Raw genomic sequence first — 138,112 nt, 5'->3', positions numbered from 1 at the left:
CAGTCACACTCGTGGAATCGCTTGCTATCCATTCTGAAGCGCTACCCAGTGGATTCCAGCAGGAAAATGATCATGGACTTCCAGTGATTTCTCACTTAACTGCAGAGGAGTTAACAAATAAACAAAGAGCCGACTCAGATCTCGGAGCAGTTATCGAACACTTGGAGTCCGGAGACAAGCCTTCCCCTTCATTACGACAAGAACTCCCCGACCTAGGGCTGTGGCTTCGAGAGTGGAAGCGATTGGAGCTTAGGGAAGGAGTGCTATATAGAACACGACAAGAACATGGAAAGATCACACACCAGTTAGCACTGCCAACTGAACTGAGAGCCACTGTGTTAAGAAGTTTGCATGATGACATAGGCCACCTAGGCATAGAGCGGACTCTCGACCTTGTGAGGTCACGATTCTATTGGCCTAGGATGTCCACTGATGTAGAGCAGAAGATCAAGACATGTGAACGGTGTGTGCGCCGAAAGACCGCACCTGAGAGAGCAGCCCCCCTAGTAAATATCAGGACCAGTAGACCTTTGGAATTAAGGCGTTGGAAGCACGGTGCGGTGGGCGCTGCAGCACCCCCTGGTGGCAAGAGATGTAAAAAAAGAAAAAAAAAAATCTTTTACAGTGCACCTGAACGCAACATGCAAAATACCCACTGAATAAGTGTCCAAATGTTCATGTAATTCTGGCCAATACTCCACTTCTGTTATAACATTTCAGTCTGGAAGATATAATCTTTATGACTACCTTAAAAGGCTAAATGAATAGCTTAGAAAATGAATAGCACCGGGGGCCCATGGTACTATTAATCCGGCCCTGGATATATCGGAGGAATAGCAGGTAGGCTATCACTGTCCCTGAGTCCTGAGGGTAAATTGAGTAATGCTGCAGAGAAGAGGAGAAGACACTGAATAATGACATCACAACAGTATAATCCTAATGTTAATTTAAAATTTAATATTCCTCTAAATATGGCTAAAAGTCCAAAAAGGGTGGGAGAGAGAATGAGGATTCCAACACATCAGTGGGAGCAAGTGGTGACATGGAGGTGAGTGAGAAAAGGTGACTGAATAATGACACAACAGTCTAATCCTAATATTAATATTCCTCTAATCTGGCGACAAAGTGGCCAAATTCTTAGCCGTCCCCCCCAATGTTGAATCGGTGGCAGCACCCCCTACCTAAAGGTACTTCCAACGCCCCTGGGTCTGCATGGATTTTCTCTCGGTGGAGCCCGACCGGAGTAACACCAAAGACATACTGGTGCTTACAGACCATTTCACAAAGTACTCAGTTGCCATTCCAACTCGAAATCAAAAGGCACAGACAGTGGCAAAGTGTTTATGGGAAAACTTCCTGGTGCACTATGGATTCCCTGAAAAGCTCCTGAGTGACCAGGGCCCGGATTTTGAATCGCGCATCATTAAAGAGTTATGTCTGATCGCTGGCATTCACAAGGTGAGGACCACACCGTATCACCCGAGGGGAAACCCGGTGGAGAGGTTTAATCGGACCCTCCTCCAGATGCTGGGCACTCTCGAGAACAAAGATAAGTCTCATTGGCGGGACTTTGTCAAGCCTCTAGTGCATGCATATAACTGCACACGGAATGATGTGACTGGGTTCAGCCCATATGAACTCATGTTTGGCAGGCAACCTTGGTTGCCAGTCGACTTGGCATTCAGTCTACCTGTCAGCAGTCCACCGAAGTCACACTCCCAATATGTGCATGATCTAAAAAACCGCCTAGAGGAAAGCTACAGAGTCGCCACCGAAAATGCCTCCAAGACAGCAGACCGCAACAAGCTCCGTTTTGACAAACGAGTCGTTGATTCCACCCTTGAGTCAGGTGACCGCGTTCTTGTGAGGAACGTTCGGATCAGAGGCAAACACAAATTGGCCGATAAATGGGAGCCTGACATCTTTGTGGTGGTCAAACGTGCTGGTAACCTCCCTGTATACACCGTCCGCTCGGAGGGAAAAGATGGTCCACTTCGGACGCTACATCGTGATCTCTTACTGCCCTGCGGATTCCTGCCTGTTGCAGAATTGGAAGAACTCCCAAAGCAAAATGTGAACAGACCTAGAACAAGAAGGCAGTCAAGACTCAATGTCACTGATGAGACTGAGATACCAGAAGATCATTCCGATTCGGAGGATCAAGATTACTACTACTACTCACCTGGACAAGCATACCCACCTGGACGAACATCGAACCACAACTTACCTGAAACAAGAGTCCCGACCCGGTCAGAAGAACCAGTACCTGCAAGGGAAAGACAGCTGATCAGGGAGACCAACCAACACATGGTGCATCCTGCTGCTGTCAACCCTGCAGAAGAAGAGGAATACCTCATTACAAGACAACTGGAGACAGAACAGAGGGATTCGTCTAAAATGACAGAAGAGAGAGAGCCTGTAGAGCTCACCTCATCCGGAGTTGAGAACCCTCTAACTCAGAGAGATAACACCTCGACAGAGCTCAATCCAAACGCTCCAGCTTGGAAAGAAAACTCGACAGCAGTTGAACAAGGAGCTGTGATGTTACCGGAACCAGGAGAGTCAGATTCCTCTAACACAAGGAGAGTATCATTTGAAGAATCCCTGGAAATCCCCTCTGACATCCCAAGCACAGAGAATGCAACGGTACCTGTTCAACCGAGCATGGTGGAAAGAGAACCTAGACGGAGAGACAGACCCAATATCCTGGATGAAAGTCCCTCAGACACAAGGATGGAAAGGAGCCCTGAGTGCACAGACGCTGGAAATCCTGATGGAAGAGCTCCCCCAACATGCACTCAAGAGAGCGAGAGTCTGTCATGGAAAATTATTGATCAAGTCTGTATTGATTGATTGATTATTAATTATGACAATTCTAAGATGTATTTTGTGAACTGTGTTTTTCATCAATGCAGAAGATTGCTGTTCTGTGAGAACATGTATCTTGTTTTGGGAAGTGTCTAGACTAGAGAACATGTGAGTTCCTGTGGGAACCTGTGTCTTGTTGTGGCTCTAGACTGGATTTGTTATGTATTCTGGTGAACATCAGATTAACTATGGACGTCATGGAGAAGTACTGAGTTGGAGGGAGGTGCAATGAACTGCCCTCCACGGTGAGGGGCGGGCATCGATAGTTTCAGTATATGATGTGATGTAAACAATAATTCGGGGCTCTTGTATCGTCAAATGTAGATGAGAGGAGACCTCCGTGCACGGAGAGATGATTGTGGAAATAAAAAAACCTCCTATGAACATTTAAAACGGATATCTAATTATTGATGAATCAGCAGAGCATTGCAGTGGATTTTTCCTCCACAACTTGGGGGCTCGTCTACGGGATCTCACGACTGGGATGCGGACCTCTGGCATGTCGACTGGTGATAACCTCCTGTCAAAGTTGGACCTGAAAGCTCGCTTAATTTGCAGAGAGCAGGAGTCGACATGCGGAGGAATGTAGCCCAGCGCTGTGATCTGCGGAACCTGGTGAGGCAAATACACACTGAATGCAATGTTGATTGATCAGTTTTATGTCAAATTGAGTAGCTGTGAAATTTAGAATAATGTTATACAATTGGTTCTAAAAATAGACAATTGTAACTACTGGTAAAAGGTACAGGTCTGGGGGATTGTGTAGTGGAGAACGGATGTAACTTCTGCCTGGGCAATTCATTGCCTTTGAGGGGAGTGCGGGGTCCTGGGGATGCTCGCGTGAGATAATATTAAATAAAACTCACTATCGCCGTTTCGAATATACTCACTGCCGAGAGGGTGAGGCGATGCGTTACTAGAGCTTACTAGAGTCGACTCGTTTTGGGCAAGATTTAGAGAAAAAAATCGGCCTGTTTGTCGACGGGCAAACAGTAAGACGCGGGTTGAAAGGTACACTTGGCGTCGACGTAAGTTGAAAGGTATACTTAGCGTCTAAAAACTGCAGTATAAAGTGGAAAAAAGACATACCCAGACCTGAGCGTTGCGGAAAAAAAAAGAAAAAGAAAAAAAAAGGGGAGAGTGTGGGTGAAACTGAGCAGTGAGGCTCATTGAGAGTGTGGGTGAAACTGAGCAGTGAGGCTCATTGAGAGTGTGGGTGAAACTGAGCAGTGAGGCTCATTGAGAGTGTGGGTGAAACTGAGCAGTGAGGCTCATTGAGAGTGTGGGTGAAACTGAGCAGTGAGGCTCATTGAGAGTGTGGGTGAAACTGAGCAGTGAGGCTCATTGAGAGTGTGGGTGAAACTGAGCAGTGAGGCTCATTGAGGAAGAAAAATGGGAAAATGAATGGGAAATGACTGAGAAATTTCTCTGAGCAGTGAGGCTCATTGAGGAAGGAAAAATGAGAAAAATGAATGAAAAATGAATGGGAAAGAATGAAAAAATGAATGAAAAATGAATGGGAAAGAATGAAAAAATGAATGAAAAATGAATGGGAAAGAATGAAAAATGAATGGGAAATGGTTTTGGGCTTAAACAGGGGTTAAACGTTCAAATTGAACTTTTTATTTTGGGGCTTAAACGTTCACATGTGTGTAGATAAGCCGGCCGGCAGGGGACAAACAGGGTTGTTTATTTTGTAATGTGGATCCACAGTGTGTTTTATTTTAATCCATACCTGCCTACAAAAGAGGGATTGGTTGTTATTTTGTTTTTATTGGTAATATCATAAGGTATTGGTTTTGATTTCGCACACACAAACAAAACTACAGTTGTTTAGAGAAAGCTCACGAGGAGCTATGGGTTTGTATAAATATGGGTTTGTGTAAATACACACCAGGAAAGCACATTTGTCTCAAGCAGACCTACACGCCACATTTAGAGGGAAATATAGACTGTATAAAAGTTATGGTCTAAGTGGTTTTGAACAAAACCACAGAGAAAAAAAAAAACACATTTATGCCACATTTAGAGGGAAATATAGACTGTATAAAAGTTATGGCCTATTTGGTTTTGAAAAACCACAGAAAACAAGAGCAACACATTTTTTATAAGGGGGAAAAGAAAGTATGTCTGCCAGAAGCAATACATACATACCATACATACACTTTTATTTATCATGTGAGGAGTTTAATCTTTCGCTAGTGTCTCTTAATGTGTCTTAAAAAGGTCTCAACCTGGAAATTGACCCGTGCCTCACCACCATCATGTAGCAGACTGAGAGTCAGCGCCAGGCTCAACTACACTGAGGACCACCAGCAGTCCAGGCTCAAGCGCAGACCATCAACACGCCGGGCAGGCTTCAGCCAGGGAACCGACGGCAGCAACATCTGCAGCCACTACAGCTCTGAACACCGCAGCTAGCGGCCAGCAGTGGGAGAGATTTATCTCTCCCTCCCGTGTAAGTGTTTTACCACACCGGTGTAAACGGGCTGTAGAAATGCAACAGGAGTGGTTTGCTTGCTGTAATAAGAATATATGACTGCCGTGGAGTATTCGATTCATAGGCTTGGCCCGGAGGTTGACGCCACCTGGACAGTTTAACAGCAGAGAGGACTCAAGCGAGGCGAAGCAAGACGGAGCGGAGAGGGTGTGAGGCGCTGGTCAATCACAGGCGAGAGACTGACACGGCCGGAGACGCAAGCCAGTTGAGGGTGGAGGAGTTCACAGCAGAATTTTCTCCAAAGACACCAATTATGAGCAGATAAGTAATGACACACATGAACATTTGCATGTTACAGCTGTTTGAGAAACCATTGTTTTAGCAAGAGAATCACACACTGCACACATTATGTATATGCAATGCACACAGAGCAAAAGTACTTTTTTGCAATATTACAATACTGTTGGATAGAAGTTATGTTTTTTTTAGGAAAAGGGATTATTTAGCCTGGAAAACCCTTATTGCCAAGCGAAAAGGTAAAAGTTTGTGAACACACTGAGATTTCTCTCCCCCCCCCCCCCCCCCCGCTTCTCGGCCTGAAGCCTTGAAGATAACCACAGTGCATAGCGCACACACATTTCCCAAGAGGACTGAGAGAGGCAGAGACAAGTTAAAGGGTGTCTCTCTCTAAAAAATAAGTATATAGAAAAACTGCTAAATTAATTGACACATGCGTTATATAACGCATCTGTCAAAGGGGGTAAGCAGCTTTTGTTTTTGTGTCTGTTTTTTGTTTTGTTTTTAAGTTTTTGTTGTTGTTGTGTATGTGTTTGTGTGCCTGTGTGACTGAGACAATCAGATGGACAAGCAGATTGGACAATCACCATGGGACAATCGGATCTCCAATGCCAGATGCTGAGATCCAGCCTCCCACATTCTCCGCCAGCGCAATTAGCTTAGTCTCTGCATACACACACACACATGCGAAAGTTTGAGGACAGACCGGATGAATGGCGAAGGACAGACAGCGTGGTGCACTCGGGCGAGTGCATCCTTCGTGACGGTTTCCCCCTGGCGAGTAAGATGCTGAGAGTCGTACTTGGTGTGGTTTGTGTAAAAACTGTGATCATGTGTATTAAAAAGCGTTTTGGAACCACAGGAGACAGGGGAAGTGTGAACACAGTGTGAATGAGTAAGGCTTGGAACGGTGAAAGGTGTGTGATTGTTGAAGGGAATGTTAATGTACACCAGTTAGACAGGAAATAATGGACTCCAGTGTGACGAGAGAGCGGAGATGAGGACAAAGACTTGAGACATGACTTGGACTTGTAAGATGACTTGTGAGCTGATAGGTTGCGGGTTTGTTTCCCGGCTTTTGAGCAGAGTACATGCCAAAGTCGACTTGGGATGTATGTCTGCCGGATGCTTGGAAGGGAACCCAAAACAAAGAGGTTAATCTGACTCTGTAGGTTGTGTAAATTGTGTATTAAGCAGGGTTGGGGGTAATTAATCAAATTGTGTGTTAAATGAATATAAACATATTCTAAAGTACCAAGTAGGGCTTAATTTGAATGTTTTTATATGAAATGTGAATAGCGGCTTGCTGATATGAGTGGATGGTGGAGGACGAAGTGGGAGGCGGGCCAAAACGATTTAGTGGAGGGGCCGCCTCTGACTTCGACTACCAGGATCCAACATCAGTGAACAGGAGCCAATTATCAGAAATGTGTAAACTGTGTGTTTTTAAGAAGAAAAAAAATTATGCCAAAAGTGTGGAGCAATAAAAAGGCCATTGACCTCTGACACACTTTGTTTATGATATGAAATCTTGGGTAAATAATCATGCTTGATTTGATATTAGCATAACTAAGAGTTTGATTTGAGCAAATGATACATTGTAACATAAGTATGTATTAAGTATTAAGTAAGTAACCGAAATGAAGGACTTATTAATTGTGATTGTGAACACATAGGGAAATTTTAATCTATATAGATGTGTGAGATGATACATTTTTTTCTAATAAGTTAAGGATAATAGTTATGTTAGTTTTCTTTGACTGTGTTTGAACTTATAGTTTCTTATCAATAATTTATTTTTAATATTGATAATAATGATTTATTCTTATCAAAAGTGTGGAATTGTCATGGAAAATTATTGATCAAGTCTGTATTGATTGATTGATTATTAATTATGACAATTCTAAGATGTATTTTGTGAACTGTGTTTTTCATCAATGCAGAAGATTGCTGTTCTGTGAGAACATGTATCTTGTTTTGGGAAGTGTCTAGAGAACATGTGAGTTCCTGTGGGAACCTGTGTCTTGTTGTGGCTCTAGACTGGATTTGTTATGTATTCTGGTGAACATCAGATTAACTATGGACGTCATGGAGAAGTATTGAGTTGGAGGGAGGTGCAATGAACTGCCCTCCACGGTGAGGGGCGGGCATCGATAGTTTCAGTATATGATGTGATGTAAACAATAATTTGGGGCTCTTGTATCGTCAAATGTAGATGAGAGGAGACCTCCGTGCACGGAGAGATGATTGTGGAAATAAAAAAACCTCCTATGAACATTTAAAACGGATATCTAATTATTGATGAATCAGCAGAGCATTGCAGTGGATTTTTCCTCCACAAGTCCAACCACCATCAGACGCTCTCAGAGACACAGAGAACCACCTGACAGATTACAGTACACTCATTTAGGACACCCCTTACTATGTATCGCTCAGTCTTTTTTCCAAGGCCTGAATGTAGCTTTTGCCGACGCACTACAGAGCCATAGTTATGCTGATGACCCTAACACAACTACTAAAGCAGTGATTAATCACTCATGTGGGTGTCACGGGACGTACACACCTTTAAGGGGGGAGAGTGTAACCCATGTTACTAGACCTTAACTATGAGACTGAACTATAGTAATCATAAACAGTGAATTATTCTTCCTAAATTAGTATTTTCCAATAAGGAAATAAAATTGTTAATTTCAAACTAAATAATCCACTATGATATAAATATAAAGATTTCTAATACTGAAATGTCTCCATCATTTCAGCTGGGGATGTGTTTGTTTTGAAGTGTTTGTGAAGAAACAGGTGACATTGGGAATAAAATAGCTCCGAAAATGATTCTGTGAGATAGACTCGCGAGACTTTACACTCCGACCAATGAGAACTTCGTTTATTGACTGCATTCCGGAAATTCCAGGCATTGCGGAACTGTCAGCCGGAAACGTGGTGTGAAATTCCTTTTCCCTGCAAACGAGATGAGAGACAGACGTACCTGAACGCTGTGTGAATTACTCTTAAGTAACCTGATTCTCCTGGGATACCAGACGGTGGATTTTGCTGGAGAAGCCAATCCGTTTGTTACTAACGTTCGGTTTTGAGCTTCAAGCTGCCGAAATCCGTGTGTTGCTGTATATTGCGGTACCCGCTATCGCGTGTTTTGAAGTTGGAGGAAAACGTAAGTTTCCACTTGACCCACATTTTATTGCAGTCATCGTGTTGCGCATCGACTGTGGTGTAAAAATTAGATATTAAAACTGCTATCTGCTCTATTCCCATGTCACCTGTTTACTACAAAGTGGATGGAAATCCGCGGTGTGTGAGCTGTGCTGTTTTTCCGCAAAATAGCAGAGTTACACCAGGCGTCCCTTCTGGTGAGTGCATTTTATTTTGCGAGTGAATTAGTTGAATCCGACCAATGCAGATTGTTAGATGGGTAAAAGCAATCAGATTTCGTGTGTAAGCCCATGCCAAAACGGTTCATGAGTTACAATTGATTTGTTTAGAATGGCGTGTGCAAATCACTTGCTGTAATTTGACACCCTGCCTGTGTGCTATGCAGCGCGATGGAAATTGAAGGAGGAGGGTCGGAGTAACTAATTCATACAGTGATGTTTATCCAAGAAAATACATTTGATTCTTTTATTTCATTTACATGTATAGTAGCCATGATAATTATTAGTCATCTGTGGTTAAGTTACTGAAGTTGAGAGACACAATGAAAAGAGTCGCATTAATATTGTTAAATTGCAATAGTGAATGAATGAGTAATTTTGTTTTGGCCTTTCAGGCCGGGTCTTTTTGTCTCCCTGTTGTTCTACGTTGGATATGTAACTGTCTTCACTGGAGTGGATTTATTCTGCTGTTACCCTGTGCCACAGTAGTGGTTGCAGAGTGCCGTGGTCGTGGCGAGCCAGGCTAACTTGACAATCCTGAACGAACTGAACTGTTGCTTTCAATTGGAGATCTGGTAGGACTGGTCTGTACCAGAACACTGGGATTTAGTCCACGGACTGAGTAGTTAATTCTCCATTGGACGGAAAGAACAAAAAGGGAACTCATTCATCACTTGTTATTTTGTAAAGCTCAAGTTGTTTTTCTGCCAATTGATGCACCTTAAGAGGTATTTAATTTCATGTTTTGTATTTTTTGCACTTAAGGGTGGTTAAGGTTGTTTAAAAAATTACTATAAAACAAATGGTTTATCTCAGGTCAAAACCCGATACCTCGACTCCAGTTTAAAAGCTAAAATAGATTAAAAGTCATTAAAAACAGTCTCTAAAATAGGTTTAAAATATAATTCATAAATACGTGACCAAAAGCAATTGTTTCCATCATCAAGTTTGTGTGACTACACTACAAAAAGTGATTTCGTTAAAAAAAATCGAATTACTGCACTGTAAAAAGAGTAAAAACAGGATTTACACTGTAAAAAGGTTAAAAACACGAGTTACACTGTAAAAAGTGAAAAACAAGAACTATAAAAAGGTAAAAAAAACCAAGAAATACACTGTAAAGAAAGAGACAATACCCTGTATATGATTTATGTTTTATTGTACTTTGATACAAGTTTTTCTATTAATAACTTTTATACTTACCTGTTGGTCTGTGCGTCTTCTTTGATCTTGCTGCTCAATGCTTACTAATAACACTCCTGTCTCCCGTGAACCGAACCTAAATTCTGATGCGCTGGTCCAATTGGTTGCTGATTCTAGAGGTAAAGAGAAGTCTCTGTGCCACTCAGTGTCTATTCTCAGTTAGAGCTGAGCCCCGGGTTACACATAGGATATATACAGTATACATATAATCATACTTAGGATAGGATATACAGTATACATATAATCATACTTAGGAAAGGATATATACTAGAGATGGGAATATATATATTTTTTTTAATCTAGATTAATCTAGATTAATCCTGGTCATTAATCTAGATTAATCTAGATTAAAATGGGTCATTTGAAGTCTGTCGAAGCCATTCAAAATATGTGTGTGCAACATAAATAATGACTAGAAGTAAGTCCTTGTGAACAGGTTTCTGTTTATTCGGTTGTTCACGCCCCCCCACAGCAGCCAGGGGAGACAGACATAAATGTCCGCGCTTACATACCTGTTCAATTCTAAAGTGATAATCATCATGGCCTGCTCAATATAAGTGGACCCTGCTACCAGACAACTTTGAGAATAATAATATATATAATAATAATAATAATACAGTGGAGCTGCTCAGTGGCCAGCAGATCAGACTGCGGTTGTACTGGACAGCTTCCAGGTATGAATGTGTGTGAATGTGAACAGGGCGCTCCTAAAAAAGAGAGCATTGCTCTCAGTGAGACTCCCCCTGTATAAATAAAGGTAAAAAAAAAAAAAAAAAAAAAAAAAAGATTAAATAGATTAACGGCGATAATTTTTTTATCGCGCGTTAAGAGTCTTGCGTTAACGCAGCCGTTAATGGCGTTAACTATCCCATCTCTAATATATACAGTATGCTCATACTTATATACAGTATATACGAGGACCCCCAGCCCCTCGTAAACGAGATGCTGCATTTCAAAGGGATTAACCTCCGACAAATGAATAACATTTCAATATATATACATGCTAGATCAGAGGTTTTCAAAGTGGGAGGCCTCCAAACCGTTTCAGGGGAGGCTCAGTGAATAGAAGTGAAAAATATGACATTAGTTATTACAAAAGTGATCAAATCACATGGAAGAAACAAATAAATGCTTTCAGACAGACCTTTTTATGTAGCCTGTTTGGTGTAGTCTGAAGTATGACAAAGGCTATTTCTAAATATAACGGGTTAGGCCTTGGCCACACTGATCCGTGGTGTCTGTCCGTGTGCGTTCATTTCTCTGTTCACTTCCATTCATTTTCAATGACAGCTGTCCGACTGTCTGTGGAGTACTCAGAAGCGTACGTATCCAGAAAATTTGCATATGATTTGATGGACAGAAAGTTGAAGAGGGATGAACTTTTTCTGGATGGACGTATCGGATGGTCGGATAGTCACTGTCCGTTTAGCCAATCAGAGTCGAGGTCTCGAGAGGAGGCGTTCCGAGATTTGTTTCAACTTTTCAAAGAAGATGGCGGCCGAGGCAGTGAAGGAGGCTATAATTAATGCTGTGTACAGTACACCATCCCGCTGTTGTACAACGTGATAGTCAGTGTCACTGTCTGATTTCACTATCTAATCTGGTCATTCGGTGGCATTTTATTGCCACATAAGTAACGTAGCGCACAGAGCTAACAGCTAGCTGACGCCAGCTTTCTTCTTCTCTCGGTTTATAGGCGGGTCGCTGAAACCTTCAAGGTGCTTACCGCCACTGATAGGAAAGGATTTTTCAGTGCCTGGTTCAACCTAGATAAAACTGCCCACTCCAATCAGAAGGTGTTGACATATGTTAATACCTTTCCAGCGTGTCCAATTATTCCAGATATATGAAAAATCAATACAACAAGCAATTCTGATATTTAGAACATTATTTTATATAGAGAATATTGCATAATGGTACAGAGCAGGTCAAGTGATATAAATTACCCCTCAGAGATCTCCGTGGTGGATTTCCAGTGGTCTTTCCTAACAGCTGATATGTAGCAGGTCAAGAAAGAGACATTTGAAAACCGACCAATTCTAATATTTTGCGTGGGCTTTTAAAGTGCATTTCCTTGGGGGCGTTGTCTTCTGGTATGGGCTGGTCTCTCCCCGAAGGTTCCTCCTCCATCTGTTGACATCCTTCACTGCTGGGCTGACATTGGTAGTTATACGATCTCTCCTTCTGTCACTCTTATGGTAGGCGTGTTTTCTCCTCCTCCGTGGTCCGCATCACGTGACCTGGCACTTCAGCATGCACTAACCCTTACTGAATACTGGTCACCTATTAACTTCCCTGTCTACCAAACAACTGTCAATACATTTGCTAATATTACCAGCTTGATATATTTTAATTCCTATTTTAACTCCTATAATTTGGGTCAGCTAATTTAGCTATTTTCTCTATTAAAATCCTATAGCACTTTATCTATGGTTACTTTAGACTAGATAATCTAATCTACATCCTGGATAAAACCAAATTCAACTATATTCAGTCTGAAGCTGGAACAATTTTCATACAGCTCAAACATACTGCCTCTTGGTCTGTAACCACCCTAATAAGGATGTAACCAGAGTAAGAGGGTATTCACTCTCTCTCGTAACGGGACAAGCCCCGTCTTTAATTGTCACAAGAACACCACAACACATGCATGCGGCCACAACACACTCATGCTGACGGTGGCCGGTGAAAAGTGTCCTCTGCATTTAACCCATCCAGGCATGTCCTTTCCTCCGGGGGGCAGGCCAGGAGCAGTGGTCGCTTCGCTCTGGTTCCTCACTCGAACCAGAGAAAACCTCACCCTCATTTTAACTAGGATGAGGAAACTCTTATCAATTAGCAATTGCCATTTATCAACTAATTTGACGACCACCTGCCAATTCAGTCGGCAGATGCAATTTTAATATGACTATGATTTTGACTATACATTTATTTTCCCAACCTAAAGTTGCAGTAGTAACAATAAGCTAATATTTATCTAAATATTATATACTATAGCTCCCTTATTGTGTACAAATAAGGCAAATTGAAGTTATTCAACACACAAAATACAACATCAGAAAACATTCCAATACTGTCCTAAACACATCTGAGATTCTTCTCACATGGGCTGTGTCCCATCCATTGGTATACACACCGGATAGCAGGCCCCATCTCCTTTGGGGGAAAGTTCAACACATTGTAAAAACATCACTCATTACTCCAAAATACACAGTGCTGTTCTTCCTCTCCATTTGTCCTACAGAGGAATGGCCTTCATATGGCAGATCTCAGTGACCTCTGCTCCAAAGTTAACTGACCATGGCCTGTACCGTCCGGTAAAGATAAAAACCTTTTCAACCCATCCAGGGTCGAACACACCATCCAGTCAGCCAAGGAGACCGTCTCACAGAGAACCTATGTAATGTTTTCCAGACCTGCAATAAACAGGGCTTAACATAAAAGCTTGGCAAATAGAGCATTGTTCAACTTCTCAGCTTAGCCCATTCGAACATTCACCCCCAAGGCCAGCATGTCCCCTGGCAGAGAGGAACTTTTCACTCCCCCCTGGTGACCTACAATGAAGAGAGTTCATTTCTCAATTTGAAATAAAGTTTCCTAACTTGCAGCTCTCCCAAGGCCCTAAATGTATTTCAGGAACAAAACATTTATAACATAATAAAAGATATATTTGAATTAGCAAACGATAACATCATCTGGGCCTCCATACTGAGGTATCCGCCTCTCCTGCTAAATCCAATCTGGACTTAATGAAGAAATGTTTGGTTATAAATTAGGAAAAATGGAGATCTTTACTGAATACCAGGGATCTGAGGAGAGAAATCCTATCACCACCTGCTGTACAAGTAGGTTACTTGTACATGCAACGGACATAAATCTATCCGTCTATCTGTTCTGTCCATTTTCTGACGGATCAGTGTGGCCAAGGCCTTAGAGTCTAAATATAACAGGTTAGAGTCTAAATATAACGGGTTAGAGTCTAAATATAACAGGTTAGAGTCTAAATATAACAGGTTAGAGTCTAAATATAAGAGGTTAGAGTCTAAATATAATGGGTTAGTCTAAATATAACAGGTTAGAGTCTAAATATAATGGGTTAGAGTCTAAATATAATGGGTTAGACTCTAAATACAACTAGAGTCTAAATACAACGGGTTAGAGTCTAAATATAACAGGTTAGAGTCTAAATATAACGGGTTAGAGTCTAAAAAGCCACTTGGCCCTTTTCTCTTTTGGCAGGACTATTCAAGTACAGTATTGCCAAACATGTTGAACACACTTTGAGTTGTCTAACTGAGCTGCTTTGCTGTGCTGTGCTTGTCTATCTGCTAAATATTCCTGCTGCAATTACTGGTGAGTTTTTTAGTTTTGTGGTTTTACTTTTACTTGCTTGTGGTTTTAAAAAATAGTGTTAGACTACTATCTGGCTATAGAGTGGGCCATCCAAACACAGCTGACTGTGATCAGGTGATCCATCCCAGCTTCTGTGAAACGATCGGCTGATCGGCTCATGCTCTATCTCAAACCCTCCACTTCCTAGCTCTCACAGAGACCTGGATCATTCCAGAAAACACTGCTACTCCTGCAGCTCTCTCTGCTGCTCCTTCTCGCACACCCCCAGACCCTCTGGCTGTGGCGGAGGCACTGGTCTCCTCATCTCTCCCAAATGGACCTACACTGTCACCTCTCTCTCTCATCTGTCTATCTCATCTTTTGAGTCCCATGCAGTTGCCGTATCCCTACCCATCAAACTCAACATTGTGGTAATCTACCGCCCGCCTGGTCCGCTAGGCGACTTTCTGGACGAGCTGGACACCCTTCTCTCCTTCTTTCCTGAGGATGGTACTCCACTCATCCTGCTGGGTGATTTCAACATCCAGCCAGTAACCTTACAATCTCTCCCTTTCCTTAACTTCTTCTCATCCTTTGACCTCTACCTCTCTCAATCTCCTCCTACTCACAAAGCAGGGAATGTGCTTGACCTGGTCTTCACAAGATCCTGCTCCACCTTTAACCTCACTGTGACTCCTCTTCCTGTATCTGACCACCACTTTATCACCTTCTCTCTTCCCATCCCCATCCCCTCCTCCCACCCATCACCCCCTCACTCTATCACCACCCGACGCAACCTAAAAACTCTCTCACCTGACTCCCTCTCTTCTACCATCCTCTCCTTGCTTCCCTCAGCCGAGCAGTTTGCTCTCCTGTCCACTGACGAGGCTTCCACCGCTCTTCTATCCTCTCTCCTCTGCTCTTGATTCTCTCTGCCCTCTCACCACTAAACCTGCCCGATCCTCTCCCCCTGCTCCCTGGCTAACTGAAACTCTGCGAACTCATCGAACAGAGCTTCGGGCAGCTGAGAGAAAATGGAGAAAATCACACCACCCTGAAGACCTCTCTTCCTACCATCTTATCCACTCCAACTTCACCTCTGCTGTCTCAAAAGCAAAAACCTCCTTCTTCATCTCTGAAATCCAGTCCTCTGCATCCAACCCCAGTAAACTGTTCTCCACCTTCTCTACGCTCCTCAACCCTCCCTCCCCCTCCCCCCCCCTCCTCCCTCTCTGCTGATGATTTTGTAACCTTCTTTACTAAAAAGGTGGATGACATCAGCTCCTCCTTCCATCCTCCAGCCACCCTCACTAACACTCCCGACTCCAATTCTGCTCCTCGGCCCTTGGTCCCTGGATTTCCTTCCTTCTGCCCCCTCTCTCCCGATGAGGTGCTTAAACTCATCAGCTCGAACCGAGCCACTTACTGCCCCCTCGATCCCATCCCTTCCTCTCTCCTCCAAACCATCTCACCTGACATATCTCCCTTCCTCACTACCTTCATAAACTCCTCTCTGTCCTCTGGTCTTGTTCCGCCTGCTCTAAAGACTGCAAGAGTCAAGCCTCTGCTTAAGAAACCCTCCCTTGACCCTACTGCTATTCAGAACTACGACCTGTCTCTCTTCTCTCATTCCTTTCCAAAACCCTCGAACGAGCAGCGTCCGAACAACTTTCTCTCTATCTCTCCCAGAATGACCTCTTGGACCCTCTGCAGTCCGGTTTCAAGGCTTCTCACTCCACTGAGACAGCTCTTCTTGCTGTCACAGAGGCCCTTCACACTGCTAAGGCCTCATCCCTCTCCTCTGTCCTTGTCCTCCTTGACCTGTCTGCTGCCTTCGATACAGTCAATCACCAAATCCTTCTTTCCACTCTGTCTGACCTCGGCATTTCAAGTTCTGCACTCTCCTGGTTTGCTTCCTTTTCTCTCGAACCGCTCATACCAGGTCTTATGGAGAGGGTCCGTCTCCAGATCCTGCCCTCTTACCACTGGTGTCCCCCAGGGCTCAGTCCTGGGCCCCTTACTTTTCCTTCTCTATATCAGATCTCTTGCCTATGTGATCTCTTCTCATGGCTTCTCTTATCACTGCTATGCTGATGACACCCAACTTTTCCTTTCCTTCCCCCCCTCCGACACTCAAATCGAGGCTCGCATCTCTGCATGTCTCAAGGACATTGGCGACTGGATGTCTGCCCACCACCTCAAGCTCAACCTTGGTAAGACAGAGCTACTCTTCCTCCCAGGGAAAGACTGTCCTCTCGCAGATCTCTCCATCTCCATCGACAACACCACTGTACTGCCCTCCCAAACAGCTAAGAACCTTGGGGTGATCCTCGACAACCAGCTGTCTTGCTCAGCCAACATAGCTGCGACAGCACGCTCCTGTAGGTTCTCCCTCTACAACATCCGCAAAATCCGTCCCTTCCTCACAAGAGAAGCGACTCAACTCCTGGTCCAGTCACTTATCATCCCTTGCCTGGACTACTGCAACGTGCTCCTGGCTGGCCTACCTGCCACCGACATACGACCGCTTCAGCTCATTCAGAACGCTGCAGCCCATCTGGTATTCAACCAACCCAAATTCTCTCATGTCACTCCCCTCTTCCGGGACCTCCACTGGCTTCCCATCTCAGCTCGCATCAAATTCAAGACACTGGTACTGGCCTACAGGGCAGTACACCAGTCAGCTCCCCTGTACCTGCAATCGATGGTCAGGTTCCAAACCTCTCACCGCTCCCTTCGCTCCTCCACCAGTGCAGGGCGCCTCGCTCCTCCTTCGCTACGGGCGGTCAAAAGTCGCTCATCCCGATCTCGACTCTTCTCGTCCCTGGCACCCCAATGGTGGAACGAGCTGCCACCTTCGGTCAGGACTGCTGAATCAGTGCCGATCTTTCGGAAAAGACTAAAGACTCACCTTTTCAGGCTCCATCTGGGCCCTTCTTGATCTAACTTCTTTCTCTCTCTTTCTATTAAAAAAAAAAAAAAATCCTAAACTAAACTCGTACCACTGTTCCTTCAGGATTTGTAGTTGTCATAGACTGTGCTCCATAGTTGATTGCTCTATTGCTGACAAAAAGTGTGTTATTGTAAGTCGCTTTGGATAAAAGCGTCTGCCAAATGACGAAATGTAATGTAATGTAATGTAATGTTGTTCAAGGTTTTAAAATCTCAGTAGCCAATAGAGGCTATTAGCCAAACTGCTAAATGCCATTATTAAAATGAATAAACAACACCCGTTTGATACTCCCTGGAGTGCACATTAAAAAAACATTATTGAGGTGAGTTATCTGAAAATGATCAGGTGAATATGATATGTATATAAACAACAGTGACACCATGACCGTGGTTTACATGTGAGGCAGGAGTGATGGCAGGTCTGGTGAGAGAGTGAGTTCCTCCACCATAGGCTACGTGTTATTAATATTTAACTCATTGAGTGCCAGCCACTTTTGGAGAACGGACGCTCCCAGTGCCAGAGTTTCAGAGCGTTTTCAGTGATTTCTCGAGGCCCACAGAATATTGTGTGATATTACTATGTAAACACCGAACACGCACAAAGAACGATGAGCCTCTATTGTATCAGCAGCAAAAAAAAGTTTATTGATATAATTTTCCGTTCTTTAGTTATCAGCCGGAGAAGATAGGTCAAAAACAGCAAATACATGCGTTTCCATCTAGAAGCTGAGATATTGAGCCTTTTGTGAAATATAGCATTTCAAGCAAATCACTGACTCTGAAACTAATATTTTCTGACCTGAAACATCTGAACAGTAATTTCCTTCAATATAACAGCACCCCCACCCCCCCTCTACTGCAAACTCCTCCTCCGTGGGTGTGTCTCTGGTGGCTCGGCTCGCTCTGAGTGCTGCTTGTGTCAGACGAGTCTCTGCTGCCTGGATGGCGGCCGCTCGTCGGGGCAGTCTGGATCGGGCTCGCTCGTTTCTGGGGTTTCGGTTGTGAGCTGGGATGAAGCTGCGTCCGATTCTGGGCTTTCTGGGCTTTCTGCTGCCCTGCGTGCCCCACCCCCCTCCTCCTCCTCCGTGGGAGTGTCTCTGGGGCTCTGCTGCGTTTGCTCTCGCTCTGCGTTTGCTCTGTCTGCACTGAAAAGTGCGCTGCATCCCCCCGCTTTTTCACAGCGTGTCGCCGGCTCCCAGCTGAGAATAATGTAACTTTTCAGAAAGACGCTGGTGTCGGCAACTAAATCATATGGAGGGGCTATTGCAGCGGAGACGGAGGGGCTCAATTGTGGCAGCAGATTGACTGCTGTTCACAGGCACAGCTAACGTTATGCTTCATGCATATCGATGCGATTTCCGTTTCCCATGACTTCTTCTCTCTTTTTTCCTCGCCTTTCTCTAATCTGGAGAGCACTGTCGCCACCTAATGGGTCGGTAAAATAGGTTATACACATTCAACATGCCCCAAAATTTTACAGGAGATGGATCTGGCTTTGATCCACGTCCCACCGTCAAAAAACGCAATTGACGACTTTAGTCGTCATTGGCACTGAACGTTACTTTTTCAATTGACGACTTTAGTCGTCATTGGCACTCAATGAGTTATTAATGAACACAGGTTAGGGTATGATCAGGATAGGTGACTGACAAGGTGAGCAGGTAACCACCAGGGGTCAGGCTGGCCAATGAAAGAAGAGGCGGGGACAGGTATTGAGTTTCACCTGTGTGGCAGCCTATTAGGCTACTGAACGATTTGGTGTGATGTGGAGAAGAAACAAAAATAAACAAAAATCAGCTCACATTCATGATAGATTCAAATATTAAATCAAATAAGAATATTATAAAGCAGGTCATCAAACAACTCAGATTCATATACTTCCATAGACATACTTAATAACTATTTTGAGCATAACCATAATAAATTAAATAAACTTCACTCAAAACTTTCCACTTCAACGGAGTTGCACTGGACTCACGTTGTATCTTTGGAGTGGAGTTTGATTAGTACAGTGAGATCGGGATGTGGCTGTTTGGTTAGACTGATCATCTAATCAGCAGCAGTGGGTTGCACCAGCTGTGTGTAAGTTGAAACGTAAGCTAGTTTGAACGTAGCAGTTAGTGTAACAATAGGATTGTTAGTTCCTAGTGCATGTTGTTCGGGGGAACAATAACAGTGGGACACCAGTCGGATACTGATGAGTACAGCAGCTAGGCTAGACTAGAGCAAACGTTATGTTTATGTTATATATATGTCTGTTACAATAAACGCTTTAAAGTAAGCAAGAGTCAATGCTTTAACCGTAGGGTCATTGATACAAGACGGACCAGAATGAAACATGGTGGCAGCGGAGTAGTTAAGAAGAACCGTTGTTAAAAGACGAGTGCTGCTAGTTAGCTAGCTGTAGCTGTGAATAGGCAAGACTGCGCTAACGTTACGTGCGTGAAGAAAATACGTCGGGATGGAAGGATTAAAGCCTCCGGCGATATTAGTGTTGAATTCAAGCAACAACATGGCGAGGACATGGAAGAGCTGGAAGGAAGAATTCACTCTTTACACTGACCTGACCATGCCAGCAGATACAGAGGAAACAACAAAAGTCAAGCTCTTCTACTACGTGATAGGAGAGAGTGGAAGAGAGTTGATGCACACTCTGGCGGGAGACAGCGCGTTGGCAAGGAGGACAGTGAATTCTATGATGAAACTCTTAGATGACCACTGTAATCCGAAAGTGGAGAGGTACCGTTTCTTTGTGCGGGAACAAGGAACAGATGAGAGTGTTGACAAGTATGTCACGGACTTGAAGATGTTAGCCAATACGTGCAATTTTGTTAACATCAGAGACTCCTTAATAAGAGATCGGATTGTGTGCGGCACAAACAGCGCTGCAATGAGGGAGAGGTACTCAGAGAAGAGAATCTGACACTGGATAAATGCCTGAAAATATGTCGGGCTACAGAGCTGTCAAAGGAAAACAGCAGGACACTACAAGGGCAGTCAGTGGAGAAGGTTCACACACTGACACATGCCACAAGGGCCAAAGATAACGAGATCTGCTGTAAATTCTGTTGTAACACATGAGAGAAATAAAACCAAATGCCCAGCTTTTGGAAAAAAGTGCAAAAAGTGTGGAAAAGACAATCATTTTGCAGCAATGTGCAAAAGAAGAACAGATGACAGCAGGAAATATAGGCCAGTACATGTTGTCTCAGAACAGGAAAGTGAAACATATGAAGACATTATGACAATAACAGAAATGAATGGGGACAATGAAACAGTGAACCAGGTGGAAGAGAGCCACAGTCAGAGCCAGCAGCTCTTTGCAGGAATGATGATTGACAAAACGCTGGTTAACTTCCAGATAGACTGTGGAGCGTCATACAACATAATCCCCATACAACATCTGAACCCAGACACAAAACTAGAACATACAGAAAAGGTACTTGTGATGTATAACAAGACAAGGTTGTGTCCGCTGGGTAAATGTAAGATCAAAATAAGAAAGCCCAGAAACAGTCAATTGTATAGACTGGAGTTTCAAGTAGTGGACCAGGATGGCAGGATTCCTATACTAGGCAGGAAAGCCAGTGAAGCGATGAAGTTGATAAAAGTGCAGTATGAGAATATCCTGGCCATAGACAACATAGTGAGAACAGAACTGAATCCTGTGAAGGAAGGAAATGACAAGCACATGACGATGGAGAGCATCAAAAAAGAGTACAGGGACGTGTTCACCGGAGATGGATGTTTGGAGGGTGAATACGAGATAGAAATAAACAAAGAAATACCACCAGTGCAACCCGATCTCCAAAAAAATTGTAAAATAGCAACGTTTGTGGACAAACGTTGCTATTTTACAATTTCGGCTAAGAAATTGTAAAATGGTAATGTATGTGTCTACAGCGGTGGGCGTGGTTTGGGCGTGGTTTACGGAGATTTTCTGTTTGTAACCCCTCCCCCTACTCTAATCCTAACCCTAAAATCTCAGAACGTTACTATTTTACAATTTTCGAGCCGAAATTGTAAAATAGCAACGTTGGTCCAAAACGTTGGTATTATACAATTTTCTGTGAGACTGTGTTGACCAGTGAAGCTGCCAAAACGCAGAGTGCCAGTTGCTATGATGACACCTCTGAAAGAGAAACTCAAGGATCTAGAAAGAAGGGGGATCATAGCACAAGTGGAAAAGAGCACAGACTGGATAAGCAGCATGGTTTCAGTGACAAAACCGAATGGAAAGCCGAGGATCTGTATAGACCCAAAACCACTGAATGAGGCGCTTAAAAGGAGTCATTTTCCCCTCCCTACAATTGAGGACATTCTCCCAGAGCTGTCAAAGGCGAAGATATTCACCGTCTGTGATGTAAAGCATGGCTTCTGGCATGTCAAATTGGAGGAAGAGTCAAGCTACCTCACCACATTCGCCACCTCGTTTGGCCGGTTCCGTTGGCTGCGAATGCCGATGGGAATAAGCCCAGCACCGGAGGTCTTCCAAAGGAAGCTCATGCAAGTGCTAGAGGGCTTGCGGGGAATATACATAATAGCGGACGATGTGTTGGTCACGGGAGAGGGGGCGACGCAGGAAGAGGCGAGCAGGGACCATGACGAGAAGCTCAGGGGCTTCCTGAACAGGTGCAGAGAGCAAAACATCAAACTGAACGTGGACAAGATGAAGCTACGACAAGAGAAAGTGCCCTACATTGGTCACCTGCTGATGGCTGAGGGTCTGAGGATCGACCCGGGGAAAGTGTGGGCGATCAGGGAGATGCCGAGACCGACAGATGTTAAGGGAGTGCAGAGAATGGTGGGGATGGTGAACTATCTGTCAAAATTCTATGTTCACCTGTCAGATGATTGTGAGATCTTACGACAACTCACACACAAAGAGAACATTTGGGAATGGACAGACATACAAGAGCAAGCATTTCAGAGGCTGAAAGACAAGATAGCCGATACTCCAGTACTAAAGTACTACGACCAGGGGGATGAGTTGACGCTGTAATGTGATGCTTCAGAATCAGGACTGGTCACACAGGGGGGTAAACCAGTAGCATTTGGCAGCAGGGCGCTTACACCTACTGAGAGGGGCTACGCCCAAATAGAGAAAGAATGCTTAGCGATAGTGTATGGAATGGAAAAGTTTCACCAGTATACCTATGGCAGACAAGTAACAGTGCAATCTGACCATAAGCCGCTGGAGAATATTCACAAGAAGCCACTCCTTAGTGCACCAAAGAGACTGCAGAGGATGCTACTCCGGCTGCAGCATTATGACATCAGCATAGTCTACGTACCAGGCCGAGATATGTTACTGGCAGTCACTGAGTCGGGCATATTTGCCAGAGAGCACTAAAGGGGGCACAGAGGCAGAGATAGAGACTGTAAACATGATTAGCTATCTGCCTATCTCTACTGAGAGGCTACAGGCAATACAGTTAGCTACAAGAGAGGACACAAAATTACAGAGACTGAAAGAGTTGATCTTGACAGGGTGGCCACAGAATAAAAATGACATTCCGACAGACATTCAGCACTACCACTCATTCCAGGTAGAATTAAGTTAATGATATCTTCCTTCCTGGCGTTAATTTAGCGCTTTGCGCTTTTGAAAACCAGGCCTATTCAGTGCGCTGGTTGCGCGGAGCACTCCTGCCTCTCCTCTGTCCCCCTTCTCTCTGTGTCACTCTCTCTCTCTTGCTCATCAGTCTGACAGGCACAATACCACTGCTTGAAAAAAAGTTTGCCGGTTCTCTCTCTCTCAGAAAAAAGAAGTTGTTATACCGTACATAGTATAACAACATGACAGTTTTTTCTAACATGACAGTTTTTTCTAACATGACAGTTTTGAGCCCGTGACATTAACACTTTCAGTGCCACGGCCCTTGGGCAAAAGGTTGCTTGCTGTGCCACATAGGCCGCAATGCATTTTAAAACAGTCATATAATTTTTTTAATAATTACTATGTAAACACTGAACACGCACAAATAACGATGAGACTCTCTTCTATCACCTGCAAAAAAAAGTTTATTGATCCCATTTTCCGTTCTTTAGTTATGAGCCGGAGAAGATAGCTTGATTAGACCAAAAACATCCCTTTTTTTCTACGAGCTGAGATAACGACCCTTTTGTGAAAGGAAGCATTTCAAGCACATCATTGACTCATTGCTAATATTTTCTGATGTAATGCTGCAGCTGCCTGCGGGTCTGTTGTATGCTGTAGTGTCCTGCGTGCCCCACCTCCCCCCTCCTCCTCCCCCCCCCCGTTGTGGGAGGAGTAGCTCTCTGCTCTGCTCTGCTGTGAATGCGTTTGCTCTCTGCGTGTGCTCAGCAGTGAAAAGTCCGCTAGTCCAGCTTTTTTACACCCGCGTGTATGTCACCATGCTTCCAGTTGAGAACTCCACGGCTGATTATGCGAATGGATTGTTGCAGCAGACACGAGGTGCTCAATTGTGACAGCAGATTGGCTGCTGCAGGGGCACAGCTACGTTATGCTTCAATGAAGCAGCTGCATACGGACGGATGCGATGCGATTTCCTCTTCCCAAACGACTTCTTCTGTGTGTTTTACTCTATGGTTTTACTCCACTTTCTCTCATCTGGAGTGCGCTGTCGCCACCTAAGGGTTCTGTAAAATAGGTTAGACACATTCAATAGCTATCATATTGTAAGAGGCGATGTAAGAGGCATAGATCGACACCCCCCCGTCAAAAAAACAATTTCGAGTTACTGACGCCATTTGGCGTCGCTGGCACTCTACGGTAAATTTCTCTTGACGCCATATGGCGTCGCTGGCACTGAATGTGTTAAGAGGCTGTTGCATCATCCTACCTGTGCAGTGAAGGCGAGAGAAAACGAGATCATTCTGGCCAAACATTCACTGCCTGGCTTCCCTGCAACAGCCAGACATGTGAAATGTCCCAGCATGCATTGGGCTAATACATTTCGATAATAAATCGCATCCAAATTAGCCTAAATAGATAGAAAGGTACATAGAAATAGATCGAAAGTGGTAAGCACTATCGCCTCACAGCTCGAAGGTCGTGGGTTCGATTCCCACCTGGGACGAGGTGAACGCTGAAGGAATGCGTGCCCGTCCGCATGTCCTCGAGTGCCCACCGCCCAGGTGGGGTCGGCAAAAGGGCCTTTCTGTGTGGAGTTTGCATGTTCTCCCCGTGCCTCCCGGGGGTTTCCTTCATATAGGAACCCCCTTCACAAAAACATGCAATATCCTGGTTGCTAATGTGGTTCCTCCTCTGGTCGTTAAGGGCGCCTGTTCAGAGGGAGGGGAACTGGTTGGAATAGCGTGAACCTCCCACGTGCTATGTCCTACTGGTGAAGCTTCCTCTGTCAGGTGAAAAGAAGCGGCTGGCTGACTGCCCATGTCTCGGAGGAAGCATGGAGCCAGTCTCGGCTCTCCCCAGATCGGCAGAGGATGGAGTAGCAACCAGGATTGAGAAATCAAATGAGCACTAATGGGGGATAAAATGGGATTAAAAAATCGGGGGGGGGGGGATAAAAAAAAAAAAAAAAGATCGAAATAATGTGTAATGTTAGCACAACATGCAATTGTAGAACATTTCAATATTGGACAAAATAAAATCGCGAAATCCAAACACAACCCTATGTGAAACATATATGTCATCCTGGGCCTATATATATCCCTCGTAGATTTAACGTGATTTAGATAAGTGACAGCGTAACGCAGTTCTACTGCACCGAATTGGGCACTGGGCAGACAAGACATGCCATCTTGAAAACATTCCTGGATGAACGATGAAGACTTTTACGCATCAGAGTCGCCATGAAACCATGCGTAAAATCAATCTCTCTCTCTCTCTCTCTCTCATCGGGTCAACGCATGTAAAAGCAACTGCCAATTAACCAATAATTAAAGTTAAAAAAATGAGGAAAACTGAAGTGTAAGTATCTCCATAATTACAAAGATCATGAACATTGCTGAAAATGAATAACCATTAAAACGTGAAAGGACTTACATGGTTTCATGAAGGCACACAAATTAAGGGTAAGTCCACTTTAGGCTTCTTGCTGGACACAGTCAATTAATAACGTGCTCCCTATGCTGCTGCATGTAATGTCCATGGATCTGACATCATGATGGGAATGGGACAGGCTTTTGTAGAATTTAGAAGCAATTTATAAGAAACGTAACTGTTGTTTATGTTTACAATATGTTGGAGCCATGTTGGGAATATTTACGTTGAATAAGGAAACCTGTAAAAGAAAATATATTTTGAATTATATTTTTATTCAGATTGATGAAATATGTAAATAATGAGATTTACTTACCATTACGAATTACCTGGATTTAAATTGATATTGAAATGAATAGTTACCTGATATAGGCTACTTATGATGATGACTGGGGTGTGACGTGGGTGACGCTCCTCCCCTCTGTAGTACCTTAAGTTAATGAATGAAATGTGGGACAGGTGGGGTTAGACGGCGGAGAGCTACACTGCCCTGCAAAGCTAAAAGAAGGGAACTCAATTTTTGTCAAAAATGAGTTTTTGGCATTTTTGGAACAATGATGATCTGCTTTATCATGTGGAAAAATATCTTGAGTCAATTGTGTTGTTTTTTGGAGAAAATAGGGGGTCATATTTACAGTAACTTCCAAAAGCCGAAAAGCCAAGCAAGACTGAGGTAACATCAGTTACGGTTGTTTGGTTTGGTTTGACTGCACTCTGAATGCTCTCCCCTGCAACGCAAAAAGGGGGTAACTCACCACAAATGCTCAGGTTGAGTTGAGGTATGAGTTACATTACTGGGCAGGCCTAATGTCATGATTGTGACATCGGACCAATACCACCCCCACCCACACAGACACCCACACCACCCACATTAACTCCCAAGGTTGCCAGCTCATATGACATTAACCCCCTAACCCTTATACATTAACCCGCGAGGCACCTCATATGACATTAACCCCCGAGGTGCCAGCTCATACGACATTAACCCCCGAGGCGCCAGCTCATATGACATTAACCCCTGAGACGCCAACTCATATGACATTAACCCCCGAGGCGCCAGCTCATACGACATTAACCCCAGAGACGCCAACTCATATGACATTAACCCCCGAGGCGCCAGCTCATACGACATTAACCCCAGAGACGCCAACTCATATGACATTAACCCCCGAGGTGCCAGCTCATACGACATTAACCCCCGAGGCGCCAGCTCATACGACATTAAACCCCGAGGTGCCAGCTCATACCACATTAACCCCGATGCGCCAGCTCATACAAATTTAACCTCGTGGTGCCAGCTCGTACAACATTAACTGCTGAGGCGCCAGCTCATATGACATTAACCCCCGAGGCACCAGCTCATACCACATTAACCCCGAGGCACAGCGCATATGAAATTAACTCCGGAGGTGCCAGCTTATACGACATTAACCCCCGAGGCGCCAGCTCATACCACATTAACCTCAGAGGCACCGCTCATATGAAATTAACCCCGGAGGTACCATCTCATACAACATTAACCCCCGAGGCGTCGCTCATATGAAATTAACCCCAGAGGTACCAGCTCATACAACATTAACCCCCGAGGTGCCAGCTCATATGACATTAACCCCTGAGGTACCAGCTCATACAACATTAACCCCCGAGGTGCCGCTCATATGAAATTAACCCCAGATGTGCCAGCTCATATGACATCAACCCCCGAGGAGCCAGCTCATACGACATTAACCCCCGAGGCGCCAACACACAGACACACACAACGGGCCAACAAGAGTCCCACCAAACTAGGCTTGAAGGATGTGTAGCGGCCTGATAATCTAGTTATATTATATTTATAGGTATATTATATTAAAGGTCCCATACTGTGAAAATCGGTTTTGATTGGGTTTTGTGGTTTGTATAAACTTGGGGGTGTCTGTACAAGTCTGTAAAAGTATGAAATCACTTCCTACAGTCATTCATCTCCCTCCCCTGCCACAAGATGGAGCCACAGGAGAGGCGAATTAGAGTTCCAGAATTTGCAAGGATTTTGTACGTCACATGTCGCCAATCAATCAAAATTCACAGGGCCCGCCCAGAGCCCGCCCTCTCTCTCCCATGATTGTGACCTCAACCTAGCTTGTTGTGAACGTGACTGCCAGCCTACAGTCAAGGCTGCCAGCTCGCACTCACTGCTCCGGCGGCCATGTCGTCAAAAAAGAAGTGCATTCTACCCGGTTGTATTCAACCACCAAACTCATCACTGCACAGCTTTCCTCAAGAGAAATATCTTGTGGATAAATGGATGGATAAATTAGTACTGGAGAAAGGATCCATTCCAACGATACGGGACCCTTCCCACAGCATTGAGACGGTGAGTTTATTGACGCAATACTGTAATATAATTTCGTTTTTGCTAACAGCTGGCCATGACATCGTTATGTGTGCTTGTTTGTGTTTCTCCTCGTTGCAAGCAGTGAGGAGATAGTGCTGAAAATGGCTATTATATGTGCATGGCGTGCTCTAACTGTAATGCATCTCCAAAGCAAACACTTTGTGGTAGTCGCCTAACGTAAATTTGTCTGTAATATTGTTAAAATTGGGCCACTTGCAGGATTATTATGCCAGCTCTGGGAGTATGAAGGCAGCGCCAGCTGAGCTAACGTTCATTTAGCCACAGACCTACTGTAGTATAAACTGCTCTTCAATATAACTAACGCTAGCCGTTATGAATCTCTTCAATATAACTAGCTGATATTGAAATAACTAACGCTATAGTTTTGTAAACAGTTGTTGTCGCAACCATAAACATGATTCTCTGGAGGTCATGTCCTATTTTCCTTGAGACAGTTGGAGACATTTAGAATACATGGTAATTATTGAGCCAACTTTCCCCTTTTGTGTCTCTCTAGTAGGCTACAGTCTGACTTCCCCACCTACCAAGAGAGACCATCCAGGATCCTGCCGTCTGCTTAGCCGACTTTGAGTAGGCCTACGGTATGTTTACCAACACATTTTTATTGTACACACAAAACTTTGTAAATATGACAATTCAATAAATATAGAAATGTTATTATAAAATAATCTGTACATGAAAATCGCTAATTTGCTACATAATGATGTACACTCTTCTGTAATGGAACCGTTTCCCCCCCAGTCAGTCATGTCTCCTGAAGCATCATCAGCGTCGAAGAGTGCAGCACCCAGCACACACCTGCAACCGAGAAATCCTCCAGCTACCTAGCTGACAAAATATCTGTCTGTAGAAATTGAGAATAGAGTACACATACTGTTGGAGAAAAATATAAGTTCCATGCCATTTCCTAATCAATATTTCCTAATCAATAAGCTATAAGCTATAATTGCATACACATAATTAATGCTATAAACGATGACATGACATACACATTATGACATGACATCTGACATATAGATTCACCCATGACATCTCACAAATGCATATTTGCACTATGCAGAGACACATAACTAGCTTATCAAGCAGGAGATTTCTCCCCTTTGCTCTGGCCTTCAGAAACTCAGCATGACAATGGCCATGAGATAGGAACACTTGCTGATACAGACAGGCAGCGCTGTAGGCTCCAAGTCAAGTCATCACCCCCTCCTCTCTGCTTTTCCTCCTCCTCTTTGTGCTATAAACGATGACATGACATACACATTATGACATGACATCTGACATATAGATTCACCCATGACATCTCACAAATGCATATTTGCACTATGCAGAGACACATAACTAGCTTATCAAGCAGGAGATTTCTCCCCTTTGCTCTGGCCTTCAGAAACTCAGCATGACAATGGCCATGAGACAGGAACACTTGCTGATACAGACAGGCAGCGCTGTAGGCTCCAAGTCAAGTCATCACCCCCTCCCCTCCTCTCTGCCTTTTCCTCCTCCTCTTCTTTTTACAGTATAAAGCGTATGTCAAATTGTGACATCGCGGCTGAATTAAATATGCAATTATAGCTTATAGCTTATTGATTAGGAAATATTGATTAGGAAATGGCATGGAACTTATATTTTTCTCCAACACATACTGTCAAATATATTTCATATATTTTTGTAATACTTAGTCTCATATAATTTATGTGATTGATAGCCTACAGCACCACTTTACTGCTACAGTGGAACATTCCTGTGATTCTGCAGCATAGCATGGTCCTGCACAAGCATTTTATGTGTATTTTCTATAATAAAATAATTAGATTCTGTAAGAAGTCAGTGTTACTGTTTATCTACTTGGATGTGTAATAAAGTACAACACAATTACTTTGCTCAAATGTATTGTCATGTACAGTATCCATGCCATATTTGTCAAATCAATGCATGCACAGAATACACAACTGCTATACTGTAATAATTCCTAAGCTGTAAGGGTCCATAGTCTGATTTTGTTCATTGCATTCTGAAGTGAACATACACGCCAAGATGATCCTGAACAGGCTTGATTCTTCTGGCAAGTGGCAACCTAAAGGAATGAAAACGGGTAACTGTTATTGCATTTTGCAAGCTTCAGAACATTACAATGACATTTATGGGCAAATTAGATGTGAGTAACATTACTGTACAGACTACTGTAACATACAACAAACCATAAAGGTATCAACTCAAGAAGTAAGATGTTATACACGGGTGGAATGACACTGGCATGAATTAGAATTACAACAGTCATGTCCAAATTAATAGATGGCATAGGACACAATAAGCATTATTGTTTACATGTGTCATGTCAATATTTGTATCCCTTGATGAATCTTCACATCAATTGGATGCATTTGAACGTAAATGAACGTTATATGCGTATATATGGATTAGCCAGTCGGTAGCAGCACATCCACACAGCAGGCAAGCTAGGCGTTTATTGCTTATTAAAAAGGATCCCCATTATCTGCCGCCTAGACAACAGCTAGCGTTAGTCTTCCTGGGGTATAAATAGGCTATAGTGATAATATAATATAACGCTAGGGATAATAGCCATGACAGACAAGGAAATCTGTAGTTGTGAAGTCTGTAGCTTACTATGCTAACGTTAGCGACACAAGCCAAAGCTAAGATAAAAACACACTCCACTTACCGCACCGAAACGGGGTCCGCTCACTAACGTTGCCAACAACCCGCAATGCGAATGGGGTCTGCTCAACTGTTCCTTTTCACCATAAATCCGAATCTGTCAAACGGTCTCACTTTCTTTAGCTCAGTGCAGCTAGCTAAAGGCAGCATACAGGATGTCTTCTTCTTCTGTTTGGTTTTACGGCGGTTGGCATCCAGCATGTTGCATTACCGCCTCCTTCTGGACTAATCCATCCAATGTTCCCTACATCATTACAGTCTTGTTAACATAGGGTGACCAGACGTCCCCGATTTTCGGGGACAGTCCCCGATTTCGGTGCTCTGTCCCCGGCTGGAGCTGTCCCCGAAAATGTCCCCGATTTTGGCCACAAAGTCAAATAATAATACTGGCAAGAAACTCGATAACAGAGCATTTGCGGCACCACAAAAGCCTGTCATTGTGCACGTTGTGCAAAGTGCTGCCTGTGTGTGACAGAGTAGATCACAGAGTAGATGTCCTCCCTCTGCCCGTGCCGTAGTTTTCCCAGGACCCAGCCGCACGCAACTGAAGCCCCAGAGGTGGCGAACGAGAGGCGGAGTCTGCTTGCTTCTTTTGCTACCGTCCTTGTTTACCGGACCCCATTCAGCGGGTTATCCATCCCAGTTGTTTTGAATAGTTAAAAGTACAGTAAAACTATCTGGTAAGTAAGTGCAGTAACTAACTCAAAACGTTTTTGCAGAGAAGTCAGTAACGTTTTTATGTACACCAAACTCCATTGAAAAAAATGACAATTTTTAACATGATTGGCGATGGATCATTGTTATCTAGTCATTACACTAGTGTGTAATGACTGTGTGTACTGTTCCCTAAATTGGCCTTCAGCCATCAAAACTTTGATAACCCCTGGTTTAAATTAAACACAATAGGTCATATTTATCTCTAGATTACAATTTTAATCATTAAAATGGCCTTTTAGTATTAACATGATTTTTTTAATTATTTGTCAGCATTTAATATTAAATTAGCAGTTAATATGGTCATGTGGCCATTGAATACTTGAAACTGGTGAGCGACACCCTAAACTCAAGGAAAGTGTTTACTGAGGTAATAAATCACTACTGTAATGTTTTTGTTTTGTGTAAATAAATTATCCACCAGTTGGTGAGGTCAAAGAGAGAACTTGTCCTTCTCTTCCTGCCACTCTACACAATACACCAGTAGCCTATTTCCCATGAATTACCTAGGCTGTCTAATTTGTGGTAAATTGTGCCAGATAACTAACCATTGTAAACTGCTTCTTTTTCAATTGTTTCAAAATCACAAAGTTCTTCATAGATCTAGCCTCTTACTTTTGCTCTCAAAGTGCACCAGATTTATGCATTTTACTGTAAAATGTACACAATTTTCTAAAAGCCGGGGGGGCAGAGCCCCCCCTGGAGGCCCCTAGCGGACCAGAAAATGTCCCCGATTTTCATTTGAGAAATCTGGTCACCTTATGTTAACAGTCCAGTTCCTCTAAAAAAACGGACAACTATTTTCTTCCCCTCCACTACCCCCACACATCCCATTATACCCTTCACACTGGCCTCTATTCGTCCCAGTCTCTGCAGTCCAGTCTACAGCACAGCTGACCCTGAGTCAGTTGCTCTAGCCTCAGTCAGCGTTTGCTTTGAGTGGCAGATCAGGCGGCCAATCAGAGCGGGGCACCTCATCGGCCAATCAGCGGCGCCTCTGTGGCCAAACCTGCATATTTAATTAGCACAGAGCTAGAATGGGTAGAAATGCAATAAAAAAAAAAACTTGTCTCCAAATCCCAAACAGGATGCATGACCTTATTTTAAAGACCCCTGACAAATGTTTAAAACAGCAGAAAACTACACAATATGGGACCTTTAAGCATAATTGTGCCATGAACATGAGACTTCATGTCTATGTTATCATTATTATCATATACTGGTTTTATATAGTGATAAGCAACCAAGTGAAGGATCAAATTGAAGTTACTGTCTTTTTGCTTGGCATCACCCCTTATTATTTTGCAGACAATGCAAAGCCAGAGTAAGGTAACTTCCAAATAAGGGTCAAAGGTCAAGTTTGAGCAAAAAAAAATTTTTAGATAAATAACTACATTAAATAAAAAACAAATTATTAACACATTTCCAGTTTTCTTCCTACAATACATTTGGCTGGACAACAACAAAACTTTAAAGTCATTTTTCTCAGTTCCACACTCTGGCGAGTTACCCCCTTTTAGCTTTGCAGGGCAGTACAGTTTTCCGACCGCATCGCATCACTTATACGACAAAATATACTAGTTTGTCGATCCTGTGTTTGATATTATTTTGTTCATATGGAAAAGTAAACCGGAGTTTTGTTTATTAAATTTTATGTTTATAGTACAACTTCTCCGTGCGTGCTTTACAATGAATGTGTGTCGGCAACTCCTGCATCTAACCTGGTGACTAAATTGAATGGTGGATTAGTCAGATCATAGTCAGAAAACTCCACAAAGACGCAAAAAGCAATGACGGGCGAGCTGGTTTTCAAGAAAGACAAACGAGGAAAGGAGGATTCAAGCTTGATGTCCGTTTGAAGTGGATCCCCGGACGCGACCAGCTTTGTGAATGGAAACGGCGGTCGTGAGTAAACCAAGCCAAATAAAGGATTTATGAATGAATACGCTTGGGCTTTACTTACTGGATGGCGAAGTGAAGCGCTATTACGCGCTACAGTCCGCAACAGGGAAATATATGAATGGAAGCATGCCAACAGCGCATCTGATGATTTAAAGGATGTCTGCGTAAATAAATGCAACACAAAATAGCGGAGGATTATGGAGTAAAATTGATACTCATTAAACTGATGTCAAAGGAGATAATAGCAACTTGTGGATAGTGGATTAAAAAAGGGAAAAAAAGTGTCCAAGTCAAAATGACCAGCCCACCTAAGACTGCCGCTGAGGAAGAGGAACTCCTAAAATTCTGATTGCAACTCGCAAAGGGAAACTTGCAGGATGCACAAGGAAATTAAATGAGACAAAACCGTTGCTTGTGGATGGTGGAAATGTGGATCATGTTAACTCATTCATGGCCAAAGACGTCTTTGACGTGTTATCAGGAATAGCCCTCAGGGCCAATGACGTGTTTGACGTGTTTTTGTTTTTATTAGTGCAACGGGTAGTTCAAAGACTTCCCCAGCCTGTGACATGGTATCAGGTCCCTGCCCTCAAAGACAAAGCCGACAACACGTGAACAAACACATACCGCAGCTGTTGTTTTGAAATGAGCAGGAGGAAAAACAGAAAACAGAGAAACGCGCTTCCTTGTGCAGAGAGGAGAAACGCCATTGAAACGCCCCTCGGCGCGCTGCACGAGCTGGTCGGCTTTCTGCAGGGCAGCGGACATGGATCAGTTGTTCGCGGTCGTCAAACCCGTGACGAACATGATCGATCCGGTTCCAGCGCCTGGTCCCAAAGCCAAGCCGGACCCGTTCCTGTGTCGCAGCATTCGTCCCAGCCCGAACGAGAGGAGGAAAACGATGCAGAGGCAGAGGAGGCTAGACGCTGATCTCAGACCAGTTTGGTGTTCCCCGCCTATGCTAATTTGCGGGGCGATCAATAGTGTTCCCTGCGAAGGAGGTGCGATCCAGCAGCAGCTGTGGACAGAACTCTCTCTCTGTGTGTGTGTGTGTGTGTGTGTGTGTGTGTGTGTGTGTGTGTGTGTGTGTGTGTGTCTGTCTGTGTGTCTGTCTGTCTGTCTGTCTGTCTGTCTGTCTGTCTGTCTGTCTGTCTGTCTGTGTGTCTGTCTGCACACTCACTCACACTGAGTAAACTGTATTGTTGAATGTAAAAAAAGCACTTCATGTATATATATATATATATATATAATTTTTTTTTGTCATTTGTGTCATAACGAATAATATTTACATGTCTGATGTCAATACAGTTCAAAATAAAAGAATTGAGAGCGAGTTCTGCCTGAGATTGTGTCCTTTACAAAAATGGCCTTTTCTGCTGTTTCTTTTCTCAGAGAGACCTTTTTGGTGAAAACAGGGTGTATATAAATGGCTATAAGTAGAGTACAGAACATGCTAAAAGCTCACTTTTTTTTCCTGGTGAACCCAGAGACATACATCTTCATTTTGAGGTATTGCAAATCACTTTGGTGCTAATAGATCATTTACTGTGGGTCTTGAGAGATGACCAACAATTATGAAAATCTTTGGCCTGTGCTAAATATTGGCAGTCCTAAACTGGCCATGAATGAGTTAATGTCAATGTGGACGTGTTCAGCCAAGCTGTTGATGAACTCAATGATGTGCATCAACTGGTGCAACAGCTTTTATCAGAGGATGAAAAGGAGAAAGACCAGACTGAGTGGTATAAACCCAGAATGATGAATTTCACTATTTTTTTAATGCAAGTTGAAACTTGGAGAAATGAACAAATTGCACAGACAAAAGTCAGTCCACAGGACAGTATCTCTGTTGCAACAAAAGGCTCAAAATCATCAAAAGGCTCAAAATCATCATCAAAAGCCTCCTCTAAGGCCTCCTCTGCAGCCAAAATGGCAGCAGCTGAAAAGGCAGCTCTGGAGGCACGATCTGCTGCTTTAAAGGACATACATGCTTTAAGGCTGGAAGAAACTGCGATCAAATCAAAGATGGAAAAAGTGGAGTTGGAGGCACAAATAGCAGCAGCAGGTGCCAAAATGAAAATACTCCTAAGCAATGATGAGTCTGAGTCACAAGTGGATGCTATGAATGAATATTTTGATCAAGGAATTGTGGAATCACACAAAAGGTGGAATATACACTGGATTCTGACACTTCTCCTGTGGAATTCATTCAATTGACTCACTACCAAAGACCCCACTGCAGAGGGCAGTGGGACACATCCACAGTAGTTCTCAAGGGCCTGCAGTACCTAATACCCAACGACAGGGGCCAGTAGGACACATCAGCAGTAGCCTTCAAAGAGCCACAAGTGTATCTATTCCACAGTTGGAAGATCATGATGTCAGTAATGTATCGCACGAAGATTTCAGTGCTATGGTGCAAAAACAAAATGAAATTGCTGATCTTATGATAAGACAGCAAAATATCTCCCCATTACCGAAAAGAGAAGTCCCAGTGTTTGATGGGGATCCGCTATCTTATCAGTCTTTCATGCTCGCATTTAAATACTCAATTGAGGACAAGACAAGTAGCTGCCAGGATAGGCTCTACTTTCTTGAACAGTTCACAGCAGGTCTAGCCAGAGCTATAGTGAGCAGCTGTCTGTACATACAGTAAATGTGCAAAGAGGATATTCAGAAGCTATGCGACTGTTAAAGACACATTTTGGTGATGAGATGAAGATGGCAAATGCATCGCTGGATAAAGCAGTGAACTGGACAGCTGTTAAAGCAGATGAGGGGACATCACTCCATGCATATGCCTTATACCTGAGGGAATGTTGCAATGCTATGCAAGACTTGGAGTACATGGATGAACTGGATGTTACATCTACTTTAAGACTGATATTATCCAAGCTCCCATACAAGCTCAGAGAACGATGGCGGGCTACAGCATACGAGAAATTCCAAAAAACAAACACAAGGGCTCGATTCATACATCTGGTGGAATTTATGGAAGCACAGGCTAACATCCTGCTGCACCCTGTGTTTGGAGCCATTAAAGATAAAGATCCAACTACTCAACCTAAAAGGTTCATCTCAAAGATTAAAACATCTGACTTGAGAGCACCGAGAAGAGGCAGTAGCTTTGTTACCACCGTGGCAGCAGCTGAAGAATGCAGCACCAAACAACAAACACCTAAAGTGCAGCAACACACTAGCACACAGGTTGCTATTCAGGCCTCATGTAGCTTCTGTAAAGGCAAACATGCAATATGAGATTGCTTTCGATTTAAATCAGAGCCACATGAGAAAATGGTGGAACATCTGAAAAAGAATGGCCACTGCTTTGGATGCTTAAAGAAAGGTCACATGAGCAAAGAGTGCAAAAGAAAACTGGATTGCCAGACATGTCAGCGAAAGCATCCAACATTGCTGCACATTGATGGCAAAAGCTCAAAACAGGAGACTGCACAACACCTGACTCCCACAAATTCAAATGAAACCTCCATCAACGGTGCACTAGTCTCAGCAGATCAAGGAACAGGGGCCGGCAAGGACTGTGCACTAGCAATTTTGTCGGTTCAGGTCAAAGTCGCAGAAGGAAACAAGTGTATTACAACCTACGCTTTTCTGGATCCAGGAAGCTCAGTGACATTTTGCACTGAAAACCTCATGAATCAACTGAATGCAAAAGGACGCAGAACCCAAATTCTCCTGTGAACAATGGGACAAGAAGGACCTGTCAAGACCTATGCAAAGGACTTGAGGTAGGCAATCTAGAATAGATGGTGGTGGATATATTGACTTGCCTAAAGTATATACACAAGCCAAGATTCCCGTTTTCAAGGAAAGTCTACTCAACCAGTCTGATCTGAAAAAATGGCCTTATCTCAGTGGAATCCAACTGAAGGAGATCGATGCGGACATTGAAATCTTGATAGGAATGGACGTTCCTAAAGCCATGGAACCTTGGCAAATAATAAACAGTCAAGGAAATGGACCATACGCAGTCAAGACACGTCTAGGATGGCTGGTCAATGGCCCACTCAACTCTTGTTCTGCTATGGAGGAATCTGGAACAAAGTCAGTGTCAGTTAATCGCATCTCAATGGAAAATCTTAAGGATATGCTGATTAAGCAATATAACCAGGACTTCCCTGAAAGGGAGCATGAAGAGAAAAGGGAGATGTCATGTGAAGACAAGAAATGCATGGACCTGGCAACAAGTTCAGTTGTTTTCAAAAACGGACACTACAACTTGCCTTTGCCTTTTCGAGACAAAGATGTTGTCTTGCCAGACAACTATGCAATGGCAGTGCAACGCACAGTGAACCTTGCAAAGAAGTTCAAAAGAGATTCTGCTTATGATGCAATATGGAAAATGTACTGACTAAAGGTCATGCAGAAAAAGTGCCGCAAAAGCAGCTGCAAAAGTATGACGGCCATGTGTGGTATATACCTCATCACGGGGTTTACCACAAGCAGAAGAAAAAACTCAGAGTTGTCTTTGACTGTTCCTCGTCATACAAAGGCCAGTCTCTTAATACATAACTTCTCCAAGGTCCAGATTTGGCTAACCCGCTTCTAGGCGTGCTGCTTAGGTTCCGCAAGGAACAAACTGCAATAATGGCAGACATTGAAGCCATGTACTATCAAGTACAAGTACATGAAGATCACAGAGACTTTCTTAGATTCTTGTGGTGGCCAGAAGGGGATGTTACTAAGCCGCTGGAAGTGTACCGCATGACTGTTCATCTCTTTGGGGCGGTGTCATCTCCAAGTATCGCCAACTTTGCCTTACAGCAAACAGGAAATGACAACTCCGACAAATACGACATGAAGGTACTTGATACAATTAAGCATGGCTTCTATGTAGATGATTGTCTCAAGTCTGTGGCTTCCCCTAGGCAAGCGATCAAGCTCACAAAGGACCTTAGGGAAGCATGCGCCCTAGCAGGCTTTACCCTAACCAAATGGGTGAGCAATAGCCAGGAAGTACTTACAACTGTTCCTGAAAGTCACAGAGCCAAGCTAGTGCAACAACTTGATTTGGATAGAGAAAAGCCACCGCTGGAAAGGGTACTGGGTATCCAATGGAACATTTACAGAGACACTTTCACCTTCATAGTTTCTGTCAAAAACAGAGTTCCTACAAGACGAGCTATCCTTTCCATAGTCAGTTCCATATATGACCCTCTGGGTTTCCTTTCCCCCTTTATCCTCAAAGCCAAGCAGATCCTACAGAGGCTTTGCATCAGAAAGTGTGGATGGGATGACCTCATTCCAGAGGAACTATCAAAGCCCTGGCAAAGATGGATTACAGAGCTAGATCAACTCAGCAGATTTGAAGTGGAGAGATGCATAAAGCCTGAGAATTTTGGACTTGTAAGGACTGAAGTGAGCTGCATCACTTCTGTGATGCAAGTGAGTCAGGATTTGGAGCTGTAAGCTGAGACTCACAAATAACATGGGAAATGTTCAGGTTACCTTTGTGCAGGGTAATTCCACTAAAACAAATCACCATCCCAAGGCTTGAGCTTGCAGCTGCAACGCTTGCTGTGAAAGTGGACAGAATGTTACGAAAGGAGCTGCATATGGCATAACGATTCCACACGTACGTTGCAAATAGGATTGCAGTGATCCATAATCTGTCTCACGAAAATTAATGGAGGCATGTAAGTTCCAGGGACAATCCGGTGGATGACGCCTCACATGGATTGCATATAGAACCATTTCTGAATTCTACCAGGTGGTTGTATGGCCCTGACTTCCTGTCAAAAAAGAAAGCTGAATGGCCTGAAATCTTCGCCATATCCCTCCAAGTGACCCAGAGGTCAGAAAGGACATCACTGTAAATTACTTGAACATGGAGAACAGTGCAAGTTAGTTGAATACTACTCGTCATGGAAGAAGCTACAGAGAGCTGTTGGTTGGTGGCTGAAACTTAAAAAACTCATACTGCTTTGAAGTCAAAAGGCCAAGGTTTGTGTGACTCGCTCCTCCAAGCTTAAAGATGAGCAACAAGGCTTATCTGTTGAGGACTTGGATGAAGCAGAGAAGTCAATCATTCGCTATGAACAACAGCGCTACTTTGATTCAGAGCTCACTCTTCTGAGTAAAGGCAAACCAGTTAAAGCGGACAGCTCCATACACAAACTGGATCCAAGCATTGATGAAGGCATCCTAAGGATTGGAGGACGGCTAAGTAAAACAGCTATGCCAGTGACTTTAAAAAATCCAATTCTACTTCCCAGAGACTCGCATGTATCCAAATTGTTGCGTGATATCCATCAGCAGGTTGGGCACTCGGGACGAAACCACATGCTCTCCAAGCTGGGTCAGAAATTCTGGCTACCGTCTGCAAACAATATGAAAATCATCAAATCTTGTGTATTTTGCAGACGCATGCAAGCAAGAGTTGGGGAGCAAAAAATGGCTGACTTGCCAGAGGATCGTGTAACTCCAGATCGCCCACCTTTCTCTCATGTGGGCATAGATTATTTCGGACCCATGGACGTCAAAAGAGGCAGAGCAAACGTGAAACGATGGGGGGTAATATTTACCTGCCTCGTGAGTCAAGCAGTTCACCTAGAAGTGGCGAGCACTTTGGACAGTTGGGTTCAAGTTGGGGCATGATGAATATGGACTGGGGAGGGGGGTTCAAGTTGGGACATTATGAAATGCTAAAAAATAATGAATTTTATTTTTATTTTTTTGAACATTACTGAATGTAATGAATTGATTTCTGATATTTCTTGTTTATATTTTCATACGTATTCTGGCTCCATTTAATGTTATTGATATAACTATAATTGTTTTGCTATGGCGTCTCCAATTAGGGGCCGGTATGTTGGAGCCATGTTGGGAATATTTAAGTTGAATAAGGAAACCTGTAAAAGAAAATATAGTTTGAATTCTATTTTTATTCAGATTGATGAAATATGTAATTAATGAGATTTACTTACCATTACGACTTACCTGGATTTAAATTGATATTGAAATGAATAGTTACCTGATATACTTATGATGACTGGGGTGTGACGTGGGTGACGCTCCTCACCTCTGTAGTACCTTAAGTTAATGAATGAAATGTGGGGCAGGTGGGGTTAGACGGCGGAGAGCTACAGTTTTCCGACCGCATCGCATCACTTATACAACAAAATATACTAGTTTGTCGATCCTGTGTTTGATATTATTTTGTTCATATGGAAAAGTAAACCGGAGTTTTGTTTATTACATTTTATGTTTATAGTACAACTTCTCCGTGCGTGCTTTACAATGAATGTGTGTCGGCAACTCCTGCATCTAACCTGGTGACTAAATTGAATGGTGGATTAGTCATATCACAATAGCTCCTCATTTATATTAACCACTCCATTCCAGCTGTCATCTCTGTCACCCCACTGACAGATGGAAGACTGTATTGTCGCCATACAAGATTATTCACAGCCTGTCTGGATGGATTTGTGTTTGAGCACATGTGGTTTGTAAACGTCATTAGCAGAATGGCTTTGTGTATCGAGTCTTACTAAAAGAATAAGAACAATAAAGAAAGAGTAAGAATAATAAGTAAAATTATCAGAATAAAAATGAACATAGGGATATCTTGGTATAAATCAGAAACCAAGACTCTGTTTTATATGTTACAGTGCAGAAGGAGGCAGGATAATCAGATTTCACATCTCATTATTCATGCATTCATTCATTTGCATAAATTAATAATAACAAAAACACAGACATCTGATTCTGTGATGAACATGGGCTTCCTCTGTCAAACCTGATAGAAAAGCTCACATTACTTCCCTCTAACGTGTGTGTGTGTGTGTGTGTGTGTGTGTGTGTGTGTGGGTGTGGCCGTAGGGGAAAACAGGAGGACTTCCCCTCCGCTGACCCATATCCGCATGTATGGCGAGAGACCTGAATGTATGGTGGCCATGACACTGTAGTCCACACACACATTTTAACTAATTGATCTAATGTATGAGAGCTTTAACCATGGGCGGACTGGGATCATAATTCAGGCCCGGCATTAGATACCAAGCAGGCCCGTCCGATACGGGCAGACGTGCGTGGCGGCGACCGAAGGTCAACGGCGAAAAATTTGGACCGTTTGAAGCCCAATTTGGGCCGTTTGAAGCCCAATTTGGGTTGTTTGAAGCCAGATTTGGGCCGTTTGAAGCCAGATTCGGGTCGTTTGAAGCCAGATTTGGGCCGTTGGTAACACTTTACTTGGATAGTCCGTCTACAGATAGTCTACAGAGTATTAGTAACGTTTCAACAGCTTATTAGTTGACATTCAACAATTCATCAAATCAACTTCATCTGTAGATGTTTAACAGATGATCTATAGAGTATATATGACAATTCATGAACATAGTCTACAGAGTATTAGTAACATTTCAACAGCGTATTAGTTGACATTCAACAATTCATCAATTCAGCTTCATCTGTAGATGTGTAACAGATGATCTATAAAGTATTATGTCACACTTCATAGAGTACCGTAAATTCCGGACTATAAGCCGCACCTTTTTTCCCGTTTTTTGGCCTTTTTTGGCCCCTGCGGCTTATATAACGGTGCGGCTTATCTATGGATTAAAAAAAAAAAAAAAAAATCTCTTTTTTAGCACTCTTTCTAACTATAAATCCTATATAACTATAATAAGTTTGAATTTCCTCTCTTGCCCTCTTTTCACCACACTGTATGACACTGTATGACACTGTGTGCACTGTAAAAAACAACACAGGTGGTGTTGTGTTATGTTGTTTTGTTGAAATGTTAATAAATGGGAGCTTCCTCTACAATCCCCTCTGTGCATGAACCCTTACATATGGTAATTAAACATTAAAACACAAAAAAAAAAAAATACCATTAAAACACCCACGGCTTATAGTCCGGTGCGGCTTATATAAGAAAAAAATAGTCAACTTTGAAGGTGCGGCTTATACACCGGTGCGGCTTATAGTCCGGAATTTACGGTAGGCTATATGTGACAATTCATGAACATAGTCTACAGTAGGCCTATTAGTAACGTTTCAACAGCTTATTAGTTGACAGTCATCAATTCAGCTTCATCTGTAGATGTTTAACAGATGATCTATAGAGTATTTTGTGACACTTAATGAACATAGTCTACAGAGTATTAGTAACGTTTCAACAGCTTATTCGTTGAAATTCATCAATTCAGCTTCGTCTGTAGATGTTTAACAGATGATCTATAGAGTATATGTAACAATCCTGTTTCTTCTGTGTTGTAGATTCTTCTCCTCTGGGCATCGCCACACCTTCCTCACCTGCCTGGACATCTGCTGTACTGCTTGTCTGTCAGCCCGTCTGACTGCTCGGCCTGGATCACAAACACCGCATGGCTTCCAGCTCCCATCCATCTTATCATTTACATCCCCTTGACCACCATCGTTTTGCAAATAAACCTTTTACTCTATATTACTATATTACTCTATAGAGTAATAACAGTCCATGAACATATTCTCAGAATACATTAGTTGAACTTGAATCACTCACTGAACAAACCATGAGTGGAGTACGAGTATTGCCTTGTCCATGTAGTGCATTCATAAACCCGTTGCTCTTACCACAGAATTTCAACTACATCATGTAAACGTGAAGTTGACCATCACTTGCATAACCACTAACCATCTGTACATTTTCATTTGGACTATCCAAGTAAAGTGAAAACTAGTTGACAGTCTAGAAATTCACCTACATATATATGGAACTTGATTCTTGCATAACCACTAAACATCTGTACATTTTCATTTGGACTATCCAAGTAAAGTGAAAACTAGTTGACAGTCTACAGGCTATTTATACCCATGCTATTTATGAAAACGTTAACTGTACAGATGACGCAGAGTTACAAAGTTGTACAAAAAGTTTATTTCTCCACACACATACTGTAACTTAAAAAAGATGGACTGATGGATGGATTTAGTCAAAACAAAATGGTATGAGGCCAGCAATACATGCCTTAGGCTATTACACTTAATTATAACACTTAAGTCTTAATTTCACACACCTGCTTAAACAGTGAGGGGACACATCCTAATGATTAGCCTAGTCCCAGGTCATCACTATACTTTTTTGCTTTGGATGAACCGGGTCGTCCAACAGAACTCCCACAATGGCTGAAAGCCGCACCACACCACAGCACAGTGCAACAGTCAAGTAAGCCAGCAGCACGGTAGGGGGAAGGGGTGGGATTGGTGGACCTGAAGCATTACTTTGCCCTGCAAAGCTAAAAGGGGGTAACTCGCCAGAGTGTAGAACTGAGAAAAATGACTTTAAAGTTTTGTTGTTGTCCAGCCAAATGTATTGTAGGAAGAAAACTGGAAATGTGTTAATTATTTGTTTATTTAATGTAGTTATTTATCTACATAATTTTTTTTAGCTCAAACTTGACCTTTGACCCTTATTTGGAAGTTACCTTACTCTGGCTTTGCATTGTCTGCAAAATAATAAGGGGTGATACCAAGCAAAAAGACAGTAACTTCAATTTTATCCTTCACTTGGTTGCTTATCACTATATAAAACCACTATATATGATAATAATGATAACATAAGCTATTTTCACACATGAACTCCGGATCAGGTGAGGGTTGCCCCCCACTGAGCCTGCCCCGGATCATACGTGAAGTGTACCCTTTCACACATGAGGCATGTTGCTTTCACACATGAGTAGCACCTCCGCAGAGTTTGTAAAGTAGAGAGGGGGCGGGGGTGGGGGAATTTGGGCATGACCACACGAGTTGTGAAAACGAAAAATACATAATGGGCGTTAACTGCCTAACGTTCACGGCATATCATTGTTTGCGCATAACATTAGTAAGTAATTAATTAAACAACCCTACAACTCACGCCCAGATGCATCGATTTCCTCGAGTCGCAAGCACTACAAACAAAACAGGTCTTTGCTATGTTCAGTCCTAAAATGCATCCAACCTACTAGAATTATACAGAATACAGGAAGCTAGACGTTTTTACCTTCAAAATAAAATAAATGTTGTATTACTTAGTAACAAAAAATCAGAATGTCGACTCACTACGGGTTATTTAATTGCCATTATTGCGAAGGTTATACCCGGAAGTTTTCGTTTTATACTGCCTGACTTGACGCTACTTGGAATTTGCGGTTCTGCCATTGAATCTTCACAAACGCTGTGTACACGTTAAATCAAAGACATGAACGCAACCAGATCCAGATACCCTACCTAGCGATGTCCAATACTGGGAAGCGGGACGACTCTCGCGTCCAAAAATGCTTATTAAATGTGTGTGCTGTGCGAAGCAGACATGAAATCAGATCAGAGCCATGAGCCTTTCAATCCAGCAATCCGCAACATGTTGGCTGTCGCACACGGAGCAGGTTTGAGCTGGCATGTGATTTTTGCTCGCTCATTCACATCGACTATTTTTATAATAATAATCTATCACGATGTCTCTGTCCTCATGCACTCACGAGCTGACTACTTCACGGAGCTCTGGAGGGGGGGGGGGGGGGGCAATCCGCCCCTGTGTGTACCCTGAGCCCAAGACTTCCCTCCGGCTAGGAAGAGGCTCCGCGGGAGCGCGCATGAGCCACATGCACACATTCACACATGACAGCCACCCGCATGGCCTCTAGATAACTCCTGAATTCCAAACATGTGTGAAAGCAGCTATAGACATGAAGTCTCATTTTCATGGCACAATTACGCTTAATATAATATACGTATGAATATAATATAACTAGATTATCAGGCCGCTACACATCCTTCAAGCCTAGTTTGGTGGGACTCTTGTTGGCCCGTTGTGTGTCTGTGTATTGGCGCCTCGGGGGTTAATGTCATATGAGCTGGCTCCTCGGGGGTTGATGTCGTATGAGCTGGCACATCTGGGGTTAATTTTATATGAGCGGCACCTCGGGGGTTAATGTTGTATGAGCTGGTACCTCAGGGGTTAATGTCATATGAGCTGGCGCCTGGCGCCTCGGGGGTTAATGTTGTATGACCTGGTAGCTCAGTGGTTAATGTCATATGAGCTGGTGCCTCGGGGGTTAATGTCATATGAGCTGGCACCTCTGGGGTTAATTTCATATGTGGGGTTAATGTTGTATGACCTGGTACCTGGAGGGTTAATGTTGTGTGAGCTGGCACCTCTGGGGTTAATTTTATATGAGCGGCACCTCGGGGGTTAATGTTGTATGAACTGGTACCTCAGGGGTTAATGTCATATGAGCTGGCACCTTGGGGGTTAATTTCATATGTGCGGCGCCTCTGGGGTTAATGTTGTATGAGCTGGCACCTCTGGGGTTAATTTCATATGTGCGGCGCCTCTGGGGTTAATGTTGTATGAGCTGGTACCTGGAGGGTTAATGTTGTATGAGCTGGCACCTCTGGGGATAATGCCGTATGAGCTGGCACCTCTGGGGTTAATTTTATATGAGCGGCACCTCGGGGGTTAATGTTGTATGAATTGGTACCTCAGGGGTTAATGTCATATGAGCTGGCGCCTCGGTGGTTAATGTTGTATGAGCTGGCACCTCCGGGGTTAATTTCATATGAGCGGTGGCTCTGAGGTTAATGTGGTATGAGCTGGCGACTCGGGGGTTAATGTCGTATAAGCTGGCACCTCCAGGGTTAATTTCATATGCGCGGTGCCTCAGAAATGTGGTATGAGCTGGCGCATCGGGGGTTAATGTTGTACGAGCTGGAGCCTCGGGGGTAAATGTGGTATGAGCTGGTGCCTCGGGGGTTAATGTCATATGAGGTGCCTCGCGGGTTAATGTATAGACGCTTTTAATTTTACAACATAAACATTCAAAATTGCCCCTAGCTTACTTCCTGTTGCAATGTTTGCTAATGCAATAGCTGACAGGAAATAAGATAGGGTTCAAACTGTTCCCATAGCAACCCAATTCCGTGAAAACCATCTATAAGGGTTAGGGGGTTAATGCCGTATGAGCTGGCAACCTTGGGAGTTAATGTGGGTGTCTGTGTGGGTGGGGGTGGTATTGGTCCAATGTCACAATCATGACATTAGGCCTGCCCAGTAATGTAACTCATACCTCAACTCAACCTGAGCATTCTGGTGAGTTACCCCCTTTTTGCGTTGCAGGGCAAAGGATTCAGAGTGCAGTCAAACCAAACCAAACAACCGTAACTGATGTTACCTTAGTCTTGCTTGGCTTTTCTAGGGCTTTTGGAAGTTACTGTAAATATGACCGCCTATTTTCTCCAAAAAACAACACAATTGACTCAAAATATTTTTCCACATGATAAAGCAGATCTTCAATGTTCCAAAAATGACAAAAACTCATTTTTGACAAAAATTGAGTTACCCCCTTTTAGCTTTGCAGGGCAGTACTGACTTCCAACTTTGTCTTCGTAGAGAGCTGGTTTGAGCCCAGACGTGTCTAGATTTTAACCCCGTTTTAACAGTGTTTAAGCCAAACAACCTGGCTAAGGTTAGGCAAGTAAAACAACTTGGTTGGGTTTAGGCAACCATAACCCTTTAGTTGCCTAACCTTAACCAAGTTGTTTTGCTTGCCTAAACCCAACCAAGTTGTTTTACTTCCCTAACCTTATCCAGGAAATTTGACAGCCTTTTCAACTAGGAAACGATGTCGACCAGGCTCGCATTACCTTGCAGGCCAGCCAGTGGGCAGGGAGAAGGAAGGATCTGCATAGTCACGCCGAGGGAACTAGACAAATCATCAACATAGGGAATAAGAACACGTTGAAACTTGTCACCCTTAACAAAGCACATGAACAATCCAAATCCACATTGAACGACAATCCAAATAATAGCCAACTTAAATAAATAAATAAATAAAATAAAATAAAAAGCAGACACAAGATTGTGTGTGAAGTGTCACTCTATCGGGTGTAAAACGGCAGCAATTCTTTCTTCTTCTTCATTGCCATGGGAGTTCTGCTGGACGACCCGGTTCGTCCAAAGCAAAAAAGTATAGTGATGACCTGGGACTAGGCTAATCATTAGGATGTGTCCCCTCACTGTTTAAGCAGGTGTGTGAAATTAAGACTTAAGTGTTATAATTAAGTGTAATAGCCTAAGGCATGTATTGCTGGCCTCATACCATTTTGTTTTGACTAAATCCATCCATCAGTCCATCTTTTTTAAGTTACAGTATGTGTGTGGAGAAATAAACTTTTTGTACAACTTTGTAACTCTGCGTCATCTGTACAGTTAACGTTTTCATAAATAGCATGGGTATAAATAGCCTGTAGACTGTCAACTAGTTTTCACTTTACTTGGATAGTCCAAATGAAAATGTACAGATGTTTAGTGGTTATGCAAGAATCAACTTCCATATATATGTAGGTGAATTTCTAGACTGTCAACTAGTTTTCACTTTACTTGGATAGTCCAAATGAAAATGTACAGATGGTTAGTGGTTATGCAAGTGATGGTCAACGTAACGTTTACATGATGTAGTTGAAATTCTGTGGTAAGAGCAACGGGTTTATGAATGCACTACATGGACAAGGCAATACTCGTACTCCACTCATGGTTTGTTCAGTGAGTGATTCAAGTTCAACTAATGTACAGACATCTACAGACTTTTACCGCTAACTTGGACCCAAAGGGGGACACAGACATGAGGTGAGTGGAGATAAAAAGGTTTATTTGCAAAACGATGGTGGTCAAGGGGATGTAAATGATAAGATGGATGGGAGCTGGAAGCCATGCGGTGTTTGTGATCCAGGCCAAGCAGTCAGACGGGCTGACAGACAAGCAGTACAGCAGATGTCCAGGCAGGTGAGGAAGGGGTGGCGATGCCCAGAGGAGAAGAATCTACAACACAGAAGAAACAGGATTGTTACATATACTCTATAGATCATCTGTTAAACATCTACAGACAAAGCTGAATTGATTAATTTCAACGAATAAGCTGTTGAAACGTTACTAATACTCTGTAGACTATGTTCATGAAGTGTCACAAAATACTCTAGATCATCTGTTAAACATCTACAGATGAAGCTGAATTGATGAATTGTTGACTGTCAACTAATAAGCTGTTGAAACGTTACTAATAGGCCTACTCTGTAGACTATGTTCATGAATTGTCACATATAGCCTACTCTATGAAGTGTGACATAATACTCTATATATCATCTGTTACACATCTACAGATGAAGCTGAATTGATGAATTGTTGAATGTCAACTAATACGCTGTTGAAATGTTACTAATACTCTGTAGACTATGTTCATGAATTGTCATATATACTCTATAGATCAGGGGCACTCAATTAAAATCCAAAGAGGTCCAGTTAGAGAAAATTTCCTCAAGCAAAGGTCCGGAACATTGTAACGTAGCTTACGCTATGATTCAGTGCCATTGAACTCAATGATTGAAGTAGCCTAAACAATGTCTGTATGTAGTCAACAACTGACTGTTAAATCAAAATAAACATCAACAATGCTTATTTACAGTTTTCATATTTAGCTAACTGGATTAATTATACATAACTACGGTAGCCTACTATAATAAATAAATTCTCTTTTCTCATTTCAAGTAAAATAATGCATTTAAAAATAACATACAACAGAGTGCTTTGGAAAAATGTGCATCTTAAAATGAAGTGCTTAAATTTAAGAGAAATAAGTTTCCCCTTTCCCCATTTCACATTTAACACTCTCAGCCAACAAACAACCTTTTCTCTTGAGAGAAGTGAGCTCCCTATCTATCTATCTATCTATCTATCTATCTATCTATCTATCTATCTATCTATCTGTCTATCTATCTATCTGTCTGTCTATCTGTCTGTCTGTCTGTCTGTCTGTCTGTCTGTGTCTGTCTGTCTGTCTGTCTGTCTGTCTGTCGATCAACCTCGCATGCTGTTGCGTTGGGCAGTGAGTGTGCCCTGGTGTGTGTATGTGTGTTTGCTCATGTGTGGCGCTTCCATAGACCGGTCAGGATCGCACCGCACTTCACACGAGACATACTGGTTTTAATCTGCCCGTAAGAACAATGAATGGACATGTAAGAGTGGTTTCTTTTGAGCACACCATGTGAAATTACTATCTCAATATCTCTCGCCTCGCGTCGCCTCCCCTCCGTCCGTGTGTCAAGCAGCACCACTCGAAGCAACAGAGAGAAACGATTCGCTTATTTGATTGGCCGAGTAGCATCACGTGTGATGATTTACAGCGCGTGCATTGGTCTGTGAGCTTCCTGGCAGATAAACAGTAGTACCGTAAATACTATAAAAGCATGTGCCGGTTAAAATAGAAACGCTCCGTGAAAATGTAAGTTATCAATGATTTGTAGATTGTAGGGCTCGGTCCGGATAGGACGGTGTCTCGGTCCGGATGCGGACCGGAGTCCGGACTTTGAGGATCGCCGCTATAGATCATCTGTTAAACATCTACAGATGAAGTTGAATTGATCAATTGTTGAATGTCAACTAATAAGCTGTTGAAACGTTACTAATACTCTGTAGACTATCTGTAGACGGACTATCCAAGTAAAGTGTTACCGGGCCGTTTGAAGCCAGATTTGGGCTGTTTGAAGCCCAATTTGGGTCGTTTGAAGCCAGATTTGGGCCGTTTGAAGCCAGATTTGGGCTGTTTGAAGCCCAATCTGGGTCGTTTGAAGCCAGATTTAGTTAATATAATGCTAACGCGATGATACATGTTACCTATTTGTTCATTAATAGAAACATCAACATTGCCTAGATAACTGCAAGTATATTATGAAGAAGTAAAACCAAAAACATGCCTCTGTACAAACGCTTCACAGCAAACTTTATTTAAGGAAGAGTGATCAGTTCGTGCATACTGTGTTATTCTCCACAGGCTTAAGAACTACACGTCATAACAATAATAATAATAATAAACATTGACATATTATCAGTTTCATTAAACATCTTCCTGTTTAAGCAAGCCCCTAGACATGGTAGTGTGTTCTGGTCAAGCCCCAACCTTTGTTTCTGAAAAATTAGGCCAACAATGGTTTTAGTCTAACCCTAACCCTAACCCTATAGCCTATACAGTGTTGAGCAATGCAAAACTCAAGGCTCCAACACAAGAGTCCAGAAATGAATGAGTGACATCACGGTGGCTCTGTCCATATTTTCATGGTTCCGAGCTTCTGAGTCCAATTTTACAATGAGATGCACCCACTTTAACCCTGAAGTGTAATTATTACTTCAGACTAACTAATAAAGTAATAAAACCACTAGTAAACCAGTGGGCAGCGCCTGGCCTGCTGTTCAGTGAGTGGCCTGACTGCGGCCACACAAAAAAAGAAAAAAAATTGTGCAGGCCAGGCCAGGCCAGGCCAGGCCAGGCCAGGCCACCAGGCATTTGCCCGACGTGCCTGATTATGGAGTCCGCGCCTGGCTTTAACTGCTTTTATATTAACATTGAATGAAATAAAAGCCATGGGTCAAACAGCATTTTTTAGAAGTTGAAACACATAAAGATATGGTACATGGATATTTCCCTGATGATATAAAATTGTTCCATATAAAAAATATTTGGCTCAAATAGACCTTGGTTTGGTCTGAAAATAGATTTAACCGTCACAATTAGTTTCCTTGAGCTCTTCCACAAGAAACTTCTCCTCATTCTGAAGGTATTCGTAGAAGGCATGTTTGGCATAATTTGTTGTCAGTAAATCATAGAGTTCCCTCATCTGATCTTGACGGGTAGGTTTTAATCTGATAGTGTCGTAAGATTCTTGCTTGATAGCGCCCTTGTCCAGGAGGTGATCCAAGATTGGTGTGACCAGGATCCTTCTGTTGATCAGCTCTTTCCGGTATTTATTCACAAAGTCCACGCCTGAGAAGAAAGGGAGTGAAATATGATTGAGTTATAAGATCAAGCTGTAACACGCTTGCGTCTGCATTATTTTGAAGAATTACAATATGATCAAGGGGTTCTGTTGTAAAATGGAGGTTTGGAAATGGCATACACCACCAATGGTGGTACATTTCAATGTGTATTTATTTGCAGGTTTGTGTAGAAGTGTTCTGTGTACAAGGTGTGTGTGTGTGATATAAGTCCATACAAGTACAAGGTGCGTGTGTGTGTGTGTGTGTGTGTGTGTGTGTGTGTGTGTGTGTGTGTGTGTGTGTGTGTGTGTGTGCACGTGTGCGCGTGCGTGCGTGTGTGTTTGCGTACGCGTGCATGTGCATGTGTATGCGTGTACCAAATTAGAACAAACTAACCCATTTATCTGTTTGGGACTATACACACCAAATTAAAAAAAACTAACCCAATTATCTGTATGGTATGGGACTATACACACCAAATTAAAACAAACTAACCCATTTATCTGTATGGGACTATTCACAGCAAATTAAAAAAAACTAACCCAATTATCTGTATGGGACTATTCACACCAAATTAAAACAAACTAACCCATTTATCTGTATGGGACTATTCACAGCAAATTAAAACAAACTAACCCATTTATCTGTATGGGAGGACTATTGACACCAAATTAAAAGAAACTAACCTATTTATCTGTATGGGACTATTCACACCAAATTAAAACAAACTAACCTATTTATCTGTATGGGACTATACACACAAAATGAAAACAAACTAACCCATTTATCTGTATGGGACTATTCACACCAAATTAAAACAAACTAAACCATTTATCTGTCACACCAAATTTTGATTTGGTGTGAATAATTTAAATTTGTCTTTGCACAGACGTTTTGGACACCTTACCTTCTGACGTCCAAATTTTGATTTAATGTGAATAGTCCCATACAGGTAAATGGGTTAGTTTGTTTTATTTGCCGTGCAATTTATTTGTTTTGGTCTGAAAAGAGATGTATGAAAGCTTGTGTAACAGTCACAGGAATAGTGAGACAACTGATTTTCATTTCCTGTTACTTCGCCTACCTTCTGACGTCCAGGTTCTACCAGATGCTCCAGCCGGGGGTCCTGAGGCTGCAACACATGAAATGAAAAAGACATGATAAATGTCTATTTCTCAGACTGTGGAGAAACCATACTTCTGTGTTCCTCATGTAGTAAAATACATGATAGATGTATCTTTCTCAGACTGTAGAGATACCATACTTATGTGTTCCTCATGTAGTAAAATACATGATAAATGTCTATTTCTCAGACTGTAGACAAACCATACTTCTGTGTTCCTCATGTAGTAAAATACATGATAAATGTATCTTTCTCAGACTGTAGAGATACCATACTTATGTGTTCCTCATGTAGTAAAAGACATGATAAATGTATTGTTCTCAGACTGTAGAGATACCATACTTATGTGTTCCTCATGTAGTAAAAGACATGATAAATGTATTGTTCTCAGACTGTAGAGATACCATACTTCTGTGTTCCTCATGTAGTAAAAGACATGATAAATGTATCTTTCTCAGACTGTTACATACTATACTTCTGTGTTTCTCATGTAGTAAAAGACATGATAAATGTATCTTTCTCAGACTGTAGAGATACCATACTTCTGTGTTCCTCATGTAGTAAAAGACATGATAAATGTATCTTTCTCAGACTGTAGAGATACCATACTTATGTGTTCCTCATGTAGTAAAAGACATGATAAATGTATCTTTCTCAGACTGTAGAGATACCATACTTATGTGTTTCTCATGTAGTAAAAGGCATGATAAATGTATATTTCTCAGACTGTACACCAGGGGTGGCCAAACTTTTTTGGTTGTGGGCCACATACAGAAAAATATAAGGAGTCGCGGGCCAAACAATATTAAGCGCGGCAGTTTTCGCGGCAAAAAAAAATTGGACCAGAAAACCCTTGTGCTATCAAAACTTTTATTTTTTACCTAAATAAATATGACACATAGTTTATTGATGTGCTCACCTATCACAATGGGTATTTCTGTATGTTTTCTTTTCCTGTGCCAACAGGTTAAGACAGAGATAATTTAACATAACATTAGTATTAAACATTCATTTTTTTTATTTTTTTTATAGATAAATAGACCAGGTCAGGGTACTCAAGTATAACCCATTTTCAATGGTTTTAAATAAAAAAAACTAGGGGAATCAGTTTTTTTGTTTTTGTTTTTCCGTTTGTTTTTCATTGTTTTTTGGTTTTTATCGTTTTTTTGTTTTGGTTTCCCGCTTTAAACTTTAAAACAGAAAAACGTTTTTAGAAAAAAAAAAAAAAAAAAATATATATATATATATATATATATATATATATATATATATATATATATATATATTTAAGCAACATAGCATGAGAGCCAGTGTGTTGTGGCAAATATATCCCGCTGATATTTCATTAAAAATATATATATTATTATACAAAATCCCCCATCTCTTCTAACAAAATAAGGGAGGACCATCCTCCCTTGCCTCACTAGAAAAACCTCCTGTGTCAGACTGTAGACATACCATACTTCTGTGTTCCTCTGTATGGGACTATTCACATCAAATTAAAACAAACTAACCCATTTATCTGTATGGGACTATTCACACCAAATTAAAACAAACTAACCAATTTACCTATATGGGACTATTCACACCAAATTAAAACAACTAACCCATTTATCTGTATGGGAGGACTATTGACACCAAATTAAAACAAACTAACCTATTTATCTGTATGGGACTATTCACACCAAATTAAAACAAACTAACCTATTTATCTGTATGGGACTATACACACAAAATGAAAACAAACTAACCCATTTATCTGTATGGGACTATTCACACCAAATTAAAAAACTAAACCATTTATCTGTCACACCAAATTTTGATTTGGTGTGAATCATTTAAATTTGTCTTTGCACAGACGTTTTGGACAAATGCCCTTCTTGTGTGCATTTGTCCGTGGAAATTAAGCTAAATCAGTCACACACAGGTGACGGTTATCAGCAATCAGGTCAACACAGCAGCTCTAAAAAAAACACAACAGCCAACACAACTATAATAAATGATTAAAGCTGCATTCAGCGATGTTTTTGTGTTAAAATAGGTCTAACACAGTTATATATTCGCTTAGGAACCACTATTGTATGGTATCTGGTGTATGACATGATCACCAAAGAGCCTCTCATTCACTAGAATCAGCTCTGAAAGATTTTGGCGTCGTCGCCAAATTCTATCCAATCAGAAGGCAGAACTCCCAAAAGAGGCGGTCCTCTGTGCGCGTTCACATCATTGGAAGCTAGACGGAACAGAAACCAACAATGGCGGAAGCACTCCCAGGCACGGCTTCCACAGCTGGCAAGCGTAAAAAGACACAAGAAGAAAAGAAAGCAGATGCGAAGAAAAGGAAACAAGAGAAAGACAAGACCCGGATTTATATATTACATTACATTACGTCATTTGGCAGACGCTTTTATCCCAAGTGACTTACAATAACACATTCTTGTCAGCAATAGAGCAATCAACTATGGAGCACAGTCTATGACAACTACAACTTCTGAAGGAACAGTGGTACAAGTTTAGTTTAGGTTAGTAGTTGTTTTTTTGTTTTTTGTTTTTTTAAGAAAGAGAGAGAAAGAAGTTAGATCAAGAAGGGCCCAGATGGAGCCTGAAAAGGTGTGTCTTTAGTCTTTTCCGAAAGATCGGCAGTGATTCAGCTGTCCTGACCGAAGGTGGAAGCTCGTTCCACCATTGAGGTGCCAGGGATGAGAAGAGTCGAGATCGGAATGAGCGACTTTTGAGCCCCCATAGCGAAGGAGGGGCGAGGCGACCTGCACTGGTGGAGGAGCGAAGGGAGCGCTGAGAGGTTTGGAACCTGACCATAGATTGCAGGTACAGGGGAGCTGACTGGTGTACTGCCCTGTAGGCCAGTACCAGTGTCTTGAATTTGATGCGAGCCGAGATGGGAAGCCAGTGGAGGTCCTGGAAGAGGGAAGTGACATGAGAGAATTTGGGTTGGTTGAATACCAGACGGGCTGCAGCGTTCTGAATGAGCTGAAGCGGTCGCATGTCGGTGGCAGGTAGGCCGGCCAGGAGCACATTGCAGTAGTCCAGGTGAGAGATGATAAGTGACTGGACCAGGAGGTGAGTCGCTTCTCTTGTGAGAAAGGGACGGATTTTGCGGATGTTGTAGAGGGAGAACCTACAGGAGCGTGCTGTCGCAGCTATGTTGGCTGAGCAAGACAGCTGGTTGTCGAGGATCACCCCAAGGTTCTTAGCTGTTTGGGAGGGCAGTACAGTGGTGTTGTCAATGGAGATGGAGAGATCTGCGAGAGGGCAGTCTTTCCCTGGGAGGAAGAGTAGCTCTGTCTTACCAAGGTTGAGCTTGAGGTGGTGGGCAGACATCCAGTCGCCAATGTCTTTGAGGCATGCAGAGATGCGAGCCTCGATTTGAGTGTCGGAGGGGGGGAAGGAAAGGAAAAGCTGGGTGTCATCAGCATAGCAGTGATAAGAAAAGCCATGAGAAGAGATCACATAGGCAAGAGATCTGATATAGAGAAGGAAAAGTAAGCCCAGGACTGAGCCCTGGGGGACACCGGTGGTAAGAGGGCAGGATCTGGAGAGGGACCCTCTCCATAAGACATGGTATGAGCGGTTCGAGAGATAGGAAGCAAACCAGGAGAGCGCAGAACCTGAAATGCCGAGGTCAGACAGAGTGGAAAGAAGGATTTGGTGGTTGACTGTATCGAAGGCAGCAGATAGGTCAAGGAGGACAAGGACAGAGGAGAGGGATGAGGCATTAGCAGTGTGAAGGGCCTCTGTAACAGCAAGAAGAGCTGTCTCAGTGGAGTGAGAAGCCTTGAAACCGGACTGCAGACCAGGAGGTCATTCTGGGAGAGATAGAGAGAAAGTTGTTTGGACGCTGCTCGTTCCAGGGTTTTGGAAAGGAATGAGAGAAGAGAGACAGGTCTGTAGTTCTGAATAGCAGTAGGGTCAAGGGAGGGTTTCTTAAGCAGAGGCTTGACTCTTGCAGTCTTTAGAGCAGGCGGAACAAGACCAGAGGACAGAGAGGAGTTTATGAAGGTAGTGAGGGAGGGAGATATGTCAGGTGAGATGGTTTGGAGGAGAGAGGAAGGGATAGAATCGAAGGGGCAGTAAGTGGCTTGGTTCGAGCTGATGAGTTTAAGCACTTCATCGGGAGAGAGGGGAGAGAAGGAAGGAAATCCAGGGACAGGGGGCCGAGAAGCAGGATTGGAGTCGGGAGTGTTAGTGAGGGTGCCTGGAGGATGGAAGGAGGAGCTGATGTCATCCACCTTTTTAGTAAAGAAGGTTACAAAATCATCAGCAGAGAGGGAGGAGGGAGGGGGAGGGGAGGGAGGGTTGAGGAGCGTGGAGAAGGTGGAGAACAGTTTACTGGGGTCTTGATTTCAGAGATGAAGAAGGAGGTTTTTGCTTTGGAGACAGCAGAGGTGAAGTTGGAGTGGATAAGGTGGTAGGAAGAGAGATCTTCAGGGTGATGTGATTTTCTCCATTTTCTCTCAGCTGCCCGAAGCTCTGTTCGATAAGTTCGCAGAGATTCAGTCAGCCAAGGAGCAGGGGGAGAGGATCGGGCAGGCTTAGTGGTGAGTGGGCAGAGAGAATCAAGAGCGGAGGAGAGAGAGGATAGAAGAGTGGTGGAAGCCTCGTCAGTGGACAGGAGAGCAAACTGCTTGGCTGAGGGAAGCAAGGAGAGGACGGTAGAAGAGAGGGAGTTAGGTGAGAGAGTTTTTAGGTTGCGTCGGGTGGTGGTAGAGTGAGGGGGTGATGGGTGGGAGGAGGGGAGGGGGATGGGAAGAGAGAAGGTGATAAAGTGGTGGTCGGATACAGAAAGAGGAGTCGCAGTGAGGTTAGAGGTGGAGCAGGATCTGGTGAAGACCAGGTCAAGCACATTCCCTGCTTTGTGAGTAGGAGGAGATTGAGAGAGGTAGAGGTCAAAGGATGAGAAGAAGTTAAGGAAAGGCAGATATTGTAAGGTTACTGGCTAGATGTTGAAATCGCCCAGAAGGATGAGTGGAGTACCATCCTCAGGAAAGACGGAGAGAAGGGTGGCCAGCTTGTCCAGAAAGTCACCAAGCAGACCAGGCGGGCGGTAGATTACCACAATGTTGAGCTTGATGGGTAGGGATATGGCAACTACATGGGACTCAAAAGATGAGATAGACAGATGAGAGAGAGAGGTGACAGTGTAGGTCCATTTGGGAGAGATGAGGAGACCAGTGCCTCCGCCACGGCCAGAGGCTCTGGGGGTGTGCGAGAAGGAGTAAGCAGCAGAGAGAGCTGCAGGAGTAGCAGTGTTTTCCGGAATGATCCAGGTCTCTGTGAGAGCTAGAAAGTGGAGGGTTTGAGATAGAGCATGAGCCGAGATGGTCTCAGTTTTCTTAACAGCTGACTGACAGTTCCAGAGACCTCCGGCAATAGTAAAAGGACTAATTGTGCGCTTAGGGTAGGAAAGATTACCGGGGTTACTACACCTGAAGCTGCCATGTCTACGGCGTCTGTGGACTGATGTTACAACAGGGATGGGGAGAAAACACACAGTTAGGTAGATGAGTAGTTAGTACCCTCGAGTCTTCATACCCAGAGGCTTCGTGCCGCTTACAGCTGCCGCTGTAGACTGACTATGCTAAGACATACAGGATCTGCAGAGGGCCTAAGCCACTCCCACAGCAATCAGCTTCAATCACAAGTAGCTGGCCGCCTCAGGCCAGGTATCGGTTCAAACTTTACAGAATGAGCTAGCCTATAAACCTTATAGAATACACACTTCAAATTGACTATTTAAGGCCATGGACCATTGGAGAAATCTGAAGACAGCCAAGGGTTTCAAGTCCGACGCTGAAGTTGCATTCTTTCTTCTCGACATGCAAGTCTCGTTATGTTTTCTGCAGTAATGTTTGTTCTAATATGTGTTATGCAACAGTAAAATGTGAAATGGTAAAGTTACCGGTCATTGCGGGGAGACCAGTTATGACATATAACGTTTGCTTCATTTGCTATGTAACTAATGATAGTGTAATGGAGAAATGTGCTGCCTTGATGCACTGCGCGCTGCCGTGGTGAAGACGGGAGGGGAGGGGGGAGTTCCCGAACGAAACTTAACGAAAACAGCCGAATTGGGCACATCGCTGAATGCAGCTTTAAGTCTATAATTATTAAGTCTTAAGTCTCTTATGGATGAGCGTTCTATCATCTGCTGCATGTCATCCAGTCATGCTTATCCTGGGGAACGGTGGGACATGCCCTGGCCATCCTGGGAAAACACACACACTTATGATGATCAGTGATGTCACTTGAGCAAGTGTGCATTGTGACATCCCTGATGATGTCATCAGTGATGTCTTCAGTGTTGTGACATCAGTGATGTCTTCAGTGTTGTGACATCACTGATGACGTCATCAGTGCCCAGCCACGACTTAATTGTTGCGTAGCAGCTATAATTCTTATTATTCCGTAAAACTGTATGCACGTCAGAAACCATAAGGCCCACAGCAGCCAAACTTTGCACATAGTTTGGAAATGTCACCAACTACTCAGAAACAAAATTACACCAATCTACCAAATGTTGGTGATATAACAGCCCATTTCACATTTTTAGGCCTTGACGGGTCATTTGGCATTGTGACATCATCACAATCACCATCAATATCATTCGTCTATTTTTTAATGCTCCGTTGTAAAATAATTATGGCTGCAAGGTCCGGTTCAGAACGTGACTGATTGTTGCAGCTTGCGCAAACTCCGACGCTGGGGAAAAAAGTTGCTTGTCACAATAAATACACTCGTTTGACGACTTATTTGAGGGAATGTAATAATTGTATCTATCACATCCCCTATTTCTGTTGCTCTTTGAACAACTCTGGATATTTACCAACGAGATGTTTGCCAAGCTAGACGCGCTACGGGGGTTTAGTGTTCAAATCGCTAAACCGGAAGTCAAACTGGGAGATTGTTGCTCACTTCACGGAGATCTACGGGCTAAAGTATGTTGTGTCTGTGTCTGTGTCAGCAAGGTAACGGGGGGTGCTGGGAGGATTACACCGGAAGAAGCACCCATATTTCATGTAAGGCATCATGGCATCTAGAAATAAGGTGGATAGGGACGATGTTAATGTAATATAGGAGAACACAGTCCTCCTCGTAATACGTCAATGATGAGTTGAATGTGTGTTGCTTTGTTTTCATAATAGACACTTTCAATACGCCGCAGGAAATGTTGTGTGTGCAGGCGCTTGGCCCAGCAGGAGGCGCACAGGTCATAGTCGGGACACACGGTGCACTTGAAGCGTATCCCGACCACCGGCCCACTGCAGCCGTCGCACGTCACGTTGGGGTGCAGAGCAGGAGGTGGGGAGGGGGCAGAGGGGAGGCACCTCATGTTGGGGTGCAGAGCAGGAGGTGGGGAGGGGGCAGAGGGGAGGCACCTCATGTTGGGGTGCAGAGCAGGAGGTGGGGAGGGGTCAGGGGGGAGTGGAAACTGCTGCCGGTGCTCCTCCTTCTCTTTTCAGATAAAATCTTAGGGGCTGGAAACCATATTGTAATTGCTGTGTTTATTCTTTCTTTCTTATTCCTCCGTAAAAATGTATGCACGTCAGAAATCATAAGGCCCAAGGTAGACAAACTTTGCACATAGTCACCCACTACTCAGAAACAAAAAGTTACACCAATCTACCAAATGTCGACGATATAACAGCCCATTTCACGTTTTTAGGCCTACACAGGTCATTTTAGGGCATTGTGACTTTATCACCATCACCATCAATATCAACAAAGGACAACAAAGTACAACTAACTAACTCCCTATCCCCCCCTTGTACCTGCACCAGGTGATTTCTTCTCCTTCTTCTCTAGCCGTTCGAGAAGTAACTGAATCAACCTCTTGCTGTTCATCTCGGAGTGACTGCAGTCGGTGTCGTCATCATCTTTCACCGTGAAGTACACATCACTCTCCGTGTTTGTCCCAACTCTCTCCCAGTCCTTCCCATCTATCTCCGTGTAATAAAAAGTATAATAAAAGTATTATTGTGAAATTTTAATTAAGAGACAATGTAATACATCACAACGCAAGACTGGTTGAAACACCATACACAATAAGGAAAAATAAAGCAAGTCATTTCATGTATTTTTTTATTTTTAATTATGTTTATTTTAATTTCATTTAGATTTGGTTTCAAAATTTTAACATTAATTTCAATTAATGTGAATTAAATGTCATGTCGTTTTAATAAAAAAAGTATGTTTGCTAGTTTAGTTTTAGCCATGATCACACACACACATAGGCCTCTATCTTCCGACAGGCGCTATCCCCTAATAGCGCTTTGCACACTGTTTGCGCGTGCCTTAAGGCACAGAAGATAGCATTCCGCCTTGCGCCATCCGCCAGGTGTTCTGCCGAGTTTTGCTCCCCCGCTGAGCAGCAAAAAAAAGCATCCCCACCTCACGGGAGCTACTTGTAATGATTTATACAGAAATGTAACTGTTTAAAAGTGATATAATTGTCTAGTAGACGTGACCTCCCTGATTTCTAAGTTAAAACAGCACCGAAATATGTTGGGGATGCAATTCTCAGCGGGCATGCGGAAACGTTCACGGCACCTGTCGCAAAGGCAAATTAGAGCCATGGCAAAATCATCTGCGCCGCAAAATGCCTGCGCAAACGGGATTTGGGCGGTCTTAACTACCAGAATTATTCACAGGCGTGGCCAGGCAAGGCTGGGCATTACGTCAATCAAAACCAATCAGATTCCCGTCTTGCAATGGCTGTTTGCCCGAGGCAATGCGCGAGGCATGCAATATGCTGCCTGTAATTCTCTCCATGCGTAATAGAGTGTACTCACTCGTGCAAGGACAGAGGGAGCTTATTGACAGATCGTCTGTGGTGCCAATGACCCTTTGGGTTATGAAGGTAAATAGCCTATGTCCATTGTCCAACCAGTTTTCTCAATTCATTTCCCTCTTTGTGATGTGATAAAAGTTTCTCAGTGAGTTATAGTTGATTGCCTCACAGAATTATGTGCTAATACCCAATTTTAGCAGCATCATTTGATGTCTTGGCGTGGCAAGGCTGCCTGTGCGTATGACATATCCAAAAGGAATTCCACTTTCCACTGCGCAAATACCTCTCTGCACTGGGAGCGCAACGGTAATCTCCGTGCAGCACACCCCGCGTAAGAGGTCCTTTTCAAAGCTCTTAGCGCAAAGTAATTGCACGCTGCTGACGATAGCATAATGCCATCTATCACCACATTTTAGCGCTGAAACGCTTGCTTTGGCTTGTGGCAGCCAATGCCCAGTACAGTTATCACAGGCATGCGCTTGTGTCCGCCCCCAATTTGCATTGCGCACGGCGTTAAACGAGCGCAAACGCTAAATTAGCGCTTTTGGGAAGATTGAGGCCATAGACACATGCACACCCATGTGCATGCGCCAATAGGGCAGGCGAGGGCACGCAGCAGCTGAGCTGCGGGTGAGGCCGCGCAGCATTTTGGAATGACATTCTATTTCTATGTGTAGTTGTTTTTTTACTTCTCTACTTCTACTTCTAAGGGGGGCGGGTGAAGAAGGGGATAAAAACCACTCATGATAATGGAGACTGAATGATAATGAATTTTTGAATGGAATGACATCGATGGAAATTAAGAGCTGACCTGATGAAGGCTGAGGGGTGTGGATGGTAACCTGCTCTGTTTTCCTTTCTTCTTCTTCTTCTTCTTCTTCTTCTTCTTCTTCTTCTTCTTCTTCTTTTTCTTCTTCTTCTTCTCCTCCTCCTCCTCCTTCTCCCTGGTCCTGGAAAGAGGGAGAGAGACAAAGAAGAGAGTTGACAGAAATTGCACATGGACAATTCACATGGACATTATCCCACGGACACAGTACTATCCTTCCCCCATTCCCATTATAGCCTATGTCACTTTAAAGGACTTTTATTTTCCACTTTATTCACCATGTAGCCCCGCCCACACTTGACCCAGTTGTGTTATGACTTCCTGTTCAAAACACTATCTGTTTCCTATCAGTCGACTTCTCTTCCTCATTAATTCCATTCATGATGAGATTATCTGATCTGTCGTGGATTACTCTTTAAGACACTAACTAGCACCACCTGGGTGCAATTGCACCTGCACGCTGATTGGCTGGACTCGGCAATATAATCTACTCTCAGGTGCGGCGCCCTTGCTCTTCTGATTTCCAGCGAGCAGACATATGTTGTCGTGTGAGACTGAAGTAGACATGTGTAGGACAGAGAAGGAAAAAGCATAGCCATAGAGAGCTGGTTGCGAGTGGCCCCTCTCAGGGCGCATGCTTTCAGTGTTGTCCACACACTTACTTGACTGTTGTGTTGTTGTGACTGGAATTGGCCCACGGAGGAACGTTGCAGCAGCAAAAGCATGCTGAGGCAGGCGGCAGCGGGCAGCGAGTCTGTGGTCCGTGTGCTGTCCTGTAGTCCATAGACGAACTCGCCCAAGGCGGGGGAATATATAACCGGACCTCAGTCATGCTTAGTCATAAAATTGAAATGTATGTGTATATATAGACACAAGGAAAGCAAACTCGCCTACTAGCTTTCTCAAGGGGAAAGTAAACAGCGATAAAATGAGTCAAGCTAGACTGCGTTAGTTGTGACACTTCCTGAGAGAAGTTTCAGAATAAAAGAAGGGACATGTTAGGGTTGTTAAACCCAGGTTTTATGAGTGAGAACGAGAGCTCTCACTTGGTTCGAAACAAAGTAAAACCTCCATTTTTCTGTAGATTCTCCCTGTAAACAGTGTTGACATGATACAAGGGGGAAGCAGTGTTATCCTTGGGAATGGGAAGTGGATGAATATTGTAGAATCAGCAAACATTCACATAATGGTGCTACTAAGCAGTGATCCCTCCTTTTCAGATAAACTCTGGTAAAAGAGTGAAAACGAGACAAACTTTCCCTGAACAGCGTGCATACATATGTATGAATTAAATACAAAAATTACAATGAAACGAAAAGAGGTGGGCTGTAGCTCACCCAGATAAACATTATGCATGTGGTCAATCCCTGCATCAGACTCTGGCTTCAGAAATGTTCACATGATAAGATGTCAGGAGTGATGTATCTTAAAGATATTTGATGAAAGTGTGGGTAAAGTGTTTGTAAATGTTAAAGAAGGCATCAAAACATTCACACTGGGGTTTGTCTCTGTTGTTGAGTTCCCATGGGGGGCATTGTGTGTTAAACAGAGGTGTAGTGCTATTTGGACAAGTGGGGGGACGCACCTATTATGCGGAACACCCCCCTCCCCCGGCACAAGCACAGGTCCCCCCGCACGCACACACTACACTGACACACACAACTTAACTTATTGTGTCCTCTAGACACTGCAGAAGTAGCCCATGACAGAGTCAGTTATCACAAAAAGCTAAACAACTCTCAAGCATCACACAAGTTGCACAAGGCATAATTGATCATCATTTGGCACGGCGGCTGGCATTTTTAGTAAGTAACTTACCATTTTGTGGCGAATTCTGGCGATGCAAATTGCAATCTGGTGATTAACGGTAACTTTTGATTATATTATACGGCTCTGGGACCGGTGTGCTTCCGTGCGTAGCTGATTTGGCCCACCCATTTACTGTTAGGGACGATATGATTGGTCAATTTTACTGTGATGTGATCCTAAGGTGGAATGTTTCCTTCTTCCTTCAAGCCACGAGTTGATACCGTGTGAACCGTGTGAATCATTCAGCCCACCTTAAATATTAGTTAAGGTGGAATGTTTCCTTCCTCCTTCAAGCCACGAGATGCTGTGTGAATCATTCAGCCCACCTTGAATATAGACGAACGACAACTTTGTCCAGTTTCACTCGTTTTATTGGCTCCACATGCACACACACGTTGACACACAAAACACCGCTTGGAGAAGTATGGGAACGCCGTTCCCCCGCGTTCTACCGGCACTACACCTATGGTGTTAAATATGTGGCATGGTTCACGCACACATTTATAATAATAATAATACATATTATGTATATGTGTATAGATATTGGGGATGTGGAGAGAACAGGGAAAGGAGGGCTAGCTGACACAACAGTAGCAAATTGCAGTAGTAATAATAACACATTGAACAATCATATGATAGAGAAATATAGAAAATATAGGATAGAATGGGTGCCATGCTTTAGAATAGTGGGGGAGGAGAGATCAGGAAAGGGAGGAGGTGGGGAGGGTGCAGGGGAGGGAGAGCAGGGGGAATGTGAGAGAGGAGAGAGCAGGAAAGTGATGAGGTGGGGAGGGAATGGGAAATGTTGGGGAGGAGAGGAGGTGGGGAATGAGCAGGGGAAGGGGGAAAGAGGAGAGAGCAGGAGAAGGGAGGGGGGAGGGAGAGCGGGGGATGTGGGGGAGGAGAGAGCAGGGAATCGGAGGAGGTGGGGAGGAAATGGGAAATGTGCGGGAGGAGAGAACGGGGAAGGAGAGGTGTGGAAGGAGCAGGGGAAGGGGGAAAGAGAAAGAGAATGGGTGCCATGCTTTAGAATAGAATGGATGTGGTAATGTAATGTAAAAAGTAATGTATTAAACATTACACATTACTTTCAAAAAAGTAATGCCTTACTTTACTTGTTTACTCCCTGCATGGAGAAAGTAATGTGTTACACTACTTGTTACATTACTTTTGCGTTACTCCGTAACATCGCCTGAGATGCATTGTCACATAATTTGCCAGTTAACAATACAACATTAAACCCAGGCCCGGTTCTACGGGGGTGCAAAAGCATGCATTGCACCCTTATTTTAATTGTTTGCATGCTCAGTTGAAAAGAGTGGTTAAAAAAAAAAAAAAAAAAAAAATCACAAAAAAAAAAAAAAAAAAAAATCATAATCATAATCATAATAATATAAAACATTGGTAACGAACCATCAACCATATTCTATTTGCCAGTTTTCATTCGACAGTAATTAAATAAAATATCTGCTTTTGTTCACAAACTTCACTGTCACTGTCAAGTGCACGTGACCTTGCTGCACGTTCATTGCGTGTTTTCACGTCACGTCACGTCAAGATGGCACCCGCAGTCTTTGCAACCAGCAGCATGCTAGCTATTCGATCAAAGGGAATAAATGGATCATGGATATTCGGAGATGGTGTAAACCTTTGCAACCGAACACCACCAGTGCCTCCACAACTGCAGACACTAACGTTACCGATGGCGAGACTCCAGCCGAAAAAGCTAACTTAGCTGGGGCGCCTGCTACTCGCAGCCGTGCATCACTCCCACCTGATGAGCATCCGCCTTCACCCCCAGACCAGACGCCTGTCTCGTCCCAAACACCGCCACCACCCCTCGGAAGCCAGGCTCGTCAAGTAACGTTACCGGATGACCTAGGAAAAGAAGAACCACTGCAAGTACGTTTACACAAGTACCCAGCAAGTCTATTCAGTGGAGTAAAGCGTTCATTTTGCAGTTCATGGTTTAAGAACAGAGAATGGTTAGAATATTCCTGCAAAAAAGATGCCGTGTTTTGCTACGCATGTAGACATTTCGGATTTGGCCATAATAATAATGCAGATGCCTTCATCGCGAGTGGGTATAACAACTGGCGCCATGCTCTTGTCCGTGATAAAGGACTGGGAAGGCATGAAGCAAGCAAAGAACACATGACATCAGTGGCGTTGTGGAAGGAGAGGCTTCGGAGAGAAGAGGCTGGGACGGAGGTTTGTACACTTGTGAATGAAGACCAGCTTGAGAGAAACCGCACTTATGTGAGCGCTATTTTGGACATCATTCAATTTCTAGCTGTAAACCAGCTGCCTTTCCGCGGCTCTGTTGATGCGTTGGATACAAGAGGTGAGACAAGTAGTGGTCTTTTTTTAGCATTGATGGATTACACACTTAAAAAGGACAAGGACTTAAAGAATATTTTTGATACCATCCCCGCCAATGCCTCATACACATCAAATCATATACAAAATGAAATAATGGAACTTATGAGTAAAATCATAACTGAGGAAATTGTAAATGAAATAGGAGAAGATGGGTGGTACACATTAAAAGTAGACGGCACCAAAGACCCCACTGGATGTGAAAATATCTCAATAGTGCTTCGCTATGTGGATAAAAGCACCAACAGTGTGAAAGAGAGACTTGTTTCAATGGCAACTACTAAACAATGTGATGCCAGGTCTCTGACTCAACTCGTTTTGTCACAGTTGGAAGACATTGGATTGAATACACAGAAGATTCTAAGCCAGTGTTACGATGGGGCAAGTGTCATGTCAGGTGTACATGGAGGGATGCAGAAAATCGTACAGGAAGAACTACAGAGGGAAGTGCCTTATGTGCACTGTTTTAATCACCAGCTTCACCTGGTCATAGTGCATGCCATGTCATCTGAGAACACATTGGAGAACTTCTTCAGTGTGTGTAACTCTCTCTACAAGTTCTTCAGGAAACCTACAGTAGCTGCAGTCTACACAGGAGAGAAGTTGAAGCGACTGCTTGAGCAACGGTGGACTGGCCACCTGGCCACAGTGAAAGTGATCATGAAGTCCTGTGATGACATTGCCCACCTGCTTCATGAGATCGAACGCACACCGACCAGTGGAACAGATGTGCGAATTGAGGCCACCAGGCTTTTGAAGGCCATTAGCGAGCCCAGTTTCCACTTTATTGCCTGTATGACACATCAGATATTGAGTTTGCTGGAGCCCCCCAACAATTCACTCCAAGCAAAATCCACTGACCTCTACACTGGTGTCCAACTTGTCCAAAGTGCTCTTGCATGTGTGAAAGAACTTAGAAGTGACAGTAAGTTTGACACACTTTGGGAGAAATGCACAAAAGAGAGAGAGACGACAGAACCTTCCGCTGCCCCTCCACCGAAACGACGAAAAGAAAAGATGAGTCACTTGAGAGACTTTGTGGTGGATACACCAGTTGGTCACCGTCACCAAGATGTGGGAGAGAAGACAGAGTGCAAAAGGCTGTATTTCAGTACTCTGGATGCTGTAGTGGGAGAAATGACTGCTAGATTTAGTGAAAGAAATAGCCAACTAGTACAGGCCCTGTCTGCCCTACACCCAGAGAGTGAACATTTCATGGATGTAAACAAAGTGAGGCCACTGTTGGACTTGACAGGGACAGAGGTCAAAGAAGCGGAGTTTACTGTGGCACAGCGCTTTCTGCAGGATGAAATGGCCAAATCTGACACAAGCTGGACAACACAGGACATTTTGAAAACATACAGCAAGTCTCTGGCGGCTATGCCAACTGTCATAGAAACACTGAAGCTCAGCTTAACCTTTGGTGCATCAACTGCATCATGTGAAAATTCATTCTCAACATTGAAAAATGTGTTCAGTGAACACAGAAGGAGCATGTTGCATGGAAGAAAAGCCCATCTGATTCAGATTGCTGTTGAGAAGGACCTCGCCAAAAAGTTCACTGGAGAGTGGAAGGAGAAACTGCTGAGAAAATTCAACACATCTTCAAGGAGGCTGCAGCTCTACTGAATGAGGGTAAGAAACAGTTTTTTTATTATTATTTTATTGTATTAAGTGTTATATCCATTATTATTAGATGATTCTGTTTCCTATACAACCAGTAAGCTATATAGACCTAGATGTTGAATAATGCTATTAAAATTATACTGTACCACTAAGTGGGCCTATAGTTTATCTATTTAAAATCTAATCCCATTTTACTGTGCCCTGTGTTATTTATTATGGGCTTCATTTAACCTTTGCCATCTCTCTGTCCAATAAGGTTCTTCCGGGGCCCCCTGGTGGTGTCAGTGTGCCACTATCCTGGAAGCTTTTGCTGTGGTATGGCGATTTCTACAGGATGAAGTGGAGCAATTAGACATCAAATGGACAACACAGGACATTTTGAGAGACCCTGGCAGCTATGCCTTCTGTGACAGAAAGACTGAAGCTCAATGCATGTGGTTGGTTACAGGATGTATTCTATATAAAAAAACTAACTAAAGATGGATGGATACAAGTGACACTTAAAAAATAATCACATTTGGTCACAGATGACTATAGGGAAAGAACACACCACTTTTTCATACAGACACAGAGCTTTCTAGACAAGCACCTCTGTCTAGTTCTTCTGACACTTTATTTTGACTACAGTATTTACAGTAGAGATGTTCTGCCTGATGGTAAGGGAGTAATTAAAAAAAAATATTGACTAGCCCAGAAATGTAGCCTAGTAGAGTGTTTTGTTTAAGAAACATATTGGATGCTCCTCACTTGCTGTTTTATATTATTGTGAATGTGCTCAGTTGTCAAGGCAGCTGGCTTTCTCAGGTGATTAGTGTAGCTAAACTGTCAAGGGGCATGGAGAGATGTGGTTGGTTACAGGATGTATTCTATATAAAAAAAAAACTAACTAAAGATGAATGGATACAAGTGACACTTAAAAAACAATCACATTTGGTCACAGATGACTATAGGGAAAGAACACACTACTTTTTCATACAGACACAGAGCTTTCTAGACAAGCACCTCTGTGTAGTTCTTCTGACACTTTATTTTGACTACAGTACAAAAATGACCCACTTCTATATCATTGTGGCAGACTTACCTTTGTTAGAGCTTTTTATTTTCATTACATTGTTGTTCACATTATTAACCTGCATAGCCAGGCTTACTGTATAGTGTACAGACAGTCAGACACCACACTTTGTGAACTCAAGTCACAATATTTCCTGTGTCTTACAGTATTTACAGTAGAGATGTTCTGCCTGATGGTCAGGGAGTAATTTAAAAAAAATATTGAGTAGCCTAGTAGAGTGTTGTATGTTCTGAAAGATTTATGTTATAATATTATTTGCTAAAACACTTTACAGCATTTAAAGAGATTATTTGGTCTTACCAAAGGTACAATGAAATCTCCATGCTGCAGCTGCACACTTACTCTTCAAACTTGAATTATAATTGTTGTTTCTATTTGTTCTTTGGCACCTATATGTAAGGTTGAGATAATTCTATTATCATTATATGGTCCAAATATTTCAGTAAAGCACTTGAAACACTTGAAATATTCTTGCTTGGGTGGTATCATTCTACTTGAAATGATGGTAAAATGCAACGGGCCGGCCCGTTCGGCCGGCCGCCCGAACGGGCCCGGCCTTCGGCCGGGCATCTGCACCCCCTGCTATCTAGGATGCACCCTTAGTCATCTTGTTCTGGAACCGGCCCTGATTAAACCTTACATATATGCCGATATATTAGCACAAATCTCTATCGTAATAAGGTAGGTTTCAAAACTTTTCCTGTCTGATGGTGGCTGTCGATTCCCTGAGCGCAGTGGTAACTCTATTATTATCTTATTGCTCATTTGTTCCACTTGCTGCCGACTCCAAGAATGTCTCCGTTTAATGAAATCAACAAACTGACTGATGTAAGAGCAAAGACCTTCACATTCCCCCCTGGGGAAATAGAGAACATCCTCGTTCCCGGCGACATGATCACCAGAGCCCAGGCAACCGGGTTGAACACCAACAAATTGAAATTCAGCCTCCTTCACTCCTACAAGAAAGAAGCTCGCCTCGAGTCACACGCCAAGACCCTGAGCGAATACTACCGGGCCGGCAAGATCCCCAGAGGCCTGAGAGTACACCTGGAACCTACCATCGGGAGAGAGAACCGAGAATTCTGCCAAAGATGGTGCGAGATCCTCAACCATTGCTCAAAGGACTTGATGCTGCTCATCATTACGCACCCCAAAGATGAGCTGCCCACTGTGAAAAGCTCAATTGAAAAACAGGTTGATGAATCCAAGAACGCCTTCAACACAGCTGACTATGACAACCTCGTACAAGACCTCCAGACCCAGCTCGACAAATACAAGCAAGACCTGCTGGAGATGAAGCTCTCCAAGTTCAGGAGAGACACCACGGATTATAAGAACGAAAGGGTCTATCCGTGGCTCACGCGCGGACCGCGCCCCCGCCCCATGAGACACCAACCACCCAGCGACTGGTCGAACACCTCCGACAGCTAACTGTCTCAGGGCCAGGCGCCCCAGCAACGCGGTTTTTTTGGGAAGAAGAAGAAACCCAAACCAACCCAACCCCCCCCCCCCCCCCCCCCCCGAGCAGGTCCTCGCAGAGGCTACGGGAAAGAGCAGACGACCCGTGGCCAGCACCCGACGGGGCAAGAGGGGGAGGGGGAGGAAGAGGGAGGGGTTGGCACGCACGGTGGTGACACCACCACCTGACAACCTCATCTTCAACCTATCTTCCCATGTACTCACAGACACAGAAAAACAGATACTTTCCAAGGGACTGTCATTCATCCCAACACCTCTGACAGATTCCTTCACTGTGAAAAAAGAAATGTTCAGATTTTTTAGAAACATCAAACTTAAAGGTTTCTTTGCTAACTCTGAATCTAGTGTCCAATATTCAGATACGCTATTCCAGAATTGCATGTTCAAATAAATATTATTTCTATCTAACACTTTTTAGCCTGATTTAATTGTAAAACAGAGTGTAAAAAGTTATGCAAAGCCTTCTGGGAAATGTAACCTGTGGAAGAGGAAGTGGACAGAGCTCCCAGCATGCCCTGGGGTAGTGGTGTTTTTGTGTCAATTGTTTGTTTGTCAATGTGTTTTAGAGGTTAAAATGATTTCTTGTTCTATATGCATGATGTTAGTTATCTGCAAAGTTATGTGACTAATAGTGCAGTTTTGCATGCTAATACAAAGTTGAAATATTGGCACCATGAGTGATTCTGCTGTGCAGTTAAGTGACATGTCTGATGGGGCACAGGATCTGCTATTAAAACAGATCTTTTCTCTCTATACTTATCTTGCTAGTATGCAAGTAACGAGTTCAGTGTTTGATTAGTAACTGTAATGTGATTACTGAACTTAGCGACAGTAGTGCCTTACACTACTCGTTACCGACAAAAGTAATGTGATTATAGTAACGGGTTACTTTGTAACGCGTTACCCCCAACGCTGGTCCTGTCAGACAAATATGATTTTAGCCAGGATAGGGCAGCGCCCCGGAAACCTACGTAGTTAGCTAAGTGGTTTAGGAGGATGTTATGATCGTTCTTGTATCGAAGTCCGTGCTTGGATGAACTGATTAATGTCAGGTGTGACTGACTGCTGCAGTCACAACAACAGTGATCAGGCACACCTGACATTAATCAGTTCATCCAATAGTGTAGGAAAGGAAACCAAGGCCGTTTCTCAATACCAAGAATGTGTTCTTGTTCTTGTGTTCTTGGGGAGAACGTTCTTGCTAGTCGTTCTTGGAAGAATTAACTTGCTAGGTCACAAGCACACATGACGCTGTTGGCAGTTTGAGACGATGCGTTCTTGAGGGTATTGCGCAATACCAGTGCAGAGGCCGCCTGCAGTACTACACAAATAAAAAGCTCAGCTGATTTAGATGCAGCCAATTATGCACTGGAGCTTTTTGCCATTTTTCGCTATAAATGTCCGTAAAGTGGCACTTATTGAAACCTACTACCCTGCTTGTAGGCATCAGAAGTCATCAGAAATTAATTTAGTGATGAAAAAAAACTTTAAATTGTAAAAAACTTCCCGGAGCTTATGGCGTCTTCTCTGCTGCGTTCTGCCTCCACTTATGCTGAAATGAATGCTGGGATACGTGCCTTGCCAAGTTGACAGAAGTCACAAACCAGCACATCCTCGGTAAAGTGGGCATGTCAAGAACACATCCGTCAATTTTAAGCGTTCTTGGCGAAATGTGAACTTTGTATTGGAACAGTACTTGGGCTGCGACTGATGACGTTTCACAGGGACACAAGAATGCAAGAACACACAAGAACCCTTATTGAGAAACGGCCCAAGATGCCCTACTCATTTCAGGAAGTAGTGGAGTTGTGCAAGTAGTCTAGAGAGGAAGGGGAGATTTGAGATTGGTCTGAAATTGTTAAGAACCTCAGAATAAAGATTTGGCTTTTTAAGTAGAGGTTTAATTACAGCCGAATTGAAGGAGGCAGGGACAATGCCAGAGGAGAGAGAGCTATTGATAATGTTAAGTAAGTGGGGGCCTAATATTGGAAGAAGTTCCCTAATCAACTTTGCAGGGAGAGGGTCGAATAAACAGGTTGTAGATTTAGATGAAAGTACTATTTTAGAAAGCGCATAGAGAGATAGTCTCAAAATGCGAGAGTAATGGTACTCTCTTCTAAGGTTCTTACAAGAGGGCTAGGAGAGGGGTTAACACCGTTTGTGAGTACTAGAGACAGGCGCGGACTGGGTAATCGAGCGCTTCGGGCAGATGCCCGGTGGCGTGGCCTGGCATGGCCTGCAATTTTTCTTTTTTTTTCTTTTTTTGCAGGCCAGGCCACTCACTGAACAGCAGGCCAGTATAAGTGTTCTTAGTTGCGCAGATTGCAGGCAGGCAGGCTGCAGGCATAGCCTGACTCCGCCAGATGGGGGCGGCATTGTTCCACAAATTCACAATCCCACCTCCGTCTGGACCTGGCTCAAGATAGGAGTTTAAATCGGCCGCCACCCAGGCGAACCAATCAGCGTGAGCTACGGGCGGGCTTTAGGCGAGACCGGGTGTGACGCCACCGAGAGGCGCCTGTGCGTTTTTCTTTCTTTAACTATTCAACATGGCGGCGGCTACCGAGGCTAGCTCCAGTGAGCTAGTCAAACATTCTATTCAAAACAATAAGCTAACATAAACGTTTAACACTTGATCTTACAGTGAGTACGAAACCGTAACTGTATTGCTGTAACGTTATCAACTATGAACGTTAGTAAACAAGACATTGTTGTAGAATTTGGGGAGATAGCCTTCAGACCGTTGCTAGGCTGGGAGAACTTATTAGCAGCCATCAGCTAGCTGTAAGGCTATTGAAGCAGTTAGATTTTTTGTATTTGCATTTAACCTCAGACAAGCGAACACAGGACACTGCACTCTTCCTTAAATTAAGTTTGCTGTGAAGCTTTTGTACAGAGGCATGTTTTTGTTTTTTATGTCTTCATATTATACTTGCAGTTATCTAGGCAATGTTGAATTATATTAGTGAGCAAATAGGTAACATGTAACATCACGTTAGCATTATATTCACCAAATCTCGCTTCAAACGGCCCATATTTTTAATGTGTCCGCGTGTGTTGGCTTGGCCTGCATGGTATCTAATGCCCGGCCTGAATTATGGTCCCAGTCCGCCCCTGACTAGAGAGTTGCTAATTTCATCTCTAATACAGATAATTTTGCGGTTAAAGAAGTCAAGGAAGTCATTAGCTGTAATTGGAGAGTTTGTCTTGGGGGAGGGTTTGCGAGTAAGATTTGCGACCGTGTCAAATAGAAATTTTTGATTATTTTTATTAGTGTTAATAAGATCTGATAGGTAGGAGGCTCTAGCAGAGCATAAGTTTGTATTTCAATAGGCTATCACTCCAAGCTAGTCGATAGATTTCGAGCTTGGATGAGCGCCCTTTACGTTCTAGTTTTCTGCATGTCAGTTTTTGTGCGTGGCGAGGGTTTTTTAGGGCGGCGGATTTTAGTACGTAAAGGTGCGATAGAATCAAGCGAGGCGAGTAGGATTGAGTTAAATGTATTTGTGAATTCGTAACCCTCGTGTGGTCTTCGTCTTTTAGTCACACCGAGGGCGTTCGGGTCAATTTGACCCGGCTCATGTTCAACCATTCTAAAGTCGTTATAAACCCCAAAAATCCTACTAATCATAGTTTGTTCTTCATTTTAATAAAGAGCTACTCAAGTTTATTTATTATCTCCGCGAGGAGATTATGAGATTGTCGCTGTCAGTGCGTCTGTCTGTCTGTGCGTCTGTGCGTGCGTGTGTTCCTTGTGTGTTCCTCCCGGATCTCGAGAACCGTTGGTCGGATCTACTTCAAACTTTGGGAGTGTAAGGAGTACGTGATGGAGTACAGTGACCTGTTTTCGTGCAATTCGGTATAGCGCCACCTACTGGCAACACAGTGCGTGTGTTCCTTGTGTGTTCCTCCCGGATCTCCAGAACCGTTGGTCGGATCTACTTCAAACTTTAGGAGTGTACTAAGGAGTATGTGACGGAGAACAGTGACCTGTTTTCATGCAATTCGGCATAGCGCCACCTACTGGCAACACAACAAGTGGTTTATCTTGAGAACCCCTCGTCCGATCAACTTCAAACTCGGGGAGTGCGCTTAGGGAGACCCAACAGAGTGCAGGGAGCTGAATTCCAGGCAATTCGGTATAGCGCCACCTACTGGCAACAAATAAAACATCTTGCAATTCGCCTTAGCACCACCTACTTGCAACAAAAAATGCTTATCAACAACTCTTTCCCGGGGTTTCTCCGAGAAAATTCCACCCACACAGGTGCAAGAGAGTTGACCTGTAGCTAAAAATAGCAAAAAAGTATCAAAACATACTGTCAACTCTGAGTGAACTTTCATTGTGTGTGTGTGTGTGTGTGTGTGTGTGTGTGTGTGTGTGTGTGTGTGTGTGTGTGTGTGTGTGTGTGTGTGTGTGTGTGTGTGTGTCAGAATGCAATGTTTACTAGAAAATACCAATATGTCTAACATTTTCAAAGAAAGAAATTGTCTAAATTTCACTTCTGACCCCTTTCAGCCTCCACTTTCAATGGCCGGGTCAAATTGACCCGAAGACCATGGGTGTTATATGTTGATGCAGGGGGGGTAGCAAATGCATGAAATGTACAATTTTCATATCACATGTTTAGTACAGTAAATGAGCCAAGCAGAAGAAGTTTCATAGAGAAAAAAATATTTTAACATACTTTTCCTTGATGTTGAAATTCTAAAACGGGTCAGATTGACCCGAAGACCATGCGAGGATTTGCTCTGGGAGAGAGGAAAGCGGCCCCAATAACAAATCAGCGAGTTCAGTGGGAGTGGAACTATCGATACGCCGAGCGGTAATAGGTATCGGCTAGGTTTGACTGCCGGAGGGGCAGGTCAATTTTAAATTTAATTTGGTTTGTTCATGAACAAGCTGAGCAACGCCAAAGGTGTCAACTAAAGACAGAAAGGCTTTACAGAGTGGGTCAGTTTTACAATTTACATGAATATTGAAGTTGCAGATGATAAGGATATTATCCGTGCGGATTACGAGGTCAGAGAGAAAATTGGAAAATTCATCAAGAAAAGATGATAGGGCCCAGGTGGGCAGTAGAGCATAACTAGGTAGAAGGCTCTGAGGCCGGCTATATTAGAGGGTCTCATGGTAAGTATCTCACAGGATGAGAGCTTATACTTTTGATCCTGCAAAAGACTTAGATTTGAGTTATAAATTAGGCCGACGCCCCCACCATTTCTTGACATTCTGGCAATATGCGAATTGGTAAAGTTAGGGGGGGAGGCTTCAATGAGTGGAAAATCAATGTTCGGCTTTAGCCAGGTTTCGCATAATACCATAACGTCAATATTATGTTCAATGATTAAGTCATTGACCAGGAGGGTTTTATTAGTGATTGATCTAATATTAATAAATCCAAATTGAATATGTTTATCGTCCGTGATAATAGTTTGAGAGCATTCAACACCAAGAGTAGATTTAATCTCAATTAGGTTGGTGTTTAATGTTTTGAGGGGTGGGCGAGAGCGGCGTGAGGGGACGGATCGATGAAGAGAACCTGTGTTAATTTGAGATACAATACAATACGTGGTACAATACGGAGATGGAGCGGCAGTAGTAACAGTCGGGTTAATAACAATAAGGTTTGGGTTGGGGTTAGGATTTTGCAAAGCGTTTATGGGTCGGTTATTAGTAATAGTGTGGCGCGGACGGAGCAGTCTGTATTGGATAAACTAGGTAATTGAACTAGCAGACTCCATAACCGCACAAGAAGAACTAACAGGCTGTCTAACAGCCTGTGGCCCTGCATGTTGTGGGTGAAACTGTCAGTCCTGGATAGTAGTCTGGGTCTGCCTTAGGCAACTATCCAGGTTTTTTGATAGAGTGCTGGCGCCCAATGGGGTAGGGTGGATGCCATCCACCTTAAGCATGCCAGTCTTGCCTCTAAAGGAGGGCCAGTTATCTAAGAATAGGTAGCCCTTATCAGCACAGTGTTTGGCCAGCCAGTTGTTGAGCCAAAACAGCCTGCTAAAAATATCAGAGTTAAGTGTGACAGGGAGGGGACCAGAGACAATGAATCAATGCCGACTCATTTTGCTAGTGATGTATATTTTAATCATCATGTTAGAGGTCTTCGGGTATGCCCGACCCCCTGAATACCCGAGGTTCCGACCCGGACCCGGCCGGGTCTGGGTCCATTCAAAATAAGTGCCTCCGGGTCTGGGTCGGTTCCGGTAGCGATTGTCACGGGTCTCGGGGCTCTGACAGTGAAATGTCGGGTCCAATAAGACCCGAGTGGACCCGGCGATCAGCGCTGATCACGAGAGAAATGCATCAAAACAGCACACGTGAGGCTTGTTGTCACAAACTGCAAGTAAATCCATAGAGAAAATAACTAGCAAAGAGCGTTCCCATCTGCAATGAAAATTACCTCGTTTACATGAGGCGCATGTGACTACATGCGTACACATGCGCACACATGCGCCTCAGGCAAACGAGGAAGTGATTTTCGTTGCAGAGAGGTAACCCTCTTGCTGGCTCCTCTCGCTATGGATTTAATTGAAGATGACTGTTTCCCGTACTTTTGGATTATTATTCGATGATCGCATGGTGAGTACACAAGTCACAACATGTATGTGATTGTTTCTAGCGCTGTTGTGTGTGTTTTAGGGCGAAGGAACGGCGGTAGCATAGAGAGACTGCCACTGTACTATCTAACTAGTCTAGCGTTAGGCAGCATCAACCAGAGGAGAATGCTATAACGTTAGTTAATAAAGATGCACAAAGTTACATTTAATATACAACTTGTAGCAGTTAACAAGCAACTTTGACGTCGACACCACTAGTCTCTGCCTCTGTATTTCTCGGATCTGAACAGGGCCGGGTCTCAGATTTGTAATAATAGACGTTGCCCACTCCGGGTCCGGGTCCGACATTTATCGGTTCTGAACGGGGCCGGGTCTCAGATGTCTAATAATAGACGGGTCCATTACGGGTTCGGGCACAAATTCCCCGGGTCCATTAGGGTCCAGATCCGTGATTTTGGACCCGTGAAGATCTCTACATCATGTTATCATATTAATGTAGACATTTTGCCAAATCAATAGGTGATTATCGTGTTCCTTACAAAAAAGTGTGCATCTAGGACACATTCTTTCCTCTTGCCCTCTGGTAAAGTTACACAGAGGCCCTTTTCCCCCCACTCCCTCAGCCACGCTTCTCCTGTTAAGCCAGCAAGGAATGTTCTATATGGCATTGTTGATGTTAGAGAACCCATCTATTATAGCCAAACTGTAAGGGGGTCCGGTTCTCAAAATAGGATCAGGCTCGTGTCTCCCACTCCCACTTCCTGGATGACAACCTTTTGCTACGTCATACCAATAATAATCAGGGATAACCACATGTAACGACCTGTGACATACCCACACCCGTATAAAAAAGAGAAAAGATACAAAAAAAACATAGCATCACAAAATAAATTATTATCCATCACCTTTAATAATTACATTTAATTTCCGAGTTTACACCAAAAGATTTATTTTTATTTTAATCTTTACCGCTTCTAAACTCGTACCTATTTCCATTTTACACCAATATTTTACACATATATATACGGGTTATTTTCGGGTGATTCGAAGTTCGAAAATGATATTTCGTAACTTTTAAAACCAGGGGCGACATTACAGAAACTTCCTAAATTCCAAATCCTATCCTAAATGATTGGTAACCATGGTAATTAGAGTTAGGACTTGATTTAGGAAAACACCCATTACAGAACAACAGTTCCTAAGTCAATATTCTCATCCTAATTTAAAATGGGAAAAGCGTATTACAGAAGCGTCCCAACTCCCCAAAATCTTAAAAAAGCTCTCCTAACTTTAAGATGCCAGCTATGCTGTCCTAACTAATTTACGCTATTTTCAACTGGAACAACAGCCATCTTGCATCTTGTTATAATTTATAGCCTATTTATAGCCTACCTACCTACGTTATGGCTGCGCTGTTATTACATTTGCAAAAACAACAAAATGTCAACAGGCGCAATTTATTTGCCGAAAGGCTCATGCGGGACCCGAATGACGTTTTGCGTTTTGATGACAGAACGCTCGTTAATCGATACAGACTGCCGCGGGACATGATACTGCAGCTAGCCGAGGAGCTGAGACCTGTGTTGGAGAGACCGACTAGGCGACATGGGGGCTCTGCCGGTTGTAGTACAACTTACAAATGCATATCCAAAATATCTCAGCCTGCTATGTCACGTAATTTAACTGAGGTAGCAACAATTTCCAAGGGGGGAGGAACGGTTTCTGCTATTTTAGCCCATTCCCTCTCTTTCACCTCCCGCGAAAACTTTCCGAAAAGCACGTCTTTAACCTTTTCTACGGCGGTCACTAAGACCTCCAACTCATCTGCCTTGAAGTGTCCTTCGTTTTTGGTCCATTGCCCCACAATCTCAAAAATGTTCGACAACAACAACACACATCGTTCGCCTACTAGCTAATAGCAGGCTACTAGCGCTGGCTACTTCCCCCGCGAGTTGAGAAAGGAGGAGGTGTCTGTTGCTAGTGTTTGCTAGGGTAACAGGCATAAAAGTTGATAACCGATGCTGGATGAGTATTTAGGATTTCCTAACAAGACATAAGATAGGATTTAGCAAGATAAGATAGGATTCCTAAAGTTAGTTAGGATTTGCTTCTGTAATACGAAATCAGAAAAAACCCTATCTTAAACTAGTCCTATCCAGTTTCTGTAATGTGGCCCCAGGACTCCTTCTCCCATCCTAAATAAAGAAGAAGAGTCATACAATTCTCACTAGAGCAAGATCAAAGTAATTTTCCTTCTGTGAATCAGACATTTTGTAGCCTCTAGACAGGGCATCTGCAATTTTATTTTCCTTGTCAGAGATGTGTTTAACGTGGAGAGATTATACGGTTGCAGCACTAAACTCCACCGAAACACTCTCGCGTTAGCTGTGCGGAATCTCGCGAGAAATGCTAGAGGATTATGATCAGAGTAAACGAGAACAGTATCACTGCTAGCAACGTAGACTTCAAAGTGTTGGACAGCCAAGACCAACGCCAAGGCCTCCTTCTCGATAGTCGAGTATGCTTTCTGATGTTTCTTCAGCTTCTTTGAAAAATACGCTACTGGTTTTTCCTCTCCGTCTTCCTCCTGCAGCAACACTGCACCAACTCCTACCTCCGAAGCGTCAACAGGCAGCTTAAACGGCTGGGTGAAATCTGGAGCCTTAAGCTCCGGAGAACTAGCCAGGATCCCCTTCACCTGCTCCACCGCTTCCTGACACTCCGGCCCCCAAGTCCACCTCACCTTCTCGCTCAACAGGTTGGTCAGAGGCGCTGTTATATGGGCATACTTATTCACAAACCTGTTGTAAAATCCACACATTCCCAGGAAACGCCGCAGCTGAGACCTGGTCTGCGGGACAGGATATTCTAGAATAGTCTTCACTTTTGCCTCCCAAGGCAGCACCGAACCGCACCCAAACTGATACCCTAGGTAGGTAACCCTACCTCTCCCGAACTCACATTTCTTCAGATTAATCACCAGACCAGCACCTTCCAAGTGCTCAAACAGCTCGTTCACCTGCTGCACATGTTCCTCCCACGTCATACTATACGTCACCACGTCATCAATGTACGTCAGGGTGTTCTTCAATCCCCTTGTGACCGTATTCATAAGACGTTGGAACATCGCTGGAACATTTTCATCCCGAATGGCATCACTAGAAAACGATACAAACCATCATGCGTAGCAAAGGTGGAAATTTCGCTGAATCGTTTGGTTAATGGAACCTGAAAATAGCCTTTGAGAAGGTCTATTTTAGTCACAAACTTCGCCTACCCAACCTGGTCAATGCAATCGTCTAGCAACGGGATTGGATAAGCGTCAGCTTTCGTCACCTGATTAGGTTTACGGTAATCAACTGTAAGGAATTTAGATAGAAATATGGATTTTGATATCCCTATTGATTCAATAAGTTGATATCAAAAACCTCGGGGCACCACCACGTTGATAAGTACATTTTATATTACCACTGCCGTAGGTCACAGTGAAATCAGAATCAGTTCTAAGGAAGGAGATCTAATCGACTGATATTATTTTAACAAGCACTGACCACGTGTTTAACTTCAAAACACAATGCATTTATTTAATCCACCAAATAGTAAAATCACAGTATTATGCATAACACCTTGTTCGATTGAGAGGTAAGAAAGGAGGAGAAAGAAGCAGTCATAACAGTGATATATAAAAAAGATAAACACCCAGAGGAAGTGGGCTCTTATCGTCCAATTTCCCTGCTAAACCAAGATGGAAAGTTGTTTTCCAAAGTTCTGGCCAACAGAGTGAACCCCCTTTTAGATAAATTAATACATCCAGATCAGACTGGTTTTATACCAAATAGGCTTTTCAATATTATGTACTCTACTGATAGACCAAAAGAAGAGCTCGCTATTCTGGCACTCGACGCAGAAAAGGCATTTGACCAAGTTGAATGGCCCTATTTGTTTGAAGTTTTGAAAAGATTTAAATTCGGGCAAAAATTCATCTCAATGGTCAAGCTCCTCTATAACAATCCTTGTGCACAAATCCTCACAAATCAAATACTGTCCCCCCGTTTCAAGCTACATAGAGGTACAAGACAAGGTTGCCCTTTGTCTCCCTTGATCTTCGCCCTCGTAATCGAACCTCTTGCTGAGAGTATCCGCACAGATCCTCTAATTTATGGGTATGTATCAGAAAAATGTACAAGTAAAATATCATTATATGCTGATGATGTTCTATTGTATATTACTCAGCCTGAAGCCACTATTACAAAGATACTAGAGAAAATTAACACATTTGGGACTTTCTCTGGATATAGGATAAATTGGAATAAAAGCGAATTAATGCCCATATATATACAGGATGACTCTTGGTTACAGAACCTCCCTTTTAAAATATCTCCAGAGAAATTTACATATTTAGGAATTAAGATTACGAAACATCACAACTTGCTATTCAAGGCAAATTTTCCTCCATTATTGTCTAAATTACAGCTGAATATACAATTTTGGAGGACTCTTCCAATATCGCTACTGGGCAGAGTCAATGCCATCAAAATGGTCTTTTTACCCCAACTATTGTACTTATTTCAGAATATTCCAGTGTTCCTTGCCAAGTCATTCTTTAACTCATTCACCGCCAAAGACGTCTTTGACGTGTTATCAGAAATAGCCCTCCCCGCCAATGACGTGTTTGACGTGTTTTTGTTTTTATTACTGCATCGCTTAGTTCAAACACTTACCCAGCCTGTGACACAGACACAGGTCCCTAACCTCAAAGTCAAGCCGACAGCACGTTATCAAACACATACCGCAGCTGTTGTTTGAAACGAGAAAGAAGGAGGAAAGGAGGAAAAACAGAGAAACGCGCTTCCTTGTAGAGAGGAAAAAACGCCATTGAAACGTCCCTCGGCGCGCTGCACAGCTGCCTTGCTGCAGGGCGAACCTGGATTGCCTAGTCAAACCCGTGACGAACATGATCGATCCGGTTCCAGCAGCGCCTGGTCCCAAAGCCAAGCCGGACCCGTTCCTGTGTGTCGTGTCGCAGCATTCGTCCCAGCCCGAACGAGAGGAGGAAATCGAGCAGAGGCAGAGGAGGTTGATCCTCTGCGCTGATCTCAAACCAGTTAGGTGTTCCCCTCCTATGCTAATTTGCGGGGGGAGGAGGTGCGATACAGCAGCAGCTGTGGACAGAACTCTCTCTCTCTGTGTGTGTGTGTGTGTGTGTGTGTGTGTGTGTGTGTGTGTGTGTGTGTGTGCGTGTGCGTGTGTGTGTGTCTGTGTGTGTCTGTGTCTGTGTCTGTGTCTGTGTCTGTGTGTGTCTGTCTGTCTGTCTGTCTGTCTGTCTCTCTGTCTGTCTGTCTGTCTGCACACTCACTCACACTGAGCAAACTGTATTGTTGAATGTAAAAAAAGCACTTCATATATATATATATATATTTTTTTTTTGTCATTTGTGTCATAATGAATAATATTTACATGTCTGATGTCAATACAGTTCAAAATAAAAGAATTGAGAGTGAGTTCTGCCCGAGATTGTGTGCTGTACATAAATGCCATTTTCTGCAATTTCTTTTCTCAGAGAGACCTTTTTGGTGAAAACAGGGTGTATATAAATGGCTATAAGTAGAGTACAGAACATGCTAAAAGCTCACTTTTTTTTTCCTGGTGAACCCAGAGACGTACATCTTCATTTTGAGGTATTGCAAATCACTTTGGTGCTAATAGATAATTTACTGTGGGTCTTGAAAGATGACCAACAATTATGAAAATCTTTGGCCTGTGCTAAATATTGGCAGTCCTAAACTGGCCATGAATGAGTTAAACAATTAGATTCAATTATAAACCCATTTTTGTGGGACTTCAAAACACATAGAATTGGCAAGAGGCATCTCTGCAAATCTAAAAGAGAGGGGGGTCTAGCACTCCCAAATTTTATATCTTACTACTGGGCTCCAAACATTAGGATTATGACATACTGGCTAGATGACACAGCAACTCCACCAAGCTGGCTTCAGATGGAACAAGAGGCGTGTCGACCCTACACGATAGGGGCCATCCTTTTGTCTCCCTCCACTATTGAAAAGTCTTTATATAATAGCAATGTAGTGATTCATAGTACTCTGCGCATTTGGAAACAAATTAAAGCACACTTCAATCTAGCTCCCATATCTTATGCTCTACCTATTATTGGAAACCCTACTTTTCCACCATCTAATCTAGATGGCACTTTTAAACTCTGGAAGGGGGTAGGCATTCACACAATAGGAGACTTGTACATTGGAGACACATTTGCCTCCCTTGCACAAATACAGAGTAAATATAAATTACCAGGAAACAACCTCCTTAGATATCTGCAGATAAGAGACTATGTAAGGAAACACATACAAAACTTTGAGACCTTTAGAGGCTCTAGTCTCGATGTATGTCTTCGACTCCCGTCATGCTCAGTAAAAGCTATATCGTACATATATGACACTTTACAGTCTCTTAACCCAGTTGATTCCACTCATATAAAAACAAAGTGGGAGGAGGAAATGGGCACTGAGATCTCGGACAGTCTATGGGAGGAAGGTTTGGAGCACATCCATCAATGCTCTAATAATGAAAGACACCGTTTAATTCAATTTAAAATTTTGCACCGTCTTCATTACTCCAAGGAGAGATTACATAAAATATATCCTGAGATATCCCCGACATGTGACAGATGCCTCTCAGCAGACGATACACTGCTACATAGTTTTGTTGATTGTCCCAAAGTTCAGGCTTATTGGATCAAGGTTTTCAAATCATTATCTGAAATACTACAAATCCAGTTAGAACCAGGCCCATTTATTGTTATTCTAGGAGTGTCTGATGATACTATGAAATTGACCAATGCCCAGCAATGCTTCCTATCCTATAGTCTCATCACTGCAAGGAGATTGCTTCTCATGCACTGGAAAAAAAAGGAAGCCCCTACCACAAAGATGTGGCTTAACGACCTTACGAACACACTCCACTTAGAAAGAATAAGGTACACTCTTATGGACAAACTTCCATATTTTGATAAGGTGTGGTCGCCTCTAATTCAGTATCTTGCACTTGTAAAATAAAATTGGCACTTTTCTCTCAATATCAACAAAATTACCTTTTGACAATAGAATAGGGTGGGGTTAGAGAGTCAGGAATAGAACTGAGAAACTAAAGTTAATGGAGAGCTTTTTCTTTTCTTTTCTCTTTATTTTCTTCTTTTTCTTTAATGTTTTGTATCTGTATATATGTGTACATGTTCAAAGTAAAAAAAGAGCATTTCATGGTTGAACCTATATCTGTAAAAGTGGAATTGAATATACTGTATGTACATAGTATGTCATGTATATTGTCAAGCTCAAATAAAACATATGTGAAACAAAGAAAGGAGGAGAAAAGTGAAAGGAAGGGAATAATATAGCTGCTGATAAAAGGTACCAGCAGGTCAAAAGGATTCTCTAGAAAGCCTAGTTTGAACCTAAGCCTAACCTAATTAAATACATATTCTAATTCAATAGGTGAGTATTCTAAGTTACTCTATATCTTCACAGCACTCTCAAAATAAGCAGAAAGACGTGTGGTCACTTTGCCTGACGTGGGGAGGCTGAACAAGTCGGCTGACTTCTCTCTCTGGCCTGGTACGGCCTGGGTTGTCATGGCGACGACGGGCAGCGTGTCTGCTCTTGGACGGGCAGGGGAGGGGTCCCAGAGGCCGGCTGGTTGTTGCTTCAATTGTCTGATCATCTCGGTTAGAGGATTTCATCCCGTCGAAAAAGGGAATCGCCTCTGGTAATGGCGATTATAAAAAGGGATAATCAAAAATTGATTTAAGCTTCACCTATCAAAAATAAAGCAACAAAAGGTATCTAATCTCACTATATTTAGTTCGATGAGAGCCAGGCTTTCCTTGAAATCTGTTTCCACTCTTGGAAACTATATCGTCTTGAACTGAAAAGCCATCCTTAAGGGTCAGCATGCCTATTTGTGGGAAGACGGCCGGCTCAGTACAGCGGTCCTTCCTCGATAGGGCCACGTGACCCTCTTCGTTGGTGGCAGAATTATATGAGACAATCACCATTTGGTTTGGTGAAAGCTGCAATGGCCTTCAAAAAAGCATGGCGTCTTTTGATGCCTAAAAGTAGGGACTACATCTTGAATTCTTGAGTTCTAAAAAGTCCTTGTTGTGTCAAAGTTCTTCTTTCATCTGCCCAAGTCTGTTAGAGAGCAGCAAGCCACAGTTTTTACTTCCTCCTGTCAGGAGCAAGGGGCAGGGAATGCCCCTTGCAACATGGCCCTGCCTTTTATTGCATTCAGATAAGGGTTTAGTATAGTTCTATAACTCAACTAAACTATGTACTTCTTTTACAAGCTTATTTATATTTCTTGACATCACTCTTGGTGTGAGACAAAATATAGATGGAAAAGAGAAAGGTAAATAGACAGATAACTAGATAGATAGCTAGATATAGACATTGGTCTTTGGTATACCAGAGCCATGGCTGAGAGATTTATGGCCATGTTTTACAGGGACAAACATAAGACTTATCACATGCTTAAAACATCTCATCAAATGACTTCATGGCCATGACACTTTCATAATTACAACACACACATTATTCTGATTATTTTAAGACCAAACATGGATGATGTATCCTATATATATATATATATATTAAGGAATAAACCAAAATATTTCTAGGACAATATATCTTTACCGAATCTTGTATACGTGTACGTAACAAAACCATATCTTAATGTCACACACACATTAACACACTACACATTCCTACTTATTAACACATTCAGTGCCAGCGACGCCATATGGCGTCATTAGAAATTTACCGTACAGTGCCAGCGACGCCAAATGGCGTCATAACTCGATTTTTTTTTTTTGACGGGGGGGTGTCGATCTATGCCTCTTACATCGCCTCTTACAATATTCAGAGGTATTGAATGTGTCTAACCTATTTTACAGAACCCTTAGGTGGCGACAGCGCTCTCCAGATGAGAGAACGTGGAGTGAAACACACAGAAGAAGTCATTGGGGGGAAGGAAATCGCATCGCATCCGTCCATATGCAGCGGCTTCATTGAAGCAACGTTTAGCTGTGCCCCTGCAGCAGCCAATCTGCTATCACAATTGAGCACCTCGATGTCCGCTGCAACAGCCTCCGTGTCCGCTGCAACACATGATCAGCCGTGGATTTGTTATTATTCTCAACTCGAAGCATGGGAGCTGGTACACGCGGCTGTAAAAAAGCAGGATCTAGCTGACTTTTTCAGTGCTGAGCACAGGCAGAGAAAACGAGAAAACAGCAGAGCAGAGAGACACTCCTCCCACAACGGGGGGGGGGGGGGGGGGAGGAGGAGGGGGGGAGGTGGGCACGCAGAGCCAAGTACACAACACAGACCCAGACAGCAGGACAGGGTTGGCAAACGCAAGCCAGAATATCCGATGCCCACCAGCAGCAAAAGATCAGCAAGAAGCTGCAACCAGCAGCGCATGCAGGCGCCAGCGCTGCTGGTTTCAGCTAAAAATATTATTCTTCCAAACAAAATTCCCTTGCCTTCACTGTTTTATTGAAGGAAATTATTTTTGAGGTGTGACTACATCAGAAAATTAGCTTCAGAGTCAGTGATGTGCTTGAAATGTTTAATTTCACAAAAGGCTCATTATCTCAGCTCGTAGAAAAAAAGCTCTGTTTTTCGTTCGATCAAGCTATCTTCTCCGGCTCATAACTAAAGAACGGAAAATGGGATCAATAAACTTTTTTTTGCAGGTGATAGAAGAGAGTCTCATCGTTATTTGTGCGTGTTCAGTGTTTACATAGTAATTATTAAAGAAATTATATGACTGTTTTAAAATGCATTGCGGCCTATGTGGCACAGCAAGCAACCTTTTGCCCAAGGGCCGTGGCACTGAAAGTGTTAAGTACGTAATACTAATTAACTTGATTAAGTCTCACATCTTGAGAATAGTCAGTTCCTCTTAGCGCCATACAGCCCACTCCTGCTGCTCTTTGACAAAAAAAAATGTGAAGTGGTTTATAGCCTTTGACCCCCCACTTCCATTCGATGACCTTTGGTTTAAGGAGGAAGATGGGACCGTGTTGTACATTTACAAAGCATTATTAAACATACCCACGATTTATATAGATCAATGTGGGTTGCGATTCGGAGAATATTGATACCAAACACCCCATGAGTGGCACGTACGGTACACAAGTTCCTAAACTGTTTGCTTCCAGCCTCAGTGCATGCGCATGACTGTTTTGCTTCAAGAGTCCTGTCCGGGGTCCCGTCCGTGTGACCTGTGAACTAAATCTCCGCCAACCGGACAGGACGGACATTGACGAAACACACTCGTCGACAGTTCGAAATCACTCCTTTGGTATCTCCAGACAGGCTGGCGCCTTGGGCCCTTTTTGGCTCCCCCCAGATGCAGGGCGCAGCCAGAGGTCAGTTCCTGTGACCTCTGGAGAGGAGAGATCTGTACATTAAATATTCAATATTTAATGCACGTTACCAGATGATTTTCGCTACACAACGCAAAAACGATCCGCTTTCCCCTCCTGTGCCACGAGCACCACCGGTGAACTCCACGCTCCATCAGCCGGCTCTATCACGCCAATGTCCAGCATATAATCTACCTCCTCCTGTATCACTTTCTTTTTCCACGGGGGGTAACGATATGGATGCTGTTTGATGGGGTTTGTGGGACTCACCCACATCCACATCATGCCCCGCCAGAGGTGTTCTTCCTGGGACGTCCCTACACAGAGAAAGGTGTGAATCTATCAACTGCAAAACATTGTCTCGCTATTCTCCCGTGAGATGACCCAACCCGGCTTCCAGCTCCACTCGAGCTCGCGAGTTATACAGACGAGCACTAACGACCTCCGGTGGAGGCCCAGACAGCTCCAGACCCTCCCCGCCTGCATCATCGTCTGCCTCTATCCCTGCACAACCCACAAACGCCTCACGCTCCTCGTAGGCTTTCAACAGGTTAACGTGGCAAAGTCTCGTTTTTCTCTGTCTGTCGGGAGTACCCAGGCACCAGGGGGTCCCTCGACTCTGGGACTTCTAATCATACCAAGCTTTCATCTTAGCTTTAGGTCCAGCCATGTTACGTCCTGCTACTTCACACGCTAACTTCAGTCTCGTGCGGAAAGTCGACACATATTGCTCAGTCCCTCCAGGCTCTTTCCGTTCGAACATCATCTCCTTGAACATACTCAGCGGGCCCCTCACTTGATGACCAAAAATTAACTCAAAAGGGCTAAACCCCAAAGACTCAGATGGAGCCTCACGAACCGCAAACAAAAGAAAGGGGATGGCCTCATCCCACTCCTTTGGCTGTGCCGCCACAAACGTTCAAATCATGCCCTTTAAGGTACTGTGAAACCTCTCTATGGCTCCCTGCGACTGAGTATGGTAAGCTGAGGAATATTTGGTGGTAATATTCCACCCAGCCATCGCCTGTCTGAACAAACCTGATGTAAAGTTTGTCCCCCGATCCGACTGAATCTTATGTGGAATGCCAGCCCATGCAAGGACCTTTTGCAGATGCTCCACTATTACCTTTGCCCGTATACTCCTCAAAGGAATTGCCTCTGGGTACCGGGTGGCTGCATCTAAAATCATGAGCAAATATTCATTCCCCCGCTTGGACTTCGGCAGCGGCCCCACACAATCAATTATCAAGTGGGCAAACGGCTCTGTCTCCACCGCTAAAGGCTGCAATGGCGCAACAGGTGGGAGCCTCCCAGGCTTCCCCACCACCTGACAGGTTAAACATGCTCGACAATACTGCTTTACATCTTTCCATATACGAGGCCAGTAGAAGTGTCGCACAATCTTCTCTCTGGTTCTCTGTGCAGGCAGATGCCCACCGAGTGGCGAATCATGAGCCAGGCGCATTACCTCCTGTTGGTAACGTTCGGGCAACACCACCTGCTCTACTAAACCGCCCTCGACATCTGCCGGATATGCCGATGGCCTCCACTTCCTGAAGAGCATGCCATCCCTCATAAAATAACCGACTGCAACCTGCTCTGCCTCTCGAGCGCTAGTCGCCTCCGCAATCGCCTGACCCAGGGACGGATCCCTCTGCTGCTCCTCCACCACGGTCTGACGATTTAGGAGTACCGACTCAGGCCCAACCTGAACAGAGGGCTCTCCACTCACTTCAACCTCAACCCCCTCTTCACTCTACATTGCTCCCGTGTCTCTGAGTATAATTACTGGTGCCTCTGGGCCACCCCTAACATGGCACTCCTCTGTGTATGCCACTGTACCATGGGAGATGAACCCCTGTGGACAACTCAGTAGGATACTCACCCCATCCTGCCTCAGTGCCACTAACCCCACAGGCTTCCCACTCGGACATTGGTCCTTTTGTGTCCCAGCTTGTTACATCGGTAACACCAGATCTCACTGACATCCGCAGGACACCGTCTAAAAGACAGGAATGGGCCACCCGGCCTGGCCTGCGGAGGTCCCCTGGGAGGCCCAAATGGTTGGAAAGGACCACCGGGCCTGAACGGCGGGGGTCCTCTGCGAGGCCCACCACCCCCTCGCGGGGTGTATCAGGCGGCCTTCCTACCTGCAGCATGACATCCTGCGGCTCATCGAAGGGACGCTTTCTCCCTATGATCCCACCTGAGCGTCCGCCATGAGCCACCTCATAGCCGTCCGCCAGCTCTGCTGCACGCGGCGAACTCACCAGCTCTCGCTCATTGAGATAGATCTCCAGCTCCCAAGGGACACTAAGCTTAAACTGCTCCAAAAGTAACAAATCCCTCAGCGTCACGAAATCATTAGCCTTACACGCATTAATCCAGCGGTCAAACTGGATTTCCTGTTTACGCCATAAATCCAGATAGGACTCATCTCTGTGACGCTTTAACTCACGGAACTGGCGACGATACGCCTCCGGCACGCAACCGTATACCTCCAGCACAGCTTTCTTCAATTGTTCATAATTCAAGCCTGTGCGCATGTCAAGAGCAGCCACTGCTCTCTGAGCTTTGCCCTCTAGGACACTTTGCACTAACAGAGGCCACTTCTCTGACGGCCATTTTGATTCTGCTGCCACCACCTCAAACATCTCAAAGAATACATCTACCGCATTCTCATCAAATTTTGGCATCCCGCTCCGGGCTCGACCAATCTCGAACCTCCGTGAAACTTGTTCCACGTCCAACGCCTTTTACCATTCCAGTTCGGCTAGCTCCTTTTGTAGCTCACGGTCCTTCTCTGCTTCAACACGGTCCCTATCCTCTCTCTCCCTAGCTTCAATGCGGTCTTTCTCTAGCCTTTCCAAATGCAGCTGTCTATCCTTCTCTTCCCTTTCTTGCTGCAAGAGCCTCTCTTTTTCTCGCTCTGCCATTCTCTCTCTTTCTTTCTCTCTCGCTCTGCCCATTCTCTCTCTTCCTTCTTCAATTCTTTCTGCTCCTCCCAAATCTCCTTTAGCTCCAAATCTGCCATAATTGCAATCTTTGTCCTGCAACATCTGGACCATGCAGGCACCTACGCCAGTATCCCGTTTGTAGACTTCGGCTCGGCATTCAACACGATCTTACCACACATCTTAGAACGCCAGCTGTCCCTGCTGCGGGTGCCGGCCTCTACCCGCAGGTGGATCACGGATTTTCTAACCAACAGGTCACAGCGGGTGAAGCTAGGGAAATTCATCTCCCTTTTAAAGTTAATCAGCACTGGCTCCCCGCAGGGCTGCGTTCTGTCTGCCCTACTATTCTCCCTGTACACCAACAGCTGCATCTCCCTCCACTCGTCGGTCAAGCTCCTGAAGTTTGCAGACGATACCACCTTGGTAGGCCTCATCTCCAATGGGGATGAGTCCGCCTACAGGAGGGAGATCACGCGGCTAGAGAGCTGGTGTAAAGACAACAAACTGGCCCTCAATGCTCTCAAAACAGTGGAGATGGTAGTTGACTTCAGGCGGAAGGCAGCTCCTCCCCCCCCGCTCAACTTGGGAGGCACCCCAGTGGCCTCTGTTGAGTCTTGCCGCTTCCTTGGCATGACGATCTCCCGGGACCTGAAGTGGGAGCTGAACATCGACGCTCTCATGAAGAAGGCCCGGAAGAGGATGTACTTCCTGTGGCAGCTAAAAAAGTTCCGGCTGCCGAGGTCTATGCTGACTCAGTTTTACACCTCCATCATTGAGTCCATCCTCACCTTCTCCATCATCACCTGGTTCCCTGCGGCTACGGTCAAGGACAAGACCAAGCTGCAGCGGGTGATTCGATCAGCGGAGAAGGTGATCGGCTGCCCCCTCCCCTCTCTTGAGTCCCTACATGACACCAGGGCCTTGAAGAGGGCCAGAAAGATTATGGCTGACCCATCCCACCCGGGTCACGCCCTCTTCTCCATGCTTCCTCACGGCAGGCGGCTACGCCTGCCAGTGACTCTAAAAAACCGTCACAGACTCAGCTTCTTCCCCTCAGCAGCACGTCTCGTAAACCAGTCAGGTATCCCCCGGTTCCCCCCCCCCCCAAGGGGAGCTGCCTCGGGCCTGCACCCCTATCCAAATATTTGCACTGCCCATACCTGTATGATCACCAAATATTGCACTTTCTTGTCCTGTTGTTCCACTGTATTTGCCTCGTTTTGCACTGTCCCTTTTATGTGAAAAAAGTTTAAGCACTTTAATGCCAAAACAAGTTCCTATATGTTACATAACATAATGGTGAATAAATGATAGCTGATTCTGATTCTGATTCTGATTCTGTATCTCCTTCTTTGTCATCTCTGGTGTTAACCTTACCTCCTCCGCGCCATCAACTTCTTTCAGCTGCTCCACTGTCAACCTGCTGAACGCGTCTTGGTCGTGACGTACGTCCGCCATGTTACGATACTATCAGAAAATAGCGCTACGCTACCTATGCCAGCCTGTTTTTCCAAGACGTGTCTAAGCGTCCTGCTCTCAATGACGTCACACTCCGCACACGCCACTATTCCAAAACAGACAACTTACCACTACCGCCCTCAACAGCGCACAACACAAAGCAGCAGCCACTAACACTCAAATCTCATACCTACCGCCCAACACACATCTACCCAACCACAGAGACACAGCAACACTCATTTATTTATCTAATCTAACAATTCCCTAACCTATTATCATGCTACAAGAGTTCTCTGATTAACTAGGCTTATGGCAGAGGACAACTAGTCTGCCCCCAAGCGCTGCGCTCCGCTAACTAAATGCCTAACAGCCTGGCCGTGCAAAATGTTTTAACAGGCTAAATATAACCCTGAAGCCTCCCTCTAATTAACCAGAGACCTCCAAACTAAACTCACTATTGTCACACCAATCAACTAACGCTTGGCCCAACAATAGCCCTATGCTAATCTATCAGAAACATACAAATCACAAAACAGCAGATTTGTTTTTTTTTATTAATTATTCCAAATATCCAAAATGTTTTTAATCCAATCCAATTGATTACTAATCACTCATGCGTTCATTTGTGGAAACCCCCTAGCCACAATCATGTACCAGCACTTGTAGCAGCACATTTAGCGGCACTGCACACCTGCCCTCGCTCGATACAATTTCCACAAGGCACACACACAGCTGTGCAACGCGCTGGAGTTAATGGGACGGCAAAAGTAAATAAACACTCGTGGTATAACATTCCGTTCTTGTGCATGAACTTACTACTTAATGAGCGAGGCGCAACCACCTCGTCAGCTCAGCTGCGCTTTAGCAAACACACTAGCTGCTGTTAGCTGCTAAAGTTAGCAAACAATCACAAAACGATTCATATTTCGGGCGAGTACCCCACTTGTAAGGGGGTCCGGTTCTCAAAATAGGATCAGGCTCGTGTCTAACTGAACCAGACCCGCTACAACAACAATAGAACCAACTGAGCAAAAGGTTGTCACTTAGGAAGGTATGAAAATACGGAGTGGACTCACCTAGCGTGCCGCTCAGCCCATACTGCAGGTAGGGCTGTGCAGATAGCGTCACTTGGCCAGCTCAAGCTGGGGTATGGAGGCTAGTCAGGGTTAGCCTCTGTGTATTGGCTTTGATGCTGAACAAAAATATCTCAAAACAGGGGGATTAAGAGAAAACTAGGAAACAGGTGCGACAGAGAGAATATAGCTTCCGTGATCACACTGGCAGAGGAGAATGGCAGAGAGAGGGGGTGTGCACCTGAGATACCACATCATACAGTATAAACTATCTCTAAGCCACTCCCACTTCCTGGATGACAACCTTTTGCTACGTCATACCAATAATAATCAGGGATAACCACATGTAACGACCTGTGACACAAACCTATACAAATTGGACGTGCACGGACGTAATGGGACATGCAGTGTCCAGCTCATATGTTGGGAGAGAAAGGATGGTCAGTTCTTTACCTAATTTGATTTAAAGTAGAATGCTAGGCATACGTCATTCCAGCTATAAGACTAGAATGGCACCCTGTAAGCCGGAGAGCTTCCATCTCTCTCCATCAGCTCTCCATCTTTGTCTGCAGAGAAGATGTTTTTCCTTGTGCTCTATTTGTTCAATAAACATATGATTGAAAGAAAGCATAAGGCGGATTCATTTGAACTTTGACCCTCCTCTTATACATGATTTTATACTTCACTAGCAAAAGCACAGGTCCTGGTTATATACATTGAGATATAATATGAATGGAGAGAGCGTTCCTATCTCTTCCCTGTATGTTTTATTGAAGCCAAAATCCGGCCAGATCACTGAACCAGAGTCTGCGCAGTAGCGCCCTTGATTGAGAACTTGTGAGAGCTCCACGCCCCTCTGAACTTTCTTATGTAGAGCTGCTGTTTCTAGAATGCGCACAGTGCGTTGTGTATTTATACACAGTCTAGCTCTGTAAATATAACACTTTAAGTTGTAATATTTTTTGTCTCGCCAAAAGTAACCAGGAAGAGTCCCACTATGAGATCAGTTTATCAAAATAACACCTGTACGAAAATCTGATTTTGGTTGTCGGAGATTTCAGACCTCTGGGCTGCTGCTGACTGCTGAGTGCTCTCAGCCCGGGCCGCTGGGGGGATTGCTGTGTTGACTAAAGCTAAGAGGAGCCAGGCTGCTTGGCTCTCACTCAACCTCTCACTGGGGGAAATTATCGGATGAACAGCTCTGTGTTGATTAGCCTAATGTTTCCGTGGCATTTTGATTAACTTTATGATTACATTTCTTTTGCCGCAAATCTTGGTTTAACAAATTTAACCGTGAGGCCCCGGTACAGTGTGGGCAGCCCAACCTAACGTTAGCCCAGTGAGTGCGTGAGCCAGGCTGCCTGGCCTATTGCCTGGTATATCGTTACTAAGAGAGGAGCTTGTGAAGAATGAACATCCCCACAGTCAAAGCATTTCCCCCAGATATGCATATAAAACGTTTGTTGCTTTAATAGCCTACAAAAAATAAAACGTCTGTTTGTATGTCATGCTAACCCGTTAGCGATGAGCTAATGGTGCTTGTGTACTACTAACGCTAGGCCTCATCTCATCTTATACCCGGGACGGGAGTTAACGTTATAAAACACATTTCCTGTCAGTTGGACAACCTGGTCAGTTCTGAAAACATGTGTCTATTATTGTGTTATTCCAGCTATCGTTATCGGTTGTTAAGTTATAGTAATATGAAAAACAGCCACTAGCGCAAGCAGCTAGCCTGCATGTTAAAACCATTGTGTAGCCTAACTATAACGTAGCTGGAGTAACTCATAAAACACATATTTTCTGAACTTACTTCAGTCCCCAACCAACGTTAATTCCTCGCGCACAAAACATTTGTTTTCATTCCTCAAAACAATGTTCTTTTTATTGGGGTCCATTGATGTCTGGTAGCCAGCACAGCCAACCATGAGCCACCCGACCTCCAGGCAGCGTTAGATAACAGATGAAGCCGTGTGTGTTGTCTATGATGATAGATCTATAATGTGAACAGCCTGTCCAGCCAATGACGGCTTGAGACTGGCTGCCACAGCTGTCAATCATCCATTTTTATCCCTTTTTATGTCAAATAACTACTTAAAAACAAACTGATCAGAAAAATGACCACTTGCACAGGCATTAGCATGATAATGACTATCTAAAATGATACAAACCACCTTTGGAAAAAAATTATCTGACGTATACTGTGATTATTTCGGTTGTGATTTTCCCATCCACTAACATGGGGAGGCGGGCCTTGTGACCTAATACTGGATTCAGCCGTCAGGGCGGCGATCTAACATGCAGCGGCTTCACTAAACGGGAGCTGAAATGGCATCCATCTTATATAGGTTGATGGTTATATACTGTGCTTTGTGACTTCTGAGTGTTTAAACCTAGCATTGTTGGTGCCAACATGTAATATGATGTTATCATGAGTAGCCTGGGTAATTGTCTGTCTCTGGCTATTTGTTAGCACCCTAAGAGTAGCTTCAATGTCGGGTATTCTGGCCCTGGGTAAACCAACTATTTTGTCTGGTGTGTTAGCTTGATATTGCGGGTTATAGAGTCGCCAATTAATAGAATAGAGGGTTTAATATTATCGGGCGGAGGGGACGACACAGCATGCTGGACAGGAGAGTTAGCAAGCAGTGTGAATCTATTCCGAGTCTCAACCGGAGTGGCTTGTTGAGAAACGGGCTGCACAGCAGCGGGCTGTGAACGGTTAACGTTATGGTGACGTGAAACAACTGTAAACCCATCATCCACAGACTGTGGGGTTGGGTTGTTGTGCTCGTGCTGTGGGTTAGCATTAACGAGGGCACCAGCTGGATCCCAGCTAGAGTCCTCGCTTAATTCACAGTGCACATCAGCTGCTGGGGTACACTGTAAATTATCAGGAAAGCCAGTCAGGTTAAGTGTAACAAGACTATCATTAAGTGGCTGGCGTTTATCGTTCTCTAGTTGGGAGACACGGTTATCTAGTAGTTTAATCATATCTAAGAGGGAGTGGATAGTGTTAGTAAGAGTTGGATCGATCCTACCCGGTTCAGCAGGGGGATGGCTAACGTTAGCCATGTCAGGAGCTCGTAGTGCCTGGCAGGCTGCGGCGAGTAGCAGCTCACGCCGTTGTGATGACCAGGGGCCCAGGGCCTTAGTGGGAACAGAAGCTGGTAGCGTAGGTAGTCGCTCGGCTGCTGTAGTTAATTGTTGGGCGATGGACATGACCCGAGATGCTGAGGGAGCTGGTGTTGAAGTAGCGTCAGGCAACTTGAAGAAAACTACATCATCCAAAGGAAATGAGCGTGATTCCATGGATCCACTAAGCGTCGTCGTATATAGACCCGTAGCATGTTGATTATCCAGGAGGGAAAGCGAGGGCATCATAAGAAGGTTAGCGTTAGCTGCTAGCAGGTGGCTAGGCTAACATTTAGCGATAGAACGGTTGTTTAAAGTTTAAGTCGAAAGTCGATGGTAAGACGTCTGCAGATTGAGAGGGAAGAGTTATTGAATAGCGATGTGGGTATCGCAGGCAGATAGCAAAAGGTAGGCGAGGAATTGGCAAAGTAAGTGGTAGTGAACAGAGCTGAAAAACACCGGTATCACACAGCATCGCAGCGTGATGACGTCAGATTGGTTTTCGATCAGGCTACGTCCAATGTACAGTTGGTGCATTGTGCCCCTGGCCCTTGGCTCTTTTGAATGTGCACCACAGTGCTCCTGGTCCTGGCCCTTCAGAACAGCGTATTGCCTGCTCCCGGCTTTAGGTCTGGTCCAAGGCTCAAACCAGTCAGTCTGTCAGTTTGGCCCTTCCACCCTCTCCAGGATGGTGAAGCAGGGCTGGAGTGGGCAGTCACTTGTAGCCATTGGGCCCTGACAGTGCAGTTCCACTGGACACGTGTCCGCAGGGCAACGGACTCAGTCCATTACAGACCGAGCTGCCTTGGGAAACCAGTCTCCAAGGCAGGGCTCTCTCATTGGTTTGTGGATACAATCCATACATACGGGGATGTCAGAATGGGAACTTCCTTAATTCTTGGAGGACAAGCCGCCTTCAAGCTTGCTTGTCCTGGTTCATTTATGGCCAGGGTGACCTGGAGAGGGTGCCTCCCCCCCTTGGGGGCCGATGGGTTCCACAGCTGCACATTGTGCCCCTGGCTCTTATGACCATGTGCTCACTGCTCAGTGCTCCATGCCTCGGCAGAGGAGGACTGTTGGTGCGTATTGCCTGTGCTCCACCCTAAAGTCTGGTCCAGGGGCCACACCGTTCGGTTATTGAGCTGCGCCCTTTCACCCTCCCCAGGATGGTGAGGCAGCGCTGTGTCGGTCGTGGTGCCTGTCAGAGCCCTGACAGTGCTCCATTGGACATATGCCCGCAGGGCAACAGACTCCCTCCATTGGTTACAGAGCAAGCTGTCTTGAGCAACCCGTCACCCCAACCCGATCTAAAAGAAAATTGTAAAATAGCAACGTTGCCATGTTACAATTTAGGCTCCGAAATTGTAAAATGGTAACGTACGTTTCTACAGGGGTGGGTGTGGTTTTGGCGAGGTTTATGGAGATTTTCCATTTCTAACCCCTCCCCCTACCCTAACCCTAACCCTAAAATCTCAGAACGTTACCATTTTACAATTTTGGAGCCGAAATTGTAACATAGCAATGTTGGTCCAAAACGTTGCTATTTTACAATTTTCTGTGAGACTGTGTTGGCAATCACCAAGACTGGGCTCTCTCATACAATCCGACAAGCTTATGGGGTGGAGCATGAATTTTTCCCTGACTCAAGAGACAAAGAGGGAAAAAAAGGGAAGACAAGCCGCCTTCAGGCTTTGGTTGTCCCAGTTTAATTTGGAGGATGGTGCCTCTGCCTCTTGGGGTCGATGGTATCCACAGCGCACTGGTGCCCACATTTTTTGGAGGCACGCTCAGGGTGGCGTTGCCTCCCAAGCTTGGATCTGCCTTCAGAGGGATCTGCAGGTATATGGGCTGCGCTAGCTCTCGTGGGACCAATGCCATTGTATCGACAAGGGCAACGCCATTGTATTGACCAAAGAAGGAAAAGAGGAGTCGTAAGCTCCATGCCCTTCAGTGCAGGACTTGCTGCTTACTGCTGGGTGATGCTGGGGTGGTGCTGTGCCCGTGCCCTACATTCCACCCTAAGGCCTAATCTGAGTCCTGTGTCAGTCAGTCTATGGAGCTGCAGCCTTTCACCCTCCTCAAAGATTCCTTAGTGATGAATTACTAAGTCACTAATGCCTCTGGGGTCATGACTCTTACGAGAACATACCAGGCTCCTGAGGGAGGTCTTCTGTGAAGCAAGCCTTCTTACCTTGCTCTCCACCCAATTACAGATCACCTTAGCATTGGCGAGGTCCGCTAAGCCCTGGTGCCTGGGCTAGGGGTGTGTGCATATGGAATATTTGTCATTGTTTGTGCACAGAGGAAGCTCTGGTGGTGGTGCGTCTCATTCAAGTGCAATGGCCACTTCAGGCTGCCAGAGGGGCAGATACGTCTGCATGGTTTCCTCACGGTGTGTCTTACAGAGGAATCTCATCATGAATGGAATTCATGAGGGAGAGAAGTCGCTGATAGGAAACGGATGGTTACGATGTAACCCAGGTTTCCTGAGGGAGACTTCTCTCCCTGCAAGAAGCGCTCTGAAACAGGCTTCCAATCACATTAAGCAAGGGCACCGCACCTGAGAGTAGATTATATAGCCGAGTCCAGCCAATCAGCGTGCAGGTGCAATTGCACCCAGGTGGTGCTAGTTAGTGTCTTAAAGAGTAATCCACGACACCTGCGCTGGATCAGATAATCTCATCATGAATGGAATTCATGAGGGAGAGAAGTCTCCCTCAGGAAACATGGGTTACATCGTAACCATCCGTTTTACCTGTTCACTAGTACTGTACTGCCATAGGAAGTGTCAACACAATAGGAAGTAACTGGCTGACCCCCTGTGTTGGAACATAAGGTGAATAATATATAATAATTTGAGATTGTTTTCGGTTTTGCTCCATTTTCTGCTGCACTGCATACTTGCACTAAGTCAAATCTGATTAATCACTATATTCAAATGAATCATGAATCTTGAAAATGACTCTTGAAAGATGTCATGTTGAATATTTCTGTTGAAGAGAAATATTCAAAGCAGCATTTTGAGTGGATCATTACCAGTCTTGTCAGCACTTGATGGACGGCGTTGTTAATTCCTGGCTTGGCCTTCTTAAAGAGCTCCTCTGTCACATCTGTGCAGTCTGCAAACAACAGAGCAAGAGAGAAGATTTCATACCAAGCCAGATTTTGGATTCTTCTAACAATAATTCTGAATTTTGTTCTTAATGTCCTGCTAATTCTCAAACCTGTTCTCATTCTGTTTAGAAAAGTAGATAGCCAGTAAAAAGCAGCTTAGAGCTAAATCGCTTAAAGGCCGGCTTTACCGTGGGGAATATGAATATATATTAATTCTTAAAAAATCTTAAATTTCGAATCCGTTGAAAAATTTTTATTTTTTTATTTATTTTTTTCATTTATTTTTTTCTCTGGCGGTGAACAAGCAATTTCAAAAATTTCAACGGATTCGAAATTTAAGATTTTTTAAGAATTAATATATATTCATATTCCCCACGGTAAAGCCGGCCTTTAATGTCAGTATTACAATGTTATTCATTCTCATTCTCACATTATTTACAGTCTGTAAATTATATAAAAGTTGTTTTGATCAGTTCATGCAAGCAGAGGCTGCCTATTCTATTCTATTTATTTATGTTTTATTTATTTAATCTTTATTTATACAGGGCCAATTAATTTGTGAGCAAGCTCTCTTTTTCAAGGAGAAGAACATAAGACAACAATTACAAAATTACGCTACATATAAAACAATAAAAATTACAGATGCCGACAAATAAGAAGACTACGAAGAACAGTTGCAATTCCTATCCAATGCATTCTCAAGTACCGCTTTGAACATCTCTGTGTAGAGCAGTCGGTCCAGTTTGAGTGAGTCCTGATGCTGGTTCCATCTATCAGGAGCATAACAAGTGAACGCGGTCTTTCCTGACTCAGTATTCATATGTGGAATGACAAATCTAATGTGTCTGATATATCCTGAAGCACTGACATTTAAAAGCCAATTCAAATACAATGGAAGGTTGCCACACAAGGCCTTATAAATAAATAAAATACGATGGTGATCTCTTCTAACGGTAAGAGGAGGCCAACCCACTTTTTCATGTAAAACACAATGATGAGTGTGAAACCTCACCAGTAATAAAACACAGAGCACTGTGAAATACTGCATCAAGCAGCTTCAGTGTGGAAGGTGAAGCACCTGCAATTACCACCCACCGCCATAAGTGTCACCCAAGAGAACAAAACTGAAATCTTAGAGATTATCACTTTAAACTCAAAACGAAAATATATATAAAATCGCAAGTGACTGTAATCATCTTCGGTAATATTAAATTGTGTGGTGTTATTTTTTTTTTATTTTTTTTTTCAGGCGACTATTTCAATTCCAGGTGAGCCCACTTAGGGTCGCGACCCTAAGTTTGGGAACCACTGCCATAATCAAAGAGAGATATTAGAGATACCACAATGTCTTTCTACTAAGGAAATAAAAACTTATATTCTATTCCATTCCATTCTATTCTATTCTATTCTGTTTCTCAAATCCATTCTCTGGTTAGGTCTTCAGTTCCAGCAGGCTGGAAGGGGCTTCCTCACCGAGGGAGGAGGGCCTTTCAGTGGGTATCTCCCCCCAGCAGCTCTTCATGAGCTCCACCAGCCTCCTCAGCCCTGGAGTCTGATCTTGGTTGATCTCAGCCAGCGGGGGGCGGTGTCCCTTCTGGACAAGCAGCAGCACCAAGCTGGGCCTGGCATCTGGAGGACAGTAGTGAGGGTTAAGAAGTGCTTCTGTATCCACAAGGCAACTAATTTGATCCTAGAAACAGTCACTTTAGACATATTCAAAGTCTCCTGAACTAATAGAGTAAATGCTACTCCTCTAGTTCAGGATTGAGCAATGGCATTGGCACACGCAGTGAACTCCTGAAGATATCCAGACATCACTCAGATGTTCTGTATGTACACAGACACAACATGGACCTTACCCACGCAGGCCCCTAGTGCTACGTCTGTGTCGCTCACAGAGCAGCTTGTTTAGAAGCTACCTGGAACATCTAGCCTGGTTAAAACTATCACAGATCTGTATCGTTTTAAACAGGCTGCATTGAAGGTGTTTTTAAGTTAAACTGTGATTCCTGCAGCACTACGTCACCCCCGCCACACACGCACACACGCACACACGCACACACACACACACACACACACACACACACACACACACACACACACACACACACACTCTCTCTCTCTCTCTCTCTCTCTCTCTCTCTCTCTCTCTCTCTACTCTCTGGAGATGTACCCGTTGTGGAAACAACAATGCCTCTTCTCTGGAAGGGTACCTCCGGGGAATGCCCGGACCTGATACAATGGACATAGTCCAGCCTCAGTGAGCATTTTTAGGTTGAAAAGACGTTTAAAAAACGCGCAAGAAAGTTTCAAGAGTGAACGTTTTTTCACCGACTATTTGCAGACGTTGATTAAACGTTCACATTTAGATGATATTTCACCAGGATCTTAAATAAAAAATGCAGCACCGCACACGGGATTCAAACCACGTTCTCCCACGGTCTGAGCTATACATTTACTTATATTATCTTGGGAGCCGGGCACATATATACTCTATGTCGCACACAACTTGTAGACTACACGATTGTACGATACCACAGGCTCAACGATCGTGAGGACAAGTTATTTTATGTGATGTGTATGAGACTATTATATTATGTAACAGACTAAAATTATGTTGTGTGTGTGTATCTATAGGCTTCAGAGGTTAACTTCATTTAACACCAGAAACTCAGGGGGTACACAGAGCCTCGTATACAGTCTGTTACAAGAACATAGCGTGCCCAGACTGAGCACCTTGTTCCGCACTGCTTTGGTCTAGTCAGTCACAGCTAGTATAGCTAGCGATTAAGTACTTGCGCATGCACATTGCTGCAGGAACTCAATTCATTATTTTATAGTATTGCGCTAAACTATTAACCATTGTTGTGTCCTGAAAGCTTTTTGCTGGCACCACATAGCCTATATAGTCCCATATTTATGATATTTCATGTGACATAAAATGCGTTGAAATGTAGTTTTCGTGTAGACCACATTTCAACTCTCAGTTACACAATAAAATGGACAAATGCCAATTCACACACTATCAATATTGTCTCTATTCCAAGCTGCAACAAATGTTTTAACAATATGATTAACCAAATTGTGTTAATTTACATGTTGACGTTGTAACCGCATTTTACCCGGTTGAAAAGAGGGTGAAATTAGGTCTTAGACGTTCAAACCCAATATCACCCAGATTTAAACTAAAAATCAACGTTGAAAAAACGTTTTGTGCGTGCTGGGAGAGTTCATGTCTAGTGGCTAGAGAGAGAATGGGGATTTCACTTAAATGCATAAAATAAGGTCTGTGGTTAACAAAAGTTTGGGAACACAAATTTGGGTTCAGCAGGATAATCTTCACAAACGTGAATAACTTTTATGAATTTTGGAACGTAAATGGGGTTTTTTACGTGTTTTTTAGAAAACGCTTCAAAAGGCATAAAGGTGATTAACGTTCGTGTAGATTATCCTACTGAACCCAAATTCACATTCCCATAAACTTTTGTTAACCACATACCTTATTTTATGCATTTAAAGTCCCTGGAAACCAGAAATATTTCTTTATTATTTAGCATTTTGAGTTCATCACATCACAGGACCCTATGTTAACACTTTAAGTGCCACGGCCCTTGGGCAAAAGGTTGCTTGCTGTGCCACATAGGCCGCAATGCATTTTAAAACAGTCATATAATTTCTTTAATAATTACTATGTAAACACTGAACACGCACAAATAACGATGAGACTCTCTTCTATCACCTGCAAAAAAAAGTTTATTGATCCCATTTTCCGTTCTTTAGTTATGAGCCGGAGAAGATAGCTTGATTGAACGAAAAACAGAGCTTTTTTTCTACGAGCTGAGATAATGAGCCTTTTGTGAAATTAAACATTTCAAGCACATCACTGACTCTGAAGCTAATTTTCTGATGTAGTCACACCTCAAAAATAATTTCCTTCAATAAAACAGTGAAGGCAAGGGAATTTTGTTTGGAAGAATAATATTTTTAGCTGAAACCAGCAGCGCTGGCGCCTGCATGCGCTGCTGGTTGCAGCTTCTTGCTGATCTTTTGCTGCTGGTGGGCATCGGATATTCTGGCTTGCGTTTGCCAACCCTGTCCTGCTGTCTGGGTCTGTGTTGTGTACTTGGCTCTGCGTGCCCACCTCCCCCCCTCCTCCTCCCCCCCCCCGTTGTGGGAGGAGTGTCTCTCTGCTCTGCTGTTTTCTCTGCCTGTGCTCAGCACTGAAAAAGTCCGCTAGATCCTGCTTTTTTACAGCCGCGTGTACCAGCTCCCATGCTTCAAGTTGAGAATAATAACAAATCCACGGCTGATCATGCAAATGGGTGTTGAAGCGGACACGGAGGCTGTTGCAGCGGACACCGAGGTGATCAATTGTGATAGCAGATTGGCTGCTGCAGGGGCACAGCTAAACGTTGCTTCAATGAAGCAGCTGCATACGGACGGATGCGATGCGATTTCCTGCTTTTCCCCAACGACATGGGGACTTCTTCTGTGTGTTTCACTCCACGTTCTCTCATCTGGAGAGCGCTGTCGCCACCTAAGGGTTCTGTAAAATAGGTTAGACACATTCAATACCTCTGATATTGTAAGAGGCGATGTAAGAGGCATAGATCGACACCCCCCCGTCAAAAAAAAAAAATCGAGTTATTGACGCCATTTGGCGTCGCTGGCACTCTACGGTAAATTTCTAATGACGCCATATGGCGTCGCTGGCACTGAATGTGTTAATAAGCCACCAGCCAAATTTGAACGACGATGAACGTCGCAAAGTATATAAATTTAGGTTTGACAGTCTGGCAAAACTCATGAGAAAATCATTATTTTTTAGAGTGTATTTCTCCCGCGGACTGTGTGGGCGTGTCCCATCTGCAGCAGGTTTTCCGAGAGAGAGAGAGCGCGAGACAGAGGGGGGAGGGAAACGGAGAAAGAGATCAAGTTACACAGCACTTGCGAGTGTGTGTGTGTGTGTGTGTGTGTGTGTGTGTGAGAGAGAGCCACCAGCCTGTGTGTCTCTCGCTCTCTCTCACTAGTCGAGAGAGAGAGAGAGAGAGAGAGAGAGAGAGAGAGAGAGAGAGAGAGAGAGAGAGAGAGAAGCACATGGCCTGAAACCCGACACCTTGCTAATCTCACAAGCATAGCGCTTGGCAGACGGCAGAGTGGGAGGGAGACGGACAGCGAGGGAGCGCTGTCACTGGGGGCAAAGAACGGACTTGCCATAGGTGGGTGCGGATTGCGCGCGTGTACAAAGGTTATATAGAGCTTATGACGTCATAAGCTCCTGCGTTTTAGCACCTCGCGCACTGCTGTCTTCAATGAGGAAGTACTTTGTAGAATCTTGTAGAAAAGTGGCGATTTTAAGGCTTTGGGTTGAAAGTAATGTATAATAATTTCGGAGGCACAAAATTACTAACATAAGACCCTAAATAACATAGTTAGAACGTTTTTGTGGATTTTGGTTTCCAGGGACTTTAAGTGAAATCCCTATTCTAAAACCCCATAGACTTTTTGCCTGACAAACCACAATGGCAGCAATTTGTGGTTAAGCCTACAAAAATACGTCATCCCTGTGGTACACTATAACCAGAATGATCACTCACCGGGATATGGTTGTTTCCCCATGACAATGGACCACAGAAGTATGCCATAGCTAAAAGAGAGAGGGAGGAACACAGGAATTACACCACAACAATCACCATCTGCATCCATATAGCTACAGACAGACAGACAGACAGACACATACATACATACATACATACATACATACATACATACAGTACACACATACATACATACATACATACATACATGCATACATACATACATACATACATATACCATACATGCATACATACACACACACACTCTCACACACACACACACACACACACACACACTACATCCAACTTGGACCAAATAATTCTGAGCATTTGTTTAATCTTCCTGGACTACTTTATGGGTGTGTTTTCCTACACAAGAATGGATTTTACCAGAATATTTACACAATCACAGGATGCATTCCTCATTTGGGTGTGGCTTGAGTGCCAGCCCAGGCAGGAAGTCAACATTTTCTATTCCATTTTTTCTCTGATTGAGAACTTGTCAATTGACAACTGCCCTTTACTCATTAAAGAGATATGCAACACTTTTTCCACTTTTTTCTGCTGAAAATCAATATATATTGGAAATAAGCTGTGTTCTTGAGGAATCCAGGTCAAAGTCCTGACATTTACTGTAAATCTGAGTAATTCCTCATCTCTTCTCACATACCTATGCAGTTCCATACAAACGAAAAAAGCAAAAAGGCCAGCTGTAGACTAAAATTTTCCTCTCTTTTTATTGGCTGAGCTCTTGATCAGTGACGTCACCAAATCCAGCCTGCCCATCTCTCGTGCCTAGGCCCCTCCCAGCCAAAGTTGATAAAAGTGTCTGCACACCACGCTGGGCCTATGGAGTGTGGATAATTGTTGAATAGAGAGAGTCTGTTTGTTTGTTTGAGTTTAGTTTAGTGTCCAGGGCCTAGCAGCTCCGCTGCCTCAAGAGGGTGTGTGGCTGCAATCCTGCATTGGCTCGTTCCCCCAGTGGTCCCGATGCATCCATATACTTCTACTACCTTCAGATAAAGGTTGTAAGCTCACCTGTAACTATCGGTGACATTCCTGATACCATCCACTTCCATGATCTTTAGACATGTTGTTTGGAACCCTCAGTATTGTGCTAACGCTGCTAACTTTCACAATAACGAACAAGGCTCATTCAGGGCAGGCTTAGTATTATCACTTTTATCTGCTGCTCCTGCACATCACAGCACAGGCTAAATGATGCAACATAAATATACATTATGTAAAGTCATTGCATAAATGTGTTTTTATTAAAAAAGTGGCGTCAAGTAAGCAAGTCTTGTTGGAGTGGATATCACAGTGCAACCATGTTACGGTCAATCTACCCATTTCACTAATCACGTTGTATTTGCAAGGGGTAAATATACACCACATATATACATATACACATATGTATATGTGTTTCTCTTAGGGTTTACATTTAATTTCATTTTATTTTGTCCAATATTCAAATATTCCAGAATTGCATTTTGTGTTCAAAATAGATATTATTTCTATCTAACTTTTTAGCCAGATTTGATGGTTTTCTTAGCCGCTTTCACACCGGCATGAAAGCGGTCAAATACACGGAAGATGTGATCCGCGCCTCCGATGTGAAAGTTGTGAAAGCAGGTTGGCGGATAATTGTGTTACGCCTTTCATTCCGCCAGTGGACCTAGTCACAACCCCGGATTACCCTCCAACCCGCCTCCATCTGAAAGCGTAGGAGCGGCAACACGGAACAGAGGTGCGAATGGTCAGCTCATTCATAAAAATTATTACGGGGGAAACCACCTTACACAGCAAGATCATAGCCTAAGTGAACGTTAAAAAAAAGTATACAATCATGACTGCAACAGGGGCGCCAGGAGGAATGCTCCGTGCCTACACTATGAGTAAGTAGGTTTGGCTATTTATGCTCAAACGATGTTGACATTAGTAGGTAAAATCAATGGATATAATAATAAGCTTCAGAGGACGTCTCAGGCGTGCATCTGTCTGTGGTGAGTTGGTCTGAGGATATTCCCTCTGTTCGTCTCTCCTCAAAACAATCCCAATTGGGGAAACCAGCTCCAGAACTGCAATCTGTCTAGCCTGTTGTGCGTTCCCTTACAAAAACTGCTAACGCTATAGTATTCATGTGCATTTATAGCCTATACTACTCCCCCGACGACGAGTAACATACTGCAGCTGTTTGACATGCGGGCGCTTTCAGAACGGACGCTAATTAGGCTACTTATGGGAATAATTTGCTTTACAAAAAACTGGAGCCAAAAGATAAGAATTAGCCTTGTACCTAATACATGATGGTGCCTCTGTGATCCATAAAGTCGATCAGATGAATATTGAAAGCCTTGTTACCATGCTGCATGTGGACAACACTTTCTGCGTTGTGGGCATATTAAGGTGAGCTCTCAATCAGACTCCTGTTTTATCCTTTGATGTTAACGACCGGCTGCACGTTGAGAGCTGCTGGCGTACATCGGCCATGTTTGGTTGAATGAATTTGTTCATCATAAAGTGGCCTAGGCTACACTAACCTATGAAAATATTCATTTGGGCTACTAGGAGGAGCTGGGTGGAAATGCCTCCCATCGCCTCATATCAATCCGGGAGGGGTGGATGTCACCTGAAAGCACACCACCCCAGGACGGGAATGTGGCGGTGCTGCTTGGCTCTGTATGAAAGCAATTTCTGTGGCGAGGCTGCCGGCTTTGCGGGTCTTCTGAACTGCAATATTGCGCAATCTGTGTGTGAAAGCGGCTCTTGTCTAAAGTTATGCAGCTGCAAAGCCTTCTGGGAAATAGCCAAACAATAGAGAGGCAAAGTTCCTGCCGCCTACTTCCTGCTTCAGCACTGTACCAGAGATTTTAATCCGCCATTTATTTTCCCATCGATATTTTGTAAAATGCTTATAAAAAGAGTTTTACTGGTTCAAACCAAATGAGATTCAAGATTCATTTTAATAGCCGTAGTGAGTAATCAGATTATAAATGAGGAATTTCTCTTAGTGCAGTATGCAGCACAGCGATCACATCAATAGCAGAAGATGGAACAAACAGAAAACAATCTCAAATTATGAAGTATAAATTATAAAGTGCAAAGTAAAAATCCTTTAAAGTGACATATAATGGGGGGGGGGGGTAGGATAGTAGGATAGTGTCCGCGGGATGACTTGCAGACAGTGTTCACTGTAGTTTGCTGTTATGTAGCTTAGCATGATATACACTGATGATATTTATCTGTTTTAGAGAATATAGATTATTAATTTGAATTCAGTGGCCGCCCGTATGGAGTAACGTCATATATGGATTACATGCAGTGTGCAGTGTCTGTGGCTAGTGGGCGGGCAGGATATGGGTCTGTGGGATAATGTCCATGGGGGGAAACCCAGCCCATTACAGAGCTGGTTGTGCTCAGTTAACAGACTTGAGAAGTATCATTGATCCGTGCTGTTCCTTCACCTGTAGATATCTGAGGAGCGGGTCGGGGAGAAAGGTAGATCAAAGGCCTCCGGTGGCATGTAGCTTAGCGTTCCTGCTACATGTTTGCTGTCCTCGGACATGATGGTATTGGTATACCTGGCAAGTCCAAAATCAGTCAGCTAGAGAGAGAGAGAGAGAGAGAGAGAGAGAGAGAGAGAGAGAGTTATTTCTATGAACATTTCATCTGAGGGTGCAGCCACCACCTCATAACTCAGTATGTCATCAAACCAGTCTAACCTAAGAGAGAGAAGAGGGTCATCTTACCACGGAGTTATTACGCCAAAATTAGTTGCCATGCTATTCGTGAATAAAGCTTGCTTGTTTTGCCACTGGTCTCTCATGATTGAAATGTTGGTCTCTCGACCGAGTTTCAAGATGGAGACCAGTCACGTTACCTCATATCACTTGTCCATCAACTCTCAACATAAGTCAAGTGTGACATCTGTTATGACGTGCGTCTCATGACTCATCATCTTATTCTCTATCCTAGACTGAGCAGATGCAACCACAAGACATCATCAGTGATGTCATAAATCCCACTGATGACATCATCATCAGTGATGTCATAAATCCCACTGATGACATCATCAGTGATGTCATAAATTCACTCGGTGTGTGTGTGTGTGTGTGTGTGTGCGCGTGTGTGTGTGTGTGTGTGTGTGCACGTGTATATAGGCTATCAATCAATCACCTTTTATTTCAGACACATTGGTCCATAAAAAACAATACAAAACATAAAAAGCAATACAAAAACATTTAAAAGAGATGCAGATAAAGCATCAGCACAGACACCTATGCTAAAAATAAAACCAAACAGTGTATTTTTAAAAAAACATATAGACTGCGGGTCCAGTGCTTCCAGAAGCAAGACAAGTACCTTGTGTCACTCTGTGATATGTCAGTTAGGGATACAATAATTTTATTTTTAGATCCAGTGAGTCTACACATGAATCTATGCATAAAATTCCTCAAAACAGCATGAAAAGTAGGTACATTTCTAGTCACAAACATTTCACTTGCACTGCTCCACCTGGGGAGTTTGAGTAGTATTCTGAAAGCATCATTATATGCCACATTAAGTTTTTTCATTTTCTTACTACTATAGTTGCACCACAGGTGGGCCGTATATAGTGGAGTACAGTACGTTCTGAACAAAGCTACTTTAACATCATTTGTACACATGTGAAATTTGCGTGCCAGCATGTTGGCTTGGCCATACAGTTTAGCAGACTGACGCTGCACATCGTCATCATCACAGAGATCATCCCTTATCACATGGCCCAGGTATTTAACTTTCCTCACTACATCTAGCAGTTCACCTGCCAGAGAGAATGAGGGAAAGATGAGCTTCCTGTCCTCCTTGGTTCGAGCAATCATCACCACACTCTTTTTAGAGTTAAACTTGATGTCATACATCATGCCATATCTAGAGCATACACTGAGTAGCTGCTGTAGGCCAGCACTGTACGGAGACAGTACCACCAGATCATCAGCATATATCATATGATTAATGAGGCTATCCCCCACCAAGCAGCCAGTTCTACACTCCTTTAATTCTTTAGATAAGTCATCCATGTATAGATTGAAGAGTTGCGGGGAAAGAATTCCACCCTGGCGCACCCCATTGGACACATGAAAAGGTGTGGACATACTCTTCCCCCACCTAGCTTGCATAGTTTGGTGAGAGTACCAGAACTGTAATATTCTGATTAAGTATGAGGGGACACCACGCTCCTGTAGCTTAACAAACAGTTTCCCATGGTTGATACGGTCAAAAGCTTTTGACGCATCAAGGAAACACATAAATATTGTGCTGTTACATGTTCTGTACTTGTGGACAATTTCCTTAAGTGCATAGATACACAGGTCAGTGCCATGTTTATTCTTAAAACCAAACTGATTATCTGTGGATTCTATGTATTCTTTAAGCCTATCCATAAGGATAATTTCTAGTACCTTGGATAGTATGCTTGCAAGTGCAATAGGCCTATAGTTATCTATGCTAGTTAATTTACCAGTCTTGTTCTTGATTACAGGTACCAGCAGGACAGATAACATTGATCCAGGCAGTATTCCATGCATCATTAAACCAGAAAAACATAAAGCAAGTAGCACAGAAATACTATGGCTAGCATATTTCAGGTGTTCCGCTGTTATTTGATCCTGTCCACAGGCTTTGTTCATTTTAAGTTTCTCAATGGCGTAACACACTTCATCTGGCCTGATAGCTACTCCATCACTGTGAGATATTTCACCAATATTAAACGCATCACTCTTAACACAGTTAAAAATGTTCTCATAGTGTTTCCTCCAGAGCTCTGCAATATTTTCAGGTTCAGTAATGCCATCGATACTAGAAGGCAGTGGCATCTTGCCGTTATTAACTTCCTTCCAGAACTCAAATACATTATTTCTCTGTAGCTTTTTGGCCATAGAGTTAGCCCTCATGGCCTGCTCATTTCTTTTAATAAAGCGTACAGCATATTTTAATCTAGCATTTGTCTGCATCTTGTGCTCACATACTGGGCCTTGCCTAGGTCTACCTTCTAAAACCCAACTTCTGAAGGCTTCTTTAGCCTCTACATGATATTCATGGACATAATCATTCCACCCTGGTCTCACATTATGTTGTTTCACTTTTCTTCTCAGCGGTTGGCTTCCATTCTTAAGACAGTTCACAATTTGATCATACATTGTACACAAGTCATTATTGTGACCTACATCCTTACAGTTGATATTTCCACACAAAATTGCATCAACAGGCAACTCAATATTTCTTAAGTGCCCATCAGTCAAAGATTTATAATATTGCAGGTCATCTTCTGTAAGCTTAGCCCAGTCCAGTGTCTCACTTGGTTCATGTCTGTCATTACTGGCCAGCTCAGGTAGACCCTTGATATTTATGAACATAGAGACAGGCATATGATCTGTTGTAGCCAGACCGTATAAGATCTCAGCCTCATCTATACAATCATGTGCATCAGATGTGGATATACAATGATCCAACCAGGATGTAGTATGCCATGCTTCACTCACATGTGTGTAGCTATCAGGTGGCAGCAGTAACTTGGTGGAAAGAATAACCTTGTTATCTTTACAGAATTGGATCAAGTGTTGACCAAAAAGCGAGTGAGGATCTGATATATCAGCATTCAAGTCGCCCAGAACAAATATAGATGTATACTCATTTTCCCTTATATAAGAGCTTATAAAAGCAAGCTTATTCAGGTATTCATCTTCATTTTTGTGACATTTATATGGAGTATATACATTCAGAATTATAAAAACATTCTTCTCATGCACAACCTTGATGCCTATGCACCAGTCCACATCTAACCTGATCACACTGACCAGTGGGTCAAGTCTCTTGCGCCAGAGTATGGCCACATCCCCTGGGATCCTGCCACGCAGAATTCGGGTATTTAGGTCTGTCGTAGATTCCCCTGCCCCAGGGAGATCATTATGCACAGAATTAAGTTTGTCCAGATCTTGTACTGCTAGAAAAGTCTCTTGTACACACAAGACATCAGTATTCTCAAGGAGCTTGTCAATAACAACGCGTTGCGCTTTCTCTCCAGCGCCCTGTCCAAAGCGCAGCCCACGCGAGTTATAGGAGACAACTCTCATAGAAGTTTATCATTGTCTATCGTGCATTGGAAGCCCTAGGCTCAGATGCACGCATCCTTGTGTCAAGTGGTGTGTTTACACTGACCCCTGCTGCAGCCCTAGGCTTGCGAGCCTCATAGAAGCGCCTTACATAGGTCCCTTCTGGCCACAGCTGTGGCACATACATCTCGCCTACTTCCTTGCATTCAGCTGTAACCTTGAAAGAGCTGTACCGTGTATGGTCAGTGTCTATCTTCAGACAAGTTACATCTCTGGAAAGCTTGTCTTTCAGATAACTAGCCAGTGTCGCTGAGTCTAGGTCAGGCGCAAATTTTGTCGCGAACACACTCACCAGCTTAGTTGTTACCGCTAGTATGTTCCCCGCTGCACTGGTTCCAACTATACCATACAGTAGGTCTTCTTCTCTCTGGGGGGATTCAGACGAGGCTTGTTTTGTGCTGTAGTAGTAGGCCTTTTTCCGGGAGATTGCTTGTGCTTTCCTCCCTTTACAGCACGGCTCCAGGCAGGTGACATTGTCGCATCACTCCTCCCGTCAGCTGTCTCCTCAGCGTTGGTCAGGTTCGAGGTTCCAGGCGTAGGCTCCGTGTGTCTTGGGCCGCGGTGCTGGGCCATATTGGTCATATTACCCTTGCTGGCAACGGGTTGCTCAATCACACTCAGGCGTTGGTTCATATCTGCAGTTATTCCACGGAGGTCCTCACAGGCAGTTGACTGCTCACTCACGACATGTTTCATGGAAGCTATCTCTGCACTTAGGCGTTCAATTCTACTAACCAGACAAGAGACATCAAGGCTGTTAAAAGTCACTGGTGGTAGCTCGTCTAAGTGATAGGACAGAAAGCGAGGAACATTTTCACCAACCTCATTAAGTATTTTCAGACAACTCTTGACATTGTTAGCATCTTTCTGTGGTCCTTTATGTGCTACACACCGCTGCGACGTGCCAGGGCACAGTTCAAATAGGACCTTCTTGGAGCTTTCGATCCACTCTGACCCAAAGTGATTTACAGTCATTAAAATAATGTCATCCTGATTCAAAGTCTTCATTTTGACAGCAAGGAAGCTTAACAGTTCATCTTCCACGATAGTTTTGCCATCAATCGTCCTGTAAATCTCCGGTTTTGTTCGAAGTTTGGTAACACGCCATGCTGAGTCACCTTCGTCGCCCATCTATTAGCGGGATGCTAACGAAACACTGCCAGAGTGTTCTTGGGTCTGCAGGCTCTTTTTCTATATATTGTAGCATTGTCAGGAACGAGGCGATAGTCAGGATCTAGTCACCGCACTTTATTCTTTGAACACACAGGTCCGGGGCTACTGTCAGCCGTAGCCCACGCCAAAACAACCCCACAACACACACCAAAACCCCCGGCTAGCTTCCTCCTAGCTTCTCCGCTCTTCCCACACACAACCTTCCCTCTCCGGTTCCACACACCAACTCCCCGAGCTGTCCCCCGCTCTCACAGCTCCCCTCCCCCCAGCCAATCACAGGTGAATCCCTCTCTCACCCCCCCCACTGGCTAAATGTCGCCTTCACAGACCCCCCGTAACTCCCCATGCACAGAACAGTACACACACAACAGCAGCACACAAACCCAACCCGTTACACTTCCCCCGCACATCAAAGCTTCTGGCCCACCAGAAGCACACAAGTCCCTCTCCCCCCCCAGTGGGGTCACTCCTCCGCCAGGTGACTCTCCTCAGCCCCCCCCCCCTGTGTCCCACAGTCATCACACGCACTGCAGTAGTTCCGCACATCCTCCTTGTGTTTGCCCCAGTAGTGTCCCCCACGAACACGGCGGAGCGTCTCCTCATGCCCGCGATGCCTGAGACAGCCGAGGCCCTTGTGCGCCCACCGCAGTACCAGCCCTCGGAGGGAGCTGGGTACAACCGTCTGGAACCCTCTTTTCTCCCCCCTCCCCAAAACTCCATCTTCACTCAGACGCAGCTTCGCAAACATATCCCACAGTCCTTTCGTGGCACCGGAAAACGTGTGAATCTGCTCCACAGGGGGCCGGCGTCCGGCCACCACCCACGTGTACACCGGACCGATATCCGCGTCCTCCGCCTGCCTGCGTTTCCACTCCTCCGCTTCGACCGACCAAATGGCCATGTCGTCCTCGCCCGCCAGGTCCACATCTGAACACTCCCCCTCTTTCTCCGCCTCTCGCCCACGCTCGTCCTCCTGTCCCCCTCCCCCAGGGGGCGGCGTGTTCAGGACAGCAGGGAGAACACAAACGGCCGCGACCACCACCTCGGCTTCCCGTACAGCAACCGTGGGGGGCGTAGCGCAGCTCGGCTGTGCCGGTCCCTCCGGCGTTAGTAGCGACACCTGCTCACCTGGAAATATGAGCGTCGCTCTCCCGATCCTAACAAAGTTCTCTTCCCCCCGGCTCTCCACACTCTCCCCAACCCGTGTCTCTTCCCTGACTTCCACTGTCCCAGTGCAGTCTCTGGCCAAATGTCCAGGCCTCTTACACGACCAGCAGAGTCTCACCTGCCAGCCACCTGCACGTCTCTCCTCTCCCGCCGTCTTCTGCTCCCCGACAGCCTCCGGACACCCCCTGGCGAGATGCCCGAAGGCTCCGCACGACCAGCAGACACCTGGCCGTCCCCAGTATCGTTGCTCCGCGTACCCCGTCTGTCCCCCGGAACCGCTGCGCCACCACCTCGCCACGTGGCCCGGTTCTCCACAGGTCCAACACACTCTTTGCGGCTCCTCCGTCCGCTTCTCTCCGCGCTGCCCGACTTCCCATAGTAGCTCCATAAGCCCCTCTGCCCAGGCAGGCGTAGCTTCCAACAGCCGTCTGACCTCCTGCATCAAGCGGGCCTCCACGCCGGCAAGTACCGCGCTGAGCTCCTGCTTCAGGCGGCCCTCCATGCCAGCAAGCACCGAGCCAAACTCCGGGGTCGGTAGTTCCTTTTCCCCCCCGTCCACCGACAGGCATTCTTCCCTGCGCACCATTCCACGTGGTCCTTGTAGCAGCTAGCACACAAACAGCTAACTGCTAACGCCAGGTCGCGCTCGAGCCTTCCAGTCGTTAGTTTTTCTTCTGACGCCAGTGTAGCATTGTCAGGAACGAGGCGATAGTCAGGATCTAGTCACCGCACTTTATTCTTTGAACACACAGGTCCGGGGCTACTGTCAGCCGTAGCCCACGCCAAAACAACCCCACAACACACACCAAAACCCCCGGCTAGCTTCCTCCTAGCTTCTCCGCTCTTCCCACACACAACCTTCCCTCTCCGGTTCCACACACCAACTCCCCGAGCTGTCCCCCGCTCTCACAGCTCCCCTCCCCCCAGCCAATCACAGGTGAATCCCTCTCTCACCCCCCCCACTGGCTAAATGTCGCCTTCACAGACCCCCCGTAACTCCCCATGCACAGAACAGTACACACACAACAGCAGCACACAAACCCAACCCGTTACAATATATACAGGGCTTAAAATTCACTTCGCAAACTGGGGGGGAATTCCCCCCTTATGTTCTTCAGATAGGGGGGATTTATATTTTTTTTTTTGGGGGGGGGGGGGGGATCTATATGTTTATTTGGCAAAGGGATTCACTACTAAAGGCCTGCAGAAAATTAAGTTAAGCATAGTTTGGTTGCTAAGAAATCGACATATGTATGTTTGCAAAATGTGTGTCTATATTTCTCTATCATATGATTGTTCGATATGTTATTATTACTACTGTAATTTGTTACTGCTGTGTCAGCTAGCCCTCCTTTCCCTGTTCTCTCCATATAGACACGTTTCCCAGCACTGGCCTAGGGCGGCGCCATAGCAGCCTTATATGTCCCCGGCTTCCGTCCACATTGCGTCCACAGCAGCGAGCACATCAGAGGGCAGCAGCCGAAATATCCAAACTTTTTTACAACGATCGCTAACATCAGCTACACTAACGTTAGCAGACGTTATTAACAATGGGTTATTCTGGAACACATTGTGCAGTGCATGGCTGTCACAATACACAGAAACGCCTGAACGAGTGGTTGGATCGACAGTGTTTTGAGCATCAGCCCGCTACCAAACGGCTTTGTCCCTGCACTCGACTGTATTCCTTCTACCGAAAACCAGCTGAGGATTCGGATTTACGGATGTGGCTGAAGGTTTTAAATCTGAAGAAGCCGCCGAAAAACGTTTTCGTTTGTTCTCACCACTTTGTGGACAAAAAGCCAACCAAAGAGAATCCTTTCCCTGAACTGTGGCTAGGATACGTGCGGCCTCCTCAGAAAAAGAGACGCAGACTGGAGCGAGGCACTGCTGCTGAATTGCCGGGTAAGCTAGCTCGCTGGGTAGTTATCATGTTAGCAACGATATAGCTGATCATCCATGTTATTATTATTTGGCTACGTTGTGTTGGTTTTGTGTGTGTTTACTTTGTAGCATTGCCTGATGTAACGCTAGTTAGCTAGCTAGCACTGCAGAGGCTAGCACTGCAGTGTTGAGCTAATGTTGTGGGCTTGGATCAGCCTCCCCGACGTTCCAGTATTTACCTGTCTGAAAAAAGTAATGCTTAGTGAATAAATATGCTTAGTATAGTATATATTTTATAGGTATACAGCCTAATCTAGTAATTCAGATTAACAAATCATCAATTCGCTGGGAAACCCCTGGTGTTCTCCAGAGCCCATGTTGTTAGTACAAATTAGTAGATGAGCACCGACCCGCTCTACCTCCTGAGCTAAAGCCGCCCCCTCACTACATCTGCCTTTCTTACTGTCATGTTACTGGTAAAGCTGTAACACATTTGGCATTGGGGAGAGTTCAATCATGAGAGACTCGTAATACAATTTTAACAAACTTTATTGAATCAGAATAGACAGTTTGAGTATGGCGTATGACTCCATGATGTGACGCTCCCCTTGCTTATGAGAGAGGGGCGTCAGTGCTGTATGAGATAGGACATCCCCCCTAAGGGCATCTGTTTCGACAGGAGTCATGACATTGGTGGTGATCTGGGGAGGTGGTGGGATGAAGCTTCTTGCTCTGGAGATGCTGGATGAATGCGTGATGCTGACACAAGGTGAGTGATGACTGCACGAGTGTGATTTAAGCTGTGGTGATGGGGGCTTTATATAGTACCAGGAGAAGGGCATTTATGATGTCATAACTGACGTCATTTGGGCAACTGACGTCACACTGCAAAGGTGACGTCATAGAGAAGGTGACGTCGGAGATGGTGACGTCATTTAGTGACGTCATTTGGGCTGAGGGGTAAGACAGCATGGGGTGCTCTATCAATGCCTTATTTGGTCTTCCATGATAGACTACACTTCTATTAGTGAATGGGCAGACATGGGAAGTCTGTCCACTATAAACCATTAGGCTATCTGTCTGTGTCCACCTGATTAAAGACAATACATTTTGTGATGTTGTCTGATGTTTTATGTATTACATAAAATATTACATGTTTTCTTTAATCAGGTGGAAGCATTTTTCAATCAAAGGTGAAACGACACAGATATTATCGAGGGACTTACCCCACATCCAATTTAACTCATTGAGTGCCATGGACGAGTATGTTCGTCATTTCGTTTAGTAACGTAGAGTGCCAAGGACGAGTATGTTCGTCAATTGCATTTTTTGACGGTGGGACGTGGATCAAAGCATCAGGCATCTCCTGTACAAATATGGGAGCTATTGAAGGTGTAAAACCTATTTTACGGACTCATTAGGTGGCGACAGTGCTCTCCAGATTACAGAAAGGTCCGAAAACTGCAGGAAAAAGCCGTGATCAAAGAGAAACCGATGCATGCTGCAGCCAGAGCCATTTATAGATTGCTCTGTCTGCAGCTGACGGCTGCGAACATCAGTCAATCCGCGCTCACAACTGAGCTCCTCTGCCTCTGTCTGTCTGTCTGCATATAGTTTCTCCACACGATTACCCACCAGAAAGGCAGCACCCGACGCCGAAGGGCCAAACCTTTACCTGCAGTCCCGTTTGGCATTTCCTTGTCACGCTGTGAGCCGCCTGGGAGCCGCCCGGCGCAAAAACGGAGGCTCCGAAAATAGACTGGGTGGGTGTGGGGAGGAGTTTGCAGCTGAGTGGGGGAGAGGGGGGTGGGGCACGCAGGCTCCACAGAACTACACCAGGTCACTACATCAGAAAATATTAGCTAGAGTCAGTGAATGTGCTTGAAATGCTGCATTTCACAAAAGGCTGAATATCTCAGCTTATAATTTGAAATGCCTGAAAACGCTGAAAACAAGCTATCTTCTCCGGCTCATAACTAAAGAACGGAAAATGGTATCAATAAACTTTTTTTTGCTGATGATACAATAGAGTCTCCTTGTTCTTTTTGCGTGTTCGGTGTTTAAATAGTAATATCACACAATATTCTGTGGGCCTCGAGAAATCACTGAAAACGCTCTGAAACTCTGGCACTGGGAGCGTCCGTTCTCCAAAAGTGGCTGGCACTCAATGAGTTAACATTAGCTCCGGTTAGCCACTGTAACATTAGCCGGGCAGTTTTCAGGGCCACCGACCGACACAAAACCTGGATGTTTCATTTCGGGTAAAACATGTGGGGTTTTTATAGACAAGTTTCCTGGGCACTTCCGGTTTGCTTCCGGACTCGGCCGCCGTCGTGTCGGTCTTTTCCGGTGTTTTGTGAATACAGTCAGAGGAGCGTAACGTACTAGCGACCGCCGAAAAAATGCAAACTTGGGATCATTGGAACAGAGCAGAATACATAGAAGTAGACGTGCCCTTCAACCAAGCCTTTGCTGAACAGCATATCACAAGGCTGCGCAGGTTCTACTTTGCTCACATGCTGCCGAAAATAGTAGATGAGTTCCCAGCAAACATTTTCACGTATAACGACCGTCTGCTGCACGTCAAACCACTACATCTAGTCAGGGTCTAATTATATATTCTGAATGGAAATCTTAGCGACGTAATTCCTCTACTTCCCCACAACATGTCCAGATTCAACGATTTTTGAAAGACAAAAGATCCCACCTCATGCAGGATTCGATCCTGAGGCGCCAGCTTCGCAGTCATGTGTCTTATCCATTAGACCACCGAATTAGTTACAAATGCTACGGATTTGGTCATATATAGAGATACTTAACATTGAGCACTTAGCATTTTGACGGTCCCGACTGGAAGTTGCGTTGATAGGCTAGCTGCCTCGCTAATTCTGTTTCATGATTTCAACCAGCGATGAGACAGGTATATTTATATCATTTACGATAATATAACCAACGTGACTTTAGCAGACAGCATAGCACATCCAAAACCCACAACACTGCGTTTAGTTACGGCAAGAGAAATGGGACAATATCAGGATTCAGGAAGTTTGTGATAAATACAAGCCCATAGCAAGAGACACTTGCACTTATATGACATAAACATGTTTTCATATTAAAAAAATAAAAGGGCGTTCAATAAAAGTCGTCATTGCAGGTGGAGTGCATGACTATCTGATCACACAACAGGTAAATTGTCAATCAAATGTCATATTCAACAAAAACACAAAAGACACCTACATGTGGTGTTTTCAAAGCAATATGAGATCAATATTTTTTGTTTTGTAGTGACAGTCTAAACGTTACTTTGGAGGAACGTGGAGAGAAGGTCAGACTTAGATGGTAGATGCCAAACCACAATTCTATCGTTTGGTGACGTCGCGGTCAAGACGATGTTTGCTGGGTTTGTCGAGGGACGGTTGGAGTTGTGCGCAAAATACCACAGTGTTTCTGCTCTATAGTATAGATACATTATATATATTTATTATTATTGATATTGTTATTATTATATCTATTTACTTATAACTGTGTAGATATATTATAGATATATAAATCGACATAAGCATGATTGTTATTATATAATTTATTAGTGTATAGATATAGATATATAATATATTATGTATACACATAAACTATACATTGTTACTTCTATTGGATGCTAGATATATTAGATATATAAATCAACTTGAGCATGATTATTATTATATCATATATTAGTGTATAGATATAGATATATTATAATATATTATGTATACACATAAACTATACATTGTTACTTCTATTGGATGCTAGATATATTATAGATATATAAATCAACATATGCATGATTGTTATTATTATATAATTTATTAGTGTATAGATATAGATATATTATATATTATGTATACACATAAACTATACATTGTTACTTCTATCGGATGCTATTTTTTTCTATTCATTGTAGGAACACTCACAATTTTGTGAAGAGACTCCTCTATCATTAAAGATTTTCTGATTTCTGATTCTGATTAATTATTCATAACTGTTTGCACTCAAGTACCAAAAACAATGAATGCATTGAACCCTACAGGGGTGGCCAAACTACGGCCCGCGGGCCAACTGCGGCCCGTTGCCCGTTTTTAAGTGGCCCGCCATGAATTTAGAAGAAAAAAAAAGTAAAAAAAAAAAAAAAATTGCTAAATACGATTTTCCGTTTTTCTGTTTCAAAGTTTAAAACGGAAAACGAAAACGAAAATGGGGGAAAAAACGGAAAAACAAAAACATTAAGAAAAAGCAACTGAAAAACAAAAACAAAAAAACGGATTCCCCCCATTTCGTTTTTTCAATTTAAAACCATTGAAAATGGGTTATACTTGGGCACCCTGACATGGTCTATTTATAAAAAATAAAAATAAAAAAAATGAATTAATGTTTAACACTAATGTTATGTTAAATTATCTCTGTCTTAACCTGTTGGCACAGGAAAAGAAAATTTGATAACATACAGAAATACCCATTGTAATAGGTGAGCGCATCAATAAACTATGTGTCATATATTTATTTAGGTAGAAATTCAATTTTTGATGGCACAAGGGTTTTCTGGTCCAATTTTTTTGCCGCGAAAACTGCCGCGCTTAATATTGTTTGGCCCGCGACTCCTTATATTTTTCTGTATGCGGCCCACAACCAAAAAAATTTGGCCACCCCTGCTGTATGACATGGAAAAGTGAACTCCTGGAAGTACTACAATGACACAAAATCTCTTACAGAGTTTTATTGATGAAAAAAGTTACGCTTTAAGTAAAAAAAACAGTCTATTCAGCAACAAAGTAAAACAGAATATCAGCAGCAGCAGAATAAAAAAACAAAATAACATGATTACATAGCAAAAATACATGTTTACATAATCCAAAAACAAAAGAACATGAAAACATAGCAAAAACATGTCTATTCATAAGAAAGGTTGAAATGAGAAGTCATCATTGAGTCCCTTCACATTGAGTCACACAATCTAGTTGCTGCAACTTGAGATGGATGCATCATGTGTGCATATCTAAGGCTCTTTTGGCGGCCGTATGAGGTCCCCCCTAAGGTTAACTAGGGCGGCACAGATTGTTAGAATTTTGTCCAACCTTGGTGTCATGGAGATGGGGACAGTTTGGGCCAAAATCTTGAAAACTTTGAGCCTTCTTATTGCTCGCTCTACATGGATGCGCACATTGGCCACTCATCTGGTGCATGTCACCTCCTCATTTGTCAATTGTCCACGTTTGTTGGTGAATGCAGGGATATTCAACCTGACCTTTCTTTCATGGAGCAGGTCTCGAATTGTGAATCCGCGGTCAGCCATTACCTCATCACCTGGCCTCAAGTGCTCCAGGTACCCACTGTCCATTGTGATGTACTGTACTTATCACTGCTTCTGCCTACATATGCATTATATATAAACATGAACAGCCCATTGGGAGCAACAGCAACTAGATATTTAGCCGTGTTGGTTCCTTTGTAGTGGCTGAAAGTGGAACTCCTGGTGTCAAGGTTTGTTGCCCTCTGAATAGCAGTTTCTGCACAATCAATGACACAGGTGGTTCGAGGGTAGTTTTGTTTAAATGAAACTGGCATGGTGGCCTGGATGGTTTCTCTTAGAAGCCAGGGGATAAAGTATTTAAACTGTTCACCCATCACATCAATCCAGTGAGAAATAACTTTGCTCGCCATGCTGGTAAACACATTGAAGCGATGAGAAATATCTCCTAGATTTAGTTTTAGCTTCATTAAGGTCATCAAGATTTGGTCAACAACAGGAAGGGCAAATGAGGGCTGACTGAACGGCATTAATGCAGACACCAAATCGAAAAACCACAACAGGTGCACTCCCGTGAATAGCATTGAGTTGTCATCAGTAAGGAGCATGGTGCTAGCCACAGTAGATTGGATTTCTGCCCCACACTGCGTAGCTTTATTGACCATGACTGCCTTTGTTGACGCATAGGCATAGCTATGGTCAGCCTGTGTTGGGTCTTCCCACTGGGTCTGAGCATCGCGGTGTGTTGGAGGTGCAGGTTCAGGTTCTGCTTCAGGTTCACTGGGTGTTGATTCTGCATTACCTGAAAGAGAGAGGAGAGAGAATAAGGCTCTAAATGTAAATGTGATCAGGGATGGAACTTTGTAGTGTTTCTAGCAACAGCCTGGCAAGCTAACATTAGCCTGTAATTTGTACTAACAACGTGGGCTCTGGAGAACACCAGGGGTTTCCCTGCAAATTGATGATTTGTTAATCTGAATGGATGGAACTTGGCTGTATATACACTAAGCATATTTATTCATTAAGCATTACTTTTCAGACAGGTAAATACTGGAACGTCGGGGAGGCTGATCCAAGCCCACAACATTAGCTCAACACTGCAGTGCTAGCCTCTGCAGTGCTAGCTAGCTAACTAGCGTTACACCAGGCAATGCTACAAAGTAAACACACAAAACTAACACAACGTAGCCAAATAATAATAACATGGATGATCAGCTATATCGTTGCTAACATGATAACTACCCAGCGAGCTAGCTTACCCGGCAATTCAGCAGCAGTGCCTCGCTCCAGTCTGCGTCTCTTTTTCTGAGGAGGCCGCACGTATCCTAGCCACAGTTCAGGGAAAGGATTCTCTTTGGTTGGCTTTTTGTCCACAAAGTGGTGAGAACAAACATTAACGTATTTCGGCGGCTTCTTCAGATTTAAAGCCTTCAGCCACATCCATGAATCCGAATCCTCAGCTGGTTTTCGGTAGGAGGAATACAGTCGAGTGCAGGGACAAAGCCGTTTGCTAGCGGGCTGATGCTCAAAACATTGTCGATCCAACCACTCGTTCAAGCGTTTCTGTGTATTGTGACAGCCACGCACTGCACAATGTGTTCCAGTATTAACCATTGTTAATAACGTCTGCTAACGTTGGTGTAGCTGATGTTATCGATCGTTGTAAAAAAAGTTTGGATATTTCGGCTGCTGCCTTCTGATGTGCTCGCTGCTGTGGACGCAATGTGGACTTAACCGGAAGCCGGTGACACGAAAGGCTGCTATGGCGCCGCCCTAGGAACGGCCAGGAAACTTGTCTATATGGATTCTGCCAGCTCTGGGAGTATGAAGTGCTTTGAATGCGCCGAGCGGGGAGGCTACACGTCTGCCTGAGGTAACGTTGAGCAGTCCGGCTTCTAATGTGTCCAACATGGCGAGCAGTCGTCCGTATTCAGCAAACGTCCGTTCCGCTCTGACGGTCTAACATTATATACATTGGTGCGCAAACAATTGCGGGACTTCTCCCGCATTATAAATTACAAATCTGCGGGAATTGGCAAAAATATGGGCGATTCTCGCAATCCCGCGCCAAATTTTAAGCCCTGTATATATACACACACACATGCAGTGTGTGTATACTGTATATATATATATATAGGGGGGGGGGGTAAATTACAGTCTACCCACTTCTCCAGTGACCACTACACCACTGAGTATGAACCTCAGCAGTATGAGGCGGCCTAAACTTCCCCCAGAAGTGTGGGACTCACCTTGGCATTGAGGCTGCCATTCAGCAGCACATTATGGGGCTTCAGGTCCAGGTGAAGGATGGAGAGGCTATGGAGGAAGTTCATGCCTTGAGCCACTTCGTGGGCTAGTCTGAAGGCCAGCGGCCAGGGCGGGGTTCCATGCAAGCTGTCCTGTTAGGGGAAGACGAAAAGTCTAGGTTTCTTCCCATAATGTGTGAAAAAAGAACAATACAAACTCTTGGTGCAGGCCAGAAAGAAAGAGGTCTGTAGGACGATCGGTAGGTAGATGGCACATACCCGGTCAGGGCCGTAGCTAGAGGGAGGAAAGTGTGGACGATTCCAAGGGCCCTTGACTGACAGGGGCCCTAAAAAAAAATCCCCTTTCAATAATGTTGCCCCATGTGCCTGACAACCGCCATGTCACTCAGTTTATCACAAAGCACATTAGCACAGTAGCAGATTGAAAGACATGCTAACGTTAGCTAAGCCTCCAATTAGGTAAACGCATCAGAGCAAATGCAGGCTGCAGCCCATCGGACAACATTGGACTGGATAGTCTGTTGAGTGTTGATTTCACGCTATCTTACCGTGCCGTGCCTTGCAGGAAAGTAGATATAACGTCCCCATCATTTACTCTCCGTGAAAACGTGCATAATTCATAGCGTCACCCGAACCTAGTGTTAGCTACTTAACGTTAAATACCTTGTCAGTGGATGTGTACATGTTTTCACACGCTGACGATGGCTTCTAGCCAAAAACACGTTCGTTTTTGTCCACAATAAATAAGATTATCGATGTGTGAGTAGTGTTTGCTTTGAGCCTGTATTCACATGAAACAGTTTTGTTCAGTACGCCCGCAATGCGAATAATTCCAGTCATTGCATTTACAGTTTACCACTGTCGCCCCTGAACCTGTAGCAAATAACACGGCTGACACTGCTGTTCCCAATCTCTCGATTCGGCAGCAACCACAAGTTGTGACCGTTTGTTATGCCTCCGCCGGCAATAGCCAGGCCGGAGGCATTAGGGATCCGGGTTGTCCGTCCGTACGTCCGTACGTATGTCCGTCCATCCGATGTTCGTTAACGCGATATCTGAGGAACGCCTTGACGGAATTTCATCAAATTTGCCTCAAACATCGACTTAAGCGCCCAGCATGGTTATGCGCAGCCACGACTTGGAGCCTTGCCGCCGCCGAGCGGCAACAGCGAGACTGTGCATACTCGAACGGACCTCGTCCAAAACACGTCTACGTTATCTTGTCGTTTATCAAGAACTTGCAATCATGTCGGTGGGGGAACATTTTATTGTACATATAAAAAGTAGAGCGCGCACATCCACTCAAAATGCAGGTGCAGGACAAAAGCAATGAAACATAAAAAGAAATAGAGTCCGCACACTGCTCGACTTGCTCCCAGTTGATTTATTTTTAACGTTTCGGTCAACAAGGACCTTCTTCAGAAATGAAGCAGGAAATGACAGAGCACTCACATTTATACAGTATGGGTCACACCCAATTGGCAGAGGGGAAAAAAGTGTCATGTGAGCACAATCAACCAGTAAGAAAATGGAGTGCATCTTGCTTCACACAGGTAAATAAATCAATGAAGTATACAAACCCAAGACAAACAATTAAGAAAATGCAATATATGACCAGTGTAGGAGATCAGATGGGGTGGAGCTCAAAAACAGCAAAGAAACTCCTGTCAAATCCTGTGTAGGAGAAACAAAGACCCCAATAGCCTACAATGGACAATGCAATACACAAATATGAAACAAAGGCAATAGTTAAGAAGAAAGAGAACAGACTATTCTCCAATCATATAATCAGTAGTAAAAGTACATTAAATATGAATATAGGTTACAAAAAGAGCACATAGGGCATACAACTCTGCTAACAGACAGGAAGTAGGCAGTTCAAAAATCCACATCTGAGTTACAAGAGTAGAAATACAAAAGTGGAAATAAAGATTAAAATAAGAGTAGCTACAGGAACGGTCTGAGGTCAAATTACTCATTCAGGCCCCTAGCAACTGTATCTAAAGTAGAGATCCAGTATGCTTCTCTCCTTAGGAGTAGAGCGTTGAGGTCTCCTCCTCTAGGTGGCAGTTTGACATGTTCTATGCCAATATATTTCAATGATGATATACAATGTTGAGCCTGAGAAAAGTGAAGGGCTACAGGATTTTTTAAGTCCTTAGTCCTGATGTCACTCCTATGTTCTGAAATCCTGGTCTTCAAGGCTCTGGAAGATTTGCCAATATAGGCCAACCCACAAACACACTTAATCATATAGATGATATTGACTGTAGTACAACTGATAATACCTTTGATTTTGTAACATTTACCAGTGACTGGGTGGTTGAATGTGTTGCATTTATAAGTGAAGTTACACTGGGTGCATCTACCACATTTGTAATTGCCATCTGGAATCTTGGACAGGAAGTGAGAAGGGGCAGGTTGTGGTAAATGAGACCTGACCAGAAGGCTCTTGAGGTTGGGAGGTCTTTTATAAACGAGACGAGGTAGAGATGAGAATGTTTTGCTGAGGGCAGGGTCAGAACTGAGAGTATGCCAATGTTTTTTTATTATCTTCTCAAACTGCCGGCCAAGAGGCGAGTATTGAATAATACAATTAATGGGTTGCTCTCCACTCTGTCTCTCCCTAGTGGTGAGACAATCATGTTGTGTACAGCCATGATACTTAGTGGAAGCTGGTTGTATCCAGTGTTCTGGATAACCACGCTGTCGGAACCGTGCTTCAAGGTCTTTGGAATGAGCAGAAAAGGATTCATCTGTAGTGCAGTTCCTACGTAACCGCTTAAACTGGCCAATAGGAATGCCCTTTTTGAGAAGTGTAGGGTGAAAGCTCTCGGCATGAAGTAAGGAGTTACGATCTGTTGGTTTTCTATACAGATCTGTAATCAATCTGTCATTGGATTTGCAAATCAAAATATCCAGAAAATTAATACAAGTCTGATCTGAGGCCAAAGTAAATTTCAGAGATGCACTGCTGTTATTAAGAAATGTGTGAAAAGCACTCAGTTCTATAGCAGACCCAGTCCAGATCAAGAAGGTATCATCTATGTACCTTTTCCATAATTGGATATGTGGTAAAAAAGGATTGTAGAGAGGATTCAAAATAAGATTAGTTTCAAGAAGGCCAACATACAAATTAGCATAGTTGGGAGCCATTTTACTCCCCATGGCAGTGCCACGTTTTTGTAAAAAAAAAAAAAAAAAATCAAACAAAAAGAAATTATTAATGAGCACTATTTCAGTGAGCTGTTTTAAACAGGTCGTACTGGGGATACATACCGTCCTCTGATTGAGAAAATGTTCAATAGCCTCAAGACCACCTTGATGTGGGATATTAGTATAAAGACTCTCCACATCAAGAGTGACCAGGAGAGAATCCCTTTCTACCAATTCCAAAGCTTGTAGGACCTGAATGATATCAGTGGAATCCCTAACATAGGAAGGTAGTGATAAAACATGTGCTTTGAGGAAATGATCAACAAAAGAAGAAATTTTCTCTGTAAGGGAACCAATACCCGAAACAATGGGTCGACCAGGAGGGACCGTAGTGTAACTCTTATGAATTTTGGGTAATGTGTAGATGACAGGTATAACTGGACAATCCACTTTCATATATTCAAATTTATTTTTATTTATGTCACCCGAATCAAGATAGCTCTTCAGTACAGAATCAATGTTCTCTTTAAAGGTAGAGATCGGATTACCACTCAATTTATGATAGAAGTCAAGATTAGCAAGTTGCCTGTTAATTTCACCAATGTAGCTAACTCTATCCTGAAGAACAATGGCACCACCTTTGTCAGCTGACTGGACTACCACAGAAGTGTCTTGGTTAAGCTCTAAAAGAGCAGAACGCTGAGATTTAGAAAGATTATTGGTAACCATGTAGTGGCGTTTCTTGCCAAGAAGATGGGAGACTTCACTCTCTACTAATCTGCAGTATGTGTCAACAGAGGAGTTCCTATGTTTAGGAGGAATGAAAAAGGATTTTTTCTTAAAAGGGGTCTTATTCCCTGCATTGGAAGTAATGCCGGTCGCCTCAGGGGAATCTACTGTAGAGGCATTGACTGAATGGACCAACTGAGCATCAGTGTTGTGATCAAAAAACTCTCTCAGTCTAACAATGCGAAAGAATTTATGAAAGTCAACTATGGTACCAAAATCATTACAAAATGTAGTAGGAACAAAAGAAAGGCCCTTACTGAGGGAGCATTTTATTGTCCCTCCATTTCAAAACTCATTCCGGTGAGCCTGCAGAAGGCTTTGCTAGATGAGGGACAAGCACTGTTAAATGAGGAAATCGCATTTCCTCATTCCTCACAACAATGAGTTGACGCCGCGGAGTCACATTTTCGAGGAGCTGCACGCCCCCTATGCCGAGCTGTGCCGATAGGACGCCCAGCTGTGGCGCCGGCGACCCCCTCGGCGCAGTCAGCACCGTCGATTTCGCTTGAGCATAATTTGCGCTTTAGACTCAAGGATGATCTGATTAGATTTTGGTGGTCAAAGGTCAAAGGTCAAGGTCACCATTTTCAAGCTTGTTAACGCGATATCTCAGGAATGCATTGATGGAATTTCATCAAATTTGTCTCAAACATCGACTTGGACTCAAGGATGAATTGATTACATTTTGGTGGTCAAAGGTCAAAGGTCAAGGTCACTGTGACCTCTCAAACATAATTTTCCAGCTTGTTAACGCGATATCTCACAAATGCCTTGACAGAATTTCATCAAATTTGCCTCAAACATCGACTTGGAGTCAAGGATGAACTGATTAGATTTTGGTGGTCAAAGGTCAAAGGCCAAGGTCACTGTGACCTCTCGAACGCCATTTTCAAGCTTGTTAGCGCAACATCTCAGGAATGCCTTGACGGAATTTCATCAAATTTGCCTCAAACATCGCCTTCGACTCAAGCATGAACTGATTAGATTTTGGTGGTCAAAGGTCAAAGGCCAAGGTCACTGTGCCCTCTCGAACGCCATTTTCAAGCTTGTTAATGCGATATCTCGGGAATACCTTGACGGAATGTCATCAAATTTGTCTCAAACGTCGACTTGGGCGCAAGGATGAACGGATTACATTTTGGTGATCAAAGGTAAAGGTCACTGTGACCTCTCCAATGCCATTTTCAAGCTTGTTAACGCCATATCTCAGGAATGTCTTGACGGAATTTCATCAAATTTGCCTCAAACATTAACTTGGCCTCAAGGATGAACTGATTACATTTTGGTGGTCAAACTTCAAGGTCACTGTGACCTCACGAACGCCATTCCCAAGTTCGTTAACGCAATATCTCAAGAATGGCTTGATATAATTTATTCTGATTTGGCTCAAACATCGACTTGGACGCAATGATGAACTGATTCCATTTTGGTTATCAAATGTCAAAGGTCAAGGTCACTGTGACCCCTCGAATGCCATTTTCAAGCTTGTTAACGCGATATCTCAGGAATGTCTTGATGGAATTTCTTCGAATTTGCCTCAAACGTCCACTTGGACTCAAGGATGAACAGATTACATTTTGGTGGTCAAAGTTCAAGGTCACTGTGACCACACACCCAATTCCCATGCTCTGTAACACAACATCTCATGAGCGCCTTGACGGAATTTCTTCCAATTTGCCTCAATTGGCGATTTGGACTCAAGAATGAATTAACACCTTAAGTGCCATAGCCGAAATAATTCGTCTTACATAATCCAACGCTTAAGTGCCAGAGCCGAGTTTACTCGTCTTACATAAACATTTTTTTTTTTTTGACGGTGGTACATCAATCAACAACTTTTACATCTTCGAGATCACTATTGGAGCAAGATAATGTGTATAATCTATTTTACCGACCCACTAAGTGTTGACAGTGCTCCCCCAGACGACCGAAATCAAAGAAAAAACTGCCGCGGGACCAAGCCGTTCAAGGAAATGCCGTGGCGATTTTACAGTAATCCTTCCAAGACTTGTCTTGCCTGAGAGCGGCCGCGCACCGGCAGCAGCACACAGAGAGCGGAGAGCGATTTGCAAAATAGATCATAGGTGAAACACACTTTGAAACACCTCAGAAAGGCCAGAATCAACATCTGCCCATCGCCCACGCATTCCCCGGCCCATCTTGACTCGCACAAGGAGCGTCTGCACGCAGGCAAGCAGGCAGGCAGGCACACAGGCAGGCAGCAGCAAAAGCGCTTCTGACACGCCCGCTGTACAGCCAGGAGGAAGGAGGAGAAGACACACGGAGGGAGGAGTTTGAATGAGAGGGGTGTTTCCTGTTGTTATGGAGGAAATTACTGTTCAAAACTATTGTTTAGAATGTCTGACGGTCTTACTGATGCCAAAAATGAATGGTTAAAGTGACTGTTTCACAAAAAGCCATTTATCTCTGAATAAATTTCCAGACGCTGAAACCATGCTGTACTCAACGGCTAATATCTACATAACTACTAACTCTGCAAACTAACTCTTTTAGACAGAGAAAGCACACATTCTATTAGTTATTTTTAGATGATTGGTGTTCATGAATTCTTAACAGAAAAGAATCCTCGGCTGTTTCTAAAATGAGCCAGAATCGTCAAAAACACCCCTGGCACAACTTACCTACAGGAATGAAAACATGGCTGGCATTCAATGTGTTAATGGTGGAGGCATAAGTCCACATTGTGGTCATTCTAGTTTTGAGCATGTATTCACACAAAACAGTTTTGTTCAGTACACCCTCAAACCGAACAATTCCAGTCATTGCATTTCCACCGTCGCCCCTGAACCTGTATAGCAAATAACACGCCTGTCCGCTGATGCTGCTGTTATTATCATTCTCAATCTCTCTTGATTCAGCAGGAACCACAACTTGTGACTGTTAACGTTACCCTTCATGATGCGTTAGGCTTTTTTTGGCTAGGTAGGTTTGGTCGCATTGTTAGAAATGTGCTTTGAATTGCCATAAATCCTATGAAACGTGGCTGGGGGGGGGGGGGGGGTTGGTGCTTATATCAAGGATCTGAACACTTGAGTACCTACAGGCATTTCTGGCCCCGGGAAAATACAAATGGCACCATTATTGCGTTAGTGTCCAAAAGTCATTTTCCCATTAAGAACCATTATAAACTGCAAAAAATTGCTATTTTTGGGCCCTGAGACACTTTTTACAAAAATGATTTTTTTAACGCCTTCCTCCAGACTTTTTGGACTTAAGGCTTCAACATTAGTTTTTATTATTTTTCAGCAGCTTGCAACATTTTCTCATGTTTTGCAGGCAATTTTGCTATAGCTAAAGAAATTAAAAAAATTAAACTGCAGGTACAGAGATAAAACTGGTCATTCTCGCCTCACTCTCTTCATATACACACACACACACACACACACACACACACACACACACACACACACTGCTGCAGGGAATGCCCCTCGCCCGCCCCCTCCGCCCCCCGACGCGCCTGTGAGTGACTGCCTGCCAGAGATGTGGGAAGCCCACCTGCAAGCAGCATGGAGCCCTGCTCATCCTGCCTCTGAACGCTCTCTCTCTCTCTCACACACACACACACACACACACACACCCCTACAACTTTGAGAGCCGCTCGGCTGGACCCCTTCCAGCCCCCACGCCTAACGTTGGCATTGCGGGCTGTGGGCACTGGGGGTGGTCGGCACAGCGGGTGGACACCGCCGGGCTGGTGTGGAGCCTGCTGCGCCTGCGAGCGCCTCGCTGTCCTCCGCAAAAGCATATTCCGATCTTGAGGACAATCGGAATATGCTTTACGTTTGACCCGGTCGCACGGAAATGAGCATGGAGCCATTTTCGCTCTGTCACTCTGTCAGGGGGAGGCTGCAGAGTGAAGAGTGAAATTTGAGCCGTGAGAGAAAGGGAGAGGGGAGAGGGGAGAGGGGAGGGCGCGGGGCCGAGCCGGGAGCACGCTCACACACACACGGACACGCGGTCCTCGCCGATGCGGGAAGCATACAAATTACAGCTTCAGGGGAGAGGGAGAGGACCAGTCCTATAATCCAGCGGGGGCTCTGGGGCAGGTGGGGGGTGACGATGCCTCATCGTTCACCGAGAGGACGAGACATTCTCCCGGGAGTGAGTTTCCTCATTGCAGCCGATTGCAGCTGGGCCGGCTTCATCAATGCAGCTCCTCCTTTCTGGAGCTAAAAGCCCTCCCCTCTGGAGCTCCAGGGGCGGCCATACTGCAGTGAGCGCCCCGGGCAATGCAATGCTGGACAACATTGGTTCACAGGCAGGGCCGGCCCTATCCATCTGGGGGCCCAAGCAGGATATAGATTAGGGGCCCCCTCCCAGGGGGTGGGGGATTTGGGGGGGGGGGGCAAAACAAACGTGACGATGGTGAGGGCCATTTTGTGTTGAAAAGGCAGTGTAAACAGTTGTAAGCAATTTAGCAAAAAGAAAAAGGGGGAAAAAAAACTACACCTACAGTAAATTGCGTGAAGGCCAAAAATGGTCACTTGCTTGCCCAGAAAGGACTCTCCTAAGTGACCAAAAATGGTCAACGAGAGGGTCTAACGCAATTGAGGTGTAGTTTTTTTTTTTAATTGACACTGCGTCAAAAATAAAAGAGGAACAAACACAATGTTGGTGCCAAACTTTTACATATACCCTTGAGTGTTAATCCCACCCAAAAACTTTGGGTGGGAATTGTATTTTGTGGGAAATTGTGGAAAGCTGAAACAAATAGAAAGCATTTTTTTTAATAATCAAAACAAACTGGCTTATAAAGGGTTAAAATTCTGAAAATGAATAAACATTTGGGTATGTATGATGTCATCTGAGGGTATAAGGTTTGGCAAACACAAAAAAAAAATAAAAAAAAAATGCACCAATGACACTTAACACGTTGAGTGCCATAGCCGAGATATCTCGTCTTACATAATCCAACGGTTGAGTGCCATAGACGAGCTATCTCGTCTTACATAAACATTTTTTTTTTTTGACGGTGGGACATCAATCAACCCCTTTTACGTCTTCTATATCACTATTGGAGGAAGAGAATGTGTATAATCTATTTTACCGACCACTAAGTGGCGACAGTTCTCTCCCAAGACAGAGAGAAAGCCAGAGCCACGGCGGGTCCGCTGCAGAAAGCCAGTCTAATTACAAGGAAATAGCTGGGCGAAAACTCTTTCGATTTCACACACACACACGCACACACACACACACACACACACACACACGCGCGCGCGCGCGCACACACACACACTCGAGTACCTTTGCGCATAAATAAGACCAGAATCGCAAAAGCTTCTTCAAAGATCTCAGCCGACACGAACGAGCCAGTTTTTTTACAGTCCAGAGTGACTGCCCGAAAGCGGCCGCGGAGCCTCCACCCCCTCCGCAGCACAGACGGAGGGAGGAGTTTGGAGACACACACACACTCTCTCTCTCTCTCTCTCTCTCTCTCTCTAGTCCCGAGAGAGAGAGAGAGGAGAGAGAGAGAGAGAGAGAGAGAGGAGAGAGAGAGAGAGAGAGAGAGAGAGAGAGAGAGAGAGAGAGAGAGAGAGCACACAGAGTGGGAGACAGACACGCTGTGGGGGCAAAGAACGGACAGAGATCTCTTCCTCTCAGAGCCGCGGAGCAACGCGCGAACACACACACACACACACACACACACACACACACACACACACACACACAATACAGTATACAGACTTGCCCAAGGGCACCCATAATCACAGGGCAGGTGACTGTTGTTTGATTGAATTTCACAAAACTGCGATTATCTCAGCTTCCTGTCTCAGACGCTAAAACCATGCTGTACTCAACGGCTAATATCTACATAACTACTAACTCTGCAAACTAACTCTTTTAGACAGAGAAAGCACACATTCTATTAGTTATTTTTAGATGATTGGTGTTCACGAAGTCTTAACAGAAAAGAATCCTCGGCTGTTGTAAAATGAGCCAGAATCCTCAAAAAAAAACCTGGCACAACTTACCTACAGGATTGAAAAAAACGGCTGGCACTCAATGTGTTAACACGTTCACTGCCAATGACGTATTAATCCGTCAAAAAAAATCCAACGTTTTGTTTTTTTGACGGTGGGACGTTGATCTAACCCTTTTACGTCTCCTATACCAATATTGGAGGTATTGAATGTGTATAATCTATTTTACCGACCCACTGAGTGGCGACATGTCTCTCCAGAGTAGAAAGAGGCGAGCCAAAACTGGAGGGAAAAGCGCGAGGAAGCCGTTCTCATACTGTAAAATGGATGGCGAAAACGCTTTCACTTTCGCGCTGACGCACAGCGGTGGCAACGGTGGGGGGTTCCAAGAATAGACTGGATGCACACTTTGAAACACGCACCATAAATAAGCCCAGAATCGCAAGAGCTTCATCAGAGCTCTCAACCGAAACGCCAAGAAACGAGCGAAACCCATCCAGCGAGCCCCATCCAGACTGCCAGGCAGCAGCCAGGCAGCAGCAACTCGTTTGTCACAGACCCGCTGCAGAGCCAAGGAGGGCGGAGGAGAACGCCCACGGAGGGAGGAGTTGGAAGCAGAGGGGGGTTTCCTGCTGTTATGGAGGAAATTACTGTTCAAAACTATTGTTTAGATGTCTGACGTCTTACTGATGCCAAAAATGAATGGTTAAAGTGACTGTTCTATCGAATTTCACAAAAAGCCGTTTATCTCAGAATAAATTTTCAGACGCTGAAACCATGCTGTATTCAACTGCTAATGCTTACATAACTACTAACTCTACAAACTAACTCTTTTAGACAGAGAAAGCACACATTCTATTAGTTCTTTTGAGATATTGTGTGTTCACAAAATCCTAACAGAAACGAATCCTCGGCTCTTGAAAGATGAGCCAAAATCCTCAAAAAAAAACCTTGGCAGAAGCTAACTACAGTATTGAAAAACGGCTGGCAGTGAATGTGTTAACACGTTCACTGCCAATGACGTGTTGATACGTCAAAAAAAATCCAACGGTTGACTGCCAATGACGTGTTGATACGTAAAAAAAAAAAAAAAATTGACGGTGGGACGTTGATCTAACCCTTTTACATCTCTTATATAAATATTGAAGCCACCGAACGTGTACAACCCATTCCACCGACCCACTAAGTGGCGACAGTGCTCTCCAGACTAGAAAAAGCCGAGCCAAAACTGCAGGGGAACGCGCGATGAAACCATTCTCATACTGTAAAATGGATTGGCGAAAACGCTTTCGCTTTCGCGCTGATTGCTGGCGGTGGGGGATTGCAAATTTGCATAATAGATTATGGGTGCAACACACTTTGAAACACGCAGCATAAATAAGACCAGAATCGCAAAAGAAACCCCATTTCTTGGGGTTTCTCAACCGAAACCCCAAGAAACGAGCGAGCCCATCCTCGCCCAGCGGCCGCCAGCAGACAGGAGCAGCAGCAGCAGCAGCAGCAGAAACGAGCTTGTGACACGCCCGCTGCAGCCAAGAAGAACACACACGGAGGGAGGAGTTTGAAGTAGAGGCGGGTTTCCTGCTGTTATGGAGGAAATTACTGTTCAAAACTATTGTTTAGATGTCTGACGTCTTACTGATGCCAAAAATGAATGGTTAAAGTGACTGTTCTATCGAATTTCACAAAAAGCTATTTATCTCAGCTTAAATTTTCAGACGCTGAAACCATGCTGTATTCAAGTGCTAATGCCTACATAACTACTAACTCTACAAACTAACTCTTTTAGACAGAGAAAGCACACATTCGATTAGTTCTTTTGAGATATTTTGTGTTCACAAAATCTTAGCAGAAAAGAATCCTCGGGTCTTGAAAGATGAGCCAGAATCCTCAAAAAAAACCTCTGGCAGAAGCTACCTACAGTAAAAAAAAAATGGCTGGCAGTGAATGTGTTAACATATTGATTGACCAAAAATGGTCACTCATTATACTATCGCAATAATGTTATAGTATTAATTCATGCATCATGAAGGTTTTAACAGCCAAATATTGCTAAAGATGACATGTTTAGATAAACAAGGGGGAGAGGAAAAAAGTTAATTTTTTAGTCCAATCCATTGAAATACAGGCCCTAAATATAAATATGAAAATGAATTAGTGAAGATTAAGCTATTTTGAATAGACTATAGAATAGAACACATGCACTGCAAACTAGTTTAGCTCCAGCTCAAATATAATATATAATACGAGGGATCAGCCGAGCAGCATTTTGGTAAACAAACCGGGTCACTGGGTGGCAACGGCAATGGAACCCTATGGAGCCCAAGTGGCGCGAGGCTTGAGGGTCTGACTCAAGCCGGCCAACTCTGTTTACATTATAAAAACTGTGACAGTTCACACAACTTTAACACGACATGCATATATTACACATCAAAGTCTTGAGGTAATTCTGCTCTCACTCAGAATGTAAAAATATAAGCGATGTGATGTATAGTTTTTGAGATATTAACGTTTGTTTGACACAACTCATACTATTAACTGCCGCGGGGTTCCACATTTCTGGGTGGCAAGTGACGTCACGCTGATTCGTCCTATTCAGTTAGTATGACACTTTTATTTATTTATTTATTTATTACAGTTGGCTGAGGGTGGAAGAAACAAGGTGTTTAAACTAAATATTGTAAATTTAAACTAAAATATCCTACTTCCAATACATATCTTTGTCACATGTTTGATAACCATATTTTAGGGATCATTACTGCAAAAAAATTGTGTTTAGGTATATATAGTACGCATATGTAAATAATATCGGCCGATACTGTATATCGGTATAGGCTAACCCTAACCCTAAAATCGATATCGGTATCTGTTTGAAAAATCCCATATCGGTCGGGCTCTGGTAGGTAGACTTCTGATAGAAGTTTATATACTGTAGGTACTACCTACATATCTAAAAGTACTACCTACATATTTAAACTTCTACCTAGAAAGGTTACCTGCAGGGAGGCCAGGGATCCTCTCTCCATGAACTCCATGACCAGGCCGAGCTGTGGGGACGTATAGGAGGGCGGCCGGCCCTGGAAAACCCCAAACACCTGGACGATGAATGGGCTGTTTCCCTTAACCATCAGGTCCTTCTCACGCAGTAGGGACTCGCCCGACCTGTGTGTGACGCGTGTCGGTTAGACGCACTGGTAACAATTTACGGTTATTTGCAGTCAAAATAAATCTCTTAGTGACTAGTTACCCGTCATCATTATGAAGCAGTTTAACAGCCACCTCACATCTCCACTGAAGATGCCTGGCTTTATAGACTTGTCCAAACCCCCCGCAGCCAATCACTTCCCAGCTCTGCAGGCTGGAGTCACCAACCAACACCGGATCTCGACTGCTGGACAGGGCCATATAGTCCACTAGAGGGCAAGGTTACAGTGGGAGGTTATCCATGGTAAGGAAATGTACACAGTTCATAGTTCCAATATCTGAAGTCTGTTTCCAAAATGATGTAGCCTATCTCCATTTGAAAGAAGAAGAAAAATTAATCTGAAATTCATTGTTCAGTAGCCTATCCCAAAAACTATCGACATCTAATCTTCTGATTTTGTCATCCATGTTTATAGAAACAGAATGATTGTTTTTTTTTAGCCTTGGGGATGACTGAGACTTTAAATGTGCAAAGAGGTTTTAGTATGAAAGGGAGTGAACCTCAGTTTGGTGGAGGTTGTAGTGTTTTGTTCACAATGTATCAACAGAAACACAACATGTATCTGAACTTACATAGGCCTACTTCTTCTCACACATCCTGCATATTTCACCAATTCAATGAACTGAGACTACAACCTAACTAGAGTTGATCAGGCTTCCACTAAAAGTCAGAAATAAAATTATGTTAATTTTGGCCACATTGAGAGCAAAGGTTGGATATTATAGCACTATGAACGCCATCTGCAAACAGCAGGTTCATGATTTGAGAGACTTTAGCACAAGTCTTGCACAAGTCGACTATGCAGGTATAACATACAAATGTCAGCTAGTGATCATCAAAAAACTGTAATGTTACCTTGGAAGATGTTTTCCTGGTTAATTCACAGCAGCATCCAGATCAAGTCACTGAGACGTTCTGTCTTCACCTGAAGAGAGAGAGAGACAGAGAGAGAGAGAGAGAGAGAGAGGGGGCGGGGAGAGAGAGAGAGACAGAACAGAGAGAGAGTTATTAATTTCTGTGAACATTTCATCTGAGGGTGCAGCCACTATCAGTAGGCTATGTCATCAAACCAGTCTAACATGAGGCCAGAAACCTGGTATGAAGCAAATAATTCACAAATCAGGTGATGAAGTTCTACCGTGTGTCCTATAGATGGAGACATTAACCACATCATCTAAAGTGAGCTAATCAGCAGACCAACATAGCACAACACTGGGCAGTTGGAAAACTGGATATTATAAACCTCCAAACAAGTTAATTTCGTCTAACTAAAGTTAACTAAATATTGTTCATATGAAAAGACTAGTTGTATTTTGTTGTCAATACCTGACAGTTTTGACTGCTGCTTCCTGCAATCTTCATCAGAGACGTCACGTGATGTTGCTGTGGCGTGTCATATGACTGGTTTGTTGGTTCGGCTTGGTGTGTTCCAGGAAGTAAAGTTGCTTTTGAATGAATTATCTTGTGTGTGGTGTGTGTAGTCACTTCAAAACACTGTCCATTCTGTTGTTCAGGTTTTTACTCTTCAGTCTCTTGCTTGCTTGCTCTGTCAACTGCAACATCACATATCTGCAGGTGGATAACTATCGAGTAACAACTTGTGGCTGTAGAACTAGTGGAAACAAAACTATGTCACTACTACTAGTCTATAAAACTACCATGTCACTAGTCTATAAAACTACCATGTCACTT

At 43.9% G+C, this 138,112-nt stretch overlaps 1 protein-coding gene across 1 annotated transcript; it reads right to left on the bottom strand.

Annotated features, from left to right (window-relative positions):
* Window positions 1-49,946: 49,946 nt before the first annotated feature.
* Window positions 49,947-137,338, bottom strand: LOC310790957 (receptor-interacting serine/threonine-protein kinase 3-like). The gene is made up of 12 exons (XM_083652670.1): window positions 137,276-137,338; window positions 136,463-136,628; window positions 136,212-136,377; window positions 123,311-123,460; window positions 107,870-108,009; window positions 104,406-104,455; window positions 100,282-100,437; window positions 98,731-98,813; window positions 61,675-61,813; window positions 59,845-60,012; window positions 52,019-52,066; window positions 49,947-50,941 (listed from the first exon to the last, which is right to left on the bottom strand). Exons 2-12 carry the CDS (start codon window positions 136,618-136,620, stop codon window positions 50,676-50,678), a joined length of 1,524 nt encoding a protein of 507 aa, XP_083508796.1. The 5' UTR covers window positions 136,621-136,628; window positions 137,276-137,338; the 3' UTR covers window positions 49,947-50,675.
* Window positions 137,339-138,112: the final 774 nt, after the last annotated feature.

Source organism: Poromitra crassiceps (assembly GCF_964638095.1).
Source record: "Poromitra crassiceps genome assembly, chromosome: 16".
Lineage (NCBI taxonomy): Eukaryota > Metazoa > Chordata > Actinopteri > Beryciformes > Melamphaidae > Poromitra > Poromitra crassiceps.
This window is presented reverse-complemented; position numbering and strand designations above follow the sequence as displayed.

Bases quoted from the DNA above. Each gene is read 5' to 3' on its own strand.
- LOC310790957 (XM_083652670.1), bottom strand. From the start codon at position 136,620: ATGGCCCTGTCCAGCAGTCGAGATCCGGTGTTGGTTGGTGACTCCAGC. The intron at 123,461-136,211 runs GTAACCTTTCTA...TTCCCCTAACAG, and splicing joins GATCCCTGGCCTCCCTGCAG to GACAGCTTGCATGGAACCCC. The intron at 61,814-98,730 runs GTAATGATCCAC...CCCTCTTTCCAG, and splicing joins ATCAAGTGCTGACAAGACTG to GACCAGGGAGAAGGAGGAGG.